This window comes from Lytechinus pictus, chromosome 12 (assembly GCF_037042905.1).
Source record: "Lytechinus pictus isolate F3 Inbred chromosome 12, Lp3.0, whole genome shotgun sequence".
NCBI lineage: Eukaryota > Metazoa > Echinodermata > Echinoidea > Temnopleuroida > Toxopneustidae > Lytechinus > Lytechinus pictus.
The window spans coordinates 30413991-30525000 of NC_087256.1; the positions used below are offsets into that span (position 1 = coordinate 30413991).

Below are 111010 nucleotides of genomic sequence, written 5' to 3' on the forward strand. Positions count from 1 at the left end.
AAAAAAAAAAAAAAAAAGGGGTTTTCACAAACAAATGGAGCTCAAATTGTCCCGATAAATTTGAAAAGCGAAGGGGGGGGGGGTTCACTACAAGATGAAAGTCATATTGGTCACATTTGAATAACTGGGGGTGCTGCCCATGATAATGAATAGCTATTTTTCTACCGCTTTTCCCAGAATGGCTCAAAGCGCATACGGTATATTATTACCCAGGTCATTGGATTCATTTTAAATAATCCCGCACGAAAAGTGCTAAATTTCCACTCTCTGGGCCAGCCCCCCCCCCCCCCCCATTCATCGCAGCCTCATGGCGCTGGCAAATTCAAAAATTCAATCAAGCTTTCGCACCCTCACGGGTTCCCATTTAGCACCGATTTAGCACCTTTAGCACCTGGGTCGAGAGTGGCAAAGTGTGGATTAACGCCTAGCCAAAGGATAGTCTACCAATGTAGACCCATGCACATCTGCAGTGTGTGTACCTCGGCTGATTCAACGAGTCTGCATAGCAGACTAGGTCTACTGAGGCTGCAGATGTGGCTCGCTTCGCTCGCCCTTCCAGGCTGGTTTGCTTCGCAAACCAGCAGATCCCACCTCACGAGCCATTCAGAGTCTGCATAGCAGACTAGCCAAAGGACACTATATATAATGGGTAAAATGCTCCATGAGGGTGATTATGTGTCCAACCAACATTGGGCATTTCTTTGGGGCATTTTCATTTATCCAGTGTGATGAAAATTTTGCCCATTCTCAGTAATTGCAGCTTATTTTTTAACCTTACTGGACAATATGCTTCCCGTATTGGGTAAAATACTGCCCTAAATTGGTTGGACACTTAATTACCCTCGCGGCTGGTTAAAATTTTACCCAATATATTTTTTACAGTGTATTCCGTGGTGGGATTCGAACACGCGACCCTCTGTTTACAAGGCGAGAGTCAGAACCACTAGACCACGGCTCTTCCACTATGCATAATTATGGAGAATAATGCACGCAGCACCCCCAAGGAAATTTTTTGATACCCCCTTCCCGGGGCCATGCCACTTCTCAAGACAATTTTTACAAAGTACGCTAATAAACACCTTTTCTCATTTCTGTGTCAATTCTTTTATACATTGGCCTATAGTTATTCCCATGCAGCACCACGTGTTTTGGGGGCGTCGTGGTCTAGTGGTTAAGACTCTCGTCTTTCAATCTGAAGGACGTGGGTTCGACTCCAAGCCATGGCGTGTTTTCCCTTAGCAAGAAATTTACCCACATTGAGCTGCACTCAACCCAGGTAAGGTAAATGGGTACCGGCAGGAAATAATTCCTCAAAAAGATGTGCGCACTAGCTTAGCCGGGGTAATATAGGAGCGCCTCGAGCACCTATATAAATTATAGCAATGCGGATACATGCGCTATATACTAGTACACACTCATTAATTTTCACTTAATTTAGGCCTGATCACTCTTAATTTCTGCCTTTAATTTCTACTCGTTTCTCCTTGATTCCTCTCTCATTTTCCATTGCATTCTGGTTTTTATGCATTTACTCATCGACAGCGGATGAATTTTCTCAGGGGGGGGGGAGCCTCTTTTCCATTTTGATTGCAATATTTTGAAAATGTTTTAACCCTCTCAAATGCAAGCAAGCATTTCATCAATATCACATGAATGACTGTATTCATTTTCACTGTACCCATTTTTTTTTTTTTTTTTTTTTGGGGGGGGGGGTGAAATAGAGAAACAAAATGAAAATTAAGATTTTTTAATGCTTTGCTCTATTTCAAGTTTAGGCCTTTGTCTTATTCTCAATATAGGCATACTTCCGTTATAGTATTATCCCCAGCATGCACCGGGGCATGCTTGCATGATTATTTCTTATTATATTAAGAGGACGATATAATGAATTCAAATGGAATATCATTCAGAAACTCTGCACAAGTATTTAATACGGAGTGACTAACAACGTGCTATAGTCTTAAAACAAATCAGTCAAATTGACTAGATCAGTAGTCAGCTAGGTGCAACTGACAGGCCTATCTATGTCTAGTCACATTTCTGACGTATATTCTAGTCAGAAATAACTCTGTTCTAGTAAAATACGACTGGAAAATAATACAGAAGATTACAAAAAATAAATTTTGGGTCGTGAAACTTTACACTGCTATTATATTCAGATGGGGGGAAATGACGTATACCTCTAGTTCATCTGCAGGCCATTTCTTCTTTATTGAAATGCATTTCATCTCGGTGACTTGGTCAACGTGGTCTTACTGAATTTTATCTAAATCAACTAGTTTGCTTATTTTCCATTTCATCTAATTTCCTTTTGGTTTAAAATAAAGGCTTGCTAACCCGTGTTCTATACTAAAATAAAAAAAAAATAAAAATGGTTACTACTCCAAACATGCTAAAAGACTAAGTGGTAATTCTCCCGAGTGGTTATTATTAAATCTGGGGGGGGGGGTCGTATTTTGTACATCAACCAATGGAAGTGCGTCTTATTGCCCCCCTCCCCCCCCCCCCCCCGATGAACAAACTAATCTCACGAAATAGGCATGTATGCAAGTAGTCGTTGGAGCTTATGACAATATTACACCAAGACAATAGAAAACTTGGACCAAACTAGTTTAGCCCGACTGAAAGTAGCATATACCATCTTTTACTCTCTCTTCCCCCATTTTCTTATTTATATTCTCTTCCCATTTTCACACACAACAAAAAATCACGAGGGCTGTCGCCTCTTTATAGTCTTATAGTCGCATTTACTGCATTCTGGCGTTTAGGGATTGATTGAAAAACACCCCGATTTATTGGTATAGCTTGAGTTTCCACATCGTTCGTTATTCTGGAACATGCAAAATGCATACACCAATATTCGGTCGTTAGTCCGAAAATGAAAAAGAGTTCGTTTATAATCTAAACACAATGTGGCATTATTCTGACAGTTCTTTGATTTTGAATGCAACTAGTTTCAATAACATTCCGACCATAAAGTAATGTTCAATGGTAATGACTAATGAACTTAATTAAGCTTATTTCATTTTCGAATTAACGTAGAATATTTCCTTTTGGGATTAACGAAACTTCAGATCAACGTCAACGAACTTTAGGACTGACGGACCTTCGATATATCGATCCTCAAGTTCGAACCTTCGGAAAAAAGAGAACTATACTTACATTATAAAAATTGAAATACGGGTAAAGCACTATAATATAAAACGCAACAGTACAGGTTATAAAATAAAGTGTGTTATCTTTGAGGACGTTCAACTGTCGAAGTAAAACAATATAGACGCAGATACCTTCCACGTTGATTTTTAGCGTTTTATTCATTTATTCAAGAATAGGGGTTCAAATTTGAACTTTAGGGGTTGGCACAATAGCTGTAATTATGCTCATCTGAGCACCTTTAAGGGTGCAGTTAGCTATATTAAGCACCCACTAGGATGCAGAGGTGAACCATGTAATAATGTCAAGTATTATATACACCTTAAAAGGTAAAAGGTTTGACTTTTTAGGGGCAAACGATCTTGGTGCGAAATAATAAAAAGGTGTATTTTAGCATCTTTTTCGCTTAGGGTGTAAGATTAAATCCCCCAAAGAGTTTCATTTAGGGTTCAAAATTTCTTAGCATGTTTATTAATTTATTTATACATTTATTTATAGATTTTAATCCATTGGAGCAATGCAACAATGACTAGGTATAAATTACCAATGCCAGGGGCGGATCCAGGATTTTGAAGGGGGGGGCACATCTTCCTGACGAAAATTTGACAAGCAAAAAAAAAGGTCCTCACTTTCAAAGGGGGGGAAGGGGCACACTCGGGTAAAACGGTATATTTATATTATAAATTTTGATTATGGCTCTCAAAGGGGAGGGGGCACGGGCCGGCTGTGCCCCCTCCCTGGATCCGCCACTGACCAACGCTTACATTCCCTGTATAATGCGTTTGACTCTGTATTTACAATCAATTATTTATAATCAACCATACCCGTTTTAATTACTAGTTTAATCAATAACCTTACTGGAGAATTTGGGATGCGTGAATGGCGTCCAGCAAGGCTGCTTCCTACCTCCTACAGTCTGTTTATTGTTTAGTGTGCTGCATGATATCGTCGTATAGCACGTCACAACCTAAATTGCTAACACTAAATAGCTAAATATGAATATATTGTTTTTTACTATGCATTCTAACATACATAAAACATAAAATTGTTTCACTCATTATAATGTACAAATACAAAGTAAGGAGACGTTTAAAGACAATAATCACAAAGGGGCGTCGCTGGGGCCTTGTTTTCTTGTTGAAAAATCCGGATGGCGAATGGGCTTTATGGCGACGCCCCAGTATATCATCGAAGTCTTCATTTCAGACACTTTTTATAAACACACTTTTGATGAGTACATCAACTGACGAGGTATATCGTTGAAAATCCATAGAAAAAGAGACAGATGATAAATGTGATGCAAGAAACTGCGGCCATGCAAGCCGAACAAGTCTGTATATCATTGTCTGTATTGGGGATATTTCCGTGCGAGTCATAACTGCTGACCAATCCAGCACATTTCGCTAGTGTGTAGGTTGAAGGTGCCTGGAAATCTGTATTACAAATAAAATAAAAAGATGCAGAAATAAAAAAAGTAAAAGAAGTATTGGACCCTATTCTTGTTTATATGCATAAAAAAAAATTAAATCAGGATGGAAAGGTTTAGTTTGGTTAGACAATTAAGAACATAATTAATGCATTCTTGGACATACCAAAATCACGCCTTTACCGTCCCCTCCCCACAACTGCGGGGGAGGGGAAGGGGGAGTTGTAATCGGGGCGGCACCATGATTTTTTGATGGGGGGAGACGGGGTATGTTTTTAAAAGTTGAATTACAGGGGTCATATAGAATTGCCGTGCGATTAATACTTCTCTTTAAAGGACAAGTCCAACCAAACAAAATTTGATTTGAATAAAAAGAGAAAAATCCAACAAGCATAACGCTGAAAATTTCATCAAAATCGGATGTAAAATAAGAAAGTTATGACATTTTAAAGTTTCGCTTCATTTCACAAAACAGTTATTTGCACATCTCGGTCGGTATGCAAATGAGGGAACCGATGACATCACTCACTCACTATTTCTTTTGTATTTTATTACATGAAATATGAAATATTTTGATTTTCTCGTCATTGTCAGGTGAAATAAAGTTTCATTCCTCCCTGAACACGTGTAATTCCATTATTTAAACATTTTTGTGGTTCAGGCAAGGAGGTCCAAATTGTCAAATTCGTAAAAATTGAAATATTGTATAATTCAAACAATAAAAAACAAAAGAAATAGTGAGTGAGTGACATCATCGACTAGCTCATTTGAATGTAACTGACTCGTTCATATATTAACTATTTTGTGAAAAATAAGCGAAACTTTGAAATGTCATAACTTTCTTATTTTACATCCGATTTTGGTGAAATTTTCAGCATTGTGCTTGTCTGATTTTTATCTATTGATTCTAATCAATATTTTTCTGAGGTGGACTTGACCTTTAAGATGTCGAGCTTTCTTCTCTCTTCCATTGTATTCCTCTTTTCTTCTCAATTAAAAAAAAAAAAAAAAAAAAAAAAAAAAACGTAAGGACGTTCGCCCCCTGGCCGCCGTAGAACAGCCTGTGGGGCAATAACGTAATACCATCAGTATCGATGATGTATTTCATCAAATTTCCACGTTTCTAAATAGTGACAAATTTTTTTTTCCAATAGTATCAGAGAAAAAATTATTTCATAACACAAATAAAGGAGTTTCCCTCTTACAAATAATGGTATAAACTAAACAAAAGAAATATTCTAAGCAGAATTCATGACACCGTCCCACTTTATGAAACTGAGACAACAAAGGGCCTATCTATCTATTCACATTTTTTTTCACAACAAAAAATTATTCACCATTCCGGTCATCTCCGAATCGGAAGATGACCGCCGAAATGCAGAAGATAAAACTTTCGACCTACATGTATCTGTAACGAGGCGGTGAAATAGGGGTGGGGAGGGACCGGTCGACCACCTCTATTATATATTTTTCAAGACAAGTGATTCCCCCTCAACGAATTGGAGAAAAAAAAAGTATTGGATAAGAGATGATTGGGTCATTCGACCACCGTATTTTCATTGAAAAAAAAGTCGCTGTTATTAGATTATCTTGCCCCATCCTATATATACAAAACAAAAAACTCGGTACCGCCTTAGCATAATGTGAACTCTGTCGTCGCAAAAAGTATAATTTTCCATCTCTATCCCATCTGGCCACTGATGACTAATACGTGGCGGATCATTAGACCCGGGACATTAGATAAGTGGTGTACTGATGGTAGAAAGGTTTCGCTCAGTGTACTTTCTTTTATTTGGATGCATAAGTATATTTTCTGATTGTCTGCCATTGCTTAAATACATTTTCTGTGCCTAATGTCTTAAAAGTTTGTTTTTCTACGAACATGAATTTAAACTATAATGGGAAACAGGCTCATACACTTATTTTGTTAGCTAATTATCTTCTTGAAATGGATGCAATAATCATATTTTGCTCTGTGCGTTATGTATTACAGTCGAGTTACTGCAAATCATTAAAATATTTTTTAATCTGAGATTCATGCATTGATAAGTTGAACTCGTCTGTCTTCTGAATTTCGGATCTTTATAAAAAGTCTTTGTTCTGGGTTTTAGTAGCCTACAGGGCGCAATTTATATTTATTCAAAGATAGGCCTATCATTGATTAAAATTGTTCTCCATCTTAAAAAAAAACATTTTTATTTTTTATTTTGTCATTTATAATGGGGGCTTTCTTGACGCGACTCTGTGTGTTGTACAAAACATTTGTACAAAATTCCATTCTACTTTTATTTTTATACAATAATTCTAACATGTTATTTTTTTTAATTAATATCTTGAATTGCATGGTTTTTTATTCAATGTTTTCCAAGTTATCTTTATGATTTGGAATTAAATAAAAATGAACTTGATTATAAGTTGTGTTGAGTTGAGATTAATAATTGTATTTGAGTGAAATCAAATAAACCTTTGAACAATATGCGTGTTAGGGTTGTCTGCCGGTGGGTCATCAAAGTGATGGGGGGAGGGGGAATCGGTGGTTGCCCAAAGAAAAATTAAACTATTGTTCTTATAGTCTATATTCAATATCCAATGTATGAAATATGCACGGTACATATTTATGCAGTGCAATTCTCGCAAAAATGCTCATTAGAGCCTGTAATTACTGCTTGATTGAAATGTCTGAAATGGGATCTATACTCTGATTGGTTTTTCCCCATCAGCACACTTACAGAGGTGCGAATGTGAGCATATAGGCATCAGCTGGATTGAGCAATCTCGTTTATCTCACATTTCTTAATACTTTCTTGTAGCTTGACGGTTCCATTGAAGGGATGGTCCAGGCTGAAGATATTTATATATCAAACAGTATATCTGAAACAGTACGAGGCATGTCTTCATGAATATTCATTGGGTGGGCTGATGATGTCATATCCCCACTTGTTCTTGTATTTTATTATATGAAATAAGGTTTATTCAAATTATTTTCTACCAAGAACTAAAACAATTGGATTGAAAACTGATTAAGTGCATTCGTTATTTATTGCTGCAACTTATTTCGTCATAATAGAGACACATCATTTACACATTCATGAAAAATAAAACAAATATGATTTCATGTAATAAGATAAGAAAAAGGAAAGTGGAGATGTGACATCATCAGCCCACCTAATGATTATTCATGAAGATATGCCTAGAACTGTTTCACCGGAATAAAGCAAATCTTTAAATTTCAATAACTTCGTTATTTGTTATCCAAATTTGATGAAATTTTCAGCAATTTGCTCTGTGAATTTTACTCTATTTATTTAGATATAAATATTTTCAGCCTGGAGTACCCCTTTAATGGACACGTAGTTTTCTTGGGAAATGAGAAGTATATATCTGTATATAAAGGATACATCAATACATATATGTATATAAGAGCGCATCCGTGCCATTTCTGGGAAAATGATATGCCATTACTGTTATACGATGCGAGTGAGTATAATTATGAGGATGGTGGTGTATATTTCGCAGCGTTTGTTAAAGTTGTGGTTTGAAATCGATTTAATAACCCTCTCATGAATTCTATGCGGTGGGCTATGCGCAATGATATCATATTCAGAGATAATGAAAAGACTAGAGTAAACAGCATCAATAAATGTTGGTGGTGGTGGTGGTGATGATGATGATGGATGATGATGATGGTGATGATGATGGTGATGATGATGGTGACGACGATGATGATGATGGTGATGATGATGATGGCAGTCAGTGGTGGCGGATGGTGGTGATGATGACAATCATAATTATAACAATAACAACACCATCAGTTATAATATCATGTTAGAAATTTGATGATGATGGTAACGGATATAAATACAGACAATTCACTCAAGTGGATTAAGAAACAAATCTCTTCATCGTATAACTGATTGATTTTTTTTAGTTTTAGAGGATTGAGATTTAGGTCATTATACTTAAAAAATATAATAACAGAAAAATGCTACACAAATTGTTGTTTAGGATAAATTGCAACACAAAAATAAGGAAAATGACAAAGAATATAAGTAAAAATTAAAAACACACCACCATGGGCGTCGGCGCAGAGGACTATCCTTTGTTCATGGGAGGGGGGATCTATTGTTGCGTCCCCCAAACACAAAAGATAATTATTTCCTCTGACGCCCTTCTGATCACTACCCCCTCTCTCAGAATTGTTTTCTGTACGATTTTTTTTTCACAGCCTAAATGCAATTTCATATTTTAAGGGAGGGGGGGGGGGCAGTGCGAATGTCCTAAATGGTTGATAACTTGATAAAAAAGAGGGATCTGCAAAAGGAAGGTCGTATGAAGAGTTATGTACAAAACAGTTGTACAAAATACCATTCTACTTTTATTTTTATACGATTCAATACACAAGTACATGTTATTTCATTGTCTTAATATCTTGAATTGCATGGTTTTTTTTAATTCAATGTTTTCCAAGTTAAAAGGCTTTGGAATTAAATAAATCAAATAAAACTTTGAACAAAATGCGTGTTAGGGTTGTCTACCGGTAGGTCATCAAAGTGATTGGGGGGGGGGGGGATCGGTGGTCGCCCAAAGAAAAATTAAGATATTGTTCTTATAGTCTATATTCAACATACAATGTATGAAATATGCACGATCCATAATCATGCAGTGCAATTCACGCACAAATGCACATTAGAGCCTGTAATTACTGCTTGATTGAAATGTCTGAAATGGGATCTATACTATGATTGGTTTTTCCCCCATCAGCACACTTACAGAGGTTCCCCCAAAAAATGTGCGAATGTCCTAAATGGTTGATAACTTGATAAAAAAAAAGAGGGATCTGCAAAATGAAGGACATATGAAGAGTTATGTATTTAGCTTTCACATGTGTTCTTAAAAAACAAACAAACTTAGAAATTAGAGTAAAATGTCCGCGCTTGTAAAATGTAAAAATCAATTTCAAGTTAAGTTTTAAACCTGCGAATCGATAACATAGTGCAAAATATCATTGTTGCGTTGTGGTACCACAGGGGTAAATATTAGGACCCTTGCTGTTCTATCATACTCTAATTTCAAAATGCAAATACATTTTGTTGATCGAATTGGACCAAAAATTATTATTCTTTTAATCAAATGTAATTGAGCAAAATGAACACTTGTAAATACTGAAATTTGTTTGTAATTATGTTTGATTCGTTTCAATAAAATCTTATATCATAAAGAAATAACCTACCACCGGCGATGAAATATATTTCTCCCGTCTGTAGATCGGGGTATCCACACGAATGACTCCCTGTCGTGATGATGATGAGTGAGTTAGATTCTGGACTTTGAACATTGCGAGATGAAGGATGGCGTAATACTTCCGATACATTGACGGTGTAGATGATGTCGTCGTGTTCGGTTTGGTTTCCAGAGGAGTTGGTGATTCTTCCACGAAGAGCTGCAGGTTCCTCACAGAAAGGGGAAAAGGGGGAGGAGAGGTTAAAGAAATGGAGGGGGAGGGGGAAAGAGGGGAGGGAGGGGAAGGGGGTAAACAAGGAGAGGGAGGAGAGAGAGGGGATGAAGGGATAGGAGGGAGATGGGACGAAGAAAAGGATGGAGGGGGCGTAAGCAAAATGATTATTGCTGTGAAGCGCAGGCGAACGAGAAACTTCCTTTAAAATAGTAAAATATGTGCGTTATACAAAATATACGTAAACATATAGGCCTAAACAGTTGAACAGTCATATTGTTTTGTTTACAGAGGGACGAGCATGATGGTTATTACCAGAAATAATAAGCACAAATGATCAGTGCTGGGGGGGGGGGGGTTATAATTTGCATTGCTGCATCTTATGATCACATGATCATCATACAATTTGGGACTCTTTTGAAAATATGATGTAAATATTTTCACCATCATGAGGGCTAACAATTGGTGGTGAGTTGGTGGTGATTTTTTTACCTGATTGCTAAGAAAGCATGAATGCTTGTAAGCAAGCAACCAGAGGACCGACGGCTTAAGGTCCCCTCCGAAGGACCAATGCATATTGATTTCATCTGTTTTCATGAAGACATATTATAGTATTATTTCGATCATGGAGCTACTAACTAGCTCCATGCTTCGATCAAATCGTTAATTGTTTGAATACTATTACATAATTTTTCGTCTTCACGCACTTCTCAATTGTTGACGAAGCATGCAGGTTTTCTTTATATTTTCTCCTACTTTGTATCTTTCCCCTTACAGAAGAAATCTAATAACTAATAAAAAATCAATCTTTCATCAGAATAATATTTATTCTATTTATCTTTTTTAAGTTTCGAAATAGAGAAGCTTTGGAGCTATAAGATTTATGAAATCAAATAAGAATACAAAACAGCAAATCATACAAAGGAAATAAAATAAGAAATTGTTGAAATATAAAATGGAAACACTATATAAAAAGTGGGAAACAAAGGGAGGGGACATTAAACTTCATCAAAATTCACAAAAAGCAGAATCGAAAAACCCTTAAAAACATCATTGAGATAAAGCAAAGGAAAACATACTATATCCTACAAAAAATAAACTCACCCCAATGGAATAAATTGTAACAACAATGATTAAAGGACAAGTCCACCCAAATTAAATGTTGATTTAAACAAAAAGAGAAAAATCCAACAAACATAACACTGAAAATTTCATCAAAATCAGATGTAAAATAAGAAAGTTATGACATGTTAAAGTTTTTGCTTAATTTCACGTAATAGTTATATTCACATCGTGGTCAGTATGCAAATGAGGAGACTGATGACATCATCCACTCACTATTTCTTTTGTATTTCATTACATGGAATATGAAATATTCAAATTTTCTCCTCGTCAAGTGAAATAAGTTTTATTCCTTCCTGAACATGTGTAATTATCATTGTTTGAACATTTTTTGTTCTAACATGAGGGTCCATAATTGTCAAATATGTAAAATTCGAAATATTGTATAATTCAAACAATAAAAAACAAAATAAATAGTGAGTGAGGGACATCAGCGACTCTCTCATTTGCTTATCACTGAGTTGTGCAAATAACTGTTTTGTGAAAAATAGGCGAAACTTTAGGCGAAACTTTTAAAATGTCATAACTTTCTTATTTTACATCCGATTTTGATGAAATTTTTAGTGTTATACTTTTTTGATTTTTCTCTTTTTCTTCAAATCAACGTTTTTCCGGGGTGGACTTGAGCTTTAAACATATTCAACTCAAGCAAATCTAAAATATTATGAGGTAGGAATGTGACAGCCGTAAATAGCAAGCAAATAAAGATAACAATAATTGGTGAAAAGAAGAATTTGTAGTGACAGTTATAATGACGGAGGCCCGGGGCACTTACATTATGGCGGGAAAACGTTGCCTGTTGAGTATGGGGTCATTATCATTCAGTGCACATCCATGGATATTTGAAGGATGAGGCATCCTCTGCTCGAGGGGGGGGGGGGGGGAGGGGCAGGCCTCAGACTTGGTTCCGAAGGGAATGTGCGGTGGAAGCTGTTCAAATTCGCACACCTCTTATCCGACTTGGCGGAAAGGTTACAATCATTCATTGTTTAATTTAAGAATAGATCCGTTTTGTGCGACGGGGTTGGCGAAAAGATACAGACTTTATGAGCATCAAACTTCGACAGTTAACATCCTATTCCAAAAATAGTTTCTTGGCCCTGGACAAACCCCGTTATTAGGGGGAGAGGGGTACAAAATGTCACCCGTATTACATGTATTAGTGGAGTTTTAATCCTCACTCAGCGGTAGGTGTATAGAACCGTTACCTTATTCTGATTTTAAAGAGGGAGGGAGCAGGGGAACAGGTGGCCTGGCAAATTTGTTTTTATTATGTAATAATCAAATCATGTAAAATCTACTTGACGGGACAACAAACAAACATTCATCGTAAATTTCTCTCTCTTTTTTTTTTTTTTGGGGGGGGGGGGAAGGCAGCTTCGGGGGTCGTAAGCAAACCTATACAAATCAACATTATTATGCACAACGACTCCTTGAGCTAGTTTCGCTGGAAATAAAATTGGACAGGTAAAGTATATAGGCTGCTACATCCTCCAATGTCATACCCCGGGGTCATACATCATCTTCAATGAGACTCTATAACCATCCTTATAAAATATTTAATCGCTAATTATTTCCCAAGACATTGTGGCTTGGTGGGGCCACTGACAGGCTCATACATTTCTGTTTCGAACAAAAGTTGCAATAGAAATTCTTTTGAACAGAATTAAGATTCATAAATGGTTATCAACCCAGACATGTCTCTTAATTATGATTTTCCACGTTCGACATTTTGTTGGGGGCATCTGCCCCCATACAGCTGGCTACCCTATATACGCTTGAAGTGCTTTGTGCTAAAATAATATAATCACATAAAAAAAAAAAACAATCACAATAGAATAATCATCGAAGGATAAATAGGCCAAATAAGCATTTTTAAACACTTGCCAACGTTGCATCATGGACCTATAGGTCCATGGTTGCATCGACCCTGAAATAAAATGGTATTTGAGGAAAATATGCTTCGGAAAGAAATAAGGGCGGGAGAGGTTTGATGACAAGACCAAGAAATAACACAACTGAACAAGTAATATTAACAGCCATGAAGCTTATCTCTGACACATGCACACGATATATCTGCAAGCCATTGCTCTCCTAATATCACCTTATAGTATACCATGCTGATGACGATCACCACTTGAAAATGTATCTTACCGAAATTGCCCGTGCACACCGTCGGGGGATCCACACACTTGCAGGCGGACGCCACGCCGCTCCCGACAACGGACAGGATAATGACGGCGAGCAAGCAGCTCGTGGAATCACTCGCCATGATAGCAGGACCGTGTTCGTGCACCTAATGGCTGGATTATTCATGTAGTCATCGGCACGACCAGATTTTCTCTCTGCTCCATTAAGTATTCATCACCCGTGCAACCCGATGTTTCCCGGTGATGAACTCTCTGTGAAAGGGTGTAATTTCAGGGCAAAAGGGGAATAGATAATTATTCATGGCATCACTGAAAAGCATAAATAATGGTAAAGATGCTGTTTTGTTGATGTTTATATTTTCTCAGATTTCAACGAATTCAATCAGCTTGGGGCAGTTGCCCCAACCCCTAGCTTTGTGGTCCCGATCCTTGATGCCCTGTTGACCGGGCCTGTTGACCAGCCTCAATGTCCCTCTTATTTGTCTTAGAATATGTTGGTATATACCCTTAGATTTCCCATAGTGCTCTAAATATTAATATAGATATTGGATAATTATTTTTAACGTGAAAACATGCTTATATAGGCCTACTGTACACATGAAAAATATGAATGGGTATGATTACTTACTTTTGAAATGAGAAGGAAACAACAGTTTGTATCCGAGCTTTTTTTTTAAAATAAAACGACCTTTCACCTTGATCGAGTGATCTTAAATTTTATTCATTATTTTTGATATTCTGTATGATTAATAGACTGAATTCACTGACCTCCAATGACCATTGACCTTCAGTTGGCAAATGCACTTTCATTGTAATTTATTTATATTCAGATAGATCTAGCTATCCCATATACAAGTTTCATTAGAATTGACCAAAATGATCCTTCTTACATAATGAAAGAAATATGTTAATCACAATGAACTGACCTCAATTGACCTTTGACCTTGTTCTGGTAAAATTCTGTCAATCTTATGTGATTTGTGATATTATTCAAACATGTCAAATAGGTTTAAACATAAATTTTATCAAAAACTTTTTAAATATATTTATCAGATATCATTTATAACTTACTAAGTAAATTGACCTGAATTGACCTTTAACCTTGACCCAGTGATGACCTGGTGGCTGGTTTTGATTTGATTTGATTTTTCTTCTACATAAAAATTTAGTATAACATAGATACAACAAATATATATTGACAATAAATCACGCAAATATCATTTAGCATAAAATTAATAGCAGAAGATGGATTGCCATTGTAAGCACACAAAAAATGCTTGAAAATATGACAAACCGAAACATATATTAACCATATAATCATATTATGAGCAGAATGGATAATGACGAATTATTAAAGTATCAATTAAGTATAATATAAAAAAGAGAAGAAAAAAATCTAACAAGCCAACACTTGATATAATATATAATCAAGAAAAAAAACCGATAATGATAAATGATGATGATGATGATGAAAGCGATGATGGTGATGATGATGATAATGATAACGATGATGGTGATGATGATGATGGTGGTGGTGGTGATAGTGGTGACGGTGGTGGTGGTGGAAATAATGATAATGATGATGGAAAAGGAATAATAGAACACGATTATGACACAAGAAAGTTTACTTTACATATTCCGATAGTAACATGACCTTAACTTTAGCTTTGAATGAGTGTAGGGAGCAAAATAATTTAATTGAGTCTGGGAGAGGATTCCAAAGGTCAGGACCATGATGTCTAACGGATCTCTGGGCAATACGTAGTTTTGGATTGACTAAATGTAAATTAGAAGAATTACGGGTGGGGTAATCATAAATAGTTTTATTCAAAGTATAAACATTTTGAAATGAATTTGGTAGCATCCCATTTAAATACTTGAAATATGAACAATAAACTTTGTAGTGATATGCACAGTGTGCGTGACACAATGTAAACATTCTTGGTTCACATATAAACATAAATGAATACTGGGGTAGAAAGGCACACTGACACACACACACACACATACGCCTCACACACTAACTTAATCACGAAGCCTGATGATGGATAGGGGGTTTAGGCCATGAATGACATTTTTCTACATCAATGTCAAAGATATTCTCATGATCATAATGATAATATTTTAGTTCTCGAAAATACCAAACAGATCCTTTAACACACACACAAAATAAAAACAAACCGAATCGGGATGAGGCTTGCAAAATGATATCAGTTTCCCGCCAACGGATATGCACAGTGTGCGTGACACAATGTAAACATTCTTGTGCATGCAAGCCGGCTTAATGTAATGGAAAACCCTAATCCAGTATGATAACATTTTTCCTGTCAATCATAACACGATATGCAGTAGATAGTAGCTAGGTACCCCTCAGTGAGGCATGAGGCAGTTACAATTATGAAATTAAATTATGTGCATATATTTTCCAGGGGTATAGAACAACAATGGCAATCAAGTGAAATATCAATTTTAGAATAAAAGATAGCAACAAAAACAAATGACAATACTAAGGATCATAACAAAACTATGATCATAATGATAATGTTATGGATGATATAAAATTATCATCATCATCATAACCATAACAATAATAATGTTAACACTAAGTACAACTACTACTAGGCCTACTGCTACTAATACACTACTGAGCAATTCCATAAAATGATAAACCTTTTTGTACGTCCGATCCTCATTTTTCTAAAGTTTTACTTCACTTCATAAACTGACCAAGTCATGGTCCTTTGAGAACATTACAGACTAGTCTGCTGGGCAAACCCTTCACTCGAGTTAAGGGTCTGAATGTGCAGCCTACTCATGCCTTGTGTACTGAAGGCTCTCTCGCTCAGGAACAGCAAGTTTTGTATGTGCTAGTCTTTGCGTGGAGGCACACTTATTGATCAAAGTTCCAATCAGGGTCTGTGCCTGCAGACTAATTACAGACTGTCAAAAGAACAAGAAATTAGGGACATGAAGGTCTCATATATCGGGGGTCGGAGCTACATATTTTATGGAATTGCCCTACTTCGAGTAATAATAGTAACTACACTAATAACAATAAGAATGATAATCGTAATCATGGTAATAATAAAAATAATCAGATAAGAACAACAATAACAATAATGGTAATATCATTCAATTTTATATAATAATGGCACATACAATTAGCAGTAGACGCAGCAGAGAGCGATTAAACTATGGCTGTGGCAACGGCAGTATATAAGAAGCAGACAGTAGGAGGAATGCATTTATCAAAATTGAAGTGGAATTGAATATCAGCAATTTAGTCCCAAACGGCTGGGAAGTCATGCTTTCCTCAAACATTTTTTCTCGAGAATGAAATGGCTAAGTGAATCCCGGGGTGAATCGTGCAATCATTTTGAGACTCACAAATTTAATATGACCAATATGACACGTGAATATTCCATTCAAATTGACTTGCTCCCACTTCAGCAGCTGAACGTGATGAGAATGTAAATTATTTTTCACAATAATAATGTTCATGTTCTACGCTAGTGCTCAACCTGGATTTCCATTGAATTCATTTATTTCCATTTTCATAAGAAATGGCATATAAAATGGCACAAGAAAATAAGAAAATAATTAAACAGAAAATGTTGCATTATTATATGCCTATTGAGGTGCGCATGAAATAATCTTTAAACCTCAACATTGGCTAATTATGATCCCTCTGTGATCTTGCTCATCATATTCCGACTTTTTTGGGGTCTAGTTCTAATAACTTTTCGTCTTTGTGTCCACTTCGGTAGTATATACAAATGTGTATTGTTATTGCATTGATATCTTATTCAAACAAAATCATGTTGTTGTTTTTTGTCAAAGGAACGTTTACACTATTAAAAGTGGATTGAATGTTCAATGAATTTGAAAATGGACTTTTATTTGGACGAAGATATCGGGTTTCGTTTTTGAGGCAAAATGTTATTTATTTCGTTTTGTTTACCCAGGGTAACCCCATCAGTGAACTAAGCACTGTTTTTCTTGGGGGCCTGCATACAAGTAACAAATACATACATATGATAAATACAAACAATGAAAAAGTATTAAACAAGGAAGAAAATATGTTGAAAGAGACAAGAAACCTGCAGGACATACAAACAGACATACTGAAATACATGTACATGGTGTATGTAGAACAAAAGTCAACATATATATTGTGCATATGCAAATCCATATAAGTATATATTCCCTATGATCATAATTATGTTTACTGATTAATTTTCTGTTTACTTGATTGCTCGTCCCTGGAAGCAGTCAGATAGGGGTAGTTATTTTTAATTTAGCAGTTTCTCGCTCTCCAATAGGATGTAGCGAAGGATTGCCTCGAAACTGTACTTCGGGTACCACTATCCAGCTGATTCCAAAGAATGGTAGTTTCTAGTTCTGTACGAGTGGACATTACTAGATCTTACTACGAGTTCAGAGAGATATATTGGCGCTTCCCCGTTAAGGATAGTGTAAATTGTTTTACATTTATGGTATTTCCACCTTTCTTCAATCGAAACCCATTTGAGTCTATGGAGCACCTTTTCAATAGATGTAGAACAATCAAATTTTAGAATTAGACGGGCCATTTTCTTATGCTGTCTTATTAAGTCATCCTTAAGATACTGTGCACACATGCTCCAAGAATTACTACAGTAATCAAAGTATATGGTAATATAAGTGAATTAGCAAAGACTTTTGAACTGTCAATCGTGAGGTATTTTCTGAGCCTACTGAGGAGATCTATCCGTGAGCCAATCTTCTTCATTGATTCTTCTACATTCTTTTGCCAAGTCATGGTATCATCTATCCATACACCTAGATATTTATAGTTATTGACTCTTTCAAGCACATGGTTTTTAACAACTAGGTTAATATCATCACAGGTTGGTAGTTTCCTGGGGGATCCAAAAATCATGTATTGCGTTTTAGAAAAATTTAGCCTCAGATGGTTTTATGTCAGCCATTTATTCACAAGTTCAAGCTCTTTGTTTAATACTAATTCAATATCATTGATATTGTGAGCACTATGATACAGTATAGTGTCATCAGCATACATCATAATGTGACATTTATCTAGAATGCTGGGTAAATCATTCACCATAACTAAAGACAACAGAGGTCCGATAATCGAACCTTGCGGAACACCTGTCTTGACATTAGTAATGTCAGACAAGGTTCCTTTGACAAAATTGTAGGTTGGGTTCTTCCAGATAAGTATGATTGAATCCAGGTAAGCTCTCTGCCTTTAACACCATAGAAGGGAAGTTTCTTTAGCAACAATTCATGACTGACAGAGTCAAAGGCCCTTTTTAGGTCAAGATACACGACACCTGTTAGACGGCCATGGTTTATTTGCTTCAGAAGATAATCAGAAAATATAGGTAAGTACGGTATTCGTTGAATGGTTTTTCCTAAAACCAGATTGCTGTTTTACAAGCAGATCATTATCACTAAAATGGGCATGGAGTTGATCATGAACCACTCTTTCAAGAACCTAAGTTATGATGGGAATAATAGATATCGGACGATAATTATTTGGATCCTGGTTATCACCACTTTTGTATATAGGTGTGACTTTAGCAGTCTTCCATTCATTTGGTATTAGCCCGGTCTGAAGAGATACATTGAAAATTACACTAACCACAACGATAAAAATGATTAATACGTTGAAGGGTCATTTTATAGCAAACTTACGAAAAACTTGTCACGTTTAGTGATATCCAATTTACATGTTATCAACAAAATAATAAATCAAATTTAATAAACAACTTATATTAATGAAAAATACACAAAACCATATCACTAGCGTATCCAGCAATAACTATGACAAACAACCTGATGACAAATAAATGTTCACTTTAAACAAGTGGAATGCCTCTGGCGGTCTCACCTGCATCACGCGATTCAATATAGCAGCAGTGCTGACTTTGAAAACTACTATAACTCGCACAAGATGTTCAGTGATACTTGGTAACTCTTATGTCCACGTTTTATGAACTAGACCAATACACTTACAGAGATATGATGGTAATTCAACAAATACCCCCAACATGGCCAAAGTTCATTGACCTTACATGACCTTTGACCTTAATCATGTGACCTGAAACTTGCGCAGGATGTTCAGTGATACTTGATTACTATTATGTCTAAGTTTCATGAATCAGATCCATAAACTTTCAAAGTTATGATGGTAATTCAACAGATACTCCCATTTGGCCAAAGTTCATTGACCCTAAATGACCTTTGACCTTGATCATGTGACGTGAAACTCATGCAGGATGTTCAGTGATACTTGATTCTTATAAATGTCTAAGTTTCATGAACTAGGTCCATATATCTTTTAAGTTATGATGACATTTCAAAAACTTAACCTTAGGTTAAGATTTTGATGTTGATTCCCCCAACATGGTCTAAGTTCATTGACCCTAAATGACCTTTGACCTTAGTCATGTGACATGAAACTCAGGCAGGATGTTCAGTAATACTTGATTAACCTTATGACCAAGTTTCATTAACTAGGTCCATATACTTTCTAAGGTATGCTGTCATTTCAAAAACTTAACCTTCGGTTAAGATTTGGTGTTGACGCCGCCGCCGCGGAAAAGCGGCGCCTATATAGTCTCACTAAAAAAACGAGTAAAAACTAATTAACTGACTCCAAGTGTTCCGTCTGACAACTTAGGCCTATAGGGGGAGGGGGGTGTATCGGCTGTCAGTTATATCATATATGTTTATAAAATTAGATTAATGTAACAGAAGTGAATTAGTAAAATCAATTAACCAATCAATCACTCAATCACTCACTTACTCACTCACTCACTCAATCAATCAATCAATCAATCAATCAATCAATCAATCATGAAAATACAGGCTGTACCCCTGAACCATATACATGTAGATATACTCTCTGTGCAAAACCATTGCAATACAAGACATGCTTTATTATACCAAACATGAGCCTCTCCTTGACATTCACGGAAAACATCAACACACAAAACTCCATCTCATCATCGACGCTGTATAGCTGTCAGATGACGTGGGATGCATCTCAACCTATAACACCAATAAATTTTCGTCAAGAGCGCTTAAAACGGGAGTAAATACTATATTAAAAGAATATCTTACATTAATAATGTATAAGGGGAGTATGTCTAATCCACATACACCATCAATCCATGCATGCACCTTATCGAACATTACATTTAAATTCCAGTAGGTTAATCGAATCTATGAAGATTCGAGGATCTTGCTTGATGAGGCGAGGCGCCACGAAATAATGCTTACCGGTACCGTATACAAAACCAAAACCCATGAACAGTACAGACGTGCAGCAGGTGTACGTGTATAACGTATTCGATCGAGCGGCACAAATTTACGTCAACATTTGAAAACCACTCAAACTGGCGCACTTTTTAGACGGTAGATACCTGTCTGGCAATGATAGTAGTTTCTGTGATCTGATCCATGAGGATATTTCCAGATATTTGAGGGATTTTAGTGAACCAACAACAACGAAATCGAGGCAAGTACAGCTACAGATGTATGTGGACGGTGATGATGTCTGATGATGTGTTTGTGATTTACAGTGGCAGATACATGCGTAGATATATGGGGCGGCAGCTGGGCGTTCGCGGCGGGTCGGCTGCTGCCGAGGGGTCGGAGAGTTGCCAAGGTTAAGGCAGCGCGAATCGTTGTGTGCAGGATATCGTAAATTGTAGTCCCGCATGCTTAAGTTTGGGTAAGTTTTGCAAAGGAGTTTGAAAATATATTTGATATGACAACGTTTATGGTTGATTATGCTTTCTTTTTTTAACACATGGGCACAGATGCAGTTGGAGCTTGTTTAAGGAAGGTGTTGTAATGTTTTTGAATGACTTCTGTCTGAAGTTCTGGTTTAGTTTACATGGTCATGGTTTATAATCAATCAATCATAATAAATGTTACTAGATCTACAAATTATTTGGTTGATTTTTTAAAGTTAATTAAATAAAAGAGCTTGAATATGATTTATAGAAAGCAGATGAAAAGAACAAGAAGAGAAGAACAATGGGTATGGGAAAACAAAGAAAGAAAATAAAGGTAGAAAATAAGAATCTGAGTTAAGCATGTTAAGAGGAGGGAGAATCGAGAAGAAGGAGAAGAGGAAGAAGAAAATAAGGAGAAGAAGAGGAGGAGGAAGAAATAGAAGAAGAAAAAAAAGAAAGAAAGAAGAAGAATATAAAGGTAGAAAATAAGAATGTTGGCTAAGAGGAGGAAAATGATAATAAGAAGAAAGAGAAGAAAATGAAAATAAAGGTAGAAAATAAGAGTTTGAACTAAGAGGAGAAAAAGAAGTAGGATGAGGAGGAGGGGGGGGGGTGGGGAGAATACCTACATAGAGGCCTACTTACAAACCGTTCACCAGTTGTAGAGCTCTATACTTAATAATAATATACTTGCTTATATAGCGCTTAACACTTAAGAAACGCTCTACATTAATGCAGCATTTTAATTACCTGGCTTTAGCCGAGCAGCTGCTATGCGTACTGCGTTTCAAGGAATAAATTCCTACCTGGTACCCATTCCCCCCCACCTGGGTGCAGCATAATATGGGTAAATTTCTTGCTGAAGGAAAACAGGCCATTTAGCCAATGCATATATATCAAATGATAAAATGCAGGTAGGGATACACCTCACGCAAATGAAATCTGACATATTACATGACAATTCCCCAAGTAGATTTGTGTTATAATTTAATGTTATATGCGCTCTAGCAAAATATGTGCATTGCCATTGTACAAGTTTTGTGACAGACTTGTTCTCTTGGTTACAGCTTAAGATGTCGCTTTGTACTTAACTTCCATAATTCGCTCAATTGCACGAGTACCGGTAAAAATATTTAATCATATTACATGCAATGAGCCAATTCATTGTGCTTTGGCCTACATGTTCCTTTTCATGATAGATATGATATTAAACAGACTGGAGGGACTGAGATAAGAAAAGTGTACATAGAATTGGGGGTGAATTGGTAAGGCGAGAAAGTGGAGGTTTAAAGTAGAGTATTCTTTTCGAAAATGAGTGTAGTCCTTAACAGGACCGTAAACCAGAAGGAGTGGAAAGCTCGTTAGTACATGTATGCAGGCTTGAGTAGGTGTGAGAAGGCTGGCTTGAGTTGGCGAATAGAGCAGTAGCAGGAGTAGACTTGACGTTTTTGGGCAGGTTGACTGTCCTGAAGACAGACAATTACATCCACGTTTCTTATCTCGGTCCTTCCAGGACTTATGGTGTACCATAAACCTCTTCCGCGATTGCTTATATACCACCATGCAAACCTTCAAACATGATATGAAACAGACTGTTTGAGGAGATTGAAGCTTACAACTACACATCATTGTCATTAATCTTTGCTCCTCCTAATTCCCTCCCGTAGACTTTCACCTCTACAGGTCCTGGTATTTCCCCCTGTTACAAGCTACTATCGGCTGTTGATCCATAGTACTACCCAGGAGTTTCCTGATCTGTGTAGCTTCAGTATCAGCCAAGGGGACAACAGACGCACTGTCATATGCCCCAAAGTTTATAGGTAAGTTACACTGGCATAGTACAGATGGGGTATGTGGGCTCTTCTCCCCCCCTCCCCTAATGGAGTTCCATGACCAAGAAAAAAAGGGAAAAGAAAATGAAAGGAACAAGTTAAAATACATTATTATAAAACATTTCTTCAAAAGTGTGGTTAAACACACACTTGTCTTAAAGATGTAATTCCATAAGATCACTAATTGTTGTACTGTATGTTTGAAACTTAAAGATTACTATAATTTAAATCATTATTACGCCTCACACACTTCTTGTAAATACTTGTATTTATAGTTGTGGAACATAATGATTTGTTTGATTTTATGTTTGTAATCATCAGTTACCTGTAGTTTGGTTTTTACTTTCTTGGTATTTTGTTTTATACATGTATGTATTTTATATTTCCAAAGGTGTGACAATGGCTCAAGCATCTGCTTATATTGTCATACCACTGCATGTCTGCAACCTTGGTATAATCAGTTATGTAAATGATCATCTTTTTTATGTAAAAAGTAATGTATTTACTTTTGTGATGGTCACACTGTGTACATTGTCATGACATGCAGAAACAAACAAACAAATAAATAAATGAATTACTAAAATAAATAAATAAATCCTGTCATTAAACGTTCCCAAGATCTTCACACATATTTGAAATCTTCACCCTCTTGATTTTTCTTCCAGGATTATGCCAAACAGTCCTGAGGATAACAGTGTTTTATCCCTGACCCGGAAGAGCTCACCTTCCATCGCAGTTTCTAGGGGGCGGGGTCAACAGACCCCTGGAGGTTTGACCTCTGACCTCAAGGACCATCAGGAGGAGAGTACCTCTGCCACGCCTAGGAAGAGAGCCACTCCAAGGGACCGCACTACGTAAGTTTGACCTGACATAAAAGTATGAATGATATCATCAATGTGATGTTGCCAGCTCTATTATTGTATCTTATGTAAAAATCTATCCATTCTATGAAATGCCTAAAAAATATTCAGTGCAAGAAAGTGCAGTTCTGAAATAATATTAATTCCATGTGGCCATGAACGATTCATGAACTCCTGATCCAGGTATTTTCTTATTTAATTCAGTTTAAAAATATAGGTCTTATAGCTTAATCCGTCTTTGATTGCCTCCTTTATTTCATTTGCTAGTTATTCCTTTCAAAATGTGACTGTTGTTTCCTAATAGAAGGTTAGCATAAATGAGATAGATATGAATTCTTTCTGTATGTTGATGATGGAGATGATAATATTTTATACTGTATTCTTGTTTTCTTTGTACATTTGCAGGAAAAGGGCAAGACGACCTGATCAGCAGCTTTATGTCCCCAGGAGAGGGCGGCAAACCAACAACGCATCCCCTGAAAATCTACAGTCTGCAAAACAGGATATTGAAACAAAGAAGCCTGCTCATCAACAGTCAGAAAAACCTTCAATTGATGATTGCTATAGTCAATCTGAAGATAGTGTCACTGTTAGAGATACAACAGTAGAATCAGATATATCTGTAAGCTCAAAGACACAATTTATTGATGACCTCTGCATCTCGCCTACTGAGCAAGAGAATACATCAGTCAGTGATCAGCTTGTAGACCGTGATATTGATCAGTGCGTGCCACCTTCCTCAAACACAACAAAGTCAGTGTGCACCAGTCTAGGAGCTAAAGAAACAACTGTTGCATCAGTGAGTGAATGTAGGGAGAGCCATTGTGATGTGGCATTGAATGTCCCACGTTGTCCCGAGATTGTCCAGGAAAGGAGCATAGAAGGTATCCGGAAGGAGTCACTGGACAGTGTAGCCGTTGATCCTCAACAAGAACAACCTCAGGATACATTGTGTGATAGTTGTGTGAAAGATATTGACAGAAATTTTGTTGACGACCAGACTACAGTTGGACAGTCTGAAAGTGAACTCTGCAACGTTGTAGCAGCACAAGACCAAAGCCCCTTGCCTAACCAGAGAATAATGGCTGAAGATGCCGCACGTTTGGAATCAACGGATGTGTGTGGCAGTGGTGATGACAGTAGTGGGTCAAGAACAGATAAATCAGCGGAAATACGGACGATGGAAAGTGAAGGAGGGAAAGAGGAGGTGAAGAAAGGAGATGATGGAGAAGAAGAGGAAGATTCCTGGGATGCCATGTTTGATGAGGAAGGGAACAGCTTAAAGGATGATGAAATCAAAGAGGTAGGATGAGGGTAGCGCTGTAAGATATGATGAAAATATAAAAATATTACATTGAAACTTACAATGAATGGACAATATTGGGTCCATTATGTATCACCTTTCATGATGAATTAAACAGTTGAGGTTTTAATGTGTTTTAGACAAGAAATTTGTGTTGAAATGCTATAAATTACTGGCATTATTTCCAATTCTTTCAATCCTACTTGCCAACTTCTCAACTCACCAACCTCCCAGAGAAAGGGTCATAAAAATGTAATCATTAATTTATATTAATTCTCTTCATCTCTATTCTTTAAAAAAAGGGTATGTTATTTACAATATTTGACATTTAGTCCATGGAGATGATACATCAACATATTGTTGGTCTTACAGCTGGCTGTAATCGAATAGTCCCAAATATGCAATATTATGCAACCCAAGAAGTCTTTGTTGTTTTCATATTCAAGTCTCTTTTGAACATGACCATGTATGTAGAAAGCTGCATTCGTTCTACTTTTTGTTGACAACTTCTGTTTGATCAGTTTTCATGTTCATTGTTTTGTAACATGAAATAACACTTTTTTTCTGATCAAGTTGTATTTTCCACTGTTGCACATGTCTTAAACACAAACAAAGATGTTGAGATTTGGGAATCTAGGGATCTACAGGGCTCTTGCAGCAGTTACATGTAGTAGACTTGATTATTAAGATTGTGTGAGTCATGATTTTGACAAAGTCTTTTTTGTCTCTCCTGAATGAAGTTCGGCAAAGAAGTTGTGATAACTTTTCCTGTTGGTCTGTTTCACAACGTAAAAGTTTTTGTTTAACTTGCTCTCATTTCTTTATTTCTGCATCAGTTATGTTCATACTTGGTACATAATTATCCTTGGGTAATATGACATGTGAACCCATGAGAATGATGGGGTCAAAGGTCATCTAAGGGTCAAAACGTCAAATTATATGAGACCATGTCCATCCTTTCTTGGAAGTCTTTGTTCGACTTGCTCTCATTTATTTATTCTGTATCAATTTTTATCACACTTCAAATGAATCTAATACCACATGTGTCTCATAAATGATTAAGAATTTAAGATGAAACAGTGATTACTGACTATGCCATAACCATTGGTAAATGTAATTATCTGTTAAAATAACAGTATTTTCTGAACCCATTCCATAGTAAATCATGTTTGTTGTTATCGTTCCATTCTAGATAACAGATGCTGTTGGTGGAGTATCGGTATCGGTCAAAGAACCAGTGCACGATTACTTCAATTTCTCACCCAAAGACACTACTGATTACACAAGTGAGTAATAGAGTACAGAAGTATGACGTCGTCGATTTTCACTTTTTGCATGTCAGCGTTTTTTATACCATATTTAGGTAGAGCATGATGAAAAACCCAGACGACCCAAATTTGTTGGGAATCGGTCAATGGGGCCCCAAGATATTACCTCATGAATACATAATTAGACCCATTGAAGGACTGGTTCCTAACATTTAGAACCAGGCCAATAATACACTGACTTCAATGGGGCTAAGTATGTATTCATGAGGTCATATCTGAGGCCCTCATGGGCCGATTCCACCCAAATTTGGTAGTGGGGGTTTTTCATCATGCTCTACCAAAATATGGTATCAAAAACGATGAAACACTAAAAAAAAAGATTTTTGTGACATCATCACTTTGGTACTCTATAATACAGAGTATATGGCATGTATATAATGCTGGGCTGGTATTCCGTTGAAAGTATGGTTTAAGTAAGTATTTTACTTAGCATATTACTTGGCTAAGCAAAATTAATGCTTAAACTCGTATTGAATTTACTTCTGAGTATTTATTTTTATCAAGCCAACCTAAAGCAAAATACTTACAAATAACCATTGTAACTTATTAGAACTTGTATGTAGTATTTTGAAATGTTAGTTGTTGCTTGTAGTCAACTCTGACATTGTCAACTAAGTAGTCAAACATGCATTGCAATTTGAAATATATGTACATGTACTGATGTACATGTATACTTATGTTTTTTTTTTAATATCTATGTCATATATGATATTAAGCTACATGACATATTCACATTCATCCACATGGGAATTAATGCATAAACCTGTAACAAAGCTCACAAATCTACCATACATTCTACCATGAACACTTTTCATTATCGTGAACCCATACCTTCTCAGGCTATATAAGTTTATATGGCAAAGATATCATCCCTTTCACACTTTTGCAAACTCCTTTCTCTTTCTCTTGTGCCTCTACCTCTTTTTCTTCCTCTTTTCTTCTTTTCTTCTTCTTCTTCTTCTTCCTCTTCCTCTTCTTCTTCTTCCTCCTCCTCATCCTCCTCCCCCTCCTCCTCTTCTTCATCTTCTTCCTCATTCTCTATGGTTGGAGATCATCAGCACAATACTCTAGGACTAGATGAGTAAAATAATGTACAGATTCCATTGCAGTCAGTCAGGTTAGGAGCAGAGGGTGCTCAGGAGATATATATAGCCACATGGCATGACTTGACTTTAAGGATGTAGCTAGGCAATAGATGAACAAACAGTTGATGAAGCATGGAGAGGACTTAAAGGAGAATGAAATCTTAAGAACAACATAGCTTGTATGTAAGCAGAAAAATCAAAGAAACAGATTAACGAAAGTTTGAGAAAAATTGGACAAATAATGAGAGAGTTATGAGCATTTGAATATTGCAATCACTAATGCTATGGAGATCCTCACATTGGCAATGCGACAAAGATGTGTGATGTCACTTGCGAACAACTCTCCCCATTACTTTAGTATATATTTCATTTAAATTGCCTCTTTCATCACATCTATCAGTAGATCATGTGTTCTTTCTATAGGAGGGCATGTAATAGAGATTTTTAAAGAATACATCATGGATAAAGAGTTTGTATCACCATAAGAAAAAGCAAAAAGATACATTGTGGGGGTATTTTATAGTCCATCAAAGGAAAAGTTGTTCACATGTGACATCACACATCCTTGTCGCATTGCCAATAGGAGGATCTCCATAGCAATAGTGATTGCAATATTGAAATGCTCATAACTTTGTCATTGTTTGTCCGATTTTTCTGAAACTTTCGTTGATCTGTTTCTTTGATTTTTCTGTTTCGACACAAGTCTAATTATTCCAAAGGTTTCATTCCCCTTTAAGATGTGGAGGCCTGTGGGTTGCCCTGATCCAAGGTTTATCTATATTTATTTAATAATTATTAATTTTTGTTTTAACAGAATTGGAGCATGTTGTAGAAGCATATGACTTTCCTGCCGAATTCAAGATGGAAGATCTAGTTATGTCGTTCAATGCATTCAAGTAAGTAATGCTCTCCTTACAGATTTAGGTGATGTTTTTCATTCTGATTACAAAGTTTGAATTTCTGTAGGTTGCCATTCCATTGTTGGTTTGTTTTGTTAGGAATGTATTTTTTTATTAAACTGCCTTTCTGTTTCATCCTTGCGAGTATTTAAAGTAATGTAATGTTTGGTATGTCAAACATCAAAATAAAGTTCAACTCTATGACATTGCATCCACACAATTGAAGAACATTATCTCTTGTATGTGCGTAATACAAGATTCACAGTACATACATGTATAATTATATTATTTCTGTTTCCAGGCAGTAAATGTATATTATGAAAATCTGACCATCTCACCTCGTATGAAATCACATAAATATATTTTTGTAAAATCGTGGTTCCCAGTCCATCAGGGAAAATTATTTTACTTTTTTCCAGTCAGGGAAAAATCAGGGAATTTGATAAAAATATACCTCAAATCAGGGGAAAATGTCTCAAATGAGGGAAAAATCAGGGAATTTTGATCAGCCCAAAAGTCGAAAGCACGATAGTCAGTCAGACTCTGTTATATTTTGTTGCATATCAAAACAACATCCATTGAATGACTGGTTATGGTGGTACTAATTAGTTTTACATTATTGTTTTTACACTGAAAATACATGTAATTCACTGCAACAACTTAAAAAACATGCAAAACTGTGAATGGGTTTAAATAATTATCAGGGAATTTTTGAACTTCATCAGGGAAAAATTAGGGAATTTTGTTTTCTTGAAAAGTTGGGAACCCTGAAAATACATGATGGTAAATTTCAAAGGTCTGTGACAGATTCAAACTATCTTTTGTGATTTCATTCTAGGAGTAAAGGATTTGACATCAAATGGGTTGATGACACTCATGCCTTGATTGTATTTGCATCAGCACAAGTAGGTGAGTACATTCAAGGGTGGATCCAGGATTTTCTAAAAGAGGGGGGCCGCAACTAGCAAAAAAAAAATGTCTTCACTTTCAAAGGGGGGGGGGGATTCTATTTTAACGGCATTTTTACATTACAGATTTTTATTGTGCCTCTCTAAAAGGGGGGAGGGGGACACGGGCCGACTTTGTCCCCCCCCCCCCCCCCCGGATCCGCCATTAACCACTCCCGTTTTCAACAAAGAATACTTCCCTCTACTGATCAATGATTGTTAATGGTATCAGAAAAAAAATCTCCAAACTAAATTATTTTCAGTCCTTTTCCCAGGGGAAATAAGAGGAATTAACAAGTGGTGAGGAAATTTCAAAGCTTTTGCATTTCATCTTTAGATATGTCAATGTCATTGGCTCAATAGCAGCTAGAGCATTTTTACAAGTCATGGCTGGTATTCTCCCCAGGGAATGGAGATTGTACATACATCGTAAGCTGACAAGCCAGAATACAATGACTGATGTAATGATACATGTATATCTGTAAAGTGCTAAACGATGTTGTATCGTTCTGATGTTATAAGAACCTTTGAATAGAGGAATGTTATTATTATTGTTATTATCAGTATTGTTGTTTTTGTTGTTATTATTATTCATTTATTCTAATAATTCAAATGGGTTGAGAAAATATGTGTTATGTAGGAAACAATAATGTCATGGAAAGTAGTCTTTGCTGTATAATTTGATGGAATAAAGTAGAAAGCTCCTGAGAAGATTGTAAAAAGTATGTATTGAACAAAAATCGAATACCTACATGACATGATGCTGAGATGAATTTACATGCAGATCAATCATTTGCTCAAGAATATTCGTAAAACCGCTTTCTACATCTGTGTCCTTGCTTCCTTCAACAGCTTCCGATGCCCTTTGTCTTCAAAATCCCATGCTGCGGACCCGCCCACTCTGCCTTGCCTCTAAGCAATCCAAACAGAAGGCCAAAGCCACCGTGGAATTTATCCAGCCGTACCGACCACGCCCGGAAACCAGTTCGTTGGCAGCGCGGAGGATGGTGTCCAATGCCTTGGGTGTGAAGAGCAATGTCACCAAGGAGCAGAGGGCTGCTGAGAGACAGAAACTCAAGGAAGCAAAAGGTTAGAGATTATAAGTTGGATTCATCGTCAATTGATTTTAATCCCAATTGGATTAATCCTAGTTGGTGTTATTCCTTACATTATCTTAAAGATAAATACCAGTTGTGGTAACAATCTCAAAATGAGTTTGAACAGAATCCAATGATAGTACCACCAAAGTGTTCGTATGTATAAATAAAGATTATACCAAAAAAATGTGCCAAATAGCTCCGGAAGAAAATGCGTAAGTGCTGAAAAATGAGCAAAATAAGCACGGAATTCCATCAAATGTCGGGTAGTTTTCGAATCAATATTAATACACTGTCCCACATATCCTTTCTGTGTGAGTGACACTAACGTACCTACGGGGGGGAGGGCAGAGGGGGCAGTCTGCCCCCCCTGACGAGCCACAACCCATGCAAAGGACGTATCCCTTGAAGACCTTTATTGCCCCTCCTGACGAGCTTGAAGCTCTTTTTTTCTTTTTTTTTTTTTTGCTTGTCAAATTTTTTTCTAATACGAAATCCTTCATTTGTGATTGAAGACCCTTTTTTTTTTTTTTTTGCTTGTCAAATTTTTTGCCCCCCCTGTGAAAAATCCTATTTTTGAGCTAAGATTTTATGACTTTACAAAGATAAGTTTACATTAATGTACCAGATCTAGATTAACCTTGATTTGAAATACTTTCTCATGAAATAATTGTTTGCTGCAACTACTGTCTTTTACCTTTGAATGTCTTGAAGTTTTGGCACCAGCCACATTTGTTATGGTGGAAATCATTGAATATGGATTATAAAATTAAGAAATACAACATGCCAATCCAATCCCATTCCTAAAGTTTAGTTTCATTGAATATCAAGTTTGAATTTGAATGTCATTATTGGGAGTAAGCTAAAATAAAAATGTTTCCCTCTTGGAATGAATATATTGTGCGACTGTCACTAATTTTGCCAGAACATTGGAATGCGGAAACTGTTAAGGAGAATTTGATAAATGATACTCTGGTTTTCTGTAACCTGTGACTCTGGTTCAACTATGACTAAATGTGTCTTTCTGTGCAAATGTCTACAATTCAATCATCATTAGGTCTCATTCTTTAATTGCCTTACACTACTAGTTTTAGACCTTTATTTTCTAATGTTTATCTGGTCAAGCTGCCATTTGGTCCACTAATCACCTGGTCAAATATCATGTTTCAATCATATTTTGAGATTAGTAATGTTGAAAATTGATATATTGAAGATGAAGACAAATTAGTGAAAGTTAAAACCTTAACCGATAATTATCAAGGTGAGAATGATGTAAGTCAAGCATTATTTTAACATGAAGTTGTAGAAAAATCCTTAAAGTGTAACATAAAAGTCTCTACGTAGAACACTGTCATCTATTAATCACACATTCCCTGACTTTTGATTATATGACATGTACTTGTTTCTTTGAATTTAGTTTCATTTTTAAAAATTTATTTTTCATATTCTTTATTTTACACACTTACAGAGCGAAAGAGAGATGAGAAGAAACAGAAGGCTGATATATGGGATGGCAATATTTGAGCATTCATCTTCTTCTTCCTGGCCATGTTTAATAACATCTTTTTAGCAATGGCAAGTTCCATTCTACTTTTTATAAGCTTTTGAAATACTCCAGTCTAATTAGCCAGTAGCAGTTTGTCATATATATTCATATATTGAATTCAATTGTGTTTTTTTTTTTTTTTTTTTTTTTTGGCATTGCATTTTGGGCACGTCCATTAAACATGTGCATCCAACCTCTTCATGTATGTATGTGGGACCATACAGAAATGATGTGTCTCTGTTTTCTAGGTCACATTAAAAGTTGGAATGCTCTATGATTATCATGGCTTTCGCCGTAAGTCAAAAGAAGAATTACGAAAAATGGGAGATGGTCATACAAATAGGTTGACTTATTTTATGGAATTGCTAATTAAATACCAAATAATATCTATTGGCAGGATGCACCCATGTATATCTGCAATTTTTAAACAAATGGAAGAATACTCCTGACTTTTCAGGCCATGTTAAACATGGATTTAAGCCAAGGAAAACATGTTTTTAGGCCATGGAAAACCCCATTTTGTTTACAAAATGGCAAATTCTAGATGATTATTATACTTTTTCTCAATCAAATTTATATGGCAATTCTGAATACTGTCCTTTTCTTTGATGTTGATGTTTGCAAACATAAAAAAAGATGTTCTCATTATGATATTTGCTTTAATTTCCTGGTTTTACTAAACTTTCTGGGGCCGATTGCACGAAAAGGTCCTTCCAAGGACCGTCTTTCGTGTCGCCCATCTTTTATGATGCGCTATAAGCGGGGTGTTCCTGAAATTTATGATAAACAAATAAAATTCGTAAGCTTGCTTTTAAATCAAATTTTATACAATTTCATGAGCTATACATCATTTTATAAGCAAATATTTTGTTTATTTAAACGGACGAATGAAATATGATTGCAGATAATTTATTAGAAATGCGTTTCACATGGCGCATCATAAAAAAAGGGCGACACGAAAGACGGTCCTTGCAAAGACCCTTTCGTGCAATCGGCCCCTGGGTGATCAATCTACCTGGTTTCACTTTTGTTTCAATGTAATTATAAACAGGATTTGGTATATGTTCCTCAATTTTGAATATCTTACAGAGTTATTTGTAAATTTACAATTTTGAGTTTCTTCTAGAATTATTTATAAATTCAGTTTTCAATCTTTGGCCTAATATATGGATACATGTCCATTTGCCAAGATGTGTTGAGTAGTTCTTTTCACTTTAAAAATATTGATTTATTTATGAAAAAATAGTTATGTAATTGTATTACTTGCATGATGCATTGGTACATCACTAAGATACATAATTTACTATTTAAGGATAAATAGCAACCTTAAATTTCTTCATCTATTAATTTAGAAAATACTTTCAAGAAAGTTAGGTTTTTGAAGAAGGTTCCATACACTAAAAACATTTTTTTTTGGGGGGGGGGGTGGGGTGTAGGGAGCTCATTTTTTTTCAAAGCTAAGCAGGTGTAGTTTCATTGCAAAAGTTTTGACCAGTCAAGGCAGGTCAAGGTCCATTTTACCCCAGTAGTATGGTTTATTTCATCATGGACCTACTACAAGGTCCATGATTTCATGGAAAAGAGTATGATGCATGAACTTGTGCAATGGTGCAAATTTTGCAATTTTTTACATGCATTTGTGTATGGAATTTTATGATAATCTGTTTTCTATTTTGTTTGGTTTTGGTCCAACAGCACAGGCTGTATGATTCAGCCGTTCAGACCTTAATTTCATTATTTGTGGGTCAATTTTGTAATTACAATATATTGCATGATGTTTAATTGTCGCAGAATGGAAATGAATTACCTCATTATGAGTAACATGAATTATTGACCAAATGGCATCGAGAAGTTACTCTATATTAAAAATGCATAGGCCTATATACATGTATGTAAGGTTGAATTTGTAGAGAATAAAAAGTGATAGGTTTTGGAGATTTTTTTGGCGACAGAACAAGTCTTGAATTTGATGTTAATTTATAGCAATTGTTTTTTATTTTTCAAAATTAAGTTCAGCAATGTTCAATTTGCATAGTTAAGTTAAACCAAAATTTAAAGCATTATGCAGAAAGACACTAAAACATGCCCTCTTATTTGTTAACACACTTCCTATAGGAATCAGTTGATCCCTGAGTAGGGTATATGGTAATCAGCAAATCGATGTCCCAAAATGATGAAGGTATAAGGAAGATTAACCCAGTCTTTAATAAAATGTATTAAGAAATCAAAATATATTTTATTTTTTACAAACAAGATTTAGTCGGAAAAATCACATTAAAAAAAACCACTGAACAGGTGTGGATCCATGATTTTCCAAAAAGGGGGCACATTTAAAAAAAAAGAAGAAAAAATTCCTCACTTTCAGAGGGGGGGGGGGGCATACTTGGATAAAAACGGCATATTTGCATTAAACATTTTTATTATGGCACTCAAAAGGGGAGGGGGGGGGGGACATGGGCCGGATGTGCCTCCCCCTGGATTCGCCACTGACCATGAACCTTTTCAACTCATCAGAGTAAAATCGCATGAATGAACAGAATGCTAGAAGGATATCGTAGAACCAAGAGAAATAGTGGATGCTGAATGGTATACAAATAATGAATGTTTATGAGTGCAATGGACAGAATACTTCATGAGGTGAAAGATGAAATGATCCATTCAACGAGGCGTAGCCGAGTTGAATGGATCATTATTTCATCTTTCACCGAATGAAGTATTCTGTCCATTGCACGAATGACAAAAAATCATTATTTGGTTTATATGACACCTAAAAATATGAAATTTATGAATTTCGATGCAAAACATGCTCATGCAGTGCGAGTTCGGTCTGTTGATTGTTACGTCATTACAACATGCGCACTGCTGGTGCCTGCAGCTGCAGTCTCGGTGCGCTTGCAATGGACAAAATCGTATGGATCCAAAATTGCACGATGAATGGATCCAAAATTGTAAGGTTGATGACGTCATTGCAAAAATGGGCTGAATGAACGATATCAAACAACCAATCAAATCACAAGGATCTATCTAGGTGTCATATAATGAGCTATAATTGGTTGTCAAGGTAAACTTGATAAATAGAAATAGAAATATATAGCTAATAGATTCTTAGTTTGTTAATTTATTTCATTTACGATTGTGATATTTATTTTTTCCAAAGTTGAACGTTTTTGTTATTTTGACCTGATTTCTTCCATTTAAAATTTGGTTCTTTAAAATGTGGTTCTATATCATATTGTGCTATACTATGAGCTTGCTAACAATTACTCAGAATCTCCAATTTAAGAGTTGCACCAATATTTCATATTGATAGTTTGAGTTTGGTTTTATATTTTAGATTATGTTTTGTTGACTATTAGTTGAGTACTCAGATGCTTTAACATACATTGTTCCTCTTCAGGTAAAAAATGTAATAAAAAAAAAAACGTTTTGAATATATTTTTCTGCTTATTTTCAATCAATTGCATCGTGTTGTTGCATTAAAAGAGGTGATATTTGTAAATACAATGTTTTACATGTAAAATTTTATCTGTATTTCAACTGAATAAAAGACAAACTAAAACATGATATCTATTTTGTTTTATTAATTTTATACGAATTAGCACTGGGGGCAGTATCATTAAAGCTGTGCGTGTGTAATGCACAACTGTATGATTGAATGAATGGTGACCTTTTCTCATGCTGACAAAGACACCCCAAACTGTGTTACAAAATGGGAGTGCATCAGTATAAATTATTAACTTTGCATCCAGATGATTTATATCGACAATTTTGATTTAAGTGCACTTTGATCAGATTTCTTATAATGATTCAAAATCTAATTTAGCATCGAAGAAAGGGGTTTAGAATTAAATAACACATCGTATGTATTGCTATGTCACTTAAAGATGTAAATGTTAATCTATCTGTCCTCTTTTCTGTCCCCCTCTCTTTTTTCCCCTAATCTTATTCTATGTGTCTCACTTTCTGTCTTATAATCCAATCCAACCTGATGTATATCCCTTTAGTATTTGATAAGCTCATTTCCCTTGTGGTTACTATGTGCTTCATTATCATCATCGTCATCACAACCGCCATCATCATCATGAACATCATCGCCATAATCATCATCACCACCACCACCATCTTTGTCATCTCCATCATCATAATTATCACTATCTCCATCATCGTCATCACCACCATCAACATCATCTTCATCATCATTACCATCATATCATCACCACCATCATCATCATCATCGTAATCGCCATCGATCGTCATCATCACCGCCACCATCATCATCATCATCATCCATCACAACATTCATCACCACCACTAACATCACCAGCAAATGAACAACTACGGCCAGTGAGAGTTTTAATTTTGTTTTATTTTAACACATATTGCACAAAACCTAAGAAATATTACATCGAAAAAGACGAACATAAGTAAAACTAGATATGAAACCAAAGAACAGAAAAGGTTCCCCAAAATCAATATGAAAAATAAAAGAATACTAAAATAGAATAAAATGGCCTTTCAAGAAAGCAGAATCAGTTCAAAGTCTCAATAAAAACAAACAAGGAGTCGGTTTTAAGAATGATTTTCATAGCACGAACTTGGGGGTAACCAAAGTGACATACTTTTGTGAAACAAAAATGTAGCAGAATGCCGAATAATGCTATTTTTTGTAGATAAATGAACTGTATTGACATCACTAAGCTTTTTAGAATAGTTAGAAAAGCTTTTTAGAATAAAATTAGAAAGATTTACATAATCTAAAACTAACATCCACTACCAAACAACACAAGTCTTTATCGAAGTGAACGACAATATTGCACCTAAAGGTTGCTGATTAATCTGTTTGTGATTAGGCAACTATTGCGTACATACTGAAATAAAAGAGTAATGTCTTAAAAAGTTTGTATTGATTGGGGCGGCATAGGGATATTTTGAAGGGGGTCGTGGCAAGCAAACTAAATGTGACGTCAATTTTTCTCAATTTTTTATACTCTTCATACTTCTTTCTTCCTCTTCTCCCTCTTTATTTTCCGGCTCTCACTACTTTAAGAAAAATCACAGAAGACAGTCGCCCCTGTGCCGCGCACAGCCCCCGGGGGGGCCACTTACATTGACGAGTGGATACCATGCGCGACCAAAAAAACACGTAAAAAGGATGTCTTTTTCAAGATAGGGCACGTTACGTACGTAACGTGATAAGGGTGTCAAAAACACAAAAGTATTGAAAAAAGGGTATCTATTTTGCCCGGAAAAATATACGTGTTTAGGGTCAAATGTGCGGGGATGATAAAACAAAATCAAAATGTTTTATAAAGGATGTCCTTTTTGCCCCAACACTACGTGTTTAGAGTCCAATTTGCGCGAGGTGTGGAAGATGGGGCCGTACTTAACCAAAATAATGGTGTCTAAAGGTAAAACCGACGACCGACGGACGCATGACATAAAAATAAAATATATCTGTACTTGTTTAGGGGTTCATTTCAGGGAATACTTGCTAAGAGTATCGTTTTGTTTCCAATACTTGTTAAGGGGTGCATTTTCAGAATATGGAAAATACATCGCTGTACTTGTTTAGGGGCTCAGTTCTGGGAATACTTGCCAATAGTATTTGTTTCCAATACTTGTTAAGGGTAGGGTTTCACACGCCAATACTTGTTAAGGGGTGCATTTTTAGAATATGGAAAATACGTGTTTAGGGTGCTTCTCAAGACCCCGTGGTCGCGCATGGTATCCACTCGTCAATGGAAGTGGCCCCCCCGGGGCACAGCCACGATTAATTTGACCATAAAATCATAGATAATATGAAGATGTAGAAGTCGCGTGAATGAAACAAGTGCTAAAAAAGTACAGGGGTAAAAGTTTACGTACTGACTAATTTTTCAAAATTCAAATTCCAGTTAAAGCTCTGTTTTAACGTCGTTTTGTGAAGACGAATTCGGTGAATCTTCTTTTCCGTCTTTCTGCTTCTCGGCATCATTGCCTCCTTTATTATCATCATCGTTTTTCTTCTCATCCTCTTTCTCATCATCGCTCATTTTGGGGACGACTCTCTCGTAATTATCCGTAGACGTGACTTTTCCCACGTAGAGGAATTTGTTGGGAGTGCCCTCTTTTAATTGGTGGATTTGATCTTCAGAAGCGTGACGCAATAGGTAGTCTTTAATCTTGAATGGGGGCATCCCATTACCCATGTGCATTGCAACCGCACCTGCATCAGAAAGAAAATGAAATAAAATAACGCTTGATGACGTACTTTTGGTAGGCAGAAAAAGATGGGGGCGGGGATATCCATGGTATAACGAATCTCATGTTCCAAAGTGTGTTGGGAACCCCGCCAACCCCCTCTCTTATTCTGCAGCTGATCCTAATATTAACGAAATAATGTGTCTCTTTAATTCACTTTCATTCAATCGACAATCAAAATGTAAAATAAGTTGCAGCAATAAATAACTAATGCACTTGTCAATCCAATTGTTTTAGTTCTTGGTAGAAAGATTTTGAATAAACCTAATTTCATATAATAAAATACAAAAGAACAAGTGGGGATATGACATCATCAGTCCACCTATAATGAATATTCATAAAGACATGCCTAGATCTGTTTCACCGGAAAAATGCAGATCTATAAAATTCAATAACTTCGTTACTGGTATTTGTTATCCGATTTGATCAAAATTTAAGCATTATGCTTTGTGAATTTTACTATTTTTATTGAGATATAAAGATCTCCAGCCTGGACCATCCCTTTAATCGATGAATATTGGAGTAAGAAGGAAATAAACAAAAAGAGAGAAAGGGCTAGAGGAAACACATAAAGAAGGAGGGGAGAAATGAATGAAAGAAAGGCAGATAGAAAGACAAACAGAAAGAAAAAAAGAAATAATGACAGAAAGAACTAAAGAAAGAAATGAAATAGAAAAGGTAAGGAATTACACATACGGGACCAAAAGGAAATAAACAGAAAAGAAATAAAGAAGAAGGAAAGAAAGAAAGAGTGAAATAAGAAGATAAAAGAGAAAAATGATAGAAAAATAAGAAAGAAAGATATAACGGATTAAAGAAAAATAAAATGAAGGAAAGGAAAGGAAAGAAGAAAATAAGAAAAGAGAAAAACGATAGATAAAAATAAAAAATGAAAATAAAATGAGGCATAAAAAGAAGGAAAGAAAGGAAGGGAAAAAAACGAAATAAGAGAAGAAAGAAAGATTGAGAAAAAAAAAGTGATGCCCCTCTCCACAAACCTACCTGTGACATAAGCACTGGCTACACTGGTTCCAGAAAGAGATTCGACATAGGTCTTACTCCCGTGGTAATAGGCTGCCTCGATGCCCATACCAGGAGCTATAATATCAACACAAGAACCTTGGTTGCTAAAATACACCGGGTAGTCCGACCGGGTGGAAGCAGCTACAGTAATAGGCTATGCAAGAAAAAGAAAGGTAGACATTAATATTATAAAAACAATGGTTAAAAAATAATAGTTCATTCAGTGGCGTAATGAGCCAACAATTTTGAGGGGGCGAGATATATGCATATCGGTCAAAATTTTAATGTTGTCATTTTTGTCTCACCTGCATAGCAGAGTGAGACAATAGGCGCCGCTTTTCCGACGGCGACGGTGACGGCGGCGGCGGCGGCGGCGGCGACGGCGGCGGCGACGGCGGCGTCAACACCAAATCTTAACCTGAGGTTAAGTTTTTGAAATGACAGCTTAACTTAGAAAGTATATGGACCTAGTTCATGAAACTTGGCCATAAGGTTAATCAAGTATTACTGAACATCCTGCCTGAGTTTCATGTCACATGACCAAGGTCAAAGGTCATTTAGGGTCAATGAACTTAGACCATGTTGGGGGAATCAACATCAAAATCTTAACCTAAGGTTAAGTTTTTGAAATGTCATCATAACTAAGAAAATATATGGACCTAGTTCATTAAACTTGGACATGAGATTAATCAAGTATTACTGAACATCCTGCTTGAGTTTCACGTCACATGACCAAGGTCAAAGGTCATTTAGGGTCAATGAACTTTGGCCAAATTGGGGGTATCTGTTGAATTACCATCATAACTTTAAAACTTTGGCCAAATTGGGGTATTTGTTGAATTACAGCCATAAATTTGAAAGTGTGTTGGTCTAGTTCATAAAACTTGGACATAATAGTAATCAAGTATCACTGATCATCCTGTGCGAGTTTCAGGTCACATGATCACGGTCAAAGGTCATGTAAGGTCAAAGAACTTTGGCCACGTTGGGGGTATTTGTTGAATTGCCATCATATCTCTATAAGTGTATTGGTCTAGTTCATAAAACGTGGAAATAAGAGTAACCAAGTATCACTGAACATCTTGTGCGAGTTATAGTAGTTTTCAAAATCAGCACTGCTGCTATATTGAATCGCGTGATGCAGGTGAGACGGCCAGAGGCATTCCACTTGTTTATTACAAAAATCCAAGTTTGTGATAGATTTTGACATAATATTCAGAAAATAATATATTTCACCCTTCTCTCTAATTTCCTTTCCGTTCTTTATCTTCTTTTTTTCTTGATCGTGAATTTATTTTATTTTATTTATTTAGTTAGTTTGATTTTATTCATTTGTTCATTTTCATTATTTTTTTTTTTTTTGGGGGGGGGGGGTGGGGGGGGGGGGCGTTGGGGACAAGCGTCCCCATTTATACGCCACTGTTTCTAGTTAGACTATACAAAATTCATCTAATATCCACTTGGTCAAAGACGTTAGGAACTTTTTACAAACAAAATTTCGAAGTAAAAAATAAGAAGACTTGGAATAAGTACAGTGGAAATTAGACAAACTGGACACTTAGAGTAAATGCAAATTAGACTAAATTGGTATATAAGACCAAGTGTTGTGGAGACAAAATTGTAATTAAAACAAATTTATAGTACACTAAGAAGTAGACTAAGAAGTATGACCAACGGCTTGCAGACGCAGATATTGGAATAAATTGATAGTAGACCAAATGGCCCGTATTCTGAAGTCAGGTATAACTTAGACCATGGCCTAACTCTGCTAAAATTATGGGAAGCCAAAAGTATCAAAATTTGTATTAAGTTGTATTTTTCTAATGTTTACTGTGCTCTTTCCTGATTCATCGATGGTGAAGACAATCATCTATTTATACTTCCTAGACAATTATGAATGAATTTAGAGCCAAATGAGCTGAAATATGATATCTCTACCGTTATTGATTTATGTAACAATTGGCTATCCATACTTAAACCACATCTTTAAACCTGAGTTTAAGAATACGGGCCAATGGGTTTAGTCCACGTGGTGTTAGACGAAAAGTAGACCAAGTGCTTGTAGACCAAATGAATTATAAATATCTCTATGTACCAACCATTTTCATCCTTCCTGGTGAGACGTCACAGGCGAGAGAATTATTGTTACCAGCCGGTAGGATCACCATGCACCCCTTGAGGTAGATCCTATGTATGGCATTATCCAGAGAGGGGGAGTCTCCCGTACTCCCTACTCCAATAAGGGCAACCCCGGGCCATTTGTAATTCTCAGACAACCATTGCATGGCTACAAAAACAAACAAATTAATAATAATAATAATATTAATAATAATAATAAATCTGACTTATTTATTTATTTATTTATTCATTCATTTATTTATTTATAATTCATTCGGCACTTAAAACATATTCCAGATTACAAAAAGCAATATCAATCATTACATAAAATGACATAAAATATTATACAAGTACGTGCAATATTTGATAGCAGTTACCCAGTGCATCAGTTGGTGGCTAGGGAAGAGGAGAGCAAACTTAATCACTGTGACCTGATGGTCCCTCCGCCCAACCAACCGATGCACTGGGAAGTATACTTGTATCGTGCCAGAGTGCTCAAGGCGCTATTCAAGAAATTTTGAAGGAAATTAAGAAGAATTGAACAAAAATGTTGTAAGGTTTTTTTTTTTTTTTTTTTTTTTTTAAGAAGTCCATTTTCATTTAATGACTTCGGGAAGGCTATTATTTCTATCATTAATATCATATTATTATTATTTCTATTATCATTATTATTATCATTGTTATTATCATTATTATAATAATTATAATTATCATCACCAACATCATCATCATCATCACCATCATCATCATCATCACCATCATCATCATTATCATAATCACCAACATCATCATCATCATCATCATCATCATTATCATCATCACCATCATCATCATCATCATTATCATAACCACCACCACCACCATCATCATCATCATCATAATAATCATCACCATCATCATCATCACCACCACCATCATCATCATCATCACCTTCATCACCATCGTCATCATCATCATCATCACCATCATCATCATCACCACCAACATCATCATCATTATTATTGCAGCTGACCTTTGACTGCATCTGACATTTTTCCACTGCCCCTACATCTGGTGATTCTCATTCCGTAAATAGAAGCATTCTTGGCCACACCATATTTATTCCCAGCAGCTATCGAGGCCAAGTGAGTTCCATGTCCATTGCAATCACGACCCTAAAACGTTCGATATTTCGAATTGAAAGAATATGTTTTATTCATTTCGTTTAGTGCTCGATGCAATAGGCCCACATACAATAGGTCACAATATAAAGCTATGTCATTTATTTTTATTACAATGACAAGTGGAATCAATTACAGTGGTTTAGGAGCTACCTCACTGAGTTATTTGTAAACCTGAATGAATCAGAATATGTATCTGTGGAGTTCCGCAAGATAGCATTATTGGCCCTATTTATTTCTACTCTTTATGTACACGACAAGGACAAATTATCCTTTTATTCGTTCTATGCTGACGATTCAATTTTTTTTTCAACGTAAGCTGTAATCCACAATCGCCTTAATTTTAACCATGAATACCAAGGAAGGAAAAAATAATTTAAAAATAAACTATCACTGAATTTGCATTTAAAAAACTGCTCCACTGATACGATAAATGACCCAGAACAAGATCCGATGTGATAATTTCTGAGTCAGATTGAGCTCTTCTTTCTGTCATCATGGTCATTGGACCTTATTCCGTGTCGCTTGTTACCCAGAGCAAAGTGTGTTTCCGACGGCCTGAAATCTGGAACAACTTGACCCGGGACTTTTTTTTTTAAAAGAGGCGTATAATTATATCTAGCGTATCTACATTGACTTACGTTGAAATTTTCTCCTCTGTAATCATAAATGTTGCTGGCACGTCCACCAAAGTCCTCGTGCTGGACAAAGATACCGGTCCCAACTATGTAGATGCTTGCACCTTTACCGGCGCTTGCTGTTTAATGAAGAAAGGTGATTATGAAATTAACAAACAAAACACACACAAAAAAACATATTGTCTTCCATTTAGTTTATCTAAAGCAAATTCGAAATGTGTTTTTACGAAATGACTTCTTGCAAAGACCATGTCCAGAAAATTGACTCCATATATAAGCAGGGTTGTTTTGAGGGTTGTTAATTAAACCAATCGGAGTTCATTCAGAACTGATTTGGAAAATCAGTACATGACTTGTAATCAATAAAGATTCATTCACTGGCGTCATGAAATACAGGTTTTAGTGTCGTAGGTTTTACAAAACACCATGTATCTTCCTTGGGCAAACGTTGGTCCTGAAAAGAACCACCCAAACTCGACGTTTCGACAACTGTGTTCTTGTCGTCTTTGGGAGATATACAGGTTTTGTTTTCTCTTTGTCTCTTTAGAAAGTTTAGATGCTTGGTATCTTCATGAATAAAATGGGAGCAGTTACCGTACCGTAATTTCGCAGTTACACCCCACCCCACTCCCAACCGACCTATAATCTATTACGTTATATCCATCGTTTGGAATTTGAGTCGGTTTCATTGGTGTGAATGCGACATAAACTATATATAATATCATTGTACGACCCCTTTCCTGTTTCGCGGTGATAATGAGTTTTCGCAACTACTACGCAGACACCTTCTGGAACGCAGAGAATCTTTTGTCAAAAGCCCTTCGTGACAAAGCAACCTTTGTCGAAAATCGATGAATCAAAACAGCAGTGTCGTCCTGGACTTTGAACAAATGACAAATTTGCAATTTTGGTCCGCCGTCCGAATCTTAGGACGATCTGCTGTCCCAATCCACCAACATTCGACAAAGACCTCTCATCTGTCCGTTATGATTTGACTTGCATTTCAATAGATTTTCCACGTTGCAGAATCCGTCCTGGTTGCAATTTCGAAACTCCCCGTTAACCTAACTATATACAGAGAATATTCCTAAACTAATCATAAATGTCCAAATATCTCTTACGATCTACGGAGAAAACGCCATTAAGAGGAAGATTTCTTTGATCTATGCGATCAAGACCCCACTGATCGGTCGGTGTTCCATCTTTCTTCTTCTTCTTTGGTATATTCTTTGACTTTCCTTTCTTCTTCTTTTCTTTGGTTGACTTGTTCTGGATGTGAAGCCAGCCATCTTGTTCAATGAAAGCTATATCGTCGTATTCACGTATCTAATCAAAAGGATAAATTGGCTTGGTTATTTTATTTCACTTTACTGATTGTGTTACTTCAATTGTTACTCTACTTATGCGTATTTTATTTTGCCTTTCGTTACATTATACTTGCTTACAGGACGCTACAGCATACTGAGAGATATTCTCGTTAGTTCTTAATTTCATTTAAATTAAAAAGTTCACACCAAGTTTCCAAGAATGGATATAGCATTCCCATTTATTTGAATGCAGAGTAAAATACCGATACACATATCCACATACGCATTAGCTGCTATATCCATAGGACCACTATCAAAAAGCTCTATTCGTAAGTGTCACTAATACCCTTTTACATCACTCATCCACTTACTAACCCACTCACTAACCCACTCACTCACTAACTCACTCATTACATCACTACCCACTCACTAACCCACTCACTCACTGACTCATTCACCACTCATCCACTCACTCACTCACTAAATCACTCACTAACTCACTCACTCACTCACTCATTCACCACTCATCCACTCACTCACTCACTAACTCACTCACTCACTCACTCACTCACTCACTCACTCATTACATCACTCACCCACCCACTCACTCACTCACTTACTCACTCACTCACTCACCACTCACTCATTCACCACTCACTCACTGACTCACTGACTCACTCACTCACTCATTCACCACTCATTCACTCACTCACTCACTCACTCACTCACTCACTCATTACATCACTCACCGACTCACTCACTAACTCACTCACTCACTCACTCACTCACTCGATCACCACTCACTCACTCACTCACCACTCACACTAACTAACCCAATTACTCACTCACTTAACTCACTCTTCATTCTTCGTGTAACAATGACATCTCCATTTTTGTTCATTTTATATCTTCATCGGATGTTGAAATCGATGCCGTCATACCGTCACCAGGGACGACGAGTTTCAACATCCAAATATCAGGAAGGCAAGAATTGTGTACAACATTACTAGTCAAACTAATTTTAAAGTTCACCTACCGCATTCAGGGCGGCTTCATTCATCTGGACGAAAAGGAACTTCAATCCTGTCTCAATCTTCCACAGGACTTCATATTCAAAAGTATCATTGTTTGCAGTTAACTCTGACACTTTCTCCTCGAATTCGTCAACATGTTTGTTGTGCTAAGTACGAAAAATTGAAGAAAAAAGAGCTAAGAATAAAAAGGGACTTCTGCACCCAGAAGGAAAAACCAGTTCCACCGGACCAGTTAGACCAGTAGAATTTTAACTGGTAACTCTGGAAATTGGAACATCGGTTTACTGGTCTAACTGGTCATACTGGTCCAGTTAAAATTTTACTGGTCCAGTTAAAAGTTAAACTGGTCTTGAATTGCTGGAATTTTATACTGGTCTTGTGTTTCTGGTGGTTGTTACTGGTCTCACTGGTCTTCATACTGGTATCCAATTCAAGCTGGTCTTTACTGGTATTTTTTACTGGTCCTCGAAATGGTCGAACTGGTCCTCGTACTGGTGTTACTGGATCAATTAATTACATGCATTTGGTTTGTTATATACCATAGTAAGTGAAATGTGATGGAAAAGATGGTTAGTAAATTAATCTTTCTGCTGTTATTTTAAATGTGATGTATGAAATTACAAATTTTCAATGTGAATTAGTTCACACACTTATTTGGAAAGTTTTCAAACAACAATGAGTGCCATTGCAAGGATATTCCATTCTAAATCCTGATTTTTCTTTTTAAAATAGGGAATATGCAAATGAGGTAAACCACGTGATCAGCATCATCAGAATTACTGGTATTACTGGTCTTGACCAGTTCAATTTCAAACAATGAAGTACTTTAGACCAGTTGACAATATCAGAGGAATATATCTTGCTTTGCTTTTAATCATAATCAAAGGAAAAAATTATTTTAATGATAATTTTAAAGGGGAATCCAACCCAAATAAAAACTTGTTTTTATAAGAAAAAGAAAAATCAGACAAGTTGATAGGTGAAAGTTTGAACAATATTGGACAAAGAACAAGAAAATTATGATTTTTTAAAAGTTGTAAATATTGGTAATCACTATACCCATGGAGACTTCAAATTGGCCGCATATGGGATGTCATAGTGATGTAAGGCAAGGACTACTCTTCCATGTACTCCAATACATATTGTGGCTAAAATGTCATTTTCCCAAAAAAATTTATTTCAAATTATATTTTTCTTTCATGAGGACATAAAACAATATACTACCTGGATTATATTTAGATTACTGCCCCAGGGGAATGGGTACTTAGGAGAAAACCACAAATCCCTGATGATAAAGTACATGGCCTATGAGAAAGTTGTCCTTGCCCCTTGTCATAATTTACTTACCCAGTTGCCAATTTGAAATCTACATACTATTAGTGATCTCAATTTAAAAGCAGCTATAACTTTCTTATTCCTTGTCCGATTTCTTTCAAACTTTCGCCATTCTGTTTAATTTATTTTTCTCCTTCCCAACACAACATTTTATAGCAAAGGCTGGATTCCCCTTTAATACTTGACAATTATGATAATATTAATAATACTAATTACAATATCAATAACAATGATAACAGTTATAAGAATGATAACAACAATGATCATAATCATAATGATAATAATTATTATAATTATAAGAAGAATGATGATAACAATGATAACGATAATAACTTTCTCTGAATTGCAAGATTCATTTTCAATAATTCGTCAAATGATCTGACTTGAAATAAAGTCATTATTTATTGGACCAGAAACACCAGTTTGATGAAAAACAATTTAACTGGTATTACTAATTGCTTCAACTGGAATGCAATTGTTGGAACTGGTCTCCAGTTGATTTTTACTGGTCCAGTTAAAAATCAACTGGCCCAGTAAAAATATACTGGAAACCAGTAAAATTCTACTGGAAACCAGTAAAAAAATTTACTGGTCTTACTGGTTTTTCCTTCTGGGCAGAGAGGGAGAATGAAGTGGATTTAAAGACATAATAAAAGAGGAAGCGGGTCGGAGACTGCAATTTCAAGGGTAAATGTATGTTTCAATTAAGTCTTTTTGATGTATGCCGAATGAAATGCTTGTAAATAGTGATTGCGAAGTATGATCTGGAACAAAATGTTGGAATAATAAACCAAATAATATTGAAAATATGCCGACTTTATAATAGATATCTATATACTGATAAATAGTCAACTATCGGGTTGTTTGTTTTACCTTACCTATTTTGATGGTGGCATTTGTTTCTTCTAATATACAGCTCAGTAATTGTACAGCAATAATTTCGGGCACTAGCCTGTGATAGGCCCTTAAACTTTGATAGTTCCCTCATACTCTACTCAAGTTCTTTCTATTGTGTAAATATCGACGACTTGTATTTCCATACTTGTAATGTAGATTCCGTTTGTATTTTGATCTCTTTATAGAAATTATGAAAAAAAAAGGAATTGACTGAATTTGAGGTCAAACTTTGTTCTTACCTCCAAGGCGATTATATACTGGTTGCCATCCTCCACCGGGTCGACGGCCTCATGAAGCTTCACCAGTCCATGTGCGCTCCCGACATCGAGCACGAAGATAAGTAATAATGCGCAAAATAACATGGTGATCTCAACAACGACCACGAAAAACAAAGTCAAGATCGACCACAAGAATCTTATAATGGTCTATTGCGTAATCAAATAAGGAAGACACGTTAGACACACGTGGGTCCTGATCGCAGTAAAAGACCAATTTCGTCACACGAGGATTAGACAATCTTATTTTGACTAGCTCGTTTTCTCAACTGAAAAGCCAACTTCTTCATCTTCCAGTTACTATTTCAATGACGTGTCCCACACCTCTCCTTCCATGTGCCGATATGCGATTGGCTTTTGTTTTATTTAAAAAAAAACTGTAGTATTTGTGTCTATTCTGCTACACTCAATTTCTTAATCATTTCTTCTTTATGAACCCTGAACCCTGACGCACGGGAATAATACCAGGTGCGATGTCTTAAGTCAATACAAAATGATAATACAGTGTACTGATTCCAAAAGGACACGTGGACTGTTAGGCCTATATGCTCCACGATCTACATATATCTTATTCTTTCTCAAATTGTACTGGAGATATTTTACTCCTTCAGAAATGTCAATGTGAAAACGATATTATGAATCGTTTTAAAACGTTCTCCAAATCCGTCTCGAGCCGAGATGGGTGAATGGATGGTTTGGAGAATGTGACACGAGTTTTGGATCAGCCGAACAACTAAGGGAAGACAAAGAAGGGAAATGGAACGAGAGAGAGAGAGAGAGAGAGAGAGACCGAAAGAAAGTGTGTGTTGTAAAATAAGTGCCATAAATATAGTGAGATATCAGACAACCATGATATGATAAAAAGTGCGGCAAACTCTTTTTTTGTTATTGAAATCGTCGTATATGTTCGAATAATGGCGGTGTGTTCAATATTCAGCTCTTAAAGTGGAATAATAATGTGTTTGATAACTTATAAAAAAGATAAACAACACGATTACCAATTCTAAATTCGACTGAACTATTGCATGACTACATCCAATACCTTATATTTGATTAGATTTTTTTATTTCCACATTCCAAAGTATTTATTTCCACAATAACAAAGTATAATCATTTTTCAACGTAACATAACAGAAAACAAAATGGTTAACATATGCATACATGCATACTCTATTTAAGATGTAAAAATACTTGAAAAAAAAATTTAATTATTGAAACATGAGCAGAATAAAATAATATATAACGACATGCATATGATATGTGGGAGACCGCCATCTTAAGCTTGGAGCTTGGAACTGGCGGCCACGAAAGGAAACGGGAAAGCAAACCAGACTAAAGTGCAATGAAAGAGACTTATCTTTATTGCAGCAGTAAATGATACGAATATAACGAAAGTTAGCAGAGTTTCGTGTTAGATAAGAATGGATGATGATTAATGGGACATAAGTATGAATATTTATTCATTATAAACACTTTGGATAAATGGCTTCATGAGATTATTTAGCAACAGACTGACACAGTGAATAGGTCGCCCTTTTTAGGTGAAGCTGCAACCACGCGCACAGATAAACCGTGGGGGTTTGGATTATGGTAAAAGAGGCAGGGACCTAGTAATGTGCCCTGTGGTACTCAAACATACTGCTATCAATTTAATTTTCAAGTTTGATTTATATAATTTCAACTCAACATCAAAGTCATTTTTACATAGTGAACAGGATGACATCATATATACAAGTGAATATCTAAAATACGCAATCCAGCAATTAATACACACAAAAATCCATATTATATGTGGTGAGCTGTATGATAATGGTATGTATCAAAGGATAGCAAACAATACAATTTAAAGTAATAACAACCACATGATTATCCAAAAAGTAACTAAATAGGTTGAAAATATCAAAAAGTACTGGTTTAGATATGATACCTGCAAGATTTTTAAAAGATGGGGCAAGAAATTTGTACAAACCTTTGAATTATGTTATTAATTTATCTCTTATGTCTTCTACCTTTCCTGATGATATGAAATTTGCAAAAGTTACCCCGCTACATAAAAAGAAAGATAAAACTGACGTTAGTAATTATAGGCCAATAAGTGTATTAAGTGTAGTGTCGAAGATTTTGGAAAAATCTGTTCATGCTCAAGTGGAGAAATACTTCCAAGAAACCAACCTAATATATAAATTTCAGTCCGGCTTTCGTAACGGATATTCCACTGAAACTTGTTTAATACATTTAACAGATTTTATCAGGAATGAAATTTCACATGGGCGCATGGTTGGAATGGTTCTCCTAGACTTACAAAAAGCCTTTGATACTGTAAATCATAGCATACTTTTAAAGAAATTAGAAGTGATGGGTTTAGACTCTGCATGTGTGACATGGTTTAGATCATATTTATCTAACCGTCATCAGGTAGTTACCATGCAGACGGTTCTTTCTGATTCACTGCCTATTAAATGCGGAGTCCCTCAAGGAAGCATTTTAGGCCCCATTCTTTTTATGTCTTACATCAATGATATGTGTACTTGTATTAACGAATCTAAATTAATTTTATATGCTGATGATAGTGTCTTGCTATATTCGGATACAAATCCCAAGATAATTGATAAAAACTTAGTGCTGATTTGGCTAATTGCATCGAATGGATGTCTGACAACAAGCTTAGTTTACACGTTGGGAAAACGGAAAGCATTTTATTTTGTTCTAAACGAAAGTTAAGATATACACACGATTTCAAGGTTTCATATAATAATCAGGTAATTGAAAGAAAAGATTCAGTAAGATATTTGGGAATTAATTTAACAAGTAACCTATCATGGACGGGTTTGGTAGACTCAATCGCCAAAAAGGCTAATTCACGCTTGAAATTTTTGTATAGATATCAAACCTGTTTGAATATGAAGTCTAGACGTATTTTATGCTTTGCGTTAATACAATGTTTATTCGACTATGCTAATGCGGTTTGGTACGGTAGTCTGGGTGTTACGGATAAGAAAAAGCTAAGAATAATTCAAAATAAAATTGTGAAATATATAAATGTTTTAGGACCAAGAGCACATGTCGGATATAATGAACTTGAAAAGGCAGGATTGCTTCATGTAGATCACAGGTCACAACAATTAGTATTACACCACGTGCATAAAATATTATATTCGGATAAATTAGATCATTATATAGCAAATAATTTCACCCGGGTATCAAATATCCATAGGTACGATACTCGAAATAGTAATTTTAATTTCGTATTACCAAAACGTGAAGGACATATTGGAAACACTTTTTATTTTAATGGCATCCAATCTTGGAATGCTCTTAAATTCTTTTGTCAATTTAAGAGTGCATTAAAAAATCACCTAAAACTGGAAGCTGCCCGAGAACAGCATTACCAGTAAAATAACACATTTTGTACAGTTGGTTTCTAGTATTGTAGATAATGTATACATTAGGGTATGTTAAAATATAATCTTGTTTCACATATTAGGAAGATTATTGTTTGCTTCAGATGTTTGCAAATTATATGACTGATGGATATGTTTGTATGTATTTTATTTTTTTCCCCAATATTCCAGTACTTGTCGTAGTTTATACTTTTTGTTACAATATGTTAATGTTTTATACTAACTATAGGACCCCATTGGAAATAAGCCTTTCGGCTTTCATGGGCTATCCTGTCAAGGTATTTCCTCAATTTCATTGTAATCTCCTGTGATATTCTTGACGAATAAAATCAATCAATCAATCATATTGATGGGAGGTATAAACATACCATCTAATATTCTATTAAACAAATCTGGATAATGAACTTACTGAACCTCTGAATAAGAAATTGTTTTTCATTGCACATAATGATTGATTTCTTGAAAATATTGGAATAGCTCGACTGACGGTATACTTAATTCAATACAGAAAAAAGAAGAAAAGGATTCTATTCAACAGAAAATACAACAGTATATCATGTAGATCGTGGATATCTTGGAAAATTACATTGTAATCATAGTCAGTACATGAAAACTGTTCCAACTAAATAATCATAATAGCAATCAGTTGTGTTTTTTGTGTATAACACAATTAGCTAAACATGTCTCTGTGCTCTTATCTGAAACACGTGCAAATTAAGAAGTAAAATTATAAAATAAGTGAAGACTGGCCACCGAGTTTATTCCAAATCAAACAATTACTTTCATTTTTTGTGGTCTTTTTTAGAAGTCTTAAACTTATCTAACTTATGTATATTTGTCATATGATGCAATTTAACGCAATTACCATGTTAAGTTTTCAAAAAAATCATTCAGCAAATCTCTGTCCAATCAGTATTACAGAATAAAACTTAAATCTGCCCATAAGGCGATTTAAGCACCAATCAATATTAGCATAAATCATGAATCGACTTATGCAAGTATGGAAATATACATGCAAATATTTATCAATTCAACTTATCAAAGTCATCATGGCCCATTTAATGTAAGTATTAATATTTCAACGACAAATTGCTCAATTTCATCCTACTGTATACACAGTTAATCCTCATAAATAGGTATTCGACTTTTTCTAGAATCTTCACTTGGCAACATAAGACTTGGTGTCGAACTATGGAATATAAGAAATTCTCTTTTTCTGTCAAAGTAGTGTTTTGGCATTTTTGAATTGCATTTTAAGAAAGAAAAGTAATAGACTTGTATATTGTGACTACTCAAATAATGATAAAAATACAGCAGACTTAGCCACTTGTAGAATAGGATTGACCTAAAGTAATTGTCTCAATAGGGATGTCATAGTGCCTATTGACCTAATAAACGGAGTATTTAATGCAAGCCGCATCATTTTCACCATTCGCGTGTACATCAAAATAGAAACTTAATCTTGAAAAATGCATATAGGATCGAAATTTGGATTAAAAACTCAAGATGATTGTCATAAAAATTTCACAAAATTTGCTTTCGGGGATAGAGAAAGAGAAAATGAATACCAAAAGTGAAAAGAGAATTTAGTCGGCATGCTTCCTTCTACCCCACCCCTGCAGAATTACTCCTTGTGACCACATGGGGATCGGGAAGAAACTTATACATAAGTTCCATTATGTATTAACAAAACATTAAAATGATTTTCTTTCGGCAATTTCCCCCCTGATTACGGTCATGAAAAAAATTGTCCATTTTAACTTGTTTAATATTAACATATTAAGTGGAAATATAAGACATTCAGAGAGAGAGTGAGGGGGGAGAACAGAGTGGTCTATTGCACAATCCACTTGTCTGAATGTTTAAAATTAAAGGAATTCGGCCTACATAAGATCAAATAAATCAATATTGATAACTAAATATTTAAGTTAGTTTGGGGGAAACAGATGAATAGATCAATAAATCAGTAATGAACAAACAAATCAACGAACAAATCAACAATTTAAGCAAACAACATATGGGTCGGGATGAAAATTTCACAACAGAATTGCGTTGAGAGTGACACATTAGGAAATTTTCGCTCCACGTCGCACGACGGATTCAAGAACATAGAAAATGCATTACCAAATGCCCTGCATGACAAAGAAGAACTAATAAGTCTTTGTCGAAAATCGGTGAATCGTCGTGGTCTTTGGACAAACGACAAATTTGCAATTTTTCGACAGCTCTGAACTTAGGACGAAACTGCTGTTCCGGTTCGGCAATTTTTGACAAAGCCCCCCCCCCCCCGTTGTATTTGTCATTTGACGGGCATTTTCAATCTTTCAACGCTTCTTATGTGTTCTTTGATGTCTTCTACATTTTTAAAATTATTGCACTCATGCAAAGATCACTCTGCGACCTGCAATTCAAATTCAGTGTTCACTCGGCCATGTCTTGTAACGCCATACATGAGAAATTAATTCGATCTGAGAGTCCCGCAAATCATAGACTATGAGCATCCCCTGGAGGATTTTCAATGCTCCCTCGTCCCTCCATATTTTTCTTTGAGGACTAAATATAGCCCCAGCCCCATCGAAACCAGGAATCTCTGACGGTTGCACCCCGATCTTCTGCAGACATATCCCAATGAAAACATCCTCCCATGGGAATATATCAATTTCTTTGGAAGTTCTGAATAGTTTCATTGCAACGTCCATCGTCATGATGTAGCTCTTCCCTTGAGGATAAGGTGGATAGGTCGGTTCTGGGTACACGTCTTCTGGTACATACCATTTCTTTCGGGAATTGCGGTAAGGTGCTGCACCTTTTGTGAGGATCCCACCGATGAGGGCGTCGGAGGCGTTGACTGTTTTCAGGTAGGCCATGAGGTCGACGACGTTCACGGCTACGTCGTCATCGACCTTCATGACGAACTTGGCTTTGGGGCACGTCTGCGTGCTCCACTTCAGTCCCATGATTGTCTTGAGCGTGAGGTTGACGTACGAATCCTGGAAGTTCTCTTGAAGGATGTCCCTGTTCTGTTCCGCCTCGTCGTCGATGTAATGCTGAACGACCTTGTCATCGGTAGCACCAAGGAGAAATATCATCTTCATGTCGAGGTGTTCTCTCTTTGCTTGCGCCATCCATGTACGACGAATGACTCTGCGATTCGAATAATGAGTAGGGCTTGTCAAGATGAAGACAAACAATGTCACATCTGCATAGTCGCCTTTGTAATCAAGGCAGTTTGTATGCGGAGTGATGAGATAGTTGTAGCTATGGTTGTCTAAATGTGGCCGCCACTTAATCTTCCTGAGAACACTCCTATCAGGATCCCCAAAACCTCTTGCAAATCGCAATGTTCGTTTCGACACTTCCTCGAAATACCTGCGACTGGCGTCCCTATCCTTACTGTCGCGCCGTTTGACACCAGGAAACACTTTGGCTAATACCTTCCAAGGTTTCTTCTCAAGAATCTCCTCGGCATCTTTAGTGTTACCGTCGATAAAGTGCTGCTTGAACTGTTCAATCAGATCAGTGTTTTTGTATTTCTTTGATAGGAAAGTATTCTTATGAGCTACCGGTCTTTCCCGTGTTTCCACGGGTCTCAACAAAACCTTGTTGTTGTCTTCTGCGTATTCCTCAGCAGCAGATGCTTCAGATGAATAAGTTGCACTGGAGGTAATTAAGCTGGTTAAGTTCCTACTCTCGGTAAAGTTTCGATATTTATCCGAATCTTCCACGTTTGTATCAATCTTTGACGATGAATTACCTGTTAATTGTACTGGCCTGAGTTTTGGTTTTCGCAGAAAGAGCTGTCTGTTTTCAGTGAAGTTTTGATCATGATATTTCGCAACATCTTTGGTGTCTGTGTTTTTCTTTGGTAGTATTTCTCTCTTTGAACTAATTCTTAAGGGCCTTACTCTGGGATTTCGCATAAATCTTTCCTTGCTACGCAAGCCGTCTTGGCCTCCAGTTGTATTTAGATTTCCTTTACCGTATATTTCCCCTTCTCGATCCCTAGTCCTATTTCTCGAGATTGACTTTCGAGTAGTCGCCAGGATGTTGCGGTTCATCGTGGTTACTGCACGATAAGCAAGATCCGTAGTCGATCGACCAGAAGTAAAGCGACCATCACTTTCATTACGACTTCCGGTTGTTCTCTGCAACGTCACTGACTGACGCGTCGTTTTCGTTGCCGTCATCAGGTTATGCGTCGTTTTGTCGTACGTGCTCTGAACTAACCGTGTCTTTTTCGCGAAGTAATCTTCAGTCGAGACGAAGCAAGAAAGCACAAGAAAGAGCCCCATGACAGTGAACAGGATATAAAATGTTCGCCTCAGGGATTTTAGATTCATGATTTCCATGGCGCCGATTTAACATTACAGGTGCCCTTTCAAAACAATGCTTTATCAGTTCTTTGTAGTCACGCTGCTATAGACTGGAAAATGGATGAACCACGTTTTCTAAATGATACAACCTTTTCCATCGAAGCAATTTAATCGATTTTTTATAAGAAAGATATTGATTTCTTGTTGGACCAGAGCAATCATTTATCAATTAGGGAAGGTCCGGACTGAGTTGTCCCATGACGATCTGTATGAACTCCTTTTATCCGAACTCAATTTCACAGAGGCTGCGGCGAAGGGTATTCTGGAGATGAAACAAAAAAAATGAATCAAATTAAATAAGTTATATTATTGAAACCATCATACGAATCGGTTATCCAAATTTAGAGGAGCGACGTTCAGATGTGACTGTTTCTAACAAATTCATTTAATATTAAAAAAGTAGATTCATCGGTTTTTATTAAATTCCTTACATTTCTTACGAAATGTGTGTCTTACACATGACTCAATAATTCGATGTTAAAGACAACACAAACGACTACAGTTTATACCAACAATTTATATGCTAAGATAGGACTCAGTTTCAGTGGCGTACCTAGGATTTTCCACAGGGGGGGCAAAACCGTCCGCCAAAAAATTTGACAAGCAAAAAAAAAAAAAAAAAAAAAAAAAAAAAAAAAAAAAAAAAAAGGTCTTCAAGCTCGTCAGGGGGGCATTGAAGGTCTTAAAGCTCGTCAGGGGGGGGGGCAAAAAATGTTTTTCAAGCCCGTCAGGGGGGGGCAAAGATACGTTTTTGCATGGGTTGTGACTCGTCAGGGGGGGCAGAGTGCCCCCCCCCCGTAGGTACGCTAGTGCTCAGTTTTCTTTAACATTGAACATAATGTTAAATATGACAACTGTCTTTTTGTAGGTTTTGTTAGTGAACGAAGTGTTGCCTATCGTGACTGAATGATGCCAGTGTAACCATTAACGTCACCCAAATTACAAGGACATTCGCACATCCCATTACAGAAATAAAGATAACTTTATGAAGACAATGTAATAAATTGCATCTATGATGTAATAGGCATAAATGGAAAAATAAATAAATGTTTGACAAAATACTTTCATAGTGAGGAATACGTACCATTCGTCAAGATCAACGTCTGAGATATTTCCAGCTCCGAAGGTAGATTGAGTGGTTTTTTTCTTGATCAATGAAGGCGACTACAAACGAATTCCTTTATGAATTATTTCCATCTATATCACTCAGCAATTGAAATTGTCATCGATATAAAAATGAATCCATCTATCGGCTTGAACTGGACCACGTTGATAAATAATTAGGTGTCCAGTTTGGTACCATTCACTAGTTTAATAAGCTAAAATTACCAACCCCAAGGGCATACGTGGAGATGTGGAATTCAGAAGCGATGTTGCAAACTCAGGTCGTTTCGAAATCTAGAAAGGTGACGAATGTTCACAACTGCACTTTATCTGATAAAAAGTCATCTAACAGCATCGCGTGATACAATCACATCTTCTGAAGCAGCAGAACATTAATATATCCCGGTTATAGGGCCATTATGACGTAGACATAGCAATTGAATAATGTTGTGGAATGGTGGTTATTAAAAACTATCCTACGTGTATAGTGGATGTAGCTTCGTCTACTGACCCGCCAAGAGAGAGTCATTACGTAAGATGCATGCATGGTTGTCATTACAAAAGCCTTTGTTGACGAGTCGTGTACACTGATTTTATTTACATTTTTGCTTCTTATAATTGTCTCCCTTCCCAGGGTGAGAGGGGGACAAAAGGAAGACGTAGTACTAGTGTTCCTCGCTTGAAAGAAAGTGGTTTTAAATATAGGGGTAAATTCAAATTGGAGTTGGTATGGGTTCGGACGTTCGTTGTTCAGAAAACACACAGCAAGGTTTCCTGTCATAGTCAAACAAGCAAGAAGTCGTTTCATAATAATGACGTAGCATTTTATTTTTAAACATTAGAGGTATGTTCATGAATTGATGTTATTCTGTTCTTTCTGGCCATTGCCGAAATTCTTTGTCATTCTTAAATTTTAAAAACGCATTTGTAATTTTGATTTGAATTGAAGGTCTAATACCTCGGAGTCATGGTCAACCAGTATAACCACATAAATTTATGTTTTAATTATTACAATCGTTTTGCATGGAGAAACGGGAAAATATGCTAAAATTAGTACCTGAAATACTTAACATGATAAATTTTACTGCAGGGGCAGCGGAAGCATATACAAAAGGATCGTATTCACATTCATATACCGGTATTCGTACATACACATACATACATACATGATATAAAATAAAACGATTCCGCAGTTAATGCGTATTTTTGTATATATATTTATATATATATATATATATTCACTTGATAAAGACGGTATGTACTCGTCGAAAATTTATGGACTTCAATAAATTTTGTTGGATTAAAGTATGAAAGTTTCAACCTTGTTTCTCTTAATATTACTCCAGCACGTGGAATATCTACCGAATATATATATATATGTTATATATTATGAGTGTTGTGCAGACGGAATCTAAACGGCATTTTAAAATTATCTTAGGGCACACGAAAGCATGATGACGGGTATAGGGACATGTTTCGGATTTTTGTCATATTCATCAGCAGAAGTCTAATGAGCCACAAATTAAATGGGGCCAGACATGACGTATAGGACAGAATTTCAACAACAAAAAAAAGCCGTCAGCGAGCGAAGCAAGCAAGCAAAATTTTGATTTGTTTAGTACTAAAATTCAAATTTGTAATAGATTTTGACATATTATTCAGAAAATAATATTACTTTTTATCCCCATTCCTTTTCTTTCCGCACTTTCTCCCTCTTTCTTTGTCGATAACATTTTGGGGGTCCTTGTGCAAAGCTCGATCCCATCTATACGCTAGTGTTCCTCTGATTGACACACCTTCTCCTCCTCTCAAAGACTCCAATAATAAATAATAAACATTCTAAATGTATAATGTGCCACGTCATTGATTCATTATGTATCGGCCTCAACAGGCGTCATCATTGCGTGCTATGTCATTTTTCTCAAATACTAATAATTCTAAAACGGTAAGTGTTAGATTATCATGTTGAAAATACAAACGAATGAGACTATGTTGAAAACAAAAATAAATAAATGTTGAAAAAATGGAAACGAATAAAAAAAAATTAAATAATGGCTGAATATAAATTCATTCTACAATAGATATAACATCCCATTTGAATATAATATAGTTGAAATATTTCTTCCTGGATCAGGTTAGATATAAATCAAACATTCTTAGTAACTTTTCTTTAAAAGTAATTTGGGGCATTCCTTCATCAATCATGGTAGGCGCCTGACATCGGTCACCAAAACGAGATTAGGAGGTTATGTACTCTCGACTTTAGGCCTATAAAAATAATATTTTTAAAATGAAACTTTGAGTTCAATGATTTTTCCCCATAATACACATGTCCGATCCTAAATTCATCATATTTCACAAGAGTTGAATTAAATTGGTCATTAAGCCTTGAGCAGTTTACTGAATTCTCAATCGACAAAGCAATTTATGCCTACCATCATTTTGACCATTAAGAACACAATGTATCTTCTCCAACCATAATAGTGACCAAAAATGTTTCTAAATCAATATATTACGCATCTGTATCAATACATTATTATCATTTTAAGATCGTGTTTTCTACATAGAACTGAATTTTAATTTCTTTCATAAGGTTGAGGAAAGCTAAAGTTCTAGCAGTCCTGTCAGTCAGATAATTGGAAATCCGACGAAATTACGATCTTGAAAAATGCATTAGGTAGGCCCCCTCGGCCTACATATTTGTATTTTTATGATAGGCCTACTAGGCCCTATACCATTGTGATTGTGTATGGCCTATAAACGACATAGTAGGCCTATATAGGCTACGTGTAACTTATCATCCAATATTGTAACTACAAGTAAATGTAATAAAATACCCTAGTAATAATGCCCAACAGTGGCGTACCAAGGATTTTTCACAGGGGGGGGGGCAAATTCGTCCGCCAAAAAATTTGACAAGCAAAAAAAAAAAAAAAGGTCTTCAAGACTCGTCAGGGGGGGCAGGGATATGTCCCTTGCATGGGTTGTGACTCGTCAGGGGGTGCAGTCTGCCCCCTCTGTCCCCCCCCCCCCCCCCCGTAGGTACGCTAGTGATGCCCAACAAGCAATCGGAAAGAAGTGATTTCATCGAAATCATGTTCATGGCATTGGGGCAAGTTGATTGTATGGGGGCGTGGCTATATTGTTGTGGTCATATGACTCGAAGAGCGGTCACCTGATCGGCAATTTTAACACATGATGCATGCAGAGGCAGAGCGGCAGTTGTGCGCTGATGCAGTCAATTCAAGCCGGAAGATTTGTGATAATTCATGCACATCGTAACAATCAATCAGTTTCATCTTGTCCTGTAACGTTTCGATAGTATCCATCGATTGTATTCTCTGATAACCCGTCAAAATGAATCTACTTTTACCTAGGCCTAGCATGGTCGTCATCATAGTTTTGCTGATTCAATTAGTGAATGGTAAGTCAAAATTACTGTGGTTGTGTGATTCATGGACTGTCCTGGGAAGCGGGGGTGCTGAAGCACCCCCAGAAATTTTTCTGGGGGGTGCTGCGTGTATTATTTTCCAAAGGCAGCACCCCCACGAGATCAGGTTACCCCCTGTATTTTTTAAATATGTTATAATGTACATAATTATCACATCCGACAATCACAAATTATTTACTAGTATCTTTCACATATTCTAATAACATTTATTCCTCCTAACGCGACTCAATCAAGCTCCGGCACTCCGATACAGACGTGGTCGCGCGTGATACGTGATAACCATACACACTACTCGATAGCAGGGAGGGACATGGGTGTGGTTGTACTTGAAACTTCCAAGTTTTATGTCGAATCAAGTGTGCGTGCGCCTGACCGCCCGTGTTTTGTATAAACAATATCAAGTCAGACAATAGAAATCAAATTTCACACTCATCACAGTCTTATTTTCGCCCTGCCCATGGCCCTGGGAAGCAGGGGTGCTGAAGCACCCAAAAAATTTGGGGGTGCTGCATGTGTTATATTCCATAGGCATCACCTCCTGGAAAGCTAGTGGTAGGCATATATTATAACCTCGTTCGTAGGATGAGTGGTGGTAGGTATGATAAATGACAGAAATGTAATGAAAATGAGTGACGTTTTGTAGAACCCCCCCCCCCCTCACTTCAGAATTTTCCGATACTTGAAATAGTGTTTAAATTCACCCTTTCTCAGATCAGAATATCAAATATTTTCTGCTTGTGCTTCGTGCTCGTATTATTTCATTTTTATAATAAAAAAATGTATTGAAAATGCCCAGATACCTAGGTCTGAATCTAAACACGCGCACGCATGTTTACGAAGCTTTTTTTTTGCGGGGGGGGGGGTACTCTGGGCTTGAAATATTCATATCATATACATTTTATCGAAATAATTTTTTTAAATCAAAATCTGATAACAAACAGTTAAGTTATATGATTTTAAAGTTTAGCAATATTTTGTGAAAATGGCGATATGCATGTCGTCATGAATATATAATAGGTGGGTTGATAATGTCACATCCCCACTATCCTTTTTCTTATGCTATTACATGGAATCAAATTGTTTCACTTTTTTATTACCAGTGTGAATGATATGTCTTCCTTATAATGAAATAAGTTGCAGCAAAGAATATCTAATGGACCAAATCAGTTGTCAATTGTACTGTTTTGGTTTTTGAAGGGAAAATATTGAATAAACCTAATTTTATATAATACTAATAGAATACAAAAGAACAAGTCATGGGGATATGACATCATCAGTTTTGCTCATTGAATATTAATGAAGACATGCCTAAAACCGTTTCACCGGAATAATGCTAATCTTTAAAATGCAAAAACTTTGATATTCCTTGTCTGATTTTGATCAAATCTTTATTCTCTTGTTTGTCTGATTTTTCTTTATCTGTTTAAACCATATTACATTCGGTATGGAGTACCCCTTTAAACGTGCTTAAATTTTAAAGTTTCAGATCACAATAACAACATTTTCTGCTTGCGATTTGCGCTTTGCGCTCACATTTTTAATGTAGGAAGATATCCAATTACCCATCATTTTCTTGATTTACAAAACATGAATAGAATGTCCCATTTTTAGGTCTGAAATCTCAATTTTGTTTCCGCTCGCGCTTTGCGCTTGCATCAATGGAATAGCTATATACCTATCCTGTTCATGATTAGAAAAGTGCTTAGAATTTCCAGTATTTAGGTCGGAATGTCAAATTTTTCAGCTCGCGCTTCGCCCTCGCATTATTTGATTGTTCATATATTTATCGTCTTCATGGGTAACTGCAAACAGTCCTAAAAACACATCCCTTTCAATCAGGCCAGAGCGTATATGAGAAATATCTGCTCTCGCTGATCGCACTCGCAGTTATCATTTGTTACACGCATATTGTTCAGGACCACAAACATTGCTCAAAATGTTCAATTTTCAGGACAAAATACATTAAATTACCCCCCCCCAAAAAAAAAAAGAATAGCTCGCGCTTCACGCTCGAATTATCTAATTATATATCTATGTTCTTTTATAAGAATAAAGCTAAGAAGTGACTGTCATATATGTATGTATGTGTGGGTGTGTGTTTGTGCCATGTGGTACCCCTAGAGGTGTGTGTGTGTATAAAAGAACAATGGAACACTCAATTGTGTCCCCCCCCCCACCTTTCAGGAGAGATTTCAACACCCCCACTGAAAAAATCGTTCCCAGGTCCCTGTATGCTTGTACGAGACACTCGTTCAATGAACAAGGTTGCTGAGACCAACATGGGTGCTTCATTCGGTTGTTCTGCTGAACTACGTTGGTTTACATTAAATAAATCCCCAGAAACGACAGTTATTCCCGTCTAGTAGTAGATTCTACACACACCACAACCCAACGCCAAGGCCAGGGGCAAGGCAAGAGCCAAGACACCGACCAATTTCCAACCCAAGTCAAGCCACATTAAAATTTATTTACCTTTAGTACCTTTACCCTACCTCGAGCGAAGTTCGTGTAGGCTCCACTCCACTTCACTACCGCTACACTACGCTCCACCTACCCGAACTTCGAGACCGTGAACTCTATCTGATATTCCGAATGACAAAGGTGGGATTTTATGGGGGGAAAATATACAATTCATCCAACATCACGAGATTACCCGAGATTCTGGAAGAGTGCTGTGGATCCCAGCAGTCAGGCTTCCAGTTCTGTGCCATTTTCATCCGTCTCAATGATTCTACTCCCCTGTGCCTTGGCACTCACACTAGTGCAAGGTATTAGACCAAAAGCTTCGGTCTCTGTTATGTTGGTTGTTCTGCTGAACTCCGTTGGCTCCACTCACCAAATACAGAGACCAAAGTTGTAGCTCGATCAGTACAGGGACTCGATGGCCATATGTTTATGTATTAAGTTCGGGACTGCAGAAGTAAGTCACTGTTTTTTCCCCTTTTAAGTTTATTTTTCCCTGTTTTGGTGCATTTCAGGCCAAAACGGAATAATAATCTTTATTTTGGTACAGTTCTTTTTTATACATTTTTATGAAATAAAGACAAAAATCGATGAGCCTCATCGGGGGGATTTTGCATTGTTAACCCCCTAATGGTGGCTGCACGATAGCGAGCCATCTGTGTACGAGGAGAATTAAAAGGAAAAAAAAATGTTAAAAATATACTAATGCCTTGGCTGTGTATATTTTTGTCAGTAGATTTTTAGGTTATTTTGCCTGTTGAAATTATGCATCAAAATAAAGGCATCTAGTCATAATTGGAACCTAATCAGCTCAGCACACATCGATCACTATTACTAAAGTTAAATCTGGATCTAAACTCTTATTCCCTAAAACCAGTGTTGTTGTTTTATTTTTTTTGGGGGGAGGGAGTTTTCACTTCTTCTTCCTGGTACTGTAGTCAAACTCCTCAATTGGAATATAATTGCTGCATGCAGGCGTGTGTGGCTAGTGATGAATTTGAATTATTGATGTGCCCCCCGGACAAAAGTAGACAATTGAATTTTGCTTAACCTTGTCTTAAAACTATCAACCGATTTAGCTTTATGTATAAAGTCTACTGGTAGTAGATTCCATTCTGCCATAGTCCTGGGAAGGAAAGAGTATTCAAAACAGTCCTGTTTTGGTTGTTGGTCGGGAGAAAGACATTGCTGATGATTTCCGTGTCTTCACAGAATTATAAGGGGGAATTGTTAGGTGTCGATCTACATTGATTGAAGCACTGTGATTTACAGATTTATATTGAAGTGTAAATCTTGAGATAGCTTTTCTTTCTTCGAGAGATTTTCATTCAAGTGACTTCAGCATCTGGGAAACACTACTGGTTTTCCTGTGATCTTTACAGCTGAATCTAGCGGCTCTTTGTTGAACTGCTTCTGATGTGCATTTCCACAATAATGCTTTAGTATTGCGGTATTATCATATATGAACAACTTATTTTAATAATTTGTATACCTTTAAAGGACAAGTCCACCCCATCAAAAAGTTGATTTGAATAGAAAGAGAATAATCCAACAAGCATAACACTGATAATTTCATCAAAATCGGATGTAGAATAAGAAAGTAATGAAATTTTTAATTTTCGTTTGATTAAAAAAAAAAAATAGTGAGTGAGAGACATCATCGACTGTCTATTTGCATTTCACTGAGTTGTGCATATCACTATTTTGTGAAAAATAAGCAAAAATCTAAAATGTCATAACTTTCTTATTTTACATCCAATTGTAATAAAATTTTCAGCATTATGCTAGCTTGATTTTTCTCTTTTTAAGTAAATCAACATTTTGGGGGATGGACTTGACTTTTTAAAAATTTGATAACACTTTTTCTTGTAGCTGCCCCATCTAATAATTGTATCGGTGATTGCAAGCATGGTTACAAGGAACCGAAGCAGGACTGGGGTTACGTTAGTGTCCGACCCAATGCAAACATGTTCTGGTGGCTCTACTATTCAACCCAACAACCTTTCAACTCTGACACACCATTGGTTCTCTGGCTACAGGTGAGATGCTTTGGAAAGGCATTTATCTAAAGATACATCTTCCTCTCTCCTTATATAAACATATTTACATTAAACATTTATTTTCTACCAGTAGGCCTATGTGTTCAAGATTGCATAATAACATAATTTTGTACAAAGTATAATAATGAAAATAAGCCCCTAGTTGATTATTCTTGTTGCTATTATTATTTTTTTTATAGTCATTCTTTCTTTTATTCATCCATTGATCCATCCACCCACCCACCCATCCATCCATCCATCCATCACCCATCCATCCATCCATCCATCCATCCATCACCCATCCATCCATCCATCCATCCATCACCCATCCATCCATCAATCCATCCATCGCCCACCCATCCATCAATCCATCCTTCCTTCCATCCATCCACCATCCATCCTTCCATCCATCCACCATCCATCCATCCATCCATCCATCCATCCATCCATCCATCCATCCATCCATCCATCCATCCATCCATCCATCCATCCATCCATCCATCCATCCATCCATCCATCCATCCATCCATCCATCCATCCATCCATCCATCCATCCATCCATCCATCCATCCATCCATCCATCCATGCATCCACCCATCCATCCATCCATCCATCCATCCATCCATCCATCCATCCATCCATCCATCCATCCATCCATCCATCCATGCATCCACCCATCCATCCATCCATCCATCCATCCATCCATCCATCCATCCACCCACCCATCCATCCATCCATCCATCCATCCATCCATCCATCCATCCACCCACCCACCTATCCATCCATCTAGCCATCCATCCACCCACCCACCCATCCATCCATCCATCCATCCATCCATCCATCCATCCATCCATCCATCTAGCCATCCATCCATCTAGCCATTCATCTATCCTTCCTTCCTTCCATCCATCCATCCATCCATCCATCCATCCACCCACCAACGCATTCATCCAGCCAGCCAGCCATCCATCCATCCATCCATCCATTGAATCCAACCATCTATTAATAATTTTGATGATGACCTATCTTTCTATCATCCTCTTAGGGTGGCCCTGGAGGATCGTCTACAGGATTTGGTAATTTCCAGGAGATAGGACCCCTTGATGTCAACCAGAATCCTAGAAACACTACCTGGGTAAGCCTGGACGTTCTTCCTGGAGCCAATTGCATAAAAGTTACTATTATGGTATCTTTGCCATCCAACTCTGATGACCCATCTATAAGCATCGGTACACTAGCACCCCCCTTGTCCATGCATAAGTTACCGAGGCCGGACAGAAAAAAAAATCAGCACAATGTACCGTGCTGACCTGATAAGATTGCATCTTGAAAGGGTATGGAAAGCGCAACTAGTTTTGGAACTGGGTCGAAGATAGTCGTTTGACTTTTTATGAGATCTTAATGTCAATTTTAGCAAAAAGTAAAATTATACTTTTTTTTCTTACATTGATCAGATGAAAAAACCTCTGAAAATGGTGTTTGTAATCTGCAATACTTTTATTATGTGAGGAGGAGTATGATATTTTAGAAAAATGTGACAATAGTCAAATATGAATGATTGCCAACAATATCAACAAAAGAAGAAGATTATTGAATAATTCCATCAACTTTTTTGTAAGACCAACCTCCAATTTTCTACATTTGTCTTCATTCCATGACACCACTCAAGCCATGATTATTTTAGAGTATAACACATTTTCGCATGAAGCACAACATCGCAGAGATCAACCATTTCAGGAAGAGTCCTGCATATTGGGGGTCGGAAGGACATACTTCATGTAATTGCACTACATCTTGTTTGTACGCCATAGCTATTACTACAATACTATTTTGGAAAAACGATTGAATGAGAAAAAATTTATGAAACTTTTGTTTTACTCTGCTATCGTCCTTCCCTTCAAGTTTCTGTCGCTAGTGTACTTTTTATCGACAATCCAGTTGGAACTGGTTACAGTTATATCATAGCCACATATCTGTAAACCATAGCTATTTCTACTATAGTATTCCAGAAAATAGATCAATAAATTATGATTTTTTTTTCTGTGTTATCATCCTTTCCCTCAGGTTTCTGTCGCTAATGTACTTTTCATCGACAATCCGGTTGGAACCGGTTATAGTTATGTCACAGACTCCTCAGCTTATACAACTAACGTCAGCCAGATTGCTGATGATCTGGTCACCTGCATCACAGCTTTCTTCAACAAACTCCCTCAATTTCAGGTACCATATGAATAAATATTTGAATGCGACATAAATTCCATTTTCTTCCTGTCCTATATAAATTCAAGGAATCCTAGTTTTGAATGCACCTGGGAAATTATGAAGGCCTGATATTTTCATAACAAAATTTTAGAGGCAAGGTAGAGGAAATTATTTTCTTAAGTATTATGTAAAAAAAAAAGGGTTTCTGAAAATGCTGTTTTAAATTTGAATTATCTGGTTTTGAAATATTAACAGTGAATACATTTCACTGTTATTTCTTGGGGAAGTCAATCCGCTCAAAAGTCTAATGGTGTTCTTCTTTCTCCCTATAGACAACCCCTTTCTATATATTTTCTGAGTCCTATGGTGGGAAGATGACGGCCGCCTTCAGTCAAAAGCTTCTTCAGGTAAGTAATTGCCCTTTATTCACATCTATTGAGTTCCTTGATTCTAATAGACCCATGTATAGGGACCAGCCAGTTCCAGTATGTTCATGGGTTAACCTGTTGACTGCTTAATTCTGTAATCCCCACAGGCTTCGTACAGGGATCTCTGGACTCAGGTAGGCAATGAGTTAATCGGCTCAATGACACTTCACTGAACTTTCAGTTGTGCAATTAAAAAAAAAATCCCTATTTTCATTGTTCGGTTTACAAATATTCTGAAAATTGATTTGCCCCAATTGATCGTGGGCCCGGCAACCACTGTGCAGCACCAGATCGACAAGGCTCTGTCCCTTAATGGTGAATACTCATGCAGGAGAAAGACTAGTCCAGGATCGGGGTGCCCAGGGACCTACGTCAATGTCAGTTCATGCTACTAGTATTTTTTTAATTTCATATAAAAGATAACGGTTGAAACTGTAGGTAACACTCGTATATGATGTCGAGAGGTTTGCATAGCGATATGTCACAATAATGTAAAAACTGGGTAATGACTGGCTGTCTCTTACAAATTATTGTTAGAAGCTCACACGATATGATTCATATCCTGTCTAGGAACAGAAAACAATGGACCAGATGTACCTAGAAGGTCTCACAGTTTCCTGTTTAATCATTCTTACAGACTTTAGGTTGTTTTGTGGTTGTTCTTTTACCTCTCATTGCCATTGATCATTGTCCTTACGTTGAAGTCACACCAACGAATCAGACCCCCCAAAAGACAGATGGTGTGTCATTGGAAATGGGGGCTGCAGAATTGGGGGGGGGGGGGGCTCCCCCTTTCAAAACTGTTCCGTAGCCCCTTGGAAATAATGTTACAAATTTGATCGGTCTAGGGTTGGTTTCAGCAGTGTGACTTTAGCATAAACACCTTCTTTTTCAAATAGTATTTTATTTTAAGTAAATTTATTTTGGAAAACTCGTCTGCTTGCTTTTTATTCAAAACTTTCTGTGAATGGAGTAAGTTAGGAATTGGCTTGACATACATGTACATGTTACCTATGCTGGCTGTACTACGATTAATCCACTGCAGTTCTTCCTACTTTTACCTTTGTCATGTTTTTTAAAACTTTCTTCCGTATTTTTTTATTGCTTAATATTCCATAATAAGACTAATTATTTTTTTAAACAGGTGCTGAATGAGTCGTATCCATTCCCCACTGTTTATTTGAATTCATTGATTATATTTAAGTAATACAACAATAAATGTACAAAAATAAGTTGTTACACATTTTAATCCAGAACTTGGATAACACGTTTAAAATCTCTATACAGAGATGACTCAAGGAGATAATAAATGCAATAACATGGCCTCCCATATGGGCACTTGTAAAAAAGCATATTAGTCCTATTTCAAATTAGAATTAGTGTTAGAAGAATAGAAACAAAACACGACAGGATCTGGATGTATACACTGCTGGACCAATTGGTATAAATGCAATGGGTGAGAGAGTGTAGTCTTTCTGTTCAATTTTTCAATAATAAGTTAGAATTAGACACAATTAACATGGGCTCCTGTGACATTTGCACCAGGCTTCATTTTGTCTAAGGTGTAGGGTTAGGGTAAAGGTTGCATCAGGTTTTTATGTAATGTTTAGGGTAGGGTATAGTGTTAAATCCAGGGATGAAGTTAATCATTCAATTAGTGAGCGGAATTTATAGCGGATAATTTTCGCCAGGGCAAATGCCTTGGAACAGTAGTAAGCATATATAGGACCTAATTTAAAAAAAACGTCTATATGCACAACACAAGCTTTGACTGCAAACTGATCAGGGAATAGATTTGCAACTTAAATAATTTTTTGGGGTAAAATATTTGAATAATTGGCAGTTTAACTTCAACTTGAATTTTATATAACTTTGTTTGTATAAAAAATATATTAGCACTGCATTATATATGGAGATATTGTATGCATTTTGATTCACTGATTATGTTATTTTTAGGCCATTGATGCAGGCAAAGTCAAAGTTGATTTCAAAGGTTTCGCAATGGGAGATTCCTGGATCTCGCCTGTAGGTAAGTGCTCATTGTCAGAATATAAAATTTGATGGTTGATTATGATAACAGTGATGATAAGAGTATCATAGGTGGAGAAGTGGTGATACTACTACTACTACTTTTACTACTACTACCCTACTACCGCTGCTGCTGCTACAACTACTCTGACCAAAACTAACTCTCTTACCAGCATGACTACTACTACTGTTGGGGAGTTTAAGTGTCAATTCCACCCCAGAAAAAAAAGTTGATTTGAATCAATAGAAAAAAAATGAAACTAGCATAATGCTGTAAATTTTGTCAAAATAAAATGTAAAATAAGAAAGTTATCATATTTTTAATTTTCACTTATTTTTTCCAAACAGCAGTATGCACAACACTAAAATATGCAAATGAAAGAGCAGATAATGTCACACACTCACTATTTCTTTTGTTTTTATTGTTAGAATTATACAATATTTCACGTTTTACAGATTTGACAATAAGGACCAACTTGACTAAACCATAAAATGTTTAAACAATGGTAGTACCACATGTTCAGGGAGGAGTAAAACTTAGTTTCACATGACAATTAGGAGAAAATTAAAACATGTCATATTTCATATAAAATACAAAAGAAATGTAGTTTCTGGTGTCAATGGTCCCCTCATTTGCATACCGACAAGGATGTGCATTTAACTGTTTTGTGAAATTAAACAAAACTTTCAAATATGATAACTTTCTTATTTTACATTGGGTTTAGATGAAATTTTCAGCGTTGTGCTTGTTTGGTTTTCTCTTTTTATTCAAATAATCTTTTTGTTTGGGTGGACATGATTTTAAAGAAACAAGATAGTAGAATAACTTGACAGAAGTTTTGTTCAACAGTAATTGTCCTCACATGAATGGAAAGCTAAACACTACATACATCCACCCTCATTTTTATGTACAATACACATTGCACACAACATCTGTTGTGTTTTTTTTTTTTGGGGGGGGGGGGGGCAAACTTGACACATTTTAATCAAAGTACCATCCTAAAATGCTTGAATTTGCATTTATACTGTGAACATGCAATCACTGTTTCTGTATAAATCTATTGTATCCTACATCTCAATTTTCTCTCATCTACTTCAGACTATGTGATGACTTGGGGACCATACCTGAGGGCTACTGTGAGTATATAAACTTTTTTTAAGTGGGGGAAATGACCCCCCCCCCCTCAACAACTTAATTGTGTGTCAGTCACCGTCTAATGCTGGGGGGGCCTCACCTATTAATGTTATGTGGTGTGCAACTATCAGATTTTATGGTGTTTTTTTAAACGAGTATTTGTAAAGAAATTCCTGATTAGTGGGACTGGTCAGGGTGGGGGGGGGGCATTTTTCTTCTTAAAGAAAATCATAAAAAATACATTAGTCAGAAGGGGGGGGGGTGCTACAAGTAAGATATTTGGGGAATGTACCATTCAATATGTTGCTTTTTCCACGGGTGTAAATCTGTGACGTCACACTATTCAAGTGGGGGGTTAAACAATAGATCATCCCCCCCCCCCAACAATAGGTTAGCCACTTGGCTTTATGTCAGTGGTTTTTTGCAAGAAATCCTGAATAAGGAATAAATTATTTTTAGTCTGAAAACACCTTAAACATCACCCCACATAAAAAAAAGTTAATGTCCGTAACCCATTCTATTGTCCTCAAGTGTTCTTCATTTCTTTTTCCTTTTCCCCCCATTTTTCAAATACTGTTAGTCTTTGTTAGATACTGTTGGCTTTGGAGCTGTTCAGAACGTAGCTGAGAAAACCAAAGAAGCTTTTGACCAAGGCAACTACAGTCAAGCCACTAACCTCTGGGGTGAAGCAGAATCAGTCATCGAAGAGGTTAGCCATCAAAGGTTCAGTCCACCCTGACAAAAAGTTGGTTTGAATAAAAAGAGAAAAATCCAACAAGCACAACACTGAAAATTATATCAAAATCGGATGTAAAATGAGAAGGTTGTGACATTTTAAAAATTTGCTCAATGTCACAAAACAGTTATATGCACATCCTGGTCGGTATGCAAATGAGGAGACTGATGACATATCCACTCACTATTTCTTTTGTATTTAATTGTATGAAATATGTATTCTAATTTTCTCCTCATTTTCAAGTGAAAAAACGATTAATTCTTTACTGAACATGCAGAATTAGCATTGCTTAATACTATATGGTTCAGTTAAGTTTATCCTCATTGTCAAATATGTAAAATAAAATGAAATATTGTATAATTCAAACAATAAAAAACAAAAGAAATAGTGAGTGAAGGACATCAACGATTGTCTCATTTGCATGTCACTGAATTGTGCATATCACTGTTTTGTGAAAAATAAGCGAAACTTTAAAGTGTCATAACTTATTTTACATCCGATTTTGATGAAATTTTCAGCATTACGCTAGTTTGATTTTTCTTCATTCATTTAAATCAACATTTTTCTTGGGTGGACTTGACCTTTAAAAAAATTATTTATTTACACAATGTTCACTTTTATACACCAACAGTGTTGAATCCAGCTAGTGTATCTAGCTGTTTGCACCGCTGTGTTTCCATTTTTTTTCTCTCTCAATCATTGTCAATATGTGATACTTTGATGATTATTGTATTATATTCTTAATTGTTTTTTTCTTCTGTATTGAATTTTATTGCCCTGCATTTTCTCATTAAATGGAAGTGTCCTGGGCCTATTGTATTCCTTTAATGTGCAGATTTGCCAATAAAGTGATAATTACCACAAAACTCAAACAAATGATATACATATCACTGGTGTACAGTTAAAATCTATTACCTCAACATGAACAATATTTGAGGACAGTGTAGATAAAGCTTTATTGTAGTGTGATTACAAAAGTAGCAAACATCTTTTTGCCTATAAGGAATTCTCTACAGGAATTACTATATGAGGTTGCAACCATTACTATAATGCTAAAATACAGCTTTTTGTGGACTGTTCTCAATTTTTTTTTGAGATAAAAGGTTTTAACAACTCACCAATGACTGACATCTGAATTGTTTCACATATGTTTGGTAAAATGACGGTAAGAGCAAGTTCTGCTAGTGAGTTTTGGACTACCTATACCATATCTCTTCCTAGTCTATCAGCAACATCATGCAGCCTAAAGAAGCATACTACGCAGCAACTTTTTTTGGTCGCAATCACACTTATGCATATAAGTTCGTCAGAGCTCGTACAGAGTTGCGCAAAGTAAAGCAAGGTAATGTGAGCTAAGTGAGGTCTGTCCTGGAAAATTGAGTACTAACGCCCTGTTAGTGCCTGCCTAAGCAGCTCGCTGTTGCTCGTTTTGCTCGTCCTTGATCAGATTTGCTTTTTGCCGCTTGTCCTTGCTTGTATAGATTTGGTTGGGTTCAGTTGCGGCTGAAAAAATGTCAAACTACTGAACTAGAATGCAAGACCTCTGCAATAGTCTGTGTATTTACCACAAAGTTTCATTGCGTTGTGTTGCCATTGGCTGCGATTGTCTGCGTTTTGACAATCCGCAGCAGGACCCAAGCCCCGAACGCAAAGGTTTGAGCCATGGTTTGAAAAAGTACAGGTTCCATTGATTAATACGCAGTAACATGTGTCCTCTTATTTGACCAAATTAGGCAATGCCTACTGTACCGCATGCAATTTGTAAGTTAAGTGCGACTCTCGGTCACACTTAAATCTAAATTAATTGATTTAAATTTGAAGCCTGGACAAAGATTCTAACTTCCATGAATATCTGTAACCAACAAACTTATACAAGCAAGTAATCAAAGACTATACATATCTATATTCAAAGATGATCTTGCTCTTGATTTTAATAATATGATTTTTCCTCTTTACTTCCATTTGTGAATAGTACTCCGATGATGTGAATTTCTATAACATCTTGGAACACAATGTTCCCGACCAAGCTGCAAAGGGTGGCTCTCCCATCGGTATGTTCCTTTCTTGATATTATTAATCTGTTAACTGAAACACAAGTGTCAATTCATTGTGGTAACAATTTCAAAATGAGTTTTTTACAGAATCTGATCAAATGATCACCAAGGTGTCTGCACGTATATTAAACAGATATATTAAAGCATATAAGGATTCTGGAAAAAAAAATTGTAATTGCTGAGAAAATAGCAAATTTAACATGGCATTCCAAAGAACTTCTGGTTCTGGTTTCAAAGTAATCATGGGGGAGGAAAGGACCTTTGTTCACGCAGGGCTGACCCTGTGGAACTCTCTTCCACAGGGTTTGAAAACCCAGACATCTGTAACCACCTTCAGTGGCAACATGAAGACGTACCTGTACGGTGCATTTTATAGACAACCATATGTCTTGGAAGGCTATGTGTTTATGTCTCTCTTTCTGTAGTTTGCTCTGAAGTGCCTTGAACATCTGATTAAGATGGAAACTATGCTGTACATATTCTATGTATTATTATTTTTATTATTAAATGTTAGGTCTTTTTCCAAGCAACAATAACACACCCTCCCCATGTGCTTATCTGTGTTTATGATCTTCTGTGTGATCGTATTCCAGTTTAGATTTAATGCGATCGTATCATGAAAAAGCTTGTCGGATGTCTTATTTGACAGTTGCCCTGGTAAAAGTGCTTCTCAGTCAATCAAAATCAAAAACATTTGCTCTGGCGACAATCACTCCTGGCTTTATTTCATCTAAGATATAGGGTTAGGCTTGCGATAGGGTCTTTAAATGTTAGATTTAGGGTTGGGTCTAGGATAGGATATAGTGTTAAATCAAGGATGAAGTTGGTGATTCCGTTAGAGTGTGGAATTTACAGTGGAGAAATTGTAGATGAGGCAAATGTCATGGATGTGATCTGACAACTTGTCAGGTGAAAAATATTGGTTGGGTGCTTCAATATGCACATACATGTAATGCACAGATTTGAGTGAGTAAGTGAAAATACTTGCAAGGGTTAGGTAGGTAGATAGATGTTGCACTGTGCATGAGACAAGGGCCAAGTGTGCTGCACCATGTAATGAAACTGAACTCTCACAGCATTTACTATCACACACAACTGAGCAAGTGCATTATTTGTTTTATAATTTCTTTTTTTAGACTGTAGTAAAAACAGTGATTATCCAACTTAAAGCATACCTATCCTTTCTGCAGTGACCTCATATGGCACACATTATCATTAATACCCTGGCTCCAGCCTGCCTACCAATATAACAGTGGCGGATCCGGGGGGGGGGGCACATCCAGCCCATGCCCCCCCCCCCTTTGAGAGGCACAACAAATATTTTGTAGTGGAATATATCATGCATAGATGTGAGAACCTTTCTTTTTTTTTGCTTGTCATATTTTTCATGGAACAAAATAACCTCCATTTGGTGGTGAAGACCTTTTTTTTTAGGGGGGAGGGGTGATTGTCAAAATTTTCCTGTACAAAATGCCCTCCCCTTTTGGAAAATCCTGGATCAGCCCTTGCAATGTAATGTATATGTTTGATATCCATTGCATTTCTCCAGGTTTCTCTTTCTTTCTTTCTCCTCTCAGAGCGATTGAGACGTCGTCACTTGGATGTGTATGCAAACGATGCCTTGAGCGAGCTCATGAATGGACCAATCAAGAAGAAGCTTGGTATTCCTGATAACGTTGTTTGGGGAGGTAAGACAACGGTATGGTTTTTATTTCTGTGTTACAATTCTATTGATGAGAAGGAAAACAGAGCTAGTATTAGTATTACAGTAAATTGTTCTTGGTTAAAACTTTAGAACAACGTAGTGATAGTGCAAGTGTGAATATGTAAACTCTGGGCAGGTTTTTATATGGTTTTATTGCTGTTGTATTCAGCAATATCTGCATCATCTTAGTGCCTTGGTATTTTTAAATTAGTGGAATGAATAGTCTGTTGGAATTCGCATGACTGTAAGTGATGGTAACTGGACAAGTGGTTATGTCCAAGGCTAAGGCAGGGAGAGCAAAATGGTTTTGAAAGGGGGGGGGGTGACCAGATAAAAACACAATCAGATGGTTATTTTTATGTTTTTTATTGAAAAAAGTGGGGTGGGGTGCTGAATTGAAAATAATTATATCACCTGTAAGTTGTCTCTCTCCCCCTATAAAGAATACCTTGGCATCCACCACCTTTAATATTTACATCTTATATTAATGGTAAGGAAATTGCACGAACTGTGATTAATGCTTTCTTTATAAGTTCATGTTCAAGTTATGTATATAATTCAAGATTAATTGACTTTTCCCATATTTCCATTCAATAGGTCAGTCAGGAGAGGTATTCACCCAACAGAGTGAGGATTTCATGAAACCTGTCATCAATATCGGTGAGTTCCAACCCTAAATACAACATTTCTAAAAATTGAGGTATATATATATTTTTTTAAACCAGTAGGGTCCTGTAGCTTTAAGGTGGGTGTGAATCCAGGTGGGTGTTTCATAAAGCTGTTCGTATTATTTAGAGTGATTTTATGAATGACTGGTGTTCCTTTCTTGTATTCTGAAGTCAGGTTGAACTTAGATTACATGGTCTAACTGTGTGTTAAAATTATGAGAAGCCAAAAGTGTCAACATTTATTTACATTTTATATTTCCGATGTTTACAGAGCTCTTTCATTAGGCTATACTGGCAAAGGAAACTTATTCAGTTATTATTCCCAGAAGGTTATGAATGATCCGAGTGACGGAGGAGTTGATAGATTGTACCTGTAGAGTTAGAGATTTTAAACTGGCTATCCATAGTTGAGCAGCAACTTAAGAACAGTGGCCCGTTTCATAAAGAGTTACAACTGTTGTAACTCTGCCAATATGGCAACTACCATGGTAACAGCTAGGCTCAGCAGCCAATCACAATCAATGTCACCATGGTAGTTGCCATAATGACAAAGTTACAACATTTGTAACTCTTTATGAAACGGGCCCCTGAGTTTATATTAAACCTGAATTCAGAATACATGCCAAAGTCAGTTTATTTCCTTGACAAGTCTTCTTTCGGCCAATGAGAGGAATTTAGTAGCTAAGAATCCTGTGGAGCGTTTCATGAAAGGACTTGTCGGACGTTTTATCCGACAAGTACCATCATTGGCGGCGGAAGCCAAAAAAATTAGGGGGGGCCCACCTGAAATGTTTCGATGGACACGGAAAAAATTTGACAAGCCCCCCCCCAAAAAAAAAAAATTATCAACCTGAATTTAAGGAGGGGATCGCAAAAATTTTTGACAAGCAAAAAAAAAAAAAAAAAAAGTCATCAACCTAAATTTGAGGTGGGGGGACCGTCCCCCCCACCTCAAATTTAGGGGGGACAGGTCCCCCCCGTCCCCCCCCCCCGCTTCCGCCGCCTATGAGTACCATGTCATCCTTACCATAGTTACACTACTTCTTAGCCAATGAACATCAAGGATAGTTGTCAGATCTGACAACTTGTCGGACAAAAACTCTTCTGAAGAAACATTCTCCTTTCTCAATCCCTCACCCAGTTGATGACCTCATCACAAACTCTAGTCTACGTGTGATTGTCTACAACGGGCAGTTAGACCTCATCTGTGACACACCGGGCACCGAGTTGTGGGTTCAGAAATTAACCTGGCCAGGACTCGCCGCTTTCAACACGACAAGATGGACGCCGGAGTATGTCCCGTCTAAAGAAGGAGACACGGCGTATTTCTTCAAGAGTCACGAGAATTTCGCTTTCTTCTGGATAATGAAGGCTGGCCACATGGTATGTTCTCAACCATGGCCATATGCAGCGTGGGGGCAGGTTTTTGGTTATGTCTGCATTGTGGCTCATCGTAGATGAGAAGAATTTACCCCTTAAAGACGTTCCTCAGTTAAAATGAAATCCATGTCATTTTCACCAAATTTTGCACAGTTACTTTAGCACCTAACTATTCCAAAATATAACATGGGTTCATGTGCTTGATTTTTTTGCTATCAAGCTTTAAAGTTTACCAAATTGAAAGTTCTTGTGAATTACGCAATCAAAAGGATTAGGCATTAAGCATGTTGGAGCAAATGTTCTTTTTAAAGCACCAAAAACAAACCGAAATTGTGTATCTGTGTGAGGAAAATTTCTTAACCACTTCCCCATTTGTTCAAACTTGAGATCATATTTGTCATACTTCACAGCACTGCTGAAAAAAAAATTGGGTCCGAGGATTATTTTCAGCTAATTAGCTTCATGAAATAACACATCAGATTTGCAGTTGCAGATCACAGTAAAAATCATCTGATACCTATAGTTCATTAATCACATATTCATCAATTGTGACGTCAATGTGCCTAGCGTTATAAATATACACAGATCATGGTGTGGACAAACATAACAGTGGAGCGTTACTGATTAGAGAGAACGCCAGAGAACTAGAGATTAACATAATTGATATTTTGTTCATTCTTATTTTTACAGGTTCCAGCTGATGCAGGCGAAGCAGCCCTCATGATGTTAAAGGCTGTCATCACGGAGTAAAGTCTTGAAATCAGCTCCTAGGATATTCCGTTACCATCATTGGAAAGTAAGATTTTGGTTTGTCTGCTGATTATTACCGTAACTTTACCATCCAATGGTAATCTCCATGGAATCCTTGATTTTGATTGGCTGTTTTTATAGGTAAAGTTACGATAATTACCGTAGTAACTTAACCTATAAGAACAGCCAATCAAAATCAAGGATTCCATATAAAAATAGCTTTTATGCGATATGCCTAGGTATGGATTAATTACAAGGATTTCTTTGGGAGAAAAGGTGCCATATATGATATACATGTTTATTAGTCCTGTAAGTGTATACACTTTACTGTCATAACATTGACTGGATGACAATCTGTGCATGATTTTGTGTCTTCTGTCTGTAGTGATGAGTGACAATTTTCTATGAAGTAAAAGTAATCTATTATGCAATATGTATATTTTTTTCATGAATACATCATTGTAAGATTGTGACTGCACATATTTTTTGTATCACCTGCGTTAACAGTACTAACCAAAATCATTTTCTAGTTTTGGAAGTTTGGGAGGGAAAACGAGATAACAAGCAACGGACAGGTTTGAGTGATTTCCTTGTCTCAAAATGATGTCTTTCTCCATGTTACCTCATGTGAAGTACTGGAGTTTTCTTGCTTGAAAGATGCTATTATGGAAACTTAGCTATCCAATGGTAAACTTCCATGGAATCCTTGATTTTGATTGGTTGCTGAACATTGCTACCATGGTAAATATGGAAGGGGGTGAGGTGCAAAAAGCTCCTGTGATAGTTGGTTTTTGGGATTATTTGTAAATGATACAGCATAAACTTTTTTAAAAAGATGCTTCAGCTGAAATACAATAGCCTTGTTGGTTATCTCTGTAGTAATCAGTCTTTGTGAATCTTTATATTTTGGTTTATATACTTTTACAATTATTTTTTTTGTTGGCTTCTGCTTAGCATTCAACCTACATTGCTCTACTAAAATACACCCTCTGTTGTTTAAATAATGTCAGTTAGAAGTAGATACTTAGATGTAGCGATCTGAGCCCTATATCATTAAACTTGTTATAAATAGCAGAGGCTACTCTTGTCATACGATAGTTTTTTTTTAAATTAATGAATAAAATTATTATTTATCAATCAAGCAACAAATGAGCTAAAAAGAAATTGGTGATTTGTGTCTGACCCCTCAAGGTTTGCAATCATGACGACAGTAGGCTATAAGTTGCAAAGGTAAAAAAAAAATGGATCCTTAATAAAGCTTGACATTCCTTTCAAGCTTACATGAATGCTTAATCCGTTGACTACTGAATTCATCCATCTCTCAGACGTTTTGTAGATGGCCCAAACAGTTCCAGTAGTCAATGGGTAAGGTTAATACTAGCTTTGAAGGGAAAATCACTTGTTTAATCTTAATATTGTGAAGCATGAAATGCTTATAAATAAAAAATTTTTGCTGTTTTTCCTCTTGAAGAATTATTACATACAGTACACTGACAGTATCAAGGGCCCAATGGCTCAGATTTTTGCAAACCTCCACAGAGTTACTCAAGTAAACTTAAAGGAGAATGAAACCCTTGAAACCAGCTGAATCCATATCAAAGAGAAAAATCAAAGAAACATATTGTTGAAAGTTTGAGGAAGATTGAATGAATAATAAGAAAGTTATGAGCATTTGAATATTGAGATCACTGATGCCATGTAGATCCTCCCATTGGCAATGCGACCAAGATCTGTGATGTCACACACGTACAACTCCCTCATTACTTTAGTACTTATTTCACTTATATTCTCACTTTTATAGAGTCTATCACAAGGTGAGGTGTTCTCTTTATGAGAGGACAAGTACAGAGGTTTCACAACATTATATCATTGATGAATTGTTTGTCATATGATTATAATGAGCAAAAAGATATGTTTTGGGGTATATTTTCAGTGTCCAAAAGGGGAGAGTTGTTCATCTGTGACATCATAGATCTTGGTCACATTGCCAATTGGAGGATCTCCATAGCATTAGTGATCTCAACATTCAAATGCTCATAACTCTTCTATTGCTAGTCCTATTTTACTCAAACTTTTGTTGATCTTATTCTTTGATTTTTCTGCTTTCACAAAAGCTAACTTGCTCCAAGAGTTTCATTCTCCTTTAAGGAAAGTGTGCCCTGAGTATATATGTTTTTTGTGTAAATGATGCCACCACAAGTATTTCACGTCATGACTTTGTTCATCGTTTTATTGTGTTTTTTATTGTGCCAACATAAAGCAAAGTTTTTAACTTTCTTATTTAGAGCATCTTGCTTCAAATATTTGATCTTTTTCAGTTTATATTGCTTCTGTACATTGTCTGCTAAAGAGAGGTGTTTGCATTTACTGTATTGTACAATACTGTACTTAACCCTTTTGGAAGATCAGTACTGAGAACTTAGATGTTGTATGTTTCAAAGAAGAATTATTCACTTGTATTTTGAATGTGATATGTACACGTATGGAGATTGATTCATGCTATACTTATTTTTATATTCAAATGAAATGTAAATTGAAACAGCTGTGTGAATTTGTCAATAAACAATGTTGGAAACCTATTTTTAATGCTTAAAAAAAGTCACATAGGCTATATGTCTTATAATTATGAATAAAAAACAATGAATGTAGATAAATGTTTGGGAATACATGTATATGTATATTGTAACTTGAATATGTTCAATCAGGATGTTTTTATTTTTGTAACACTCCTTATTGTGTGGAAAAAAAGTTATCTAATGTATGCAATTCAATTATTTTTCAAAAATAAAGATCTGGTCAAAACTGAGAATCATATGTTTCAATGAAAGTTTTATGTCAGTTATCACATCATCGCATCAAATTGCATGTATTTTTGAGAAAGGTTTGATTTTATCACATCACTTAATTCTTGTTATCAGAAGTATTATTTTCATTGTCATCTGGAAGAGCTACCCAACTTTAGGCATTATGGGGAAATATTAATGAGTTTTGAAACTCATGGACCTATTATATTGATCTTTTACATACTGACCCTTATTCTGAACCTCAATTAAGGTACTCTGGGCTAAAAATAATTATATCTAATTATCCTGTAATTAATTGAGAAAAAATGATATCATATTTGGGTCATCTCCCCCTTATCAAATACGGTTGCAGTCCATATATGCCGTTATGTTTTTATCCCTACAGCAGCTCTTAAAGGTCATGTCCACCCAAGAAAAATGTTGATTTGAATAAATAGAGAAAAATCAAACAAGCATAACGCTAACAATTTCATTTAAAATCGGATGTAAATTAAGAAAGTTATGACATTTTAAAGTTTCGTAAAAGTAAAATGTAAAAGTAAAATGCACAACTCAGTGACATGCAAATGAGACAGTCGATGATGTCCCTCACTCACTGTTTTTTTTTATTGTTTGAATTATACAATATTTCATTTTTTACAGATTTGACAATAAGGACAAACTTGTTTGAACCACAAAATGCTAAAACAATGCCAATTCCACATGTTCAGGAAGGAATTTATATTAGTTTCACTTGACAATGAGGAGAAAATTATAATATTTCATATTTCACATAATGAAATACAAATGAAATAGTGAGTGGATGACGTCATCAGTCTCCTTACTTGCCTACCGACCAGGATGTGCGTATAACTGTTTTGTGAAATTCAGTGAAACTTTAAAATGTCATAACTTTCTTATTGTATATCCGATTTTGATGAAATTTTCAGTGTTATGCTTGTTACATGTTTCTCTTTTTATATAAATCTACTTTTTGTTGGGGTGGACTTGTCCTTTTAACTATTTTGGAAATCCCCTGAATAACTGATGTATCGATTGTTTTACAAACAGGATATACTCATCTGTCTCACCGGACTAATAAAAAAACTTGTTTACTTTTTTCCTCAAGTTTGTCCGTGCGTTGTAAACAAGTGAAATTTCATTTTGATTTTGAAACACGCAGTAACCCACTTGTTTTTTTTAGGGGGTTCCATTTTTTTATCTTTAGTTCTGTTCATTTCTTATGTTGTTCATAGGATTATTTTGGACAAAATTGATTAGACAACATTGGAACGTGAATTCTGAAGAATAAGTGGATGCGGGCAAAATGAACATTCTAAGTTTGTTGGCATATAAACAAGTGCTGTTATAAACAAAACATCTCTAACCATGCGTTAAATCACCGAATTCGTATTGGAACATTTCTGGACAGAACTGACTCCCCATTGTTCTTAATAATCACACAAAAAATCCAAATATCTGTAGCTTCTGGGGTTTTCGGTCTTTAAACAATGGCGTTTCAGTAATCAATGCTGACTGGTAAAACAATGCCAAATAACAAAGATTCACTGACTGAAATTTTAGAGGGAAACCGTAATTTTGGCCCTAAAGTGGTCAGATAATTGTCAATTTGAGAAGTAAATTTTTAATATTTTGTTTCTCTTGTACGTTGCTCGACTTACTCCAAAAGTACCCAATAGCATGCCATCGTAGAATTGAGATTGAAGTACTCACATTTATTGATACACAACAGATCTTTACGTTATACCCTGATTGTAAATCTGTTTGTCAAAGCGGAGGAACTCAAATGGTGACGCTTCTACCCGAATATTCCTAGTTGGCATGTTCGTTTTCTAGGATATTATGAGAAATTGGGGATCGGGGCGGTGGTGGCAGTTCCATCCCCTCTGTCACCCTCCTCATCCCTCTAATCCCTAGTTCCCATCCTCTTTCATATACTATATAGAGGAACATATGGAGATAATTAACACATTATAATTTTTATCTAATTGCATAATGCAGAAATTCGTCATGATGTAGGACTTCATTCTTCAAAATACAAATTTTCTTTCTGCGGCGTTGCAGTATCTCAGAAAACTTGCAAGAGAGCAAAGCGAACGATCCAATTGTACGTTTCTTTCAATATGCTGTCATAGATTTGGCATGCAAATCATTTAAATTGACTAAAAATTAAGGGTAATCTGATGAAGATTATGATACTAAAAAACAAAATGCAGGTGAAAATGTGTGTATGTGTAAATATAGAAAAAAGAAAATTGAGAGGAACTGAGATCAATGGATGTTCGAGAAGTTTTGAAAATAATTGAAACACGATTCATTATTTTGCGTTGAGTTGTGACTGTAATTGAATTTTGACAACTTTTATATCCTTCACTTAAAGTTGAGATGAGAAAAAAAAATGTGGAAATTACTGTGTTTCTTCTTTTGTTATGCAGATAACACAGAGTTTATTCAAACAGGGAATCATTAAAGTACATTTGCGTATACTTATCTTTTTGTGGATTTGATTAATATTGTTTTAAGTAAGGGCCTTAAAATGGTTTACTTCCTGTAGGTACATTCAGATTGCACGTTATATAGTAAGGGTTATGGTTTGCTTACAAACGATCTATTTTGAAATATATATATATACAGTATATATATATTTTCTGATACAAGTTTTTAAATCCATCAAAACTAGGGTTATTTGCAGTCGATATGGTTTTTCACTCATAAACAAATCAATCTAAAGGCCTTATAAAAATGCAAAATTCTTTTACAACACAGCTTACAAAAATGAATTTTAAGCCCCTTTCCGCCCCCAAAAGGGTAACATCCAGTAATTTACCGAGAAAAACATTCTCGTTTGCTAATTTACATTCTCCCCATTCGAGTTTTCATGTTTTGCTTCATATGGGCAAGGAAAGGATAGTCTGGAATAGAATGATACTTCCGAGAGTCAGTTATAACTTGTTTATTTTCGGTGTTCCAGATTCAGTGATAGCAGCAACAATACCATCTCCTCATGTTTCCTGGTATCGTCTGCGCATGCTCAACATATCTCTCAAGTTGAAGGTCGAGGGAAAGGACATTTGAACTCTGTCTGAATACCATAATTTAACATCTCGCCACCGATCGTATAGTCTTCTTTCCGGGAAAAAAACTCGACAGTATAAATCACCTATTTCAAGAGAGTCGGATCTGGAGTAGGTGAATGTGAGGCAAAATCATGACAAACGGACGACCCATTGTCATTGATGGGGGCCGTGGGGAGGGGAAGGGGGTAGCCCCGTATTTGTCATAGCAGGGACGTGTTACGGTCAGTGCAGCACTTCACAGAATCTGTATTTTTTTTGTACAAATTTTTTTGGGGTCAAATTAATAATCTATTTCACTGAATAATATATCATTTTGACAATTTTTTTTAAATATTTTGATTAAAAATAATAAGTTAAGCGCTCCTCTGATTAAAATTATTGTCTTATTGTAAATTTGAGCGTCGTGGTGTAGCGGCTCGGACTCACGTCTGGTAATCAGAGGATCGTGTGTTCGAATCACACCGCGGTCTGGTGTCCTTTGGCAAGGCGTCACTCTCCAAGCTTCACCCAGGTATTTAATGGGTACCAGGTAGGATGCTAAAGCCTATGTAGTATACCTAGCAATTGAGTCTTGGAACTCTGGCTGGAATGCTCCCCAGGGAGTGGGGAAAGTGCATATATACATTGTGTGTGGGCACCCGATTACCGGGGTAATTAAGCGTTATATACATGTTTATTATAATTATTTCATTTATTATTTCTACTTGTATTTTTGGGATGTGTGGGAGAGAGACTGTAATTTGACATCAGATGAGAAAGGAGAGGGGCGTTTAACCTGATGTTCATCCTGCAGTTCATTCATCCCACAACCTCTCTCTCTTTTGAAACTGAGACTGGAAATTCGAAAGGAAAAAATCATTCTGGTGTAAAACATGCCGCTTTGCGTATTTACAAAGACGAGATGGAACAAAAAACCAAGAAAATATTCACTTATTGTTTATTTTCCCAGACGAGGCCTCCATTTCTTTTCATTCCCTGAATTCATCATCTCACCACATATAATTATTACGTCGTACCCCCATCCCTTCATTTTGTTCTCACTCTTTCTACTCCAGTCAAAACACACCTGCCACCAATGTGCGTGTCAGATATGCCGCAGTCTCACCGGCATACAGACTCCAGACCGACCAAAAGCTATAACGTTATTTCCAATGGCATACCATTAGTCGCTTGGAGATGGGTCCATTTGTGTGTGACTGAGCATCAGACTAGCTAAACTTCTATCAGCCAGAGGAAGCGTGGGACGTCGGCATGGCAACGTACAAAGGAAGCCCGGATGCGTGTAGACTGTACGTGTTCGGAGAGAAATCCTCCACCACCCCTGTTGGTGCACTATCCATGACCAACTCCCATGGATCTATTGATTATAATCAAAAGAATCGGGGTCGCAAGGGGTCCAAATCACCGATTTGGTATAATGGATGCATCCACGACGGAATTCTATGCCTGAATGGGTAGACAACACAGCGCGAAATAATAGCACCATTCGGATCAATGTGATTAGATGTGAGGTTGACACAAAGACCTGCTGCTGATTCAACTATTGTGTCTCAAAAGCAACGATCGCCCGTAAGTGAGCAATCGAGTGGTGGGCCACAAAAGAGCTTGTTGGCCCAGATGAGCAGTGGATCCTCTTTCATTAAGGAGTTAAAAAGTTCATTTTTTTCGCCCAAATCTCGGCAGTCAACAACCCCAAGATTCAAAGGTATATCTCTACTCTAGCGATCGATTTGCTCAAATAGAGGATAGTGTTTTGTCAGAGTAGAATCTTCATTGAGCCTGGTGTAAAAACCTAACAGGACACTTCCATCTAATCTGGAAAAGAAAACTTTGACAAGTTTTCATCGATCTCTTTTTCTGGGTCGTCCCAACGGGTGAAGGTCGCTGTGGCATTGCATGGCCAGCGTCATAGGGAAGCTTTGTTTCTGCTTTCTTCGATCGATATGGATTTTCGACAAACTCGCTTCGCCTGGATAATCTGAAAGGTCGTTATCAGATCAAGGGGTAACTTTCCAAGAGACGGTCATTCATCCAGTTAACTTCTAAAGTTATACTTTTTGGAGGGATGAAAATACGAACCAAACTGGATGTGCGCAGAAGAAAATGACTTTTATGAATGTTGTTGGAATTGTATTCAACAGAAATGTATGAGTGATGATATTGTTTTTGCCCTTTTATTCGAGCATCTCTTTATCAAGAAGTTTCAACGGCGGTATGAACTGTAAACATATTTTCTACACGATGTCGTCAATGGACGCATTAACTTCTGGAACAGCTCTAAGTCAAAACTCAAGGAATCATGGAATACTATATTTGTGATTACAACATTAGGGAAGCATGGACTATGACTGGAAGTAAACTATGCAAGTGATATGTTGACGACAATAATCTGATAATGTCTGAATCAGTTTTCAAAATGTCACCGAGGAACAGACCGGGAAGTGATTCGACTTCGGATGGCGAACTTGGCCGCTTTAGAAAGGACTCGTCAACAGCGAGCCAACACTCAAATGATGACTTACACGATCTACCACCAATCATCGGGGCTCCGAACAGCACGGTAGCAAACCGATATGCCGTAGAAAACCAGGCAAACTGCACGCAAGCCCAGGGCCAGAAGGAAAACCACCATCCTGGCGGGATTTTGCCTCTGAATATACGTGCGAACAGTTTATACGAATCTCACCAGAGTAGTCCTTCGCTGAGAAGGCGATTAAAAGTCCTAGTCAGACAAAAATCGGAACCGGATATGCTTGTCGGGAGGGATCTTGGGTTAAACAGCCCGAGGATGAGGAAGATGATCGCCCCAAGTCCTCCACCCGGGGAATCGCCGCGGTCCCAAAGCGGATCCGACTGTAACTCACCACGAATAATCCGCAAACCCAGATCCTTTCACGGATACAGCACTTCTCCGCGAACTGCCAAATCGGCGGAAAACTCGCCGATGCTCGTCCGACGTGCCATCTCGACGGGTCCACAATCTCCCATCTCCAGCCAACCTCCAGGGGGTGAGGCCGTTGATGGAGTCCGACAAGCTCGGTCCTACTCCACTGGGTCCAGATCGGAAGTACCACTCACTGTTAAGACCTCTGGTCCTGGATCACCCTTTACCAAGAGACGGGAGGTGAACCTTAGGAAGTCAGCATCGGCCAGCCGACTTGATGCCGATTTTTTACCAGCAGTCAACGGTTCTACGGACGGGTGTGTCGCACAGGCAATGTCTTCACAAGGTTAGTATGAAGTAACGTTTAATTTAAGACCAGGGACACGTCTCTTTAGGAACTTATGGTAACTTTGGCATCTTTTTTTAAAGAAACTGACCTCGAAACCCTACATTTTGGTTTGCTTCATGACGATGAAACTATTTACTTAAACATTATCCCCAGACGTTATTCTGGATGATTTTTAAACCTGCCATTGTAGAAAAGTGGTCGAGATATGCAGATGGGTTAACTTTCATCTCAGTCTTTAATCTTATCTTGATTTCGTAATGTTCATGCCTTCGTGGCATTTTTTTTTCATTCTAAATGGGAGGAAATATGAAATGAAAAGGATTTGATTAACAAAATATTTATCGGAGAAATAAACATTTGATATTCGAAACCTTCCAACTATATGGTACGGATAATCCTACCCTGGAATCGTATCTGCAATTCACTTGTCATCACTATTTCACACTTAAAAATTTCTCTGGAGGCGTCGCGAATGATTGGTCTAACAGCATGAACAGTATGGGCCTATAACGAGTATATAAATAGTGAAATTCATTTACAACAAGAAAAAGTCATCAACGTCACTGATGCAACTGAGAATGAATTTTACAAATGTGTGAATATTTCATCAAAATGACAGATGAGAACGCATCGATAATGTGGTACAGCAGTTATCGGGAGGAGGGGGGTGCGATTTTATCTTGTTAAGAAATTATGGCTAACAAAATGAGGCGATCTGCTTCCCCATGAGATCTGCGACCGAGTTCATTATAAATTCAACTATCAATTCAATCGACGTCTTTGTCATCGTCATCAACATCATCATCACCAACGTTATCGTCATCATCATCATCATTATCATCATTATCATCATCATCATTATTATTATCACATTCATCATCATCATCATCATCGTCATCATCTTCATCATCACCATCACCTTCATCATATTCATCATTATCACCATCACCATCATCGTCATTATCATCATATTCATATTCATCATCATCATCATATTCATCATCATCATATTCATCATCATCATATTCATCATCATCATCATATTCATCATTATCACCATCATTATCATCTCAGCTGGACTTTCCCGACTCTCGCTCCGATTTTTGGGGTTAAGGGGCACAGCTGTCTTCTGGTGGTAGGGTGTAGAACCTGTACTGATGACTTTCAGACACTTCGTTTTAATTTACTTTGATGCATACTTTAACTCTTTTCTTATGTGTTCTTACATCTTGTTGATTTTATTTTCAAATCTTCATAATGTTTTTATGATGGTTTTGTGTTTTTTTACAGTAAAAAAGTACATGTTTTTATGTAGGCTACATATACAATGTAAAACATGCCCAATACAGCCCTTTGGTTGCCATGCACTATTGTTAAAAAAACAATAAAACCCAAAGTAAATATAATTGAATTATCATCATCCTTTTCGATAACATTTAAAAACACCAAAGCAAAGAACAGGAGATAGTTTTCACCTTGGCAAAACGTCCTGCATCGAATATAAACAATGAACACGTCATAAATATCATAGATTATAATAATACACGAATTAAACCCAAAAAAGACAACAAAACCAAAGAAAATTTGCATTTATTCAGATTTCATATGTAATGAATGTTCAACTGCGGAAAAATCTCTGACCTATATGTACACCACAGAATGCTTAATTTTTGCCACTCATAGTTGCCCTGTTATAGGTCATGGGCAATTTTACCAATCAAATCTCCTCTGCACCTCAAACTAACAATCAAACTCCCTCTTAGCGACCGAAGCCATATGTTTTCCTTCGATTATTAAAAATAAAAATATTTTTTAGTGTAGATATTCGGCCATCATGGTAACGATTGATTGACCTCGAAAAGCCGAGATCGTAATGTTTCTCCGGTATTCATCGAGCTCGGAATAGCACCTGCATTCTCCGTTTACCTTAAATGGAAACAATCCCACTCTTCCGTTCTTATGCAGTTCAAACAACACCTCAGAAAGTCAAGGGTTGTGGCTCCCAAGCCTGGTTGAGAAAAGGCCTAAATTCATTTTATGTGTAGATTAACCTTTCGAATTATACGATGAGAAATCAGCAGGTGATTCTCTAAACACATAAATACTCTAAGGAAAAAATTATAGTGTCACCTTAATTTGATAAGTATAGGGTCTGTATGATATCTTTCATTTGTAGATCCTGACAGTAAGAAGTGAATGATAATGGTTCACTATGAAAATTATTGTATTTGACACCGGATTGAGACAGATCATATTGACCAATTTATCTGCGAGATATATCAAATTTAAGTTAGGATGGAATATTAATCTTTGTCGATGGTGTCCAAATTGAAAGAAAAAAATGATAGGGTGTTGGATAAGGAAAAACCATGCGATATGAAAACAAAAATAATCTAGTGCATCCAAAACATGTTCAAGAAATCTGACACTCAAGCTTAAAATTATACTAGTTAAACCTTATGCTTAATGACTAGATTTAACAAAATAAAAAGACTTTTAGTAAAAATAGAAATATAAATTAAAACTCGATTGGTCAACCCCATTAGATAATTTATGTTCTGGCCTAATTCGTGGTTATTATGTTCGAAGTAACGAACGAGAGGGGGTTTTGACACGAAGAGCTCATGATTGTAGGAACATGATTGTATCAAAATGAAATAGGACAATAAATTTAGTAAATATTGGCAACATACAGTGATTGTTACAGATCTAAACGGAAAGATTTCAGCGTTTCCGAGATTGAATAAACCTCCAGGCGTTAATTTCCATTAGGAGGAAATCGATTTATTGTTTTGCCTCATTTTGTAGCATTTTGGAGTAAGAAACAATGCAAGAATGACGTCAATACGAGACTAAAAAAATGGCTTTTCAGAGAGCAAAGATCTGTATCACGCACCAATTCATTAGAAATGCCCAAGGGATGAGGAATTACCTAATGCTACGGTAACATCAACGAAACAGAATCCAGACAGATAAAATCCATCTTGTTATATACTCAATAACAGTTTAGAATAGGCTTTCTTGGTGTGACTTTGCCAAAAGATTCATTGAGAATATAATGATGGGACCTATATAATTCCCCAGACACTTATTTGTTAACCCCCAGGAAAAGTACCCTTTTTCGAAGAAAACTGGGACAATAATGTATTTGCTTCACCAATCTGCCCCGCAGCACTGGTCAACAAGTGAGAATGGATCGGGAAGAAGTCAGTATTGTACATCCAAATTAAAATAACGAATGGCAATTCTTTAACATGATAATGCAAAATTTAACAAATGGACGATAACGAAAAAGGGGCGGACGGATGGACGACCTGAAAATATAATGCCTGCTGTGACATGTATACTCCATTCAATTCAGTTACATTAATCTATTTCAGATATTTTTTATTAAAATATATAAAACAAATGTGAAAAAATAGGTGATGCCTTAAGAAGGTGAGGCTTGTCGAGATGGGAGTAGGAATAATACAAGATAATAATGATTTGTCGGTCCATGATAGATTTATTTCACAATCAGTGACCAGTAACTGTATTTGAATCCCGAAGAGTTGTTTTATAGCGAGTCAGATTCAAATTCTTCAGCTTTATAAGGTATCCGTGTTAAGATGGGTTAAGCCAGATTTAAAGAATCCGTTAATAAGGCCCTTGTAAATAAACAATGAACTCTGGTTAAATAAAGAAACTAGTGTCATTCAAGGTAGAACTAAATCAAAATTACACCAAAACATATAGATTTATCTCAGTATGAATATGAATTCAAATGGTAGGTATATGACGTGTATCAGAAAGCAAGACATCGAGATAAATAGAGCAATATATAAGTTTGTATAAGACGAATTACTGGTTATTCAGCACTCCAAATGACCCAAGCCTTGGAAAAATAACGAGTAAACAAACCGCTTAGGAAAAATGATAATGGGTCAATTTGGTTCAGTTGGTAAATAAGAAAAATATTTAGATTATTATGTTAGTCTCTCCGTTTCGCCATTAATTAGATAAGAGTCGCAATATTAGTAAGGCAATCAAAGAAAATCTCCGGGAGAATGACCAGTCACTATTCAACTTGTTTTTTTTAAAGAGATTTTGTGTCTCGCCTAGCTGCTCAGGTCGTTTCGCTTGAAGAATATACGGGGATGGTGGAAAAAAGTTTGGACCGAAAAGTATTTAGATCATGCGAGAAGAATTTTGAAACTTATTTAATTGAGCGTATTGACTGTGATTCCTACAACGAATAACCTAAAATTATATATTTTTTTCCAGAAAAAGTGGTGATGTTTATCAGCGACAAACATAATTTATCAAGACCTACCCTTTTAAGGTAATACGGACCGGCTGAAATGAGTGAAAGCGAAATTAGTTCATAATTTTCGTTTCATAAAGTGGATATAAACAGATCCACCTGTGAATAAGGCGCTGTGGCAGCTGTTTATTATCCACAAATAAAAAACAGGAAGTGTTACCGATTTCTTTATGATTAATGTCTCCATTTGTAGTTTCTTACACAATTATTTTATTCTTTAATGCAGTTTTTGCATTCCTCAAAAATCGGGTTTAGTAAAATAATTATTATGCTAAAAACACAACAAAACATATATTGAATTTTCTTAAACACTTGTTGAAAATTAAGTTTTTCATATAAAAAGTAATATATAGTCTAAGAGAAAATAGATTGTTTTTTTTTCTATGTTTCACTGAATAGACTAATTAGGTTACATCAGAGCCAATCACGATCAATTACGGTGCTTCTGAAGAAAAATGCATGAGGTTCGAAGAACGCTGTTGAGTCTTTCTCATATCGATTTATGATAAAACCTTTCGGGTAATTGTAATCAAATTGTAGTGCAATGACCTTAAATTGCCCGAGGCGATCGTTATTTTGTTTCGTTATTCTGTAAGCACATAAAATACTAAACGTAAAGTTGTTTAAAATCATAGCTTCTTAGATCAGAAAGAAATGTACATATGTGTTTGTATTACTTGAGTATTTTGTTAGGGTCAATAACTCGAAACGTACTTCATGTTAATCTACCGGTATATATGGAAACTCTATACTCTATACTCTTTTACTAGTCAAAGTTGTGTTAACATGTTTAGTTTGATTTGATAATAATGACGATAATAACAATATTACCACTACTACTACTGCTACTACTACTACTACTACTACTACTACTACTACTACTACTACTACTACTACTACTACTACTACTACTACTAGTACTACTACTACTACTACTGATACTACTACTACTACTACTACTACTACTACTACTACTACTGCTACTACTACTACTGCTACTTCTACTACTACTACTACTACTACTACTGCTACTGCTACTACTACTATTACTGCTACTACTACTTCTACTACTACTACTACTACTACTACTACTACTTCTACTACTACTACTACTACTACTACTACTACTACTACTTCTACTACTGCTACTACTACTACTACTACTGCTACTACTACTACTACTACTATATACTACTACTACTTCTACTACTACTAATACTACTACTACTACTACTATTACTACTACTACTACTACTACTACTACTACTACTACTACTACTACTACTGCTACTACTTATGATAACCATATATGGCGTTTTTAAGAAATCACGAATCTCGCATTTCTATCTTGAAATTTATTGGAGAATACGATGATATCGAGCACGTTAAACACAATTCTCTACTCTTAATATATGATTTTCTTCGTCCCTTTTGTATAGATTCTATAGTTCCATCTTAAAGATACAAATGAATGTAACTCAGCGAATCATCGACTTTGAAGATGGCCGAAGAAAACCACAAGAAGACCGCCATTTTACCAAATAATTCAATATTCAAAATGAGAAAAAGTATTACTCCATCAATGTCTTGCTTTCAAGATCCAATCGAAGAAAGGCCAGTAATTGCAGTATCATAATGCCCTGCTTTGATCTTTTGTCAAGTCCAACCTTAAGGACCAAATGCTGTGGATATAAATAGTTTTCTTAAAACCTTTTCTTTCAATCGGCACGATCAATACCTAAAAAAAGTGAATCGTTGGGGATGAAAATAAGGATAGGCTTGAGAGCAGTGAGGATTATCACTGAGTCATTTGCAAAGAAACTTATCTCGAGTTCAATACGATCATAGACTTGACAATGAGGTTTAAAGCCGTTCACTTAGGGAACTCTTCTTTTCAGCGAAAACAAAGGTCTTTATTCTGCGTCAACACTCAAAGCGATGTCTTCTGGACCTTGAAGTTCAGATCTAGGTCAAAGTATATTTTACAGCCATTCATCGATGATAAGAAGTGACCAACAGTTCTCTAAATCTTCAATGGCCATTTTCACACAATAGCCGAAGCATTCTTTAGTCTTTTATCTCGATCATGGACCTACCATGTAGCAGGTCCATGATCTCGATCAACAACACTCTCCCCACTCTGGAAACTATTTTGTTTTCCTTATAATGTGTAGGCCTATATATAGTGCATTGGACGCCCAAGTGGGTATGTCTCGCCTGCATTAATAATTAATTATTAAACCGTGTTATCTCTACCCAAGAGGGAAATAATGTAGATTGAAGGTCTAAAGCGTATTTTTACACTAATTTACCGAATTATTTCATCAAGGAGTCAGGACTATATTAAACTGGGAAATTCATTAGACAACTTTCCTACTATTGAAACTCCAAGCGTTTTTAGGTCAAAAGAAGCACCTGCCGAATAGATGTTGGGTAAGGTTGAGAAGGATAAAATGATAAACGGGGTTCAGTATGAAAAACAAACTTGGGAAGCATTGATCAACGACACCTTGCTTAACTTTGGGTCCTCTTTCGATGTCCTTTTGTAAGTAGTATAGAGCAAGTTTGGTCCACTGCAGGCATTTTTATCAGCTGACTCTTGCAAAAGAAACTTTTTGTAGAGTGCGGGTATAAAATGTGCACGTTTACCAAACTATTTTCAAGTAAAAATGATAAGTATATATGATTACAGTATAGACACTTACATATATGTCGGGCTAGGTTGCTATGTGAACATGGGATGAAGTTCGAAACAAGTCGGATGTTAAGGAATTCGGCAACTTCTATGTCTCTCTGAACATCATACACCTACTTCGAGCTAGAAGTAATTTATTTTATCTATCCATTACCATAACAATGAACCATTTCCTTTCCGACATGCTTTCACAATGCTTTCGGTCTGATTATTGTAAAAAAGTATGATTCTTTAAAAATTGTAAAAAGGATGATTCTTTAAAAATTGTACAAACTATTAAATTTCTTGTTATATCAAATACCTGAATGGTAGTAAGTATATCACAGGAAGAAAGGATAAATGACACTCGTCCTAAAACAAAGACAAATCTGTATGACGTTCGTCTTCAGAAGATGTGAATATATTATAGACCATTTACAAATACACTCCAACCTAAATACAACCCCTCACATTAACATGCACCAACCCATACCACACACTCAAATTTCTTTTTATCAAACTGAAATTTTTTTTGTAAAAAAAAATCACAAATCGTTGTGCATCCAATTTTTTTTTAATACAAAAGTTGGTAGAGTCATATTTCAACCAACTTATAGGTCACTTTTTAAAATCTTTCTGAGAATTCATTCATCCTCACACAAACAAAATGATTGCTTTTAAGTTTGTATAACTATGTCTTTTAAACGTTTTTTTAACTTCTTTTAATAAGAACAACAACAAAAAGCAGAAAAATTACTCTTGACTTATTCCGGTTTTTCTTCATTGAGTAATGATAATCTAAATACAATAAGAAAAAGAAAATATATCTTCCACTTGAAGGTTTGTTTTCATTTTTTTGGTTCGGTTGGATAATAATACACATTTGTAAGTTTGGTTTAGTGTTCAGTTTACTAGGGAATAAACTATTAGAGAGAAGGGAATATAACTAATTCAGTTTCTCAATGTCAATAATATTATTAATATTGTGGTAATTCTATGGAGAAAATCCTCTGGTGTTTAGTTTGAGTTGATAATTTATGGTGTCCTTTTCTTTTCTATGAAATGTTACTTATTTTGTATAATAACACACGCTATAACATATTCTTGACTGCGGATGACAATGAGATGTGAAAACCTGTCTAGGATTCGTTAAGATTATATTTTTGATATGAAATATAATCTCTGAATTGAACGTAGTTTAATTACACCATGTTTTATTGTGTCAGTTGTTGTAATTATTATTTATTAACGTGTGCCTTGGCGTAAATCATGCATGATTTTGTGTTCAATTTAGGAACACTCTAATTACTTTTTGGTAAAAAAAGGTCTGAGCGATTTTTTTTCCTTTTTATTAATTTTCCCCCATGAACACAATTTCGAGTTTAATTGAGCTTAAAAGTACGGCCACTTATTGATTACATAACACACTGCATGACTGAGAATATTATTTCCAAACTAATTCTGAAAAAACGAAAGTTATTCTCATTTAAAAATTATTAACTTCATTATGATGGGGATGAAAAGGCAATCGCGAAGAGCTTGTCCAAAATCTCAAGAAATCGATATAAAATGCTTTCACCACTTTGTTAATTATTCTGTGACGTGAAATGATGTTGACCTCTTGTAATCTAGATTACAGATCTAGATCTAGATCAGTAATCCCTTTACAAGTACATGTACATGTATTAAGTTTCTCTTTCTCTAAAAGCGACAAAATAAATGGCAGGAACTCATACAGCGCTTTTAACATGATTTAGACTGAGACAATGTTACAGACAGAGTGATTATTTAGTTTAAAAAGATATATATATGTACGTCGTTGAGATTAAGAAAAAAATTGTGATTTTGATAAAGTGCCTAGTATATATATTCTCAATGTAAGGAAAATGTACCTGATTTCTTTTAAAACTTTCAAATGAAAAAAAACATATTAATATGAACTTGTTAGACCTGAATGAGGGGATTCATTTGAATTAAAATGGACGGTTTCACCTATGGATAGATGTCACATTTTGATCACGTCATTTGTAATTATTGTTCATTAACTCCTTACACTTTTCTTGCTAAATATCGATTGCAGTCGAACGTTCATGAAACAACGAGACAAAAGCTTCGAGAATGAAGCTCGGATGTAAATTGAAAATACAACATCACAAAATCGATAGCAAAATAAGAAGAGACGACACCATGATAATGAGCTAGAATCTTCTTAATTCTCTTCAGTGGTATTAGTTTTCGCAGTAATGCTAATCAAAAACATTTATCGCATCATTTTGACTTCTTAGAAAACAGACGGATTATGAATGTTTACTCAGTGATTGGAAATGAATACTAGAATGAATATCACTTTAAATATGCAACCAGATTGTGTTTTTTTAAACAGTTATTCGTATGACAGGTACGAAATCGTATGAGTCAAAAGATTAAAACCACGCACATGACAAACGAAAGAAGATTAATCTCCACCACAACCCGAACAACCTCATGCTCAAGTTTTGGCGATGAAAACAACGATACAACCGTTGTGAGGTGCTCATAACTATTTTGTTCTGCAGTAACCCCCCCCCCAAAAAAAAAAAAACAAGTACAGGGATGTCCTACAATGAGTAGGCATACATGTGAGTTATACCATGGAAGTAGGGAAGATAATCTTTACTGGACAGTGGATTTCAACTTTCTTTGAAAGTAGAGCGAATGGAAAAAGGGACGAGAGACAAGAGAGAGTCGTTTTTTTAATCAATAATAGCGAGTTTTCCCATCGCCACTCAAAACGAATTCGAGAACACAGTAAATGTATCGAAAATGCCCGTCAGATCACAATGAACAGCTGAGAGGTCTTTGACGAAAATTGGTGAACCGGAACAGCAGATCGTCCCAAGTTTCGGAGATGATGGAAAATGGCAAACCTGTCGCTTGTCCAGAGTCCAGGACTTTCCTGCTGTTTTGGTTCATCAATAATTTTTCGACAAAGACTTTTTGGTTGTTCATTGTCATGAAGGGCAGTTCACAATACATTTTCTATGTTCTTGAACGCGTTTTGCGTCACCGTCACGAAAACTCCCTCATACGAGAATATTCATATCGCTTTTCAAAGAAACTTGCCCCATTCTCTTACACATTCGATCAGAAGCAGGCATGTTTCTATTGTATCATGGTGCCAACGATTGACAAGGAATCAAAAGCATTCGTGACATCGATCCACTCTTAAACAATCCAAACTCTGCACGCATCGTGAATTCAAACAAAAGAATTGGTTTTATTTTGAAACATCTTCCCCCACACAGCGTCTAGACTCAGATATCATTGGACGAAATCGATTAGTTATGAAGCACGAGGTTGTACGTGATGTTTATGTTATGGGTGGGGGATTCTATACGTGCCACATGCACGATCAATGGCAATGACAGTCGAAGTAATAAATTTGTTATACTAAATCATCATATTTGTTATACTAAATCAACCCAGTGGACATATCTGATATTTCGAAATTAATGTTACGGTCACGAATACCTCTTCGAACACTGCAGGCCTACCAACGATTTTATACCAGTTAATGCTATGGATAAAAAAATTTCGTACGGTGTTTGTAAAGCCTGTGTTACACCGTAACCGAATCAACTACGAATCCATCCGAATACATGTATTCGGGTGGTTTCGGAAGTATTCTGTTCTCCCTCCGCGAATGCGAGAAAATTCGGGAGGGATTCGGGAACATTCGGAATCCACCGAAACCATCCGAATCCGGCCGTATTCGGGCAGAATCGGTCCAAATTTATTTGGGAAAATTCGATTTTGGTGTAACCCGGCCAGACCGAAGCATAACTTTACTTTCATGCTCTGCTTTTCATCCTTATCGTTTCTTCTCACTGGAGCCTGTTGCATAAATGTAACTTTTATGGTAACTTTACCATCCAATGGTAAATTCCATGGAATCCTTGATTTTGATTGGTTGTTGAGCATTGTAACACCACTGGATTGCAAAGTTACCATAATAGTAACTTTTATGCAACGGGGCCTGGAGGCCGTTTCATAAAGCTGTTCGTAAGTTAAGAGTGACTTTAAGAACGACTTGTGATCATTTCTTGTGGTAATTGATATTCTCCTTCATATGTTTATTGGTGAACCAGTCGTTCTTAGAGTCGCTCTTAAAGGAGAATGAAACTCTTGGAGCAAGTTAGCTTTTGTGAAAGCAGAAAAATCAAAGAATGAGATCAACAAAAGTTTGAGTAAAATAGGACTAGCAATAGAAGAGTTATGAGCATTTGAATGTCGAGATCACTAATGCTATGGAGATCCTCCCATTGGCAATGCGACCAAGATCTATGATGTCACAGATGAACAACTCTCCCCTTTTGGACACTGAAAATATACCCCAAAACATCTCTTTTTGCTCATTCTAATCATATGACAAACGATTCATCAATGATATAATGTTGTGAAACCTCTGTACTTGTCCTCTCATAAAGAGAACACCTCACCTTGTGATAGACTCTATAAAAGTGAGAATATAAGTGAAATAAGTACTAAAGTAATGAGAGAGTTGTACGTGTGTGACATCACTGATCTTGGTCGCATTGCCAATGGGAGGATCTACATGGCATTAGTGATCTCAATATTCAAATGCTCATAACTTTCTTATTATTCATTCAATCTTCCTCAAACTTTCAACAATATGTTTCTTTGGTTTTTGTCTTTGATATGGATTCAGCTGGTTTCAAGGGTTTCATTCTCCTTTAACCTACGAACAGCTTTATGAAACACCTATCTGATCTATCACCCTCTTTTTTTTTTTTATCTCTCTCCCGGCTCTCCCAGGCCCTCTTTCTAACTCATCATAGAGCATTTAATTGTTCTTCTCTCCTTCTTTCTCTCTTTCTATCACTTTGAACTAAATGAAACGGTTTCTTTTATAATGTTGGTGATAAATAAATGCAACAGCTGCCTGATGAAGACCGAGCTTTTTTATGACCATCGAAACACATTGATAGAAGAAGGAATTTATTCAAATGATATTAAAAAAACATTACTAACCTTATATCATGTTTAGTATCAGCGTTATTTCTTTGGAAGTGGCTTGTTATAGAGCCTGGTTCGGCATGGCCTCAAAAATCAGACAGAAAGACTGACATTAGACATGTCGTGATTTAGCCTACATCTTTCAGGATTGGCTAATTAATGCATTTAACATTGCTTTCGATTTCAGAATGCTGAATAAACAAAATCTCGCTGCAATGCCATGATTCTAATATATGTTTTTTTTTTAAAATATATCCTACAGAATCTCGAAGATCATTTGCCAGTGATGATGACAGCCCCGGATACATCTCAATGGAAACCGTTCAGGATATCCTCTACGAACATGTATCAACAGAGGACCGATACAGTCACACAAGAGGTCCGCACTCTACCCGCAAACACCAACAAACCCTTCAGCCGCAACACGACACACAACAACACTTGAAACAAGAAGGTTACCATCATCCCCACCACCACCACCATCCGCAGCTACCACCACAGCCTCACCCTCCTCATCAAATGCCGAATGGTTGGGTTGAAAAGAGTGCCTTTGCAGACTGCAGCCCGCCCCCTACGAACTCCCCAACAAGAGAGTTGGACAATCAAGAGCACTCCGAAGCCATGCGCGAAGCCTTCAATAACAGTTACAGCAGCGGGAGCACAGAAAGGTCAAAGTACGAGGAACTGTCGAGCGAAGACAAACGTCGTGGAAATAGCCTCTACGATATCGAAGAAGCACGCGAGCAGGTTGATGATGTCCTCGACAACGTCGAAGAAGCTGATAACAATAAAAACGATGTGCAAACACCACCCGTAGCTGAAGAAAACGTGGAAGAAAGCAAGATCGGTGATGCCAAAGAAAAAGAACCGTCAGTGAATGGACAAAATGGCTTTGCCGACGTCGATGGTGACGGGGCAGAAGAGGAAGTTCCGGGAGAGAGCGGCAATGAGCAGGACGATGACGAAGACGACTTCAGCGATGATAGTTACGAGGAAAGTGTGCCCGAATATCAGAAAGCACCGCTCTCGACTAAACTAAGAATTAAAAACTGGCTGGCCGGTTTAGAAAATTCGAGTAATGAGAGTTCTTCGCGTATTGATAGATTCTTGCCAGAAATCATGTGACATTTACAGTGTGTCCTCATGTTTGATATTTTACTTTACAATTTTTATGTGGAATTTTCTCATTTTGAGGCTTTAAGTTCCATCGTCTTCCGTTAGTTATTTCGAATGTTTAAAATGTCAAGAATTGCTACTCAAATATTTTATTCGCATTATTTTCAGTTTCATCTTTTAATTTGCTTTCATGATTATGATTGCCTTTATAATTTTTAATATTGTAAAGATAAAGATAATGCTAATAATAATAATAACAATAATGATAATAATGATAAAATTAATAATAGTTATAATATGATATTGATAATGATAATTATTTGCATTATTATTGTTATTATTAATTTTAGTACTATTATTGACAGTGTTATTGTTTATGTTCTTATTATCATTATGTTCTGATGATGGGATTAATCTTTTCTGATTATGAATGTCATAATTTTTTTAACTATTGTTGTAATGATAATGATAATAATGATAATGATAATAATAGTAATAACAATAATATAATATTAGTGATAAGAATTATTTGCTTTATTATTATTATTAATTTTAGTATTATTGGCAGTATTATTGTTGATGTTCTTATTATCATTATCTTTTGATGATGGAATTAATCTTTTCTGATTATGATTGTGATTATGATTGTCATAATCTTTAAACTATTATTGTAATGATAATGATAATGATTATAATAATGATAATAATAATAATATAATATTAATGATAATAATTATTTGCATTATATTATTATTAATTTTAGTATTATCATTGACAGTATTTTTGTTGATGTTCTTATTATCATTATCTTTCGATGATGGGATTAATCTTTTCTTTATATGTTTTGGGATTGTAACTCCAGCCTGATTACGAAAAAAAATCATGTTCGAGGTAAATTTCTCTGGCCCGTATTCTGAAGTCGGGTTTAACTTAAACTCAGGTTTTAAGTTGTGGTTTAAGTATGGAAAGCCAATTCTTACATAAATCACTAATGGTAGAGATATCATATTTCAACTCATTTGGCTCTCAAATCATTCATAATTGTCTAGGAAGTATAAATAGATGATTGTCTTCACCATCGATAGATCAGGAAAGAGCACAGCAAACATAAGAAATGTACAACTTAATAAAAATGTTGACACTTTTGGCTTCCCATAATTTTAGCACAGAGTTAGACCATGGCCTAAGTTAAACCTGACTTCAGAATACGGGCCAATATGTTTAATACTACATAATCTTGTTAAGGTGATCTAACAACGCAAACTATTTTCAAGATTTGTTAAACTACCATACCTACCAAACAGACGGCGGTGTAAAGGTAGTCTGTAAGCACAGACTCGTATTTGAAACTTCAACTAATAACATGTCTAGAGTTAAGACTAGATCCCAAAGAGAGCCAGCCACGGTACATAGTGAATCTAGTCTCACAAATTCAGACTCTGCATTATGCGAAAACAAAGGGTCTGTGCCTGCAGACGAGTGTAAAGGGGCCAACATTTTGAGAGGGGGCTATTCCTTTCATGAAGAACGAAAGCGCGATAAAACAAAGCGAGTGAGTCACAATCCAATGAACGAAATTCGATGACACGTAATAGTGTTTAAATGCAACATTAAATTCATTTTTATAAAAGATTATTTCAGTTAGGGGGAAATCTATTTTGGACATGTCTGGTCCTCATTCCACACCAATGAAGACTAGATATTGGACGATTATAGAATATGACCAATTATCGCTGTACCGAAAATCTGGTGAATCCCCCCACCCCACCCCGAAAAAGGAATGGTTTACAGCATTACTCCCTTTCAGGTACATTGGAGTTATCTGAGAAATTAAGGTTTGACTAAAACAAGGGCAACGTAAAAAATACATATTCTTTTGGTGACATCATATTCCACGAAAGTCTGACATTTTAAAATATTTTTTGCATTTTAATCATATTGCTTGATGTGTGTTTTTTTTTTTAATTTCCTACCCGTTTTCTTTGTGGGATATTACCAGTCAAGTTACACATATTTGTGAATTAGACTTTTTTTTCCTTTTTAATGGGCTATTTGTGAGACCATGGATTTCAATTTAGAGCATCCCTTTCTTATTGAACTAATTCACTTCTATACGAAGCGTACTGGTCACACCCCATTCACAAAATAAATATTGATAGTACTTTTTAACAACTTTATACTTATACGTTAACTTTAATACAGACATGACGTGATACATAGCATTAATCAATCAGTTGATTAATCTCTTTTCATACAGAAAATATACGTAGTTTTACAAGCCTTTAATCGAGAGCCACAATATAGTTCATGTTATAAAGAAAGTCATAGTCATTATATAATTGGACTTATCCTATCGGGTATCTGTTTATTTCATTATTTTCGTATTCAAACTTGCCTCGCTGCTACTGAAAAAATTCCCTTTCTATTATATGTTTTCCTTAGAGAGTTTACGACATGTGATTCCGAAATGGCGGATTCGAAATTTGTTTTTCAAATATTACTTTTCTGTCAGAAACAAAGCTGATTTTAAAGCTTAGTTGATTTGTAAATTGTAAAACTTGATATTGATTATCATAAATTTGTTTATTCTAATGTAATAGTATTCAGAGTGGAAGTGGATGCAAATATATGATATATATATATATATGAGCGATAATGCGAGCTTTCATGAAATTTGATTCTTGTTGATGTCAGATATCATTATTGTTATGTGAGCGATGTTATTGTTGTTATTAAATGAGGATGTTTGCGCGGATGTGGGTGTTTGGGTGTGGGCTGTTGTCATGTGGAATTTAATCTTGAACATAGGCGTCAGAAGCGGGGACAGAGGGGACACTTGCCCCTCCACAAATAATATTATTTTTGCCCCCTATATAAGTGAGAAAATAATCAAATAAACAAAATAAACAACGAAGGCACTTTTCTTTTCCAATATTGTAAATTTCTTAACTGAAAAGATCTGTGAAAAGTTACAATTTTATACATTGCAAGTAATTCAGTATATAAATGGTAGCTCCATGTCCAGATGAAAACATACCTTTGGAAAGCCCTTTAATTTCCTTTTCTTCAAAGTTTATTTGCAATATAAGAGTATATTTACTCATTTGCAGTGAATTTTAACTTTGTTTGATTCCCAGGAAATTAATTTTTAAATACTCTATAAACGCGACTTATATATTCCAGTGTACACAAAGTCATAGACGAATCAAGGGGATGGGGGGGAGGGGGGCCGAAGCGGCCACCCCTATTGGTGGATCGAAGAAGGGAAGGAGAGTAGAAAAGGAAGAAAGAAGGAAAGAAAATTGAATGAAATAAGGGGAGCGGAATAAGTGGAAAAGGGGAAAACTTTCACGTCATTATATAAAAAAGAAATTTCACCCGCGCTTCGAGCACGCAATTTTGCCTGTTGAGAAATTCAACAATATATTCAAGAGGGTAACATGGGGCTTATAATGTCCCGTTCTCAAGTAAATATGCACACATTTTTTCTGCTCGCGATTCAAGTTTTCGTTATTTTCTTTTAGGGAGATACGCACCCTGTTCATGATTACAAAAAGTGCTGAATATTAAAAAAAAAATAAGTTTGCGCTACGTGCCGCTTTTCCGCCGCGGCGGTGTCAACATTGAAATCTTCTTAAAGGTTAAGTTTTTGAAATGTCATAACTTGATTGATTGATTGAAAAGTTTCAGGTCATTATATAAAATAGAAATTATTCATATTAAATTATCAGGTCATTACATAAAAAAGAGAGGTATACTTGAAAAGTATATGAACCTAGTTCATGAAACCTGGACATAAGGGTAATGAAGTATCACTGACCATCTTGCATAAGTTTCAAGTCACATGGGCAAGGTAAAAATTCATTAAGTGTCAATGAACTTTGACCATGTTTTGATTATCATGCTGCATTACAATCTTTACCAAGGTTAAGTTTGTGAAATGTCATGATAACTTTGAAAGTATAAAGACCAAGTTCATGAAACCTGGACATTCAAATCAACCAAGTATCACTGATTGTCTTGCATGGGTTTAAGGTCACATGAGTAAGGTCAAAGGTCATTAAAGGTCAATGAACTTTGACCATGTTGGGGGTATTTATTGAAATTTCATCTCAGCTTGGAAAGTTTATGGATCTAGTTCATGAAACGTGGGCATAAGCGTAACCAAGTATCACTGATCTTTCACGAGTTTCTGGTTACACGATTAAGGTCAAAGTTCATTTAGAGTCAGAGAAATTTGACCATGTTGGGGGTATTTTGTTTTGAATGTCTTCATAACTTTGGAAGTAAATGCATATATTACATGAAACTTGGACATAAGAGTGATCAGGTATCACTGATCACTTTACATGAGTCTCAGGTCGCATGAACAAGGTCAAAGTTCATTTCGGATCAATGAAATTGATATTTTATTATCATATGAATGGTATTTTTTGGAACAATCATTCATCTTCGTTGTTTTCAAAGTCAGCATTCATGCTATATTGAATCGCGTAATTCACACGAGACTGTAATAAGCGCTCCACTTGTTTAAAAGATTCATTTTTTATTGATAGATCAATCACCATTATCACTGTCATCATCACGATCATAGTCATCGTCATCACACTCATGATCATGATCATAATCACCATCACATCATCATCATTATCATCATCACCATCATCATCATCATCATCACCACCATCATCAAGTCGTCATCATCATCATCATCATCAGCATCAAGTCGTCATTATCACCATCATCATTATCATCATCACCATCACCATCATCAATCATCATCATCACCATCATCATCAAATCATCATCATCAAATCATCATCAGCATCATCAAGTCGTCATTATCACCATCATTATCATCATCATCACCACCATCATCATCATCACTATCATCCTCATCATCACCATCATCCTCATCATCACCATCATCATCATCATCATCAATTATCATCATCATCATTATCATCATCTTCATCGTCACCCACATCCTATTCATCATCTCATTTTCATCACATAGTTCATAATTTACTTACATGTACATGTATGTTTCAAAGGGACATGACAACAGAAAAAATAAAAAAATCTCCGAGTCATTTCTATTTATAAAAAAAGAAATACTGTTTTATTCACATTTGCACTAAATTATGATTTATAAAAGATTTTTTTTGTTCAATCGCTAAATTATGTCAAACTTCTCATTTTTAATTTTCGTCATGATTTCCATGTTAGTCACCTATATTGGCATTTTACCTTAAAGGGATGGTCCGGGCTGAAATTATATATATTTAAATAAATAGAGTAAAATTCACAGAGGAAAATGCTAAATATTTCATCAAAATCGGATAACAAATAACAAAGTTATTGAAGTTTAAAGTTTATAAATATTTTGTGAAAACAGTTATATGCACATCGTCATGAACATTCATTAGGTCGGCTGATGATGTCATATCCCCACTTTCCTTTTCTTATGTTATTATATGAAATCATAATTGTTTCATTTTTCCATACATGTGTAAATGATGTGTCTCCATTATGATGAAATAAGTTGCGGCAATAAATAACTAATGCACTTAATCAGTTGTCAATCCAATCGTTTTAGTTTTTTGGTAGAAAATTTGTGAATAAACCTAGTTTCATATAATAAAATACAAAAGAACAAGAGGGGATATGACATCACCAGCTAACCTAATGAATATTCATGAAGACATGCCTAGAACTGTTTCACCGGAATAATGCAAATATTCACCGGAATAATGTTATCCGATTTTGATCAAATTTTCAGCATTTTGCTTTGTGAATTTTACTCTTTTTATTGGGGTATAAATATTTCAGCCTGACCATACCTTTAAGAAAAGTAAGCTATTATGAAATAGGGCCCGGAGCCAATTGTAAAAAAAGATATTATTATGGTATATATTGCCATCCAGTGGTAACTTCCATGAAATAATTGATTTTTATTGGTTTTTAAGCATTTTTTCATGGTAATTACCATTGGATGGTAAAAATTACCATATTCAATTAGTGCCCTGGTCCCGTGCCTTTTGAGAAATGATGTTTTTATGTATACATTAATATAATGTGCTTTTATTAACTCATCGGTTGATGCCCTTTGATATTTACAGGTTCGATCGATATTGGTGATATTTTCAAAGTTTGTTAAATAAACGCACGAAGATTGTGACCCATCTTTTGCTGAGGGAATATTTAATTTTTGACAAGCAGAAGTATTATTATCATTGTTATTATTATTTACATAATATTGAATTTTAAATATCGACAAAAATCCTCCCTTCCGCGCGCATATTTATTTATAATGTTTTCATATCACTGATGGTTTTGTTTTAAATAAAGACTATACATTATATACAAGATAAATGTTCAATGGAAGAAAAGAAATCTAGCATCGTCTTCTGAACCACTTCATCATCTTCTTTGCCAGCTTTTGTGGAAGAAGTCTAGAACGAGCAAAAGTGGCAAGAGAGCTAGCTTCATTGTCTTTGGCCGAGGTAGACATGACGTCAGATGTCTCGATGGCAATTACATCATTGCCTTCGTCGAGGGCCTCTGCGTCTGCACAAGATGCTACGACAGAAAAGTCATGGATGACTTGTTCAATTTCTGCAGCATGATCAGACGAGGGTCCCAGGTTAAGACGCAGACGTCTTATGGCCATTCTCTGTGCCCGTCTCTGCCTCTGAGCTGATATTACTAAGGTTGTATCAGCTGGGATAGAAGCACTGCTCGACGGGGAGAGTTGGGTCATGTCGAGAGCCGTACAGATTTCAGCTCCGTGATCGACTACCGACCCGAGAGCAAGTCGTTGACGGCGACCGTTCGTACGCCTTGCCCGGCGGAGTCTCTGACCCGACAATTCGATGTCTGTAAGAGTTGTGATGATCACCATGGTCTATAGTAAAGAATTATAATAACAATAATTATATTGATCGGTATGAAAATCGATTTTAAATCCCATAATTTGGCACTATAATATATCTTCTTCTGAAATACAGTTCTAATTGACCTCCAGCTTGGGGTGTCTATTTTTCCGTTATGAAAGATAAAAATATATACGCGGACGGATGTTTATGTTACTTTCATAATTTTGCACGAACATGATCCCGCTTTGACTATCTTTACCCCCCCGGCCCCCCGCGGCGTTTTTCCTATTCATTTTAATTTCAACAATTAATGATAAACAAATATTTTGATTTTTTTTTTAAATAAATAAACGTTTGATGTAAATTTAGATTGAATTCAAATTTAGATAGATTGACCCAACTGAATTTTCAAATGCTGGTCTGTTATCATCATATTTGGTGGTTAACTCTTGAATTAACTTTATTTATTTCATTATCTAATACCCTTTCTTTCTCGTGTTTTTATTATAAACTCACCTTAAAAGACTGTTTGTACAATCTAACTTAAAACGTATGACAGGCTAAGAATTTCAGCAAAGATTGCTGCAAAATTGCTTTCGGAAACTCGTAAGAAGAGAGACTACGTGTTCTCGACTGCACGATAAATCAGAAAGTGTACGGATTTGTTGTGGTTGTGATCTTGACAACGAGCGTGGTTTCTAAGGGAAGCAGCGTGACGTAAGTAAACTTTCAGCCAACCAGCAGTGGTAATTCGATCACATGACTATGACGAAACAATGTCTTCGCGTATTTGATTTCGTGTATTGTTACGTATTATGTTGCGCATAGTATACAAGCTTTGAGATCGATGGAGAGTGGATCAGGGGACCGTTTCATGAAAGTTGTCAGCACTGTAAGATGTCTTTCTCCGACAGTTACCATAGTAACAGTCAGAGGCCAGAGCTTCTCAGCCAATCAAAAGCAAGGATTTCACTGAAATAGTCAGCACTGACAATTTAGTCAGTGATGACAAATTTCATGAAACACCCCCCAGGGGTATGATATGGATATGATATGGAGGCTGTTGCCATGTGGAATTCAATCTTGAACATAGACATGATAGAGGCGCCGGAAGCCTGGGAGGTGGGGTGCAGAGGGGGCACTTGCCCCCTAAAAAATGTCCCCTATAAGTTAATCAAATAAATAATTAAGGCTCTTTCTTTTCTAATATTGCAAATTTCTTTACTTGAAAATGAAAAATTTCCACCACTGATGGGGCATTTACAATTTAATACAAGTAAATATATTGTATAGATATAGATATTGACTCGCGTCCGTCGACGAGTATGTCCCATTCCCAGGTGAAAACATAACAATATTGATTTATAACCATTAACCAAGTTTAAGATCAACGGATAACTGTACTGAAAAGGGGTCCCAGATCTCGTGTGTGTGAAAAGTTTATGTTACCGAATGTACCAAGTGGTGGCGCTATTTCCATTTTAATTCAAGACGACATCAATGATTGATTATAATCTCTTGACGTTGTCAGTTATTATCATCATCAATGTCATAATAATATGAAACGATTGTTTCGTTTGTTAATGGGTCACCAAAGCTTTTTTTTATTGTGTGTCTTCTCATCCTTATATCCTTTCGATATAGACATGCTAGCGATGTCCTATCTCTCTATATAAATCCTTTTCGGCCAGTCGTTCTTTTACTCACTTCGCCCTAGATCGCTTTGTAGGCTCGCACTTCCCGACCATATATCGTAAACTGAACAACATAATGAAACTCGATTGCCAGTTTGGAAAGAAAACAAACCATTGTCGAGTCAGTGTCAGACGATTGACCGCCGAAAAGCAACCGATTTGTTGAATTGATGTAGGGTTAGTGTTTGAAGAGTAATTACTCAGTCACATATTCCAGTCCGATTAGGTTAACGATGCCGGTTGGACACCCGTGGTCATTGTACGATGGCCGAGGCTCTCAGGTAGCATCTGGGGAGGGGTGGGAGGGTGATCATGGACAAAGATAACTGGGAATTACAAATGTCAGATGTCTCCACCGATCTTTTTAATCGTCCACCCTTCCTCGACTCATGTTTTAAGTATTATCTAAATTGTCCGGCCATGAATCGACCTGTGTCCCAAGCACCGGAGGTCAAGTCCTTGAGAGCAGACATCGGGCGACTGCCCAACGATATCTGTCAGGAAATTAGTCACTAACCGACCGATATCAGACCGGTATGCATCGGTGTATGATCGATGTATGGCCAATGTGATTCACATCGGCAAGACATCGGTCGGTGATCGCAGATACATCGGGGTCCTGTACAAACCGCGTCATTTCGCAAGAAGATGTCAAGAAGGAAAGGAGACCAGGACCAAGATGGTGCCAAGGAGAGGTATAACAAGGACAACTCAAGTGCATCGTGCGATGTCCGTATGATGCTCTATCAATAATCGTTCGATGTTCGGTTCTTCGTCCGGAAATCGCACGAGCACCGTAGGATTAATCGGGGCTTTGTGTCAGATATTCGGCCGTTAATCGCTGCCTCCCCGGCCCCCCAAAATTCTCTTTGGAGACAGACACCGTACGATCATCGGCGGATGTATGGACGGCCTCCGCACGATGGCTTTGTGTTTGCGATGTATTAAAGATTATGTGGCCGGTGAGGACCGATGTTAAAGATATCGCACACCCCATCGGCTACCCCTGATACTCCCCATGTCATGCAGCCGGTCGGCAAATGTGACTGGGGCATAATCAGTGGATCACCTTTGATATTTTTTTTCTCACTCCAATCAGTGTCTGATTTATATAATTTTGTTTTACATTGGAGCTCGTCGGAATAATGATAAGTTCACGAAACACGGGTCGTTTTGGATTAAGATGGAACTCCGGAGGTCATTGGAACGCAAGGGAATCGGGTATCTAAAATCAGAAAGTAGAAGAATGTGTTATTTGAAAAAATAGACGGACGACAGACGATAGACAGAGGACGAGGAACAGAAGACGCAAACGCCACAGCCCTAAAAGGGCGATTTCAATATCAACAGAAGGCCGTTCACGACGCGTCGCGACGGTTCGCAGAGCCATTAGAGTTTGGTCAATTCTCTTTCAGTTGGTTGCAATGTTTCACAATCTCCTTTGAACTTTGCTTGCCTAAGTAACAAAGCAACCCAGGCCTTGTTGTAATGCATCGAAAACAATAAGGTAAAACTCTAGTACTCTACAACAAAGGGCTCTCTTTCCATTTAAATTCGGGGGCAAACCGCCGTGAACCGCAATCTTTACCGGCGATATATATACCAGCCGCATGAATAAAAAAAATTCAGGTAAATATGTTCAGTATTGCTTGGTTTTCATTTGCATTAACATGCAGGAATTCACAATGAGAAATGAAATCTAGGAATGTTTAAGAATAATGATTACAGTTAAATCATAATGACGATCACGTTTATTTAGATTAGATCTTATATAAAAACATTTATTAAAAAAACAAAAAATACATGGATGCAATTCTATAAACATTATTATGATGTATTAAAGCCATACATAATTAAAGTAAATGGGAATAGTTTTTTAAAAAATATTTAAAAAATTGGTCAAGACAGTTTTCCGTATAAAATATGACTAAAGGCGACCGCACACCTTACGACTGGTCTGCGACCCGATTTCAGAATAAAATGTAATAGAATTTGATGCTAATATTGAGACTTGGAATATCTTACTGTGTAATGTTCGAAATCATCGTACGAATACCTATGATCAAATTTGTGACTATGCTATCATCCTTCTTAGAATAAAAGCGAATTTAATATCTAGTCGTAATGACGTCATAGCAGTCTTACGATTGCTTACGATTTGAAACTAATTTGGACTTTACTCCAAAATAAGGGCTTGCAATCATTCAAAATTGTTATAATATTATTATTTCAATTAATTTTAACCTCAAATAAAGTGATATGTTCCATTCACATCTTCAGAAAACGAGCAAAATGCGATTTGTTCAAAAATCGGGTCGCA

General features: G+C 36.3%; 6 protein-coding genes across 9 annotated transcripts; 3 read left to right on the top strand and 3 right to left on the bottom strand.

The window, feature by feature from the left end:
- Positions 1 to 1911: 1911 nt before the first annotated feature.
- On the bottom strand, positions 1912 to 30384 carry LOC129272778 (uncharacterized). Of its 4 annotated transcripts, none has more exons than XM_064107333.1 (4): positions 30061 to 30384; positions 13308 to 13555; positions 9810 to 10019; positions 1912 to 4586 (listed from the first exon to the last, which is right to left on the bottom strand). In XM_064107333.1, exons 2-4 carry the CDS (start codon positions 13423 to 13425, stop codon positions 4393 to 4395), a joined length of 522 nt encoding a protein of 173 aa, XP_063963403.1. In that variant the 5' UTR covers positions 13426 to 13555; positions 30061 to 30384; the 3' UTR covers positions 1912 to 4392. The 4 variants fall into 4 exon arrangements, with proteins under 4 accessions (XP_063963403.1, XP_063963401.1, XP_063963400.1 ...); XM_064107331.1 differs by lacking the exon at positions 30061 to 30384 and adding an exon at positions 20594 to 20911; XM_064107330.1 differs by lacking the exon at positions 30061 to 30384 and adding an exon at positions 20600 to 20909.
- On the top strand, positions 20508 to 35386 carry LOC129272723 (uncharacterized). The gene is made up of 9 exons (XM_064107329.1): positions 20508 to 20831; positions 22722 to 22874; positions 23552 to 23740; positions 24152 to 25049; positions 26242 to 26335; positions 28277 to 28358; positions 29200 to 29270; positions 30161 to 30397; positions 31874 to 35386. The coding sequence occupies exons 3-9, from the start codon at positions 23556 to 23558 to the stop codon at positions 31927 to 31929; spliced, it is 1623 nt and encodes a 540-aa protein (XP_063963399.1). The 5' UTR covers positions 20508 to 20831; positions 22722 to 22874; positions 23552 to 23555; the 3' UTR covers positions 31930 to 35386.
- Positions 35387 to 37718: 2332 nt separating this feature from the next.
- On the bottom strand, positions 37719 to 48934 carry LOC135156147 (extracellular serine proteinase-like). Its single transcript, XM_064107618.1, has 8 exons — positions 47943 to 48934; positions 45474 to 45617; positions 44252 to 44456; positions 43134 to 43249; positions 42345 to 42486; positions 41314 to 41501; positions 39194 to 39368; positions 37719 to 38156 (listed from the first exon to the last, which is right to left on the bottom strand). The coding sequence occupies exons 1-8, from the start codon at positions 48063 to 48065 to the stop codon at positions 37846 to 37848; spliced, it is 1404 nt and encodes a 467-aa protein (XP_063963688.1). The 5' UTR covers positions 48066 to 48934; the 3' UTR covers positions 37719 to 37845.
- A 101-nt stretch (positions 48935 to 49035) lies between these two features.
- On the bottom strand, positions 49036 to 57425 carry LOC135156146 (uncharacterized). The gene is made up of 2 exons (XM_064107617.1): positions 56837 to 57425; positions 49036 to 56014 (listed from the first exon to the last, which is right to left on the bottom strand). The coding sequence occupies exon 2, from the start codon at positions 55726 to 55728 to the stop codon at positions 53794 to 53796; it is 1935 nt and encodes a 644-aa protein (XP_063963687.1). The 5' UTR covers positions 55729 to 56014; positions 56837 to 57425; the 3' UTR covers positions 49036 to 53793.
- Positions 57426 to 59997: 2572 nt separating this feature from the next.
- LOC135156149 (retinoid-inducible serine carboxypeptidase-like) lies at positions 59998 to 80704 on the top strand. Its single transcript, XM_064107638.1, has 13 exons — positions 59998 to 60280; positions 64643 to 64809; positions 65855 to 65944; positions 66874 to 67029; positions 67344 to 67418; positions 69396 to 69468; positions 70567 to 70604; positions 71183 to 71311; positions 73311 to 73389; positions 74970 to 75080; positions 75695 to 75757; positions 76907 to 77148; positions 77836 to 80704. The coding sequence occupies exons 1-13, from the start codon at positions 60214 to 60216 to the stop codon at positions 77893 to 77895; spliced, it is 1350 nt and encodes a 449-aa protein (XP_063963708.1). The 5' UTR covers positions 59998 to 60213; the 3' UTR covers positions 77896 to 80704.
- Positions 80705 to 99268: 18564 nt separating this feature from the next.
- Positions 99269 to 100295, top strand: LOC135156122 (uncharacterized). Its single transcript, XM_064107471.1, has one exon. The coding sequence runs from the start codon at positions 99315 to 99317 to the stop codon at positions 100125 to 100127; it is 813 nt and encodes a 270-aa protein (XP_063963541.1). The 5' UTR covers positions 99269 to 99314; the 3' UTR covers positions 100128 to 100295.
- The last annotated feature ends 10715 nt before the right edge of the window (positions 100296 to 111010 follow it).

Bases quoted from the DNA above. Each gene is read 5' to 3' on its own strand.
- LOC135156147 (XM_064107618.1), bottom strand. From the start codon at position 48,065: ATGTTATTTTGCGCATTATTACTTATCTTCGTGCTCGATGTCGGGAGC. The intron at 45,618-47,942 runs GTAAGAACAAAG...TTTCGTACTTAG, and splicing joins AGTATATAATCGCCTTGGAG to CACAACAAACATGTTGACGA. The intron at 38,157-39,193 runs GTAGGTTTGTGG...TTTCTGATGCAG, and splicing joins AGCCAGTGCTTATGTCACAG to GTGCGGTTGCAATGCACATG.
- LOC135156122 (XM_064107471.1), top strand. From the start codon at position 99,315: ATGGAAACCGTTCAGGATATCCTCTACGAACATGTATCAACAGAGGAC.
- LOC129272723 (XM_064107329.1), top strand. From the start codon at position 23,556: ATGCCAAACAGTCCTGAGGATAACAGTGTTTTATCCCTGACCCGGAAG. The intron at 26,336-28,276 runs GTGAGTAATAGA...TTGTTTTAACAG, and splicing joins AGACACTACTGATTACACAA to AATTGGAGCATGTTGTAGAA. The intron at 30,398-31,873 runs GTTAGAGATTAT...ACACACTTACAG, and splicing joins GAAACTCAAGGAAGCAAAAG to AGCGAAAGAGAGATGAGAAG.
- LOC135156146 (XM_064107617.1), bottom strand. From the start codon at position 55,728: ATGGAAATCATGAATCTAAAATCCCTGAGGCGAACATTTTATATCCTG.
- LOC129272778 (XM_064107333.1), bottom strand. From the start codon at position 13,425: ATGGCGAGTGATTCCACGAGCTGCTTGCTCGCCGTCATTATCCTGTCC. The intron at 10,020-13,307 runs GTAAGATACATT...AGGAACCTGCAG, and splicing joins GGTGTGCACGGGCAATTTCG to CTCTTCGTGGAAGAATCACC. The intron at 4,587-9,809 runs GTAGGTTATTTC...TTTGTAATACAG, and splicing joins AATATATTTCATCGCCGGTG to ATTTCCAGGCACCTTCAACC.
- LOC135156149 (XM_064107638.1), top strand. From the start codon at position 60,214: ATGAATCTACTTTTACCTAGGCCTAGCATGGTCGTCATCATAGTTTTG. The intron at 60,281-64,642 runs GTAAGTCAAAAT...TTTTTCTTGTAG, and splicing joins GCTGATTCAATTAGTGAATG to CTGCCCCATCTAATAATTGT. The intron at 65,945-66,873 runs GTAAGCCTGGAC...CCTTTCCCTCAG, and splicing joins ATCCTAGAAACACTACCTGG to GTTTCTGTCGCTAATGTACT.